General features: G+C 53.6%; 1 protein-coding gene across 4 annotated transcripts; it reads left to right on the top strand.

The window, feature by feature from the left end:
- The first annotated feature begins 45,255 nt into the window (after positions 1–45,255).
- On the top strand, positions 45,256–90,576 carry LPIN1 (lipin 1). 4 transcript variants are annotated; one of them, XM_058668271.1, is made up of 22 exons: positions 45,256–45,271; positions 54,511–54,711; positions 56,757–56,852; positions 57,377–57,684; positions 58,953–59,078; positions 60,456–60,533; positions 60,992–61,096; positions 62,726–62,855; positions 63,763–64,075; positions 64,901–64,994; positions 65,454–65,641; positions 66,357–66,450; positions 67,037–67,106; positions 70,130–70,222; positions 72,620–72,699; positions 76,367–76,493; positions 77,578–77,726; positions 78,203–78,289; positions 83,786–83,938; positions 87,572–87,686; positions 88,465–88,568; positions 90,381–90,576. In XM_058668271.1, the coding sequence occupies exons 2-22, from the start codon at positions 54,520–54,522 to the stop codon at positions 90,538–90,540; spliced, it is 2,862 nt and encodes a 953-aa protein (XP_058524254.1). In that variant the 5' UTR covers positions 45,256–45,271; positions 54,511–54,519; the 3' UTR covers positions 90,541–90,576. The 4 variants fall into 4 exon arrangements, with proteins under 4 accessions (XP_058524254.1, XP_058524252.1, XP_058524253.1 ...); XM_058668269.1 differs by lacking the exon at positions 45,256–45,271 and having other exon boundaries at positions 60,995–61,096; XM_058668270.1 differs by lacking the exons at positions 45,256–45,271; positions 60,456–60,533.
- The last annotated feature ends 15,823 nt before the right edge of the window (positions 90,577–106,399 follow it).

Here is a 106,399-nt window from a genome sequence, read left to right as displayed (position 1 = left end):
TGTGGGCCATCTTCCACTGCCTTCCCAGGTACGTTAGCCAGGAGCTGGATCAGGAGTGGAGCAACCTGGACTTGAACTGGTCCTTTACAATGGGATGCTGAATAGCAGGGGCAGCTCAGTCCACTGTGCCACAGCTCCTGCCTGGCATGGTGCCCGCCTCCTTTCTTCAATGTTCTCATTTCATCCTTGAAACTATTCCAGGCAGATCTTAGCAGGGCCCCTCTGGGGCCGTGTGAGGGTAGGACCTGCAAAACAGGAAAGGTCCAACTGGGGCTGGGTAGAGTCAGATATGGGGATGCATGGCGCCTGTAGGGCAAAGATGTCAGTAGGACCAGTGGCTTAGCAGGAAAAGCCATGACGTGCAGTGTCAGCATCCTATGAGTACCGGTTTTCGATCCAGCTGCTCTACCTCGCACCCACCTCCCTGCTCATGTGCTTGGGGAAACAGTGGAGGATTGACAGAATGCCTGAGCCCCTGCACCCACGTGGGCAACCTGGAAGAAGCGCCAGACTCGTGGCTTCAGATCAGCTCAACTCCAGTCCTTGCAGCTATCTGGGGAGTGAACCAGCAGACGAAAGTTCTGTCTGTCTCTTCCTCCCTCTCTTTCAAATTAACAAAATAAACCTTATGTTTTAAAGACACCAGTGGCCATCTCATGAGCTATAGGAACTTGCAGGCCAGCCAGGTGAGCTGAAGTTTGGGGCCCAGGGTGAGATGGTACCCTTGGGTGAGGCAGGCGCCGGGATGAGGCGGAGACTCTGGAGTGAGGTGGGTCCCGGCGTGAAGCTGGGACCCTGGGGTGAGGCGGGCCCTGGATGTGGTATGGCCACAGCTGCTCTCTTTGGCCCCTCCTCTTCCCGCAGCCTCCTCCTCACCAGGCAGTGTGGGGACACACTCAGTGGCCAGCACCAAGTCCCTTCCCCAGCCCTGCTGTGCTGGGGTGCCTGCCACAGCTGCTGTGCTGGGGTGCCTGCCACGGCTGCTGTGCTCGGGGTGCCTGCCACGGCTGCTGCCCTTGCAGTCTTATGTCCGTGCTCCAGGCCTTGCTCCAGGCTCCTCGGAAACCAGCCCGCTTGGGTGCTCCCCCAGCATCCCCTTGCAGGTCACCCGAGCCCGGCCCCTTGTCTTCACCACTTTGAACAGACTCCTGGAAGGATTAGAATAAGATCGGGAGCCAAGTTGTCACAGCAATGTGGGAGTCCCAGGACCAGCTGTCCACTGGAGGGAGTGACACGCGGCCATGCATTGTTGGAGTGCTGCTCCACACACACAGGAAACAGGTTTCCTCGAGGTCAATGGGGCATAGCAGGCCAAGAGAGCCCTGCTGGGGGGCAGGGAGAGCCTTGGGCAGGGTGTGGCTCTATGGAGAACAGTTTAGGGAAATGCAGCTGAGCCCAGTCCTGCTGAGACCACACAGAGGGCCTGAGGCAGAGTTCCTGAGGCTTTTGTGGGAGGCAGGTGGAGTACAAAGCATACGGACTGTGGTCTAGAAGGCACTGCTCGGCTGCCTGCGTCCAGCACCTCCTCCCACCAAACCGCCTTTGGAAATGACACATATCCAGCCCCGTTTTGCTCTAGAGCCACATGCTCTGTGGACACTGCGGTTCCTCCCAGGGCATGGACAACATGCCCACTGCCAGCCAGCAGGGGTGTCACTCCTCCCCTAGGTAAGCCTGCAAAGGGCATTTTCTGGAACCTCTGCCTGTTAGGGCTGTGTGTCAGCTAGTTCGCAGGTGAGAAAAGATTTGCAATTCAACACTCTGCTCTTTTGCTGAGCCCTGTGACTTGGCTGCGCTCCGGGCGGGTACAGGGGCCAGCGTAACCTGCCCGGGGCTCTGGTGTCCGAGTGGCAGGCCAGCCTCTCAGCTTCTGAGCTTTGCCACCCTAGGGATCAACATTCCTCTGGGGCAGGCAGTAGCCTCAGGCCCAGCCATGGCGAAGCAAGACCAAGTCTGCAGCTCCAGCTGGGAGTCCCTGCAAGGCAAGAACCCCCAGGATTCAGCGTGGTCATGGGTAAGGGCCAGCCGGGTGGCCACTCGCTTTCACCTGCAGATGCCCAGGTTTGATGCGATTGTGCGGTCAAGTGTGCCCAGAGTTCTGTTTAAGAGGGTGCCTCACTCTGGTTCCCTAGATGAATGACAGGCTCAGCATGCTGGTAGCAGCTTTCATAGTGCCAGCATGAGCAGGAGTTGAAGGCCTTTGCTGGACCTCCCAGGAAAAGCATATGGTGGCTGCCTTGCTCCTGGCGGGCTGTGCTGGCACCCGCGGTGCCTTGAGCGTTTAGGAGCGGCACAGAGAGCTGCAGAGGCTTGGCCTGCTCTGCTCTTTAGCCAGAGCCATGCTGGGTGTGACATGGGCTTCCTGGGCACTCCCGTGGCCTGCTGTTGTCTTGCCCTGGAAGTGTGGAGTGGGAGAAGTTATTCAGATGTAGTTATTTTCACCGGAAACCTCATAGCCAGAGAACTGTGAGAACCCTCAGTGGCAAGTCCGAGCGGGGGCCCGACTGTGGGAGGGCAGTGTGCGCAGGCTGTAGTGCGGGGTCCCATGATGCTGTGCCCCTGCAGGAGGCTGGCACCTGGCAGTGAGCCACAGCCAACTGGGGAGCAGAGAGACTGGGGAGAGCTGTGTCCATCTGGGTGAAACAGAATGTGGCTGCCAGTGCACCTGTCACTGTCACTTCACTCAGCTCAGGCCTCAGGCCAGAGGCCCTGCAGGGGTAGCTGTGGGTGCTCCAGCTGGCAAGTTCTAGGGAGATGCAGGAAGAGGAGGGACAGACTGCAGACTCTGCTGCCCCACCGTGGCTGACGCCTGGCCCTTTCCTGCACAGGGGGCAGGCATTTCCTCTGTGGACAGGAACTCACCAGAGCAGCCACCTCCCCTGGGGCAGGAAGGACAGGTGCCCTGCAGAGAAATGCTGGTCACACTTGGTTAATCTGAGGAGTGAGCCAGAAGGCTTTGGAGGTCAGCTGGGGATTCAGCAGGCGTTGTCTTGTTCCCACTGCTTTGGCCTGGCTGGGGCTCTGGTCAACCACCCACAGCCTCACAGTGACAGTGATGGATGCGCTCCGCAGCTTGGGGTCTCCCTGCACAGCATGGCTGGTGGGTAATGCCGGCCCAGCAATTCCCGTTGACAGTTGAAGAGGCAGAAGCTGTGCTCTTGGGGTGTCGGGAGGCAGGGGTGGGGGTGTCCAGGACAGTCCTGCCTGCCCTCCAGGGCCTCCCCCTGACCTCCTCAGCACTGAGGAGCTGTCCTGGTTCTCTTCCTCATTACAAAGCGTATTCGTTGCTTGCAAAACACTGTGGGAAGTGGGCTCAGACAATAAACTGTGGACCCCTTGCTCAGGAGGCCTGTGGACGTGGTCAACAGAGGCCACAGAGGACTGGGCCACAGGAAGCATTTCAGTTGCACCGTTTGCCCTTTGTGCCCCCAACTCTTCCTGTCACCTCTCAGGCATACTCCACATGGTCCTGGAGGAGATTCTGAGAGCCTGGGTGAAGACCCTCCCCTGTGGTGTGCAGGGTGCTTGCTGGCCACCTCCGGGTGGGGCCTGCAACCCTTTGCCCCCCAGGGAACTGGGCCGTCAGGACAAAGCAGGTGCTGGGCATCACCCAGAGTGAGGAGCAGAGCTGGGCTCTCTGGAGCCTGGTTGTCGCTTAAGTGAGAGAAGGGGTCTTCCTGGCTCTGCTGGAGAGCAGGGATGCGGGCTCCAGCAAAGCTGATGAATCAGGAGGCAAGCCCAGAAACCAAGGCAGAAGCCCAGACGGGCCGACTGGAGGCCAAGAGGGGCAAGAGCCACGGCTGCCTTGGCAGGGAGCCCAGGCGCAGCCCATGGTGGCTTCTGAGGGTCGGGGTGAGGGGTTAAAGCTGCCACAGGGCTGAGACAGGGCGGCTGGCTGCACTGCCAGCCCTCAGAGGCACCTGCTGCAGTTGGCACTAGCCAGCCTCAGTCTTCGCTGGAGAGTTGGACCAGACCTGACCCTCCACGGGAGGCTGGAGCGCCAGATGGGTGGGTGGGGCTACGGCAGGCTGCTGGGAGGGTCACAGGGTGCTGATTCAGAGGGACTCTGCCTGGGAGGACCCGGATCTCTGAAAAGTGAGCACTTGTTTGTTTTGGTCTACCGGAGCTGCCTGAAATATTTTTCTGGATTGATGAGGTGTACAAGTCAACGGTGAATAAAAGCACCTGGCATCTTTGTCAAATCAGTTCTGTGGAGGAAGCAGGGCATGCCTAGCCTTTTGGGGTGTACCCGCTGGGACCTCTCAGTGGCTGGGCTGTGGCCAGGGCTCCAGGAGGCAGGAGGCTGTAACTCCTCCAATGGCAGGTGCGGCTCTGCTAGCTGAGACCCCCTCAGGGTCTAGGCTGTGGCCGGGGCTCAGGGAGAGGGTCAGGGCAGGACTCCTCCATGGCAGGTGCAGCCCCGGCTTGCTTGCTGAACTTTGGGAGAGATTCCAGTTGTCAGGATGAAGACAGGGAGACTGTTCAGACCAGGGGAGGCAGCGGAGAAGGCTGAGCCGGTGAATTGGGCAGATCCAAGCAGCAGCCATGACGCATGGCCCTTCTCCACAAGCCTGTGCACAGGCGATGGCATGAGCCAGGTGACTACTTAGCGAGGGAGGTAGTACTGGATGCCAGCTGTGTCAGGTGGGCAGCTTGTGGTGGGCACCTGGATAAAGTAGGGCCATGCGGACTAAGGTTCTCAGAGTGACAGTGTGGTTGGGGGCTGAACCTGGACCTGTGCTGGGCTCATACAGCCTGCTGACCCCAGACGGAGGCTAGCCAGGCAGCACAGGGCTCCCTGTTGAGTTTATGTGTCCTGTGTCCAGCAGCAAGTGGCCAGGCAGTGGGGTCTTTCCTGCACGCCCCAGCACAGAGGCTACTGGTTGAGGATCCTGCAGGCCCTCTCTAGAGATGGTGCAGAAATGGGGAGGGTGAGCTAGGAGCCCCCTCCTCCAGCCCCATTGGTGCCCCTGCATCTTCCGTTGCTACCTCTCCCACTCTCAGCCATCCCGCTCTCCACCGGAAGCCCCAGGCCCCTCTCAGTATAGCCAGAAACCCTGGTAGCCTCTTTAGGCACAGTTGCTTCCCGAATAACATGAAGGGGTCATCTGAGGGCTGTCACTGGGGCCCTGGGTCCTGGCTCAGAGATGCCCTCCAGGGGCGTGAGAGCCAGGATGGGGCACACTGGTGTGTGTGTCGTGGGAGTAACTCGTGGTAAATGAGTTAATACATAAAATTATTTTCAGCCGACAAGAAGAGAGCTTTGCTAAATTTCTTGAACTATCTTCATATAAGGAGAAGGTATTTTGAAATTCAAAGCAACTCAAAATAAAGAAAAGAGACTTCCCCTGATTTGACCCCGGGGCAGAAATTGAGTTTATAAATAGCCATTTGATAGACATTTTGAAGTTCACGGTGAAGCAAGCTGGGATCAAGTTTCTGGGTGCTAGCCAATGAGTGATGCCCACTCGGTGAGAGGACACCGGATGGAGGAGAGAGAATAGTTGGTCTGTGTGTCCAACACAGGGCCTGGGTAGCCGGCTTGTGCAGCAGAAATTTGCAAAAAAGAGCTAGTCCAAAATCGTGGGAAATTCAAGATGTATTCAGAATGGGGAATGCTCAGGCTGTCAGGCGACCTCTGGCCCCTGCCACATTTTTCCCTATCAGACCATGTAGGAAGGCTCCTACAGGGGGATCCTTAGCCCTGTCTGTGCCTGGAGGGACTTGGGGCTGCTGGGGGTCACTCTCCAGGGTTGGGGCAGCCCTGGGCTCCTGCTTCAAGAGCCCTGCTCCCTGCACTGCAAATTCACCTTCCTCCCTGTCCCTGGAGAGTGTGACCGTCACGGGAGCCGGTTGTCCCATCGCGTGTGTTTAAGGGCTGGTCCTCCAGAGGCCGCATCTCCCCAGGCTGGACCTCACCCAGCAACTGAGCCCAGTACTCTGGAGAACTGAGCTTTACCCTGACGCAGTGCAGCAACCCACGTGGCCCTTGTCATGACTTGAGCTTGCGTCTTGGCCACCTTTGTGCGGCCCTAGGGGAGGCCCTGCTGGCTTGGCTGCAATTCTGGCCTTGCCCGCAGAGTTAGGAAGCTGTCTCCCCCAACCTGTGGCAGTCTCGTGCTCACTTGCAGAGCTTCCAAATGGGACAAACTCGAAACCCATGGGCATGAGCTTCGGGCATGCCTGCCCACTGGAGTGCCTGGGTTGGGACTGGAAGCACAGCTGTGATCCCAGTGGACTGCACGACAGCCCTTCGCACCTTGGCCCCTGCTGAGTTTGCTTCTGTGATCCTGTGTCCGCCTTCCGGTGCTAATCGACCAAGTGACTTCAGTAGGTCACGGTGTACCTGAGCGATGTCATCTGTGAAATGGGTTGCCATGAGGATTAAAGAGTGTAGCTCCCAGATACCTGCAAGCCTGGGAGCCCGAAAGGTCCTGGGTTACCCGCCTGGGGCCCATGGCTGGCCCAGCGAGGGGTGTGCCTGGGAAAGGGGAAGCAGCACAAGGGGTGTGCCCAGCTTTTATCACAGGTGGAAACCACAGCATCAAACTCACTGAAACTGCTCCTTCCCGTGCTTCCTCTTGAGGAAACCAGGGGAAAAAGGACAAAATTCATGAGTTTTCATTCAAATTCAAATCTGATGTGCCGGTCCTGTACTGTGCGCCTGAGTTTCATGCTGCCAAGATCCCCTGAGCGCTTAGGAATTTTGACAGCCTGAAGCATTTAAAGTTCTGAGGGGCTGGCGTGGTGGTGTAGTGGCTACGTTGTCACCTGCGATGCCAGCCCTGGCCATTGCAGACATTTGAAATATGAACCAGCAGATCGAACACTCTGTGATTCAGTAGTTTTAATTTTTCCTTTCAATGAAATAAATAAGATTTTTTTAAATGTAAGAGGTTGGGGCCTGTGGAAGTCAGAGGAAATATTGTTTCGGGACAGGGTCAGGCCAAATGATCACTAGAAGTTTTCTCTGGACTTTGATCCAGTTCTGATTGCAGGAAACTTCGGGGTCCTTGTGGCATACAGGATAGATCCATTAGGTGGAGCTAGAGAGTCAGGGAACAGAGGGAAAGGTGAGGGCTCCCGTTCCCAAGAAAGTAGTCCGAGCGGTTGCTGTGCCAAAGGGCGGGGTGCAGGGACCCCCAGGACGACCTGCTTTAAAAAACAACCGCAGGTGCTAGCCTAGCAGCTGAAGTCCTCGCCTTGCACGTGTGGGGTTCCCATAAGGACTCCGGTTCATCTCCCGACAGCCCCATTTCCCATCCAGCTCCCTGCTTGTTTTCTGGGAAAGCAGTTGAGGACGGCCCAAAGCCTTGGGGCCCCTGTACCTGCATGGAAGACTTGGAGAAGGCTCCTGGCTTTGGATTGACTCAGCTCTGGACATTGTGGCCACTTGGGGAGTGAATCAGTGGAAGGAAGAATCTTTCTGTCTTTCCTTCTCTCTGTATATCTGATTTTCCAATAAAAATAAATGTTAAAAAAAATCCTGCAGGGTCCCAGGTGCAATCCCTATGGAACAGAACTTCCAGTGTTGAGCCTTGGGCTGGTGTGACACCTTGCCTGTGTGGTTCTCCTGCACAGCCAGAGATTCTAGAACCATGCAGACACTTGCCCAATAGTCTGGTCTGAATCCAGTGGTCCTCAAGCTGGCATCCTGTCAGTATTTCCAGAGAGAATCAGCCCTGCAGACATGCAGAGGCTGGCCCTGCCTGCCGGCCAGAGCCCCTGATGGAGCTACAGGCCTCCCTGGGAGGCTGAGGGACTTGGACCTTCTGCTGCTGCTTTCCAAGGTGCATGAGCAGGGAGCTGGATCAGATGCGGGGCAGCCGGGGCTCAAATCAGTGTTCTGATATGGGGTCCCGGACCATCAGGCAGCTGCTTAATCTGCTAGCCTCAATGTTGTTCCCCTCTCCCTCCACAACTACTGTCTCCAGAAATAATGAAATCCGGGCCCGGCGGCGTGGCCTAGCGGCTAAAGTCCTCGCCTTGAACGCCCCGGGATCCCATATGGGCGCCGGTTCTAATCCCGGCAGCTCCACTTTCCATCCAGCTCCCTGCTTGTGGCCTGGGAAAACAGTGGAGGACAGCCCAAAGCTTTGGGACACTGCACCCGCGTGGGAGACCCGGAAGAGGTTCCTGGCTCCTGTCTTTGGATCGGCCCAACACCGGCCGTTGCAGCTCACTTGGGAGTGAATCATCGGATGGGAGATCTTCCTCTCTGTCTCTCCTCCTCTCTGTATATCTGACTTTGTAATAAAAAATAAATAAATCTTTTAAAAAGATTTAAAAAAAGAAATAATGAAATCCGATTCCAGAGTGCTCTGTGTCCAGCTTCCAGTCATGTTCTCTGATCTAAATCCCAGGGAGAGCCCAGCACCTGGACCATCATGCAGATTATTTATTGGGTGTTTCTGCCAAAACCCTAGACAATCACAAGGCTGTGAATCACTTAACCCAGTCACTCGCAAATATTTACTGAGAACCTACTATATGCTTGAGACTTGAGTGCCTAGGTGAACCAATCTGATCACCACAAAACAGGTGAGAACTACATCACTGACTCCGTGGAGTTCACCTCCTGGGAGCCGGCGGATAGTAGATGCGGGAGATACGCACATGAAACAGCGTGTGGGAGGGAAGAAGGGCCATGGAAACCGTCAAGTTGCCCAGGGACCAGGAATTCTGAGCTGGAGAAAAGACTGGCTGGGCTGACGTCACTAAAACACTGTCTGAGATGATGCTGGAGTGTGGGGGAAGGCAGGGCAGCAGCCAGGCAGGACCTCCAGGTGGAGTACCGAGCGGCAGTGGGGAGGGAGCCAGAGGATGAGGGCGGGGCAGGGACCACCGAAGGTTTTGGTCAAGACTTGGCTTTCGCTTGGGGGCCCTGGCAGGGTCTGACCCGAGCTGTGATGTTTTCTGACCTCTGGGGCTACGGAGTGGAGGGAGTTCCTAGGGATAAGAGAACAGGAAGTCCAGTTAGGAGGTCAGGGCAGTTAACATCAAGGGCAGGGGTCGGGGAGGCTCTGACTAGGGCGGAAAGAGAAGCTGCCAGCGTCTGGTGGTGCCCAGACAATGGTGCTGGCACAATCTCCTGATGGAGGTTGGATGGGAGACAGGGAAGCAGCTCAAGGATAGCTCTGAGCACCCAGAATACTGCAGTCCCTCCTATTGCCACGTGGGCAGCTTCTAACTGAGTCCTCCAGCTAAGGTTGGGACTTCCATGGCCCGGATGTCTACTTGACTTTGTAGGTGGGGATGTCAGGGGAACCTTTGAACAAATGGGTCTGGGGTTCGGAGTGAGAGATCAGGGCTGGAAACATTCGTCAGCAGTCGTGAGCACATGGAGGTTACAAGCCTGCAAGACTGGGTTGGTGTAGGCCAAGCGGAGGGACAAGGATGGCTCTCCAGAGCCTAGGGCTGCAACCTGCCAGAGACAGAGAACTGGTGTTTGAGCAGGAGGGAAGTTCCAGGGAATTGCATGTCCTGGGAGCTGGGAGAGGAAGGAATTCTGGGGCCAAGGGCACAGGAGATTATGTCCAGATCAGAGGTGACTACCAAGAAACGTTGGTAGAATTTAGCAACACGGCTGCCACTGGTGACCCTGGGGAGGAGAGCTGGGGTGAGGTCAGCCGGAGGGCAGGCACTTGACCACAGTGGGCGGGAGACAGAGCAAGAAGAACGGGACTGGAGAGAGTGTGGCAACTCTACTGGGGTTGGTTGGAAAGCGTAGCAGATGTGGGGCAGTCACCAGCAGAACCGGGATCAAGAGAGGGTCAGCGCCCTGGGGACAGTCAAGGCAGAAGCAGAGCCTGTTTCATCGTTGACTGGCTTGACCCGGCAAGCTGGGAATGGTGACCGGTGAACAGGGGAGAGAGTGGCTGCAGTGATGCCACTGAGTCCATAAGGGGAGGAGGGCGGCTCTAGCCGGCAGCCTGACAACTCACCTGCAGGGATGGCTGGGATGCAGGTGTCACAAAACCATGGCTGTGCTTGGGAAACATGGAACTTTTCCTCTGGTTGCCTTCCCTACCAGAGAGTAAAGGTGAAGAAAAAGGTGGAGGCATTTTGAGAAGAGAGGAGAGGTAGGGGGTAGTTGGTTAGGAGACCAGGGCAGGGAGACGTATTAGAAATTCCAGATTACTGGTCAGTAGTGAAATATTTCAAAAATTGATTTTGATTTGAAAGAGTTGCACAGAGAGAAGGAGAAAGAGAGATCTTTCTTCTGCTGGTTCACTCCTCCAAAGGTTGTAATGGCTAAAACAGGGCCAGTCCAAAGGGGGGGGACCAGGAACTTCTGAGTCTCCCACATGGGTGCAGGAACCCAAGCATCTGAACTATCCTCTGCCATAAGTGGAGAGCTGAATCAGAAGTGAAACAGCTGGGATTTGAACCAGCACCCATATGGGATGCTGGTGCTACTGGGTGAAGGCTTAACCTAGTAAACTTTGATACTCACCCTTCCACTCAAGTTTAAAGTGAGACTAGTTCATGTGGCTATGGTCTTCTTGGCCAAGTTCACTCATTAAAAGGAGGAGAAAAGTTAAGGATAACACAGTTGACCAGTCATTCCTGTAGACTGAGTGAAGAAGCTAGGAGGGGAGTGGCAGGTAATGCATAGGACATCAGAGATAGGTGCAGGACAGGGGGCATTCAAGAGGGTCTGTGGGGAGGTGGCTGACAAGCCCTGAAGGGGGGCTGGATGTTCCTGACAGTCTCTCAGACCTTCCTCCTGTTTCGGAGCGGAGACCTCACCTGAAGAACAACTGTGGACTGCAAATCATCTGTGAGGATGGTTATCGATAGGGCATGACAGGTGTGGCTGCGATGGAGCACTTCCTGGAGCCACTCACAGCATCCCTCGCTCCCCGGGGTGTCCAGAAGCCCAGGAGGGGTGAGAGCCCCGGGCGCAGGCTGATGTGCCTCCCGTCACTCTTGCACCTGCTTCTGATTGGTCCTCCTCTTCACCAGGTGTCTACTTGGCTGTCCCTCACCCAAGGTGGTCTCCTGCAGGGCCTGCACTGTCTGGGGGAGTCATTCTGCCTGTTTCAATCCTCTGGTGGAGGCACAGCCTCCACAGGCTTGCCTGTGGGTGCACAGAGTTGATGTGGATGTTTAACTCCAGGGCGTTGAATGTCTTTTAGTTGATGTGAGACAGACATGGTCGTTGAAGGTGTGTAGGCAAACATGGATGACCCTGGGTGGAAGTGAGGGTGACCACTTGGCCTCGCCCTTCCAGGCTAGTCCCTGGGGAGTGAGCACTTGGGTGGGAGATGGGACTGGCTCTGATGACAGATACCTGGACACAGGTGACTCTTGAGCTATGGGAGGGGAAATGAAGTCATGTTGATGGTATGAGCAAGAAGCGATAGGCAAAGTCAGGTGATCGTGACCAGAGACTGCCAAGGCTTCCAAACTGCTTCTGGGCAGCAGCTGACACCTGTGGGGCTTCCCCTGGGCATTGGTGATCAGTGGGGTCAGGATCCCGAAGGACCTTCTCAAAGCACTGGAGCAGAAGACAGAACACGGCTTCACGAGGTAAAAACAGGCCAGCCAGGAACGAAGGCCAGGGCTGAAGGGGATGCTCCAGGAGTTTTTCTTGCTGAAGGAAGGACCGAGAGAAATGCGGGCAAAGCGTGACTGAGCAGGAAGCTGCTGGAAAGGCTCACCCAGCGAGTCCTTCCCCGCTGAGACGGGGCTCCCTTCTCATCCAAGCCGAGTAATTTTGCTGGTTTGGTGGGAAACCAGTTGACATCATTTTACTGCTCTGATCCTGCTCTTCCAAACTTTGTTTTGTTTTCTAATCTTTAAACCACCCTAAGGGGTCATTATGGTGGCTCAACTGGCTAATCCTCTGCTTACCAGTGCCAGTATTCCATCTGAGCATGAGTTCGTGACCCGGCTGCTCCACTTCTGCTCTAGCTCCTTGCTAATGCACCTGGGAAGGCAACGCAGGGTGGTCCAGATCCTTGGACCCTGCTCCCATGTGGGAGAGCTGGAAGAAGCTCCTGGCTGTGCATTCACTCAGCTCTGGCCATCATGCCACCAGCAGATGGAAGAGCTCTGTCTCTCTTCTCTGTAAATCTGCCTTTAAATTTTTAAAATATTTTAGAAACCTTAAATTACTCCCATTCTTTCTCAGTTAATGATGTAAAGAAGCCTGCACTGACCTGGCTGTGCTCCCAGGACCCCAGTCCTCCGGGTATTGACTCAATGGCTTGTGGAAGTGGCTTAAACTTGGTGGAGGCATTTTTATTTTTTTTTTCCTATTTATTTGAAAGAGAGAGAAGAGAGATAAAGGGTGCACTGCTAGCCACTGGTTCACTCCATGAATGCCAGCAATGCCTGAGGCTCAGCCAGGCTGGAGCCAGAGTTCGAGGAGCACAGCCCAGGCTGCCCGCGTGTGCAGCAGGAGCCCCGCTCCTAGAGCCACCACCGCTGCTTCTCAGGAAACGCAGGCCTGGAGTGAGGCGCCAGCACCTGGGATGGGTATTCCTACATGGGTACAGGTGTCTTGAATGTTAGGCCAAAAGCCCACTTCTTATTTCACTCTTTAATTCTATTTTCCCAAGGATGTTTGGTGTCCTTCTCTCTGTGAGTGTGTGCTGCCCTTGGAGTTATGGGTGTGTATAAGCAGTGGTGGATTAAAAGGGCACTGGGTTCTGATAGAAATCACATGATATTCAAGTATCACAGGTTGCTTGCGCCCAAGCCTGGGTCTGCCAGAGCTGAGCAGAGACAAGTGGCCAGCAAGGAACCTGTGCTCTGCTGCCCTGGAGCCTCGCCTTGCCCCGGTGGGGGAGGGCAGCAGGATGGTGTCAGATCCGGGCCTGTCTTGTGCTTTCAGCCAGCCAGGGAGAAAGGGATCCCAGGTTGGACTGCCAGCTCTGGCTTTCTGTGTAGCACCCTCCCTTAGCCCAGCAGCGGCCTCAGGGGCTCCCTGCTCCCTGCCAGGGCCGAGGGCACAGCAGAGACTGCCCTAGCCTTCGCCTCCTTTGAGTCACTGCCTACCACAGGGATGTTGTTGCCCGCTCAGCCCACCCTCAGAAGGGTGGCTGTGTGCCTCTGCTGGACTCCCATTCTCTGGTCCCCTTGCCAGTGGTTCCCCAGCTCAGCAGGTGTTAGAGGTGTCACCTGGCATCCCCAGATCAGGGATTCTGGCCCGTCTGGACCTCTGGCCTCCACCTTAGAGAGGGCATAGGAACTGAATCTGTCGAGTACAGAGACATGGTCTTGTGGCTCAGGTTCTGAAAAGCAGAGGACCCCTCTCTGTGGGGCTCTGGGCTTATTTCTACATTTGCAGAAAGTAATCTGTATTTGTTTAAAAAGCAGAGAGACAGCAAACTGTCTCATCTGTGGGTTTGCTCCCCAAACACCTGCAACAACCAGGGCTAGCTAAGACACAGATGAAGTCAGAAGCTGGAAACGCAATCCCGGCTTCCCAGGTGGATGCCAGGACCCAGCCACCTGCGCAATCGCATGTTGCCTCCCAGGACATTAGCAGGAAGCTGGGATCAGGGGCAGCAGAATTGGCCTTCAAACCAGGCCGTCCAACGTGGGACAAGGTTCCCAAGTAGCACCCCAGCTACCCTGTTTAAGCAGGCAGCCATGAATCCTGAGCCCCTTGTATTTCCCACAGTCAATTTTCTGGATGCTTCCAGGAAAAAAAAAAAGGAACAACTAAAAGCAAAAGCCACCCAAGTGCTGCCAGAGCCTTTGCCCTCAGCCAGCTCCTGAGTATGTGACAGTTCTGAGCTGTGTCTGCCCTCCAGGGAGAAGAGGACAGGAAAAAGCAGCAAGGGGCTGGGAAGGAAAAAGCAGCAAGGGGCTGGGAAGGCCACTGCACCCTGAGCCGGGAGCTGGCGTAGCCTCTGGTTCTCCTTGCTCTGACCGGACAGAGGGACGGTGGCCCAGACCCCCTGTCCCCACAGGAAGCCACGCCTGCCTCCCCAGCACCAGGGCATTTGGTCTTTGCCAAGGAGCCTTTGTAACCTGTGCCTCTTCCCCTGGCTGCTGCTGGTAGTGGTCTGGTCAGAGGGCCAGGGGTGGGAAGGGACATCATCCAGAGAGAGGGACTTGGCTGACTGGACCCACACCACAGTACACCAGAGCCTCCCCAATCCAGCCTGGAGGCCTTGGTAGCATGCACCAGCAGAGTCGGTGGGCTGAGCGCCCCTACTTGCAACCCCCCTCCCCATCTCACCAGGCTAGGACACAAGCCCTCCCTATGTTACCCCAAGTGGACTGCTCTCTGACATGCTCTCTGGGGGCCAGTTCAGCACCCAGCTTGTCGTGCCGCTGGGTTCTGTGTGGAGTACTGGAGGGGCTGGCGGCAGTGGTGGTTTCACATTGTACACTGCCAGCCATGTTATCCACGTCTTCCTAGCCGCACACCCGCTGCCTGTGCTCAGATTCTGCCGGGAGGTGGCTGTCTGCAGCCCCAGCCAGCTCAGTCGGGGGCGAGGGTGGCCTGTAGCCTGCCCCTCATAGGCTGTGTGACCTCTCTCCCGCTGCCTGCTCTCCCCTCTGGCGGGCACCCAGCCAAGCTGCTTGCTGATGGCGTCACTGCAGCTGTCTCAGGGGACCAGGCACTTCTTAGAAGGGACTGAACGTCCCCAGCTTTAAGGGGCTTACTCTGTTTACAAATCCTGCTGGCAGGAGGGCTGCTGTGCTCAGCTCCCTGGTCACCTGCCACTTCAGAGAATCACAAGAACAGTGGCACGGCAGTGGGGACAACACCATGGGGATTTAGTGTCCAGTGACTTCTTCCTGGCCCAGGGAAGTTGCTCCTGCAGAGAAACCAGCCCCCACGACATATACACTTTGGAGCTGGTGGGCGGGGCCAGGCTGTTAAGAGCCCACTGTGTGTACCCAAACGTGAGCTCATTGCTGGCGCTCCTCTCTGTGGTGTGAGACACAGTGTCTGTTAGTGGGCATTGCAGGCTGTGGACCCCTCACGTCAACAGAGAGAACTCTGTGTGTTAGACTCCTTCCTGTGAGAAACCTGTGTTGTTTGCCCAAGGTCAAGGCTTTACGCATTTTGTGAACAGAAATTTTCTTGTAAAGAAAGAGCATAAATGTCCCCCAGTGAATGACTACAGCATGTCCTGTCCCTAGTGAGGGACCACAGGCAGATCCTATCCCCAGCGAGTGACCACAGCAGGGACCATAGACAGGTCCTGTCCCCAGTGAGGGACCACCGAGGTCATGTGACTTGGCTCTGCGTGTGCTGCTTCATGTCTAAGTGATGTGAATTTGCCGGGTACATGGGGGGCAGTGAGGCTCGGAGAAGGCTCTGTGTGTTTGCCCAGGGCAGCACTGTGTGGGGTGTGCCCAAGGGTGACCGTTGTTGAAGGCAGGGCTCCCCTTCCCAGAGCTTCTTTCTACACTGGGCTCCGCAATGTCTCCTAGGTAGCTGGCAGACCACACCTGCTCCACGCTGTCGCCATCCTGCACTCGCAGTATCCTCGTCCTGCCTGTCTCAGGCTCCACTCTCCTACCCGAGCTGCTGCATCCTCCCCTGTTTGCTCTGCACCCTGCTCAGCCTACGTTCTGGTGGCTTTGCTAGCTTATGGTGCCGAGATCAAGTATGTCCCTGAGGCAGCTGCCTGGGTCACCACTCACCACGCCCTCTCTTTGGAACCCAGCAGCTCCAACTGGAGTCTCTCCAGGGTGTCTCTCCTGGCTCCTTCCCACCTTGCTGGAGACGTTCATTTTTCCTGGCCACCCAGAACTTTGTGCACCCCCAGGACAGCACTCTTGAGGTTGGGTTATAGAAGAATTTTTGTGTCTGTACTCATGCCTGGTTCTGAGTAGCTTGGGAAATTGTGCTTTAGTCACCTTCATGTTCGCTCCAGTGACAAACTCAGTTCTTAGCCCAGGACATGACCCATAGCAGGTGCTCAATCACTGTGTGACTGTGCCTGCCTAATCCAGTCCCTGCTGGTCTTTTTGCTTTGAACTGCAGCAAATGCCTGTGTGTCCCTGGCACCTGGCCCAGGCAGCACGCAGAGGACTCCCAAAGGAATGAGTTGCCTTTTCGGTGGGAAAGGAAAAATAACCATCACCTAAAATAAGGAAGGAACTTCCTTCTCATATACTGCTCATCGTGGCAGTGTGCCTTCATCCCTATCTTACGTCTGCAAAGCCTGTGGCTGATATCTGTGTGGTTTTGTTGGTATCCGTCTGGTCATTAACACTCTAGTGTCAGCATAGGTGTCCACTGAGCTCCACCTCCACTCCTATGGCTCCAGGGTGCTGAGAACAAAACATGTCACGCAGGGCCATGCAAAGGAGCAGGGGTGGTGGCCTAGAGGTAGAGAGAAGAGAGCGGGAATGATAATTTTTGTGTGTGGTTTCTGTGGGAAGGACTCGAGGACTCAGGGTCAACAGGCTTAGGGCTGAAGAATTTAAATAGTGTTAGCAGGGCCTGGGGTGTTGGGATTGCCCCAGTTGTGGAACACCTGGCCCTTGGATGGCTGGGGAGGGTGGATAGTGGCCCAAGTGTGAGAGTTCATAAGGAAGGCAGCCGGGGTCTGGGCTCTGGTTGGTCAATTTGCAGTGAAAGCAGCATGCCCAACAAGGGCTAGCCAGGGAGGATGGGCCCCCCAGGGTCAGCAGGATCCCAGATATCAAGGCATCAAGATATGGAAAAGAAAATGACACAGTTACTGCACCAAGCGACGTGGGAGCTTGTGAAAGGTGCGCTATTGCTTACTGGGCACAATTTCACTAGGAAGGAAAGGCTGCTGTGTCCCAGGGGCCCTGCTGCAATAAGGACTGTGGGAGGAGTGTGCCGGACCCAGGCCACGTGCGCAGGGCCATGCTCCCTGCACTCCAGGTGCAGCTCTGTCCCCGCCTCCATTTGCTGTTCCTTTCTGTTGCCCTTTTCTCCCTCCGATGAGTCTGTCCTACAGCTCCCCAAACAGACTTTCTTGGAACTTCTACTGCCCTGGGAGACAGGACTTGCTGGGGAGTGTGAATGACCCAAAGTTTGGTATTTCTGCCCTGAGTTTCCCCCAGATGAGTTATCTGGTGCACAGTTTGCTCCATTTGTGCAGTGAAAAGGGGCTTTCGAGATACCGTGGCGTGGGAACTGCAGTACTGTATTTGCTCCTGGAGATGAGCAGTGTAGAATAATATCAGAAAGGCGCTGGGAAATGCAGGGTTGTGGGTTGGAATCAATCTGTGTCACTGTTTCATCCAATGTTTCTGAATGTGTCTGATCTGCCCAGAACTGGCTTTTGCCTGATACTTACCATCACTCACAAGGAGCTCTCGGGAACTGCTGCCCTACTGGGGGCCCAGTATGGGGGGACTTGGCTCTGAGCTGCCCACCCCCAGGCTTCAGGTTTCCTAGGGAGCCCATTATAATTGCCCTTAGAACCCTGAGTCTAATCTTGGCCTGTTTTCCAATCAAACTCAATCACATTTTATTAACGTACACACACACATATGCATGTATGGCTGGTCTCTGGGAGCTCATTTCATAAACAGGCAAGCAGGTGAATACATAACAAGCTTAGATTTCACACAGGAAGGTCTGCTCCTCGTTTTGCCGAGGATATGCAGTCACAAGACTCCTGTCAAGTACACAGAAACACACGCCGCCCAGCATGTTCAGACACGGAGGACATACACATCAGCACACACAGACCAGACCTGCCTTCTACCCCCGCCCTCTGCCTTTCCATAGCTCTGTTGTAGTTATTTATTTATCTGAGTCAAACTGCTTCAAAATGCAGTGTCTTAAAACAGCCACTAGCCGACTGCCTCTTGCGGTTTCACGGGTCACGGACTTTGGCAGGGCTCAGCTGGATGGTTCTTCTGCTCCTCATGGCGTCCATGGAGGTGACTCAGGCATGCCCGAGTGCGGAGTAGGCTGGTCTGGGAGCACTGTGATGGCTTCCCTCGGGTCCAGGGCCTTGCTGAGGGTGACGGGAAGGCTCAGCTGAGCTGGGACTGCTGAAATTAGGGTTCCACACTTGTGTATTCCACACCTGAGGGTTCCCCCAATTGTGCTTTGAAATTTTTAAAAATGCATTTAGATCAAGCGCATATAGACTTCTTTCTTGCCATTCTTCCCTAAACAGCACAGCGTAACTATTTACCTTATGTTAGGTGTTACAGTAGTCTGGAGATGACTGGGTGAAAGCTATCCAGAGACAGCTGGCAGAGAGTCCTGGGTCTTCCTGAGTAAGATGGGACAGCCTGCAGGTTTTACATAGAGGAATGACATGAGTTCGCACTGAGACGCGTCACTCCGGCTGCCTGGAGAGTGGCCAACTCAGAGAGACTGGCTGTCAGGCTGTTGAAATAACTCCCTGAAAGCCGGGTGATTGAGGCTGAGGCTAGAGGTGTGGCCCAAACAGTGAGAGGTGGTTAGGAACCCCTCAAAGGCAGAGCTGTGGGGTTTGCTTACAATTGATGCAGCTTATGAAATGAAAAAAGAGGTTGCTATCCCTATCACATATAATTGTCCACTGCTGTTCAGTGGGGCGCTGGGCTCCAGAAACCTCCCTCCACCCCAATAAACACACACACATGCACACACACATGGTGAGCTTTATCTGCTCAAGTCCCTCATATAAAATGGTGTAGTATTTACTATGGAGTTGGGCATAGGCTCCTGTATGTGCTAAGTCACCTCTGAATTACTATCACATTTGACAGAAGGCAAATAATTGTTCTACTATGTTGTTTAGAGAAAATGACAAGGAAAGTCTGTATGTGTTTAGCTCAGATATATATATATGTATATATGTATATGAGTGTGTGTGTATATTTTTAAAGCATTTCAGTCCACAATGGATGGAACCTCAGGAGTGGGACCCGTGAGTGTGGACCCCATGAAGGTGGGGCTCACAGAAGTGGGCTCTTTGGGATGTGGAACCTGCAGGGACGGAGGCCTCAGATTAGAACCTGCAGAGGTGGAGCCTGTTCAGGCACAGGCTCACGGCACTTTGGCCTGGAAGATTCCCCCATGCCACCTACCTGCTGGGATTAGAGCTTCTACCCCCTGTGAGGGCAGCCTCCAAATGACCTATTACTCTTCTGCCAGGCTTCATTGATGATGAGTCAGCCTAAGCTAATTATGTGAGTGGGCCAGTCCCAGAAGGCCGGCAGTACTTCAGGGGGCCGATTGGAGGGAATCCAGGAGAGCTGAACCAGAACAGGCATCAGTGAGAAAGACCCTTAGCTGATACTCACGTCACATGTGGATGGACGTCCAAGGCCAGCTGTTTGGGTGGCAAGAGGCACTGACCTGCACCCAGATTCTTAGTGGTCATTTCTCTTAACTCACAGCGAAGGGAACCTCTCCAAGCAGAAACAGTGGCACCCAAGGACCCAGTGAATCAGCACAGGCTTGTTTAGCGAGCCAACCCCAGCCAGAACCTACCGCCTGACTTCAGTCCCTCTTTTGCCTCCGTGAGCCACGCTGTCATCTCTTTGGAATGCTGACCTAGACAGAGATGGGCAACACTTTGCCAAGAGGGAAATCTGAGATGCTCCACGGAGAGCTGGCTGCAAGGACAGATTTTGGTAGAGGGTGAACCTTCAACTGGGAGCAACCAGTGGAGCAAAGGCCATAACAGGAGCCACTGGCATGTGGCTGGAGTGGAGAATGGGGTGAAGACAGTGAAGAGGAGATTGTCAAGAAGAGATTGTGCAGGGCAATGCACAACAGCCTTGGGCACCATAATTTTTTTAAATAAGATGTTTGATTTTTTTTTTTTGAAAGGGAGTAATTATACAAGGAGCCATTGAAAACTCTGGGAGGGAGTGGCCTGCTGCAATGTGACATACGAAAGAGGAGCCAGGGAGATGGAGGACACTTACAATTGGATGACCTTGCTTTAATTGAAGCCTTTATAAATTAACTAACTGATGCACAGAGAATGTTTGATAGTAGAGCTTGGGAAATGCTGTGAAATACCTAATTAATTCAGTTACATGAACTAAGAAATTTAATAAAATGGTATATGTATGTGCAAGTTAGGATTAGGGTGAAGACTGGACAAGCGAGGGTTAGGAACATAACCCAGCTAACCCACTGTCAACTGGAGGAGCAAGAACTGATGAGGAGAATGACAACAAATGAACGTTTTTATGTCGTCTCACCCTACCAAGGCCCTGTGATGAAGCTGTTGTTACTACTCTTTCACAGGGTGGAGATGGAGGGAATTTGGGTTCAGAAATGGGAAAGGATTTGCCTGAGACCAGTGAGAGGGTGTGTGGTGGACTCTGCTCCTGACCGTGGTGGTCTCATCAGATGTGAGGGAAGGTCTGGAGCAGCCTCACCTCTGCTCTGCCCTCCACCCCTGACCTCCACAACCTCTCCCTCCTTGCGGCCTTTTGCCTGGACATCTGGACTGCAGCTCCTTGATTGCCGTGGGAATCATGAGGCCTAGGGGAAATCTGTGTTCAGACTTCCAGAAACTTGGAGATGAGAAGCTGCCAGGAATTCCCTAGCACAAAATACAGAAAAGCTGAGACCTGGACAAGGGAGATCCTGTGCCCAAAATGGAAGCTGAACTGACTGACCCTGTGGCCAACCCCTCTCCCCTTTGTCCCTGGAAGCCTCTGTCAGACTGTGGCCACACGCCCTTGGCAGGTGGGCTCTGCAAGTTAATTTTGCGCAGTCACAGCATGATCATCTCTGCCTTTCTACCCTTGGAAAAGTTAACATGGATAGTGAGGTTTTCAGGTGAAAATGTTATGCTTCATTTGAAGAATTTGCACCTGAAATATTAGACTCAAGGTGTGCACATTGGGAGGGGCTGTTTCGTCACTGTGGGCTTCAACCCGATAACCAGGACGTACTACTATCTGAGGTCTCTCTGCTGCCCGTCAGAGGGCACGGGAGTTCTCCTGCCCATGTTCCGCCCAGTGCAGCGGGATGGCAACTGGGGCCTCACACATGCCTGCGTCTGAACGCGGATGCAGGCCCTGCAAGTGCAAACCCTGGTAACTTCTGACGAGGAGCTCAGCCCAGACAGCAGGCAACTGTGAGCTGGCTTGTGATCTTCCTGAGATTGCCACTGAGGGTCAAGGTCAGCTTCTCTGAGTATCAGTCACACCGGATCACTCTCAAGCACACCCTTGATTTAATTCTCACAGCAGTTAAATAAAGGTTGGGACTGTCACAAAAGTTCTTTAGAAGAGAAAGAAAAAACCCTCCCAAAGGGTAAGGCCACCATCACTGGTAAGGAGGCCTGCAGTAAGACCAGCCTTGGCGGTTCCATTTCAAAGGCTTCTTATACCGTGACCATTGACACCGACAAGGGAGCAGGCCAACAACACAACCCAAAGGGACACAGCACGGACATGCCTGCTTTCTATTCCTCTGTCTACATTCACCATGGCAACGCTCTAGGCTTTTCCCATTTTGATGTTTATACTACCTATCAATCATCTATTTCCTATCAATCAATCTTTCTTTGGCTCTGGATATCCATGAACACAAACAGGATTTCTGTCTGAGTTAGCTCCACTGAGTTAGCTTTACTCCACCCCCACCCCAGGCAAGTCAACAGCAAACCATGTCTGGAGGCTGGAGTGCAAGATTAGGGTGCAGACATGGTTCAGCTCTGCTTCAGGTCCTCTTGTGGGTTTGAGAGAGAGAGAGAGTGAGAGAGAGAGAGAGAGAGAGAGAAAGCTCATCTGCTGGCTCATTCCCCAAACACCTGTAATAGCCACAACCCAGGCTGGGCTGGCCAGGTCCAGAACCAGTAACTAGGAATGCAACACACAGCTCCACCGTGGGTGTCAGGAACCAATTACTTGCACTGTGGTTGCTGCCTCTTAAGGTGTGTCTGCAGGAAGCTGAGGAAGCTGCAGACAGGAGTTGGAACTGGAACTTGAACCTGGGACTCTTACTTGGGACATGGGAATTTCAACTACTGGGCTAGCTTCCTCCTCCTTCTGTTGCTTTTCATAGAGACATTAATCCCAGTAACAACGATTCCATTATTACCACCTAATCACCTCCCCACAGCCCCACCTCCAAAATATCATCCTACTGAGGATTAATGGGTCCACATAAATATTTAGTAGGACATACTTAGTTCAAAGTGGTTACATAAATTAGATGCAGAATAAATGAGTAAAGATGTTGAGATAGCAAATAAAGTGAAGGGTGAGGCTTAACCCAGAGGTGCCTTTTCTGGAATCCAGCTTACACTGAGGACAGAAATGTGATCCTGGCACTGCTTCCTACAGAGACTGTGTGATGCTATAACTCCAGGGACAAGAGGGCGCAAGGGCCAGCCGCTGAGGAGTGCTCTGCTCTCCCAGACCTGAGCCCTGCACATCAGGGCTCACCATGCATCTATGCAACCCAGGCTGCACTCAGAATTTCTCTTGATCCTCACACTGTTTTATAGGTACCTGTTCTTTACAGATGAGAAACTTGAGGCTTGGAAAGACCCCTGGCCCAAGACCACACAGCTCTCTGGGAAAACTGAGGTTCAAAACCAACTTTGCCTTTGGCTTCTACCTTGACTGCTGCCTGCTCCTTAAGTCTCAAGATGGTCCTTCCCATCTGATGTTAGGATTTCATCTGACAGCAAATAGTCCTGGGTGGAATTTTGAGAGATGACTGTTGAAATGTACTGGCTCACCATTTTTGATGTTCTTGTGTTTATATTTAGTCTCTGAACCCAAGCTGAACTCTTCGGGACCTTGGGAGCGGTCAGAGGCATTGTTCCTCTGGCAGTAAAAGAACATGTTTGCTAGTGGACTTGAAATTTGCTTTTGAGACAGGACCAAGCTCCAGCACTGGGGGCTGAAATGGCTGGCAGCCTTCCTAGCTTCCCTTGTGAGTGTGAGGTCAATCCGACCATTGTGCACAGAGAATGCTGGTGCGCGTGCAACTTGGCATGGCCCTGGAAGAATTTGAGTTGGATGGCACAGAACATCTGGGTGCAGCTTGCCTCCAGCTAGAATGTTTTACAGGAGCTGACACGAAGCTGCCTTGTTCGTTGACACCAGGACTGAATTAGCTGCCATGTTATGCCATTTACAGAGGAACAAAACTCAGGGCTCGTCTTGCTTTCCCAGAAGGAGTCAGGTTTGGGCTGAATTCCACAAGTCCCATCTGCCTGCCACCCCGGGCACTGTCTTATGGGAGAATCTCTTTTCTGATGCAGCTCCTAGAGTGGAGGGGGATTCCTAAGTGACTCCTTGATTTCTCTGAGTTAGTTAATGATGTCATCATCCACTTAGTTACCCGGGCCAGGAGCTATTCACCACCCATTCCAAGGTGGCATGTCCAGGTGACTCGGCCACCAGGGTCCTCTTCCTCATCCCACTGTTGTCTCCTGGGTCTATAACCTGGCCTGTCATTCTTTGCCAGAAAAATCCAGAAGTTTGCCTCTCTGCTTCCAGCACACTCTCCACACACAGAGCTCGGCTTTGCCGCTTGTAGGATGTGAGTCTGATTGTCTGCCCACCACTCCAGGGCCCCCGACCCAATCCTTGCCCTGTGAGCCTCAGGGGGACTCTAGGGCCCTCTTCGCTGCACAGCAGTCTTCCTCCTGTCCCTCTGTCTCTTTCCGTAATGGGATCCTCCAAAGAGGATGTCAGAGTTTGGGTTTCTTAACAACACAGGAGGGAGCCCTCCCCATGCCACCCATTGCATTGCCCCAGCGCCCCTCTGGCCCACTATCCTTGTCTGCACTGGGTGTGACGCCTGCTTCTTTATATGTACCCTTCTGTTCTGCTTGTCTCAGCCCTGCCAAGGCTCCACCCTCGGATGTCGCTCCCACACTGCCTTGCAAAGTTGGCACACCTCTTTCTCTATTCCCTGTGCACCTGCCCCACACTTCCTGACTTCCCTGGGCATAACTCAATCACAACTCTAGCCACAGCAGACTTTGCAACTTGTCTTCCTGCTCCCTGCTAGTTGATGAGTGACTCACAGGTGAGTGTGTGTCCCTGAGAGCTACTCTCATAGCATGACGCAAGACACCACCATAATGCTCGACTAATCCACTCATACGGGCTAGAAAAGCTAGACAAATCTGACTGACAGAGCAGGTCAGGTGACCTAGGGACTCAAGGCTGTTAATTCTGGGCTGCTCTAGCTGAACTCAAAGCCCCCCTGCTTTGAGTGGAACTGAAGGTCTTGGTCAACGTACACCTTTCTTAGAAAGGCTGGGCCACACCCACAGCACAAGGGGCGGCTCTACCTGGGCACTTGTGGGGCAGGCGGTCAGTTTGGTGCTTCTTGCCGGGATGATACTAACATCCAGGGTTCTAACAGCTAACACCTGAGTCAGGAATGGTCCTTGTGTCTGGGTGGACCTAGTTAAGGCGTACAATCATGTCCATCAGTTGGCAGGGTGCGGATTGGGGTGAACCCCATTTTACGGTTGGAAAGCTAGCCCCATAATCTCACTGCAACAAGTGAAGCAGGGCCGGTGTTGTGACATAGCAGACAAAGCTGCTGCCTGTGACTGCAGCATCCCATGTGGGTGCTGGCCCAAGTCCTGGCTGCTCCACTTATTATTATTTTTTAATTAATTTATTTTTATTTGAAGGGTAGATTTTTACACAGAGAGAAGGAGAGGCAGAGGGGAATGTGTTCTGTATGCTGATTTCCTCCCCAATGGCCAGAGCTGAATTGATTCAAAGCCAAGAACCAGGAGCTTCTTCCTGGGCTCCTATGTGGATGCTGGAGCCCAAGGACTTGACCCTATCCTTCACCACTTTCTCATACCATAAGCAGAGGACTGGATTGGAAATGGAGCAGCTGGACATGAACCAGCACCTGTAAAGGATGCTGGTACATGCAGTCAGAAGATTAGTCAGATACACCACCACATTGGCCCCATGGCTGCTCCACTTTCAATTCAGTTCCCTGTTGATGTGCTTGGGGAGGCAGTGGAAGGTGGCCCACGGTCTTGGACCTCTGTGATCCACAAGGGAGACCTGGAGGAAGTTCCTGACCTCTGGCTTTGGCATGGTGCAGCTCTAGCCGTAGTGGCCGTTTGGGAAATGAACCAGCAGATGGAAGAACTCTCTTTGTAAACTCTGAGTTTCAGATACATAAATACATCTTTAAAAACAAAACAAGCGAGGCAATGCTGGTGTGTGACTTGATTATGCTGTTTTGCATACTGCCTGGTCCTCACGGCTTGGCCAACAGGTGCCAGCTGCATCAGCAGGAAGGAGCAGTGGGGGAGGAAGGAGCATCGAACGTCATCTGGCACTCCCAGTGGTTGAGACCGCACTCTGCACACACACTCAGCCTCCTCGACATTCATTGCTTTTGTAAAAATTGAGACACAATTCACAGATATTAACACTCATCCTTCTATAGGTTGTGCGATCACTACCATTGCCAGAACATTCTCCACTAATTATTGCTCATGTTTTTGTTTTTCAGATTCCAATAATGAGAGACCCTGGGTGGATTCGAAACGTCTGGTCTTCGAACATCAACGTGAGTGATGTTCCTGCTTCCCTCTTGTGCAAGTGCAGTTTGCTGTCATGCGTGGTCGCGGCGTACAGAGTGGAACTGTGCTGTTAGGCTCCGCTGATGCTTTCTGAGTGTGTGGGAGGCCCCTTGTGGAGCTGAGACTACTTTGACCAGCTTTGATATATCCTTCCTGCAATCCACCTTCCTCCCGGTGTAGACATGATTTTGTCACCTGCCCTGTTAGAAAGTATTCAGTGCTTCCTGATGCCAACAGAAGGTGCACCTGAGGACCGAATACCTGTGTTGGCTCCCAGGACCTGTCCTTAACACTGCTGCTAAGCCGTGGTGGCCATCCCGGTTTGCTCCCTCAAGGTCCCTTCTCCAGATGACATCTCTTCCTCTTGCTGGTTCCTTTGTCTTCCTGCTATAACCTCCTTGCCTCGCACCTGGTTCCAACCCTTAGAGCCAGTCCCATCCGATGGCCTCTGGGACTTCCCATCAGGGCTGTAGTACCATGTTCAGCTGCTGGAGAGCCAGTGCGAGCCCTGACCCTATACCTCCTGCACACTCCAGGCTTCTGGACTCTCAGGCCCTATTGTTTGGGTGGGATACTTTGCCCTAGAGGTGGTCCCTATAGTCGACTCCTCCAGTTCTTTCCTCCTGGGGTGTTCACTGAATCCAGGTGCTGTACTTTGGGTAATAGCAGCCTCATGCACCTTGGTGTAGCCTGTGGATCTTATATCTGATGCCCTGACCTAGGATGCACCGATGGGAGACAAAGGGTTTCAGAGTAGGCAGGCCCAACAGGGATGTTGGGCTGGCTCAGTGAAGAGGCAATAACCCTGATCCTTACTTGACCATACTATTGCCTGCTCTTGTGGACGCAGATCAAAGTCACAGCTGGTCTCCATCCCCAAGGAGCTCCCAGGCTGGAGACAGCCTCTGGATGAGTGTGCACTAAGGATGCTTGGGCCCTGATGTGGCACCTGCTGGAGCAAGAGATTCATCCTTGAGTTGAATCCTGGGGTTTCAAGTTGAATGAAGGAAGAGGTCTACCGAGAAGAACCCAGGTCCCACATCCAAGGGATTGGCAGGAACAGGGCCCAATTGGAGGCCAGAAATCCTGACCACTGGGCAGTTGGCGGCAGTTGGGGCTGGAATGAGGGAGTGGGACTCTGTGAGGGGAAGGGGCAGGATGTCCCGGTAAGTGACCCCCACCTCTTTTGAGCAAGCGTTCTAGCCCAGCAGTCATGGAGGTGGCCTCAGGCTGCTTCCTGTGGGCAAGGGCCACATCCCCAGGCCCTGGAGCCTGTGGCCCTTGGATTTCTGACCCCTTCTCTGGCCCAACTTGCAGGACAATGGCAATTATTGCCATGCACAGGAGAGGGAGTCCCAGGGAGACCACCTTCAGGCCTCCACTAAGGACCTTTCCCAGAGCTCATGCATCTGCAGGACCGGAAGCTAAGGGCTGGAAGGAGCTAGACATGGCTGCTCAGAGGAAGGTGTGACTAGGTCACCAGACATGGCTCCTCACATGTGCTTTAGGGTTCCTTCCATTGTAAACCCCAGTGCCTGCTTCCTAGCATAACATGCCATCCTGGGAGAAGAGGGTTAGGGCTTATAACAATGCAGCCTGTTTGGGTGGGTAGGGTTATGGAAAAACGTGTCTCGTGTGCTGTGTTGATGGAATGTTAACTGGTGACTGATCTTGGAGGTAAGAAACGGCACAGGGAATTTACTAAGAGGTTAGCTATGGGAGAAGACAGTAGGAGGATAAGGCTCAGGGAAGAGGCAATGAACCCCAGGCATCCTGCTTGCTTTTCTAAGGACCTTGGCCTTGGAGAAGTGAGGGGTCAGAGCAGGCAGTGTTGTGTCCAGCTGTGCAGCTTTGTGTGAGGACAGCCATAAGAGCGGCCTCGTTGATTGCCTCATTGACTTCAACATGCTTGAGGAACCTTCCAGTGGAAGCAGCCAGCAAGTGGTTGTGTGGTCTGCAGCTGAGAGGCAAGGTCTAATTTGGAAATGCTGAGTTGCAGGGTGACCAGGTCATGGTGCCATTGAGGTCTCTAAGGGGGAACAAAGTTGCTTGGGGAAGTGCATGTTGTGGGGAGGGGGGCTGGGAGCTTGCAGGTGGGTTTCCAACCCAGACCTCTTCTGTTGTTCTTAGATAGTAGGTTCTTACACTCCAAAAATGTTGAGTGATGAGAAAACTGCAAATGACAAGAAGATTCAAAATCTCTTTCTCCTTCCTCTTCCTCCCTTCTTCCGCTTTCCCCTGGTGTGGTGTGGCTGTGCAAGGTACCAGGGGTACAGGGATGTGTGTGGCTTGGTGGGCCTTCTCCAGGGTTCACAAAGGTTCACCATGGCAATGTGCACGGCAGGGGCCATGGTGGTGATGTTCAGGATATCAATAGTACTAACACCTTTCAAGGTAGACATGACCAGGCCTCCTCCACTGCCAAGCACACCTGCATATATTTCAAAGAAGCATATATTTCACAACAGCCTGCACAATTCTCAGATCTCCCAGACCAGTTCTGGAAGCTGTGTTTGGCTTCCCTTGTGACTTTTGTCTTTCAGTTTGAGAAAGGACTGGAATGGAATGTTCGCTTTCTTGGAAGCTGCAAGAGATGTGAGGTTTAATTTTAAAACATTCCTAGGCTCTGTTTGCTTCTCTAAAGCCAAGAAGCAGTGGCTTGGAGTGACAATCCCGGTCTGCCGCTGCTGCCCCTGGGGTGCTCTGACCAGCAGAGCCAGTAACGTGGACAGGGAGGGGGTCTGGGGATGAAGCACCGACAGGAGACCAGTGATGGTAGAAGGCTCCCTTTATTACTTCTTTTATATTCTTCCCCCCAAGTCCTTTAGGTAAACAGTAAGATGCCGCTGAGTCTAGTCTCGGTGTTTTAGCTGCAAGCCCATTTCCTGTTACTGCTCAGCTTTACCAGTGCTAATTAACTCCTTAGCCCACAACACTGGGGAGTTTCTGGGTCCCCTTTGCCCACTGCCCCAGGGGCTTGCCCTCCGAGAAGAGGCTCCAGCAGGCTCTCTCAGAGCGTCACAGGCACACAGGACCCTTTGTTATTCTCCATCACAGCGCAGACTCTCGCTGGGTTTGAGTCTTTGGCCAGGCTCTGCCTTTGCGGCATGTGAAGTTTTCTTGTTACGTGGCAGTGGGCGTGTGGGCTGTCTGGGGCAGGTGTCCTTCCTGGAAGTTATGCCTGCCTTTGAACTTCCTTGTTAGGAGCAGAAGTAACTACGCACTTCCTCTCCCTGCCCATCTCCCACCTCCCCGGCGTGTTCTGCTCTTTATGTTTTCTGAGATGTATTTACTTTTATTTGAAAGGCAGACTTTACAGGAAGAAGAAGAGATAGAGAAATAAGGTCTTCCAATCACCAGGACTGAGCTGATCTGAAACCAGGAGACAGGAGTCTCTTCCAGGTCTCCCACTGGGTGCAGGGGTCCAAGCACCTAAAGCATCCTCCACTGTCTTCCCAGGCCACAGGCAGGATGCTGGATCAGAAGCATCTGATGGATCTGGCCCAAATGGGTGTCAATGCTTGCGGGTGAAGGATTGGCACATTCAGCTGCCTTGCGTTTTGCTCCTTACTTCTGCTTTAGTCTGTTACTTGGAAACTACCGCGTTTTTTTTTTAAAACCTGTTAGCTTGTCAATGGAATCTTCTGTGTGGGTGATTACAATTCTCAGATAGTTTTTAGGGTTATTTACTAACACCTGTTAGGCAGCCCAGACAATGTCATCGATTCTTTCTAGGGGTGTTACCGTGATTCATTTACTGGCTCCTGACAGCAGAGCAAGCTGATTCTATCACCATCTCAACAGAAGCAGCACAGAGGCTGACAGCCAGCTCCAGGGCTCACAGCTGGAAGTGGCGTGGTCTGGACTCAAACCCACACCTCCCAGCCTCAGGGCCCTGGCTCCTAAGCACCATGGTGTGCACCTGTCCGACAAGTTTCTCTTCTGCTAGTTCCTAATTTTCTTTGTCCTCTGCACCTAGCACTCCCAGGCCCTCTGCTGTATGTTGGGGCCCTTGCCCCATGGCCTCACTACTGGAGGCCTTTCTCTCCTGCTCGCCCCTGTCCTCAGCTGTAGCTGGCCTCTTGGAATCCATTGTAACCAACTCTTTTCTGCTATCTCTGTTTCCTGCTTAAAAACAAGCGGCAGCGAGAGTCCCCATTGAGGTGGCCTTCTGAGAGGAGGGAGATGGCAGACAGGTTTGTAGGACTGTCAAGCTGGCTCTGCTCTGCCACTTTGGTTGGGTTCAGAATTCACGACTGCTCTTCCGTTTTTACGGAACATGGAGCACACAGCCCTGCTGCCACTCACAGCTGATGCTGCCCGTGCGCCGGTCTGACTTGAGTTCCGCTGTCTGTGACCTTTCCCTTCAAGTCTTGCTGTCTCAAAGCTTCCGGGACCTGTGCGGATTGCGTGTGGCTGCACTTTGCGGCAATGAGTCTATGTTCATTTGTCTACTCAGAGCTTGTGTCTGGTTGGACGATTTATTTCTGATTGAATAGAAGTGAACAGGTGACGTTCTGACACACGAGCTCAAGGAAAATGGAAAGCAAACAGAAGGGTGGTGACCGAAGGCCGGAGTGTTGGTCTCTGATCTTTATCTCCCGTTGCCTAATTCTCTGATCCATGAAATTGTGGCTGTCACCTTCTTCTATTGTTAGTATTATTTTTTGGCACTCTGCTCTTTCACTCCAACATTTTTCTTTGGTTCTCAGGTTATTTCTATTTTACAGCAATGCTGCTTTTCCTCAATGAATGAAACGTTTAACCAAAGCCGAGGTTGTAACTTGAGGATATCTCCCTCTCTCAGGTCCCCTTCTTATGTTTATTTCTTCCAGAATCGCGTCCTTTTCCACACAACAGTGTTGCCCCAGCATCCGGCGCCCCTTGGAAGCCCCAGTGTCTGGCGCCCTGTGCAAGCCCAAGCATACCATGCAAGCCCCAGCATCTGGCGCCACATGCTCATATGTGTGATTTAGTGCACTTGGGAAGAATCCAGCTTGCCCCTCTGAGGTGCAGGCTGTGAGCTGTTAAGCGATGGGGTGAGGAGGGACCTGTAAGAGGGGGTTAGGCTGTGGATGCATGGTAGATCAATGCAGCCATGATGTTAGGTCATCCTGGGCTCAAGTGTTCTATAAAAGCCGATGTGCTGGGTCTCTCACGCTGCCTGCATCTCACCCTGTGACACCCTGAGCTGCCTCAGGACACTGATAGCAAGAAGCCGTCACCACAGTGGCCCCGTGACTTGGTCCAGGACTGTGAGCCAAAAGAAGCCTCTTTTCTTTACAAGTTAGCTGCTCTGTGACATTGTGTCATCAGCAGCAGAAAATGGACCAGGACATTGGGAGTGTTCTGGGGTAGGAATGTCCAACAGCTCCAGCTGGGAGGGGTCGCTGTGGAATGGGGTCCAGGAGCTGGCTGCTGTTTTGGGGGCTGTGGAGGTCCCTCGGTCAGCACCTGCTTGGGATTCTGTTGGGCGGGAACCTCTCTTACCACCATCTCTGCAGGAATTCCAGAGTGCAGTGTGCTTCATGTTACTGCGTTGGTTAAGACTTCCTGAGTCCCATGGAGGAGACATGGTTTGTTGAATGTTTTTTTGGCATTCAATAAGCAGCGTGAAGTGAAGGGACAGTGAGCACCCAGCTGTGTCCTGCGCTGGGGGCTGCTGCCCTGCCTGGCATGGTCATGGAGCTGTCACATGGGTCAGGTGACCGTCCCTGTGTCTGTATCCAGACAGGTGCTAGGAGGGCCGCAGCCGGGGACGAAACCATGTGCCACCATGGTGTGCTTCATGAGAATGGTGACTAGAATGAGCATGTTCTGCTTAGGGAGTTCTTAAATTTTATAGCGAGACCACCCGCCACCTCCCCCAGGACACCATGTCCCATCTGTAAGCAGGAATGTGGCATTTCTAAAAATTTCCTCTAGAGGGGTGATGAGTAGGGAGAGAGAAATTGATGAAGAGAGAGACAGGTCACTCGTTTGCTGGCTCCTTCCGCACATGTCGGCAGCAGTCAGGGCTGGGCCAAGCCCAGGAGCTGCAAACTCAGCCTGTGTGGCTGGGTGTGCCTTAGCAGGGGGCTGGAACTGGGAGCAGAGCTGGTGCTCCAACACAGGCATGATGGCGTAAGACACGGAACTCCCCACACGGTGGTCCAGTCGTCAGGCCCAGCATGCACCCAAAAAACCTTGCCTTCGTGACACATGGCCTTGCAGCCTCTTCCCTAAGCTCTCCCCTCATCTCTGCGCTGGCTCAGCCCGAGTTCTTACGGCCTGCTTCCACCTGCTGGGGGCGCTGTGCATCAGGACGAAGGCATCCCCTGGCCACTCACCATTGCTCCTGGTGCTTAGCAGGCACTCAGAGTGGCCCATGATGAGTGCAGGGACACTTTGAACACTCTGTACCATGAAAAGTAGAGTGCTATCATTGTTTACTGTGTTTAATTATACTGAATAAATTTTTTGTAACTGGGCACTACTGCCCATGGGGTTGGTTAAACTTTTATTAATGAACAGTTACAAGAGTGGCCAAAATCAGGTTAAGCCACTGCCTGGGGCGCTGGCATCCCATAATAATGCTAGTTTGAGTCCGGGGTGCTCTACTTCCAATCCGGCTTCCTGATACTATGCTTAGAGAAACAGCAGAATGTGGCCTAAGTGCTCAGGCCTTGGTACTCCCAGGAGATGCTGAGAGTTCCAGGGTGCGGCTTCAGCCTGCCTCAGTCCTGGCTGTTACAGCCATTTGGAGAACAAACCTGCAAATGGAAAATCTTTCTTTTTCTCTTTTTTAAATGAAGTTTTTTTTTGATTGTTTTAAGATTTATTTATTTTTAAAACTTAAAAGCAGATTTACAGAGAGAGTGGGAGAGATAGAGTGATGTTCCATCTGCTGGCTCATTCCCCAAATGGCTGCAATGGCCGGAGCCAGCTTCCAGTGGCCCAAGTAAACTGCTGGCCTGGGTGTCTCTTCTTCCAGTCTCAGCAAAGGCATGCTTCTGATGGCGAGCCAGTGCGGAGGTTTGGGCCTCGCCCCTGGTGCAGACACGGGAGAAGAGTCCCATGTCCAGTAGAAGTGACTGGTCAATCATTTTCCCCATGGCCTCCTATCACCCAGGCAGAGAGAATGTGCTGGATTTGCATATAACTTGCTAGAACCTGCAAAACCACACACATATCCCATGCCCTTGGCCCTGCCTCTGAACATCAGACAGGCTTTGGAGGTTGCTGTGGGAACCACACATTTCTCCAAGTCATGAGGAACCAGAGGCAAAAGCAGAGAAGGCCTGCCTTACAAGAACTTGACTTCCAAATGACCTTCCCATCGAGGTCCACAAAAGCAGCCCCCACAGGGAACCTCACTGGACACGGGAAGCTTGGTTTTCCTGGAAGACTGAGCAAGTAGCTCGGCTCAGACTCGGGACTTGGGGTTGGAGCAGAGAGGTTCCAGCTGCACCTGCTGTCTGGCTGTGGGACACCTGGTCCCAGGCCTTCTGATCATGCCCCAAGGACTCCGATTATGGGAAGGAAGACTGCTCTCCTTCTAACATGGCATAAGGGTAGGGGAGAGCCAGCCAGCGAGGTGCCTAATGGTCAGTGAGGTGTGGGTGCTGAGGGCCACCCCAAGTTTCTACTGGCACTTGGGGGGCTATGCTGACTTGTTCCAAAGGGCCCTGTGCTGGCTGTTGTCTATACTGCAATCTGTTTATTTATTTGAAAGGCAAAGTTACAGAGAAAAAAAGAGAAACAGAGAGAAGTTTTGCAACTGCTGGCCCATTCCTCCAAATTGTTGCAATATTGGCTGAATCAGGGAGCCGGGAGCTTTATCCAGGTGTCCCATGTGGGTGCAGGGGTCCGAGCACTTGGGCCAAATTCTGCTGCATTCCCAGGCACATCTGCAGGGAGCTGGATTGGAATTGGAACAGCTAGGGTTCAAACTGTGCCTACATGGAATTCTGGTGTGGCTGGCAGTCGCTTAACCCACTTTGCTGGGTTAAAACCTTCTACTTTTAGTTGATTGGTCTATAATTGTACTGTGGCATTCTGGTATTCTTTTTCATTCCTCCTCTGATTTAGGAATTTCAACAAGCTCAGCTGTCGTTTATATTTCTTGTCATAGAGGGTTTTCTACTGAACAAGATCTGCTCCAAGACTGTGAATATGAGACTAACGTAGGAGAACACCACATTTCCACACTTCGCAAAAAAAAAAAAAAAAAAAAAAAAAGGGTCTGGTCATTTCCCCCCTCCCAGGACATTTTCTGTGTGTTGGGGTGTTGCTGTTGGCAGGTACAAGGCTTGGGGTGCTGGGTAAGCTCTCAGCTCCTCCGGAAAAGCTGTGCGAAGTTGCGACCCACATAGTAGATGGTGGGAGTGCAGAGTTCCCTGAATACACAACCTCGTGGAGGAGCCATCCGCCAGGGCAAGCGGTGGTGGCGTGTGCAGGGTGCAGAGAGAAGGGGGGCTCTTCTTGCCCAAGTAAGAGCTGTTTCCACCTTCTGCACACATAAACTGCCACTCACAAGGCTTTCCTGGGCTGCCTAAGGCTCTGAACCCCCACCCGTCACCCCTAGTACTTCTGTATTTCTAGATCAGTCTTGCTGAATGGGCTCCTTAATAGCAGCTTTGAGGAGCAACCTATGGTTCCTCTCAGCTAGTCCTACACGGCTCAGGGCACGCTCAACTTCAAGCTCTGGGTCGGGATCAGGCTCTGGTCCCCGGCCGCAGCCTTGCTTCTTGCTCACTCCCTGAACCTGCTTCCCCAACCCTGGGCCCCCAGCAAAATGATGATGTCACAGAGTCAGCGGTGACCTCATAGTCCTGAACCCCAACCACGAACTTGCCCTGGAGCTTTGTCACCAGCAGCTGGGAGGAAGAGGCGGAGCAGGAGAGAAAATGGGCAGGCAGGGGGTAGACTGAGGGGCAAGACCACAGGGGATCCAGCCATGCCCATGCCAACTGGGGCCACCCTGGGGGAGGGGTGGCAGAGCACACTGAGAGTCAGAGAATTGGGAGGAAGCGGAAAATCAGCCAAGACTCCAAAATTGCTGTAAGCAGGGACTTCCCTGCAAAGTCCATGGAAGCTGAATGGTGCCCTGACAACGTAGCTTGCAGATGACGGAGAGAAGATGTTTTCCAGGTGGCCAAGGTACAAGGCATGCAGGGAGGGAGGGTGGGGTGCAACGATGCTTCTTTGATAGCTGCCCAGCGTTTTGGGTTTTGTCTTTTGTAAAAGGTTTATTTAATTATTTGAAAGGCAGAGTTACAGAGAGGGAGTGATCTTTCTCTGCTGGTTCACTCCCCAAATGGCTGCAGTAGATAGAGCTGAGCTGATCTGAAGCTGGCAGCCAGGAGCTTCTCCTGGATCCCTGACATGGGTGGAGGGGTCCAAGCACTTGGGCCATCATTCTCTGCTGTTTTCCCAGGCATGTTAGGATAGAGATGGACTGGCAGTGGAACAGGCAGGACTCAAACTGGTGCTCCAATACAGTGTGCCTGCATTGCAAATGGCAGCTTAACCCACTGTGCCACAATGCCATCCTGGGATTTATATCGGAATTTCCCACCAAGCACAGCCTCACTTAAGACGGTAACCAGTGACTGCAATTGGCGTGTGTCATCACGCTACAACAGGACACTTGTGGCTGCTGGTCCTGTCTTTGCTCATTGGTTTCATGAATGCATGTGCAATTCCAACATGTGCCCTTTTTGCTTCTAGTAGTTGCTCTCATTAGTAAGGGGAATGCCAGGAGCGTGCCCTCTGGGAGGATGTCCCAGCCTATGATCGCGGATGCATTTTCACGGAGCTCTCGAAGGCAGAGGCCAGCAGACGGCCGCACAGTGTAATCCCTGGTGGCAGCACGCAGAAGAGTAGTAGGGAAGAGAGCCTTGATTCCAACCGGGACCCTTGGACAGCCCACTTCAGCTGTGAGAAGCAGGTGACATTTTCTTCGGCTTCCCCCACTCCCCCTGGGACCCCCTGTTCCCTGATCCGTCCTCCTCCGTGCCCTCACTGTGTCCCATAGAGTGAAGTTGGTAGCACGTTTGGAGAGGTACTGAGCTATGTGATGGTATTTCAGAGGGAGGTTTTACGAGAGCAGGCCTTTGGTCTGTGCTGGGTTGTGTCGGACTGGGCAGGCATGCCTGTCAGTGGCTGCTCCCCGGCCCGCAGCCCCTTCCCCAGGAGGGGGAGCACTTGGGGCTTTTCCTCTTCCCTCCTCCTCCTTCTTTTTCAAATCTTAGTTTCTTTGTTTTAACTCATTTATACGGAGTAAACAAATTTCACAATACAGAGATAGGTGTGTAGTAAGACCTCCCACCCCATCTTGCCCTTCTTTTGAGGGTGATTGTGGAAACACGGAAAGAGTTGGTTCTCAATCCAGCAACAACCTTAACAGGGAAAGCTCCAAAGGTTCTCATTTCCTGGGCTGAGGGTGGTTTTCACCAACTCAAGCGTGGACGCTTTCCCGTGGAGCATGCTCAAGGTTGTCATTTGACCCTGAACTGACCCTGCAGACCTCTCAGGGGGGATGCCCAGTCATTCTCAGCTGTGACCACTATGGCCAGTCTGCTGTGGCACCAGGGACATTTTTGGAAGGCGAAAGTCTCAACATTTTAGTTCCAACTCAGTAACTGCTTGGATCTAACACTGACACCTTGGGGGGGCCAGTCGAGGTGTTCACATTACATGTGGGTCCCCATCCTCCACCTTCTTATAGTGACCGTGCACAATAAAGTTATCGCTTTCTCTGACAACCCTGAGCAGGTTTGGGGCTTGTCACAAATGGACGCTCCATCCTTCCCCTGCCCCTCTTCTGCTGGCTGCCACAGATGGTGGCACCTGCTAGGTCCAGATTACAGAGCTTTAACACCCCCACAGCCCTCCCCCTACTTCCAGAACCCTTCAGCTTTGGGGTCTTCATGAATAACAGGACAGGAACAGACATGGCCCTGGCGAGCCAGTTCTGAAGTTGTTTTTTTTTTTTTTTTAAGATCATTTTTATTGGAAAGGCAGATATGCAGAGAGGAGGAGAGACAGAGAGGAAGATCTTCCATCCATTGATTCACTCCCCAAGTGGCCACAATGGCTGGAGCTGAGCTGATGCAAAGTCAGGAGCCTGGAGCATCTTTTGGGTCTCCCACGCGGGTACAGGTTCTCAAGGCTTTGAGCCATCCTCAATTGCTTTCCCAGGCCACAAACAGGGAGCTGGATGGGAAGTGGGGCTGCCAGGATTAGAACTGGTGCCCGTATGGGATTTCGGCACATGCAAGACAAGGACTTTAACCACTAGGCTACCACGCTGGGTCCAGTTCTGCAGGTTTTGGTTGAACCAGGCTGCAGCATTTGTTCATATTCCTCCAGGCCTTCTATGGGGGGTCTGTTTCCTCCTCAAGGATCCAGTCCAGCAGCCCCAGACCCTTGCAGTCCCTGACTCCTGTTGCCTTCCTCCCCTTCTGCTTTGCTCCTTGACCTTTGCTCTCTGTTGGGAGTCCCTCAGCCTTGGTGTGTCTGGTGTGCTGTGTGGTTAGAGGGAAGCCATGATGGACATGTTGTTACGAGGAGAGCCACGGAGGTCATGTGTCCTTGCCAGCACATCCCACCGGGGGCTTCTGGTGCTGCTGGGCATCCCCGGAGATGCTGGCCCTGGTCACCTGGCATCTTTGTGCTTTGCTGCCGAAGCAGAATATCACAGACTGCGTCATCGCAGGCGACCTGAAACTTGCTTCTCATGGTCCCAGGCGCTGGGAGGCCCAGATCGAGGGGGTAGCACTTCTGGAGGGTTTCCCACCACGTCATAATGGTGCAAGGTGAGAGGGCGGGAGAGGGAGACAGCGGCAGGGGAGCTGGAATTCCCACAAGGGCCACACTCCCAGGACAATGGCATTCACCGATTCACGAGGGCAGTGTCCCTTGAGGACACCACCAGCCACGGTGTTTGCTGAAGGCGGCGTCTCCCCGGGTCTCCCACCGAAACGTGCACCTCAGGTACCTTCTCTTCAATGGCACGCTCCAGTCCCTGGGCCTTTGGGACCCTAACCTGTGTGTCAGGGTTCTCCACAGAAGTCCGTGTCAGGCAGCTTCCATCTCTGTGTCCTATGTAATGCTGGTGATTATTTCTGTTTCTCAGGGGTATGCTTTTCTGCTCTTTCATTTGCCTTATCAATTTGTCTCGAAAGCTGCATGTCCTGTGTACAGCCACGGGAGCCCAGGTGGGTTTATCCCAGAAGACAGAGTCTTCCAGTGGCCTGTTGTGTGGGGATTTGAGCTGACCCAGGCAGAGGTTGGGCTGAACCCCAGGTTCACCTGCACCGCTACCCCCAGGGCACCTCAGCCTTCCCTTTGTCGGGGTCAGCGCTGCGTGCCTCTCAGCTTCCCTTTTGTCCTTCACATTTCACCTGCGCGTTAGCTCCTCCTCTTCTGCTGCTGTGCTGGCCAGCTTGACTGTGAGGAGTAGCGGAAGTGGCAAACCCTGGTTACTCTGAGACGTGCTGTAATTAGTTCTCAGCAGTCTGCCTGTGTGAATCTGCCCCCAGGCCAGCAGGTTTAGTAACAGCCACAAGCAGCCACGAGTGTCTGGGATCATTTTGCAATATCCACAACAGCTTTCATGCTGCCTGCCAATAACTGTGGTGAGTTTGTTGTCGGGGTGACTCTGGTTACAGTGTTGATGCTATTGTGATTGGTCACAGACATTCATTATCAGAAGATATAATGTTAAATTTCAGAAGTTGGTGAAATTAACACGTGATTTTTTTTTTTGCAAGTCCAAGAACTTTTTCTCCATCGACCCCTGCTGAATTCCTAGTTAAAAGTCAGCTAGCTAGGTTGCAATATTTTTGAGGGTAACGGTTCTTGGCTGCCCTTCATCCTGCGTGTCATTGGGTCATCGCCTGACCATCTGCCGTCTCATTAGTAAGTAGAGAGAGAAGCAGCACTCACCTAGCACCATCGCCGTGAGGACTGCACCATCAGGTGCTGTCTGCAGAGAGCTTGCGAACACCTTCGCCACAGCAGCATGCAGTGATACCTGCAGCTGTCTTTATAATCAACTTTATAATCAAAGTTCAAGGGAAATCTCCCCACCCCCACCACCGACAGTGGCAATGCAATGATAAAAGTCCTTTCGGTTGGGGTGCAAGCTAGGTGCGCAAAGGTCTTAGAATGTATAAGTGAATTTTTAGTTAGAAAAAAACATACAGTGAGCAGGTCCTCGGTCTGGTGTAGAGCTTGGGTTTACCGATGGATTGTTGCAAACACGAGAGCCAGAATGATAAGCGTTCATTTACAAGTGTCTGTGTGCATGTATGTGTGTGTGTGTGTGTGTTTGTCTGCAGGGGTGAGTCCTACACTCGTGGCCTTTTTGAACCAACATTTCAAGATGTGTCTGGAAGGAAAGCACAAGGTTGTATGGGCAAAGATGTGTGTACATTCAGCTTTTCTCCTCCGCCCTTAACGATCTCCCCTTCTTGCCCGCAACCGTTGGTCGTCTCACCATCCCCGCGTCCAGGCTTCAGCAAGCCCTTCATGTCACCGGAGCCGCTGCGGTCCCTGCTGCCTCCCTCGCGGGCCAGCAAGGTGCCCCTCGAGCTGCAGAGGGTGATCCTGAACAGCCTGTGGTGCTGCAGTTTCCTCAATTCCCCGTCTCCAGGAATGCCCCAGAATGTCATACAGATTGCAGATGAATCCGGGTTTTTATTTTAGTTCTTATTTATTTATATTCAGAGACAGACACAGAGAGCTCTTCCATCTGCTGACTCACTTCCCATTTCTAGCAAGAGCCAGGGCTAGGCTGGGCTGAAACCCATAGCCCGGAACGCAGTCCGGGCCTCCATGTGGTCAGCAGGGGCCCAAGGACTTGAGCTGTAACCTGTGCTTCCCAGGGTGTGCAGCATTGACAGGAAGCAGAGAAGCCAGGACTAGAACCCAGGCCCTCTGACAGGGGATGTGGGCATTCCAGGTGGCAACTGAACTGTTGGGCCAAGTGCCTGTTCCTCTGGTTTGAATGTGGCAACATGCATGTTTATGAACACACAGACACTCATGGACATGAATCTCCATGCTATCTGACTCATCATGTATTAGGGTTTTCCCCTATACCACAGCTCTTTTTTTAAAAAAAGATTTATTTATTTTCATTTGAAAGGCAGATTTTACAGAGAGAGAAGGAGAGCTATATAGAGAGAAGGTCTTCCATCCTCAGGTTCACTCCTGCAAATGGCTGGAGGTGAGCTGATCTGAAGCCAGGAGCCAGGAGCTTCTTCTGGGTCTCCTATGTGTGTGTAGCATCCCAAGGCCTTGGGCCATCCTCTGCTGCCTTCCCAAGCCGTAAGCAGAGAGCTGGATCAGAAATGGAGCAGGAAGGACATGAACTGGCGCCTACATGGGATGCTGGGGCCACAGAGTGGAGCATTAGCTTGCTGTGCCGCCATAGCAGCCCCAGGCTCACAGCTCCTGCCGAGAAGGACGAGCTCTGCAGACTCTGCTTCGAGGAGAGCGGTAATGAAAGGGACTCATGAGATCTCTTTTTAGGAGACATGGCCCGGCTGAAGCTCAGAGCGGCTAAGGGTCGTGACCAAAAGCCCACGGCCAGTAAGTAGCTGGACACAGAAACTACAACTTTCTGAAGTTTGAATCCTTTGGTCTGTCTGCTACTACATCACACTGAACGATTTTATGCAGCCAAAAAAAAAAAAAAATAATCATGCTCCTTACACCATTTTGTATGAAATTAGAGACCTATGAAATTGATCGTGGGGTGTTTCCATGTGACATCTCAGAACTGCTGTTAGAATAGGACGGGGTCCAATAAATGACCAGCCACCCCCCACAAACCAGCACCCCTAAGAGAGAAGACTTGGGGGTAAGGGACGGCAGCTACAAATAATAACTCCACAGCACAAAATCACAGCATTTTTATAGGCAAAGAGCATACGGACCTCACATGCCTGTTCTGACGGCAGGAGGTGACCCATGTCCTGCTCCTGCCCTTGCAGGGACGCTGAGACAGGGACAGGTGTTGGCTTGTGAGTCACGATGAGGGCGTCCACGACTTTCAAGAAACATCCCTGAGCGGCAAGCGCAGCTGGAGGCGCGCCTAGCTTTCAGGGAGATGTTCCTGAGGGCCAAAGGCAGGCTCTGGAGTGAGTGCTCTGAGAGGAGTGGGCAGCTTGGTCTCTTTCCTTTTTTTTTTTTTTTTTTTTAAAGATTTAGTTATTTATTTTTAAAAAGATTTCTTTATAACAAATATTTATTTATATAAAATATATTTTATATATTTATTCATATATACAGAAAGGAGGAGGGACAGAGAGCAAGCTCTTCTGTCCACTGATTCACTCCCCAAGCAGCTGCAACGGCTGGAGTTGTGCTGATCTAAAGCCAGGAGCCCGGAGTGTCTTCCAGCTCTCCCACTTGGGTACAGGGTCCCAAGGCTTTGGGCCGTCCTCCACTGCTTTCCCAGGCCACAAGCAGGGAGCTGGATGGGAAGCAGGGCTGCTGGGACACGAACCAGCGCCAATACGGGATCCTGGCAGTGTGTACAAGACAAGGACTTTAGCTACAAGGCTACTATACTGGGCCGTGTCTCTTTTGCACCAGGGGAAATAGAAGTTTCTTTTGATTCATGTTTATCCTCCTGCCAGAAATCTACTGCAGCTGCATAGCCCCTTTTTGCAGGGTGGCAGAAGCAAGGTGTAGGCAGAGGCTAGGTGTTACTGGGAGGGTGTTTCCACAATGCCCCTTGAGGCAAATGACGTCCTGTAACACCCTGCCTCCTTTACGTGTGTGTGTATGTATGTGTGTGTGACATTCTTTACTCGTGGGATTAATGTCCTGCTTAAGGCTAAAGTGAAATTGTTTGTAAGCTTCCTTAGGCACAATGGAATGTATTGGAAACCCAGAAATGGGCTTTAGTTTAGTACTCCAAAGTAGGTAGTTCCTATCTTGGGTTAATTTAATGATTCCAGGAGTCTTGGGGGGGGGGTGTTGTGGCTCAGCAGGTGAAGCTGCAGCCTAGGACTCCTTCATCCCATCTTGGAGAGACAGTGCAAGATCTGACTGCTCTGCTTCCCCTCCAGCGAAGGCAAGCAAACCATGGCCCAAGTACCTGGCTTCCTGCTGGCCAGGCAGGAGACCCAGATGGAGCTCCCGGCTCCTGCCTTGGGCTTAGCCTAACCTTGGAGTCGCAGGCATTTGGGGCTTGAAGCAGCATGTGGAAAGTCTTTGCTGCTCTGTTTTTGTCTCTCTGTCTTTCACACAAATAGATAAATACATCTTAATACAAATATTCAGGTGTCTTCCGGGACCTCCCCATGGTTCCAACGCACACTGGCCCCTTTGGAATGGAAGAAAGTGAGGTCCTTGTGGGTGTAGGATCGCAGGTCTGCAAGCCGAGAGGCCCAGGCAGGAAGCAGAGGCTAACATCAAGGGCCTCAGGCAGATGCCATTGGGTCTTCCTGGCTGTCCTGGCCAATTCAACCCCGTTTCGCTTTCTGGAGTTTTTTTCTTTGGAGCTGACAAGTGCTCGGCTCGTTGCAGACCTTGTCTTAACTGGGACAAAGGGGGGCTGGCGGTGTTCTCTGGCAGCTGAGTAGCCTCTCGGGGACTGAAGCCGAATCCCGCAGCAGCCTGACCCTGGAGCTAGCTGGTTCAGGGCTCTGTGCCTGTGGGCTAGCTCTGTGTTGGCGTGGCCTGGGGGGAAGGTGGGGACTGAGCATCAGCCGAGCCTTCTGCGCAGGCTCACTTGTGCATCTGATGTTCCCTATACATTCTCTTCAGGTCTTTTCCAGCAGCTGTTTTAGCTCAGTCTGCCCTAAGTGGGGTGCATGTAAAAGGATTTATTTTATTTTATTTGAAAGGCAGAGTTTGAGAGAGAAAATAGAGGAAGGGACCTTCCATCTGCTGCTTCACTTTCCAGGCACCAGCAACTCGTTCGAGGTCTCCCACATGGGTGGCAGGGACCCAAGGAGCTGGGCGGTCATCTGCTACTTTCCCAGACACATCAGCAGGGAGCTACATGGCAAGCGCAGCTGCGGGGACTCAGACTGGAGCTCTGATATACGATGCCGCTGTTGGAGGCGGTAGCTACCTCTGTTGGATCACAACGCTGGCCCCTAATGGGGGTTTAGAAACAACGCAAGCCGTCTTCTGTGGGTTCTGGAGGATGCAGCCCGAGGCCAGCATGGCTGAGCTCCGGCAAGGGCCCCTTTCTGCTCACCACCTTGCTGCGTTGCAGCAGCAGAGCATTCTGGGCTGTCCTCTTGTCAGGGTGCATGACCTCATCCATGCGCAACTGCATGCTGCAGGGCCACCTGGGATTAGGGCTTCTACGAGCGAATCTGGAGAGATGTGTGCAGTCCATAGCAGGCACATCCTCCCATTGAGGGCAGAAAGCAGTTCTCAGCAGATTCATCTCACTTGTACCAATCAGGCTGTGGCAGCCATGTGGACATTACAAACTTCCAGACAGCTGTCACGGTTGCCGTACCGAGACCCCAGCTGGCTCCGTCCCTGCCATCTCCTTTCATCATGTAGACTGATGCCTTTCATTGATGTCTATTCTGATGGGCTGATGCGCATGCCGACAAAGTGGTCTGAGAGTCGTTGCTGGGATGGACACAGGAGGCTGGAGGAAGCTGGGAGGACGATGGAGGAAGCCAGAGGAGAAAGGGCATCCCAGCCCCTCTTATTTGAACACAGAGGAGACAGGCATGGGACTGGTCTGGGCAGGCCTCCTTGGCCCATCCTGGGCTGCCCAGCAGCCTTCCCTGCGTGCCCCCTGCACTTATCACTCCCTGGCACCTGCCCTCCACTGGCCTGGACGGCTACCCACTCGGGTCACCAGGTTCTGCTCTGGTCCCCTGCAGGTCCAACCCCTTGCTCACAGCAGGGCTGAGCGCTGTGATGGAGAAACTGAGACAGTTCTTACAGGGAGCCTGATCCCTGATGGGGCACACACCAAGGACAGGCAGACATGCTGCTTGGGGTGGCCCCAGTGCTTAGCGTGTGCCAGCGAGATAGGGGCAGAGGCTACTCCCTGGACAGGCAATGTGACACGTGGCCCGCAGGGCATGGCAACAGGGCAGGGACCAGGGTGGGCCTGAGCTCCGGCCTGTCGTTCTCCCAGTCTGATTTGCTGGGTTGGTTTCTTTGCCCTGTGGCCACACCACACACAGCACGGTCCTAGAAAACTGCCAAGCTGCTAAGTGAAGGGCCCTGTGGGCGTGAGTTGGAGAGGCGTGGCTTCCAGCTGAGGCCCCGCCCCCTGTCCAGCCTCTTCCCCTTATCTCTGGTCACTGCTTCTGTTCTGGACGTCAGGGCTCTAATCTACGAACCCCACCCCGGGTGCCTGGATGGCATGACCAGGTCTGGGTGGCGTCCAGGGCCCCCATGCTGCGTGTCCTCATCTCTCTCTGGAAACTAGGCCTTGTCCAACCTGGGCAGCCAGCCTGCCACAGTCCCCAGGGACCCCATTCTGCTTGGGATGGGGACGAGGGCTGGGGGTATCCAGGCTCCTCTGGCCCCTGGTCCCAGAGGTGCCCCAAAGGGGAGTGAAGCCCCGTCTTAGGCTCCCCAAATCCATGAGTAAGAACTCCCTGTCCTGCCTGGGGGCTTGTTTCTCTGAGGCATCCTGTGTTAGACCCTGGAATCCTCCCAAGCCAGCAGCCACATCAGCTGCTTTACATGGTGGCCATTTCACCCCCCAGGTGCACCCCCATTTTCCGGAGCTCAGGATGCTGGGTTGCCGGCCTCGGCCTGTCCCAGCACATCACTCAGCCCCGCCTTCCTGCTCCAGGTGGCTGGAGGAGCCAGTTCCCTCTTCCCGGACTCCCGTTCTCCTCTTCCGAGTTGGGCCGAACACAGCAGGTCCTGGGATTGGCCTGGGGGATCACCTCAGCTCCGGGGCTGAGTCACGGCTCGCCCCGCCCCTGGGTTGCAGGCGGCTGAGCTGAGAGGGCCCGCCCTGGGGGACTCCGGACAGTGCTGCAGCTGCGGCACAGCAGCGCCTGGGCTGATTCTGCATCCCGCTGAGCTGGGAGTGGCCAGGGGCCTGGCTTCCCCGCTGGGCGCTGCTGGACTTCAGCTTCTCATGTCTGTAAACACGCTGGCCTTGCCGCCCCCAGAACCCCTCCCCTCCCGTGGCTCCTTCCCTAGGACTTCTGGACCTGTTTCTGCTCTCCATCACACACATATTATCTATTAGTCCCCTAGGATGAAGGGTCGTGGTGTCTCTGAGCTGAGCAACTGCCTAGAGATAGGAGGACGCAGGGCGGCGTGGGTCCGCACCTGGCCTGGGGTGCACTCAAGCCCCTCCCCACTTCGACCTACTGCGCCCACTCTGCTGGGAGGCTTCGGCTCTGACAATCCTGGCTGTTGAAAATCTGACTTTGGCTCTGGCAAGGAGGATCAGACACGTGGCCTAAGGGGTCTCCACCCCCGGGGAAAGCCGCAGCGGGCAGGTGGGTGGGCGGGTTGCAGGGCCGACCGAAGGCTGCAGCTCCCCTGGCGGCGCCCCGCCGTCCCCGCCCTCGATCCCCGCCCCCGGAGGAGGCGGACCCGTGCGTTCCGCTGCCCGCCCGCCGGGTGTGCGCGTACAAAGGCTGCGGCGCACGCGGGGCGTCCGGGAGTGCGGACCAGGGCCCGGCCGGGGTGCCCTTTCCGACGCACGATCGCCGGGAGGCTCACCGGAAGGTCAGGTGGAGAAGCAGGCTCCGGCCAGCCACGCAAGTATCCCAGAGGCCCGGCCTGCGTCGGGAGCGCGGCCGGGACGCGCGCGGAGCCCACCAGCGCCGCCGGCCCGGCCCCCTCGCGGGGCAGCGCGAGTGAGTGAGACCCTCCGGGCGCCGGGGACGGGGATGGGCGTCCGTCCCCCGACAGCGGAGGGATCTGCAGCTCAGGGAGGTTGTCCTCGTGGCCAAGGTCACGCAGTAGCTGGCGGGCGGAGCTTGGTGCAGGGACCCCAGTCTGACCCTCCGGCCCCTCTCTCCGCCCCTTTCTGAGGCGGCTTAGCCGGGAGCTTTAACCCTGGGGAAGGCCAGCGGGACCCAGGCCCCAAGTCTTTTTGCCTGGGTACCTGGCCGGTCCTCCGTGGCGCCCACCCTGGCTTTGACGCCTGAGGACGAAACGGGGACCTGGACAGCTGGTAGCGTTCACCTGGGGGCTGCTGGAGCTTGGAGGGCAGAGGCTTCCTGGGGAAGATCACCTGTTGGTGCCGTTTGCCTGGGGGTTCCTTTGTGGCCTCCCCCCATGGCATCCCCGACCCCATCCCCAGTTTCCCGCACCAGTAACGTTAGAAGATCAGAATTGGACTTGGAGCTCCGTGTTTGGATGTTTATGTTTACCAGCGGTTCTGACCAGGCGGGTGTGAGTGTGGGCGTATGTTTCTGCGCATTTCATCACAGTGTGTGTGTCTGTGCCCAGTAGTGTCGGTGGCCTGGCCTGTTCCCCGCCTTGAGGCTCTTAGTCCTGATTCTGGCTCAGCTGCCTTGGCGTCCCTCGTGGGTTCTGCAATCTCTCCAGTTTAAGAAGAACGGACTGCCCAGGGTACCCAGGGTCTTATTTCCACCCCAGAGGACTTGGGGGATCAGGAGGGGAGAGGTGGGAGGGATGGCTGGGGTTGGGGTATCCGCCCTTGGGCAGGTGGGAGGCCCTGCTGCTTGCCTGACCAGCTGCTCCCAGGGTCCTGGGCCACGGGGAGTGTCGGTTCAGGAGTTGGAAAGTGGCTTCCCACAGATGTGGCCCGGGAGGTGCTGAGGCTGGGTGGAAAATGGGGGCTCTGTGCTGATCCGGGCTGCCCGCAGCCCCCTGTGTTCTATGTGAAGCAGCTAATCACACCCATTCACAAGATTGTTGTGTGAGATAGCTGGACGGAGCACCTGGGCATAACATGGGCCTGGGAGGGAAGAGCCCAGGTGCTGCTTGGCTGGTTGGGACAGTCCTGTCTGGTGTTCTGGCCCCTGATGGAGCGCTGGGACTTTCCCCTGCCCGCTTCCTGCCACCCCTCTCTGACTGTGTCTCCTGCCTTCAAGGTTCCAAGCCTAAAGGGGACCTAAATTATTAACAGGGCGGGCATGGTTAAGTATGGGCATCTTGTTCCGGCAGGCTCCAGGAGCATGGTGTGCTCTGATGGGGATCCTTGGGGTCCCTGCCAGGCTCCGCGGCCGGCAGATATGCGCGTTTGGCCTTTCCCCCTGGTTTGCCAGGTGTGGGGCAAGGAGCTGTTATCCATGGGCTCACATGTTGTGCGCTTCCGTCCAGCTGGTGATGTGGCGAACTGGCTTGTGGAAACACCAAAAGTTGGCAGAAACCCCACAAGCCCCAGACTTGGAGGAGTCCCCAAGTGCCTGTTTGTTGTGTAAGGAGACATGTCAGCTTAGCCAGCTCTGAGTGAGGGTCTGGGGCGCAAGGGCCCCCCACACCTGCCTTGCAGCTCCCTGAGCCTGGGGGTGTCTGTTCTCCCTTGGTGGCCACCTGGCTTGTCCCTAGGGCTGAGGGTTAAGGAGTGAGTACCCCCCTCTTCCTCTTCCTACTTCTTTCTGCTGTCTGTGTGTCTTCTGCTCGGCAAACAGCTGTGGGGGCCTGGGCTGGGCCTGGGTGGCTGGCTTGTGTGCAACCAGCAGTTGTAGGGGACCAGCATATGAGTGGTGTGAGTACCTGTGTGTGCATGCAGGCTCCACAGCGGTGGTCTGAGCAGGTAGATCTGGCTGGAGCTCGCTGGTGCCTCCTTTCTGGGATGTCCTGGGCAGGAGCTGCGGGCTTGGCACATGAGCCTCGCCAGGAAAAGCTTGAAGCAGTGAACTTGGCCAAGCGGCTGTTTGTTGGCGCGATGTGGGAGACCTAGCAGCTTTGTTAGACCGTGTGTTTTCTGCTCTTGCCTCTCTGACATGGGGACGTGGTGTGAGGCAGATGCAGACCCATTCTTCCTTCCTACTGGCCAGGCATGGCCCGCGCTGGTGGGACGTTGGTTTCCCTAATTCGAGGCAGGTGGAAGTGGTAAAGGGGACGAGGGAACTCTTTCCCGCTCCTTTCATCCTGATGGAGGCCCCTGCAGGGGGTGCTCAGGCCAGGTTATGGGGGGAGCTGTGCAGGTCATGCATGGGCCAGTCTGCAGCTAGGAGGCAGCTTCCTTCCCGTGGCCCTCCATAGGACTTGGGGTTCACCAGGGGTCCTCCTGCCTTACTTGTGTCTACCTTGTAGCCTTGTACCTCTCATTCTAGCCCTGCCTGGCCAGGGGCTTCTTCACCCACGAGTTGGGATCACGGTAGTTCTATCCCAGGGTTTTGAGGCTCTGTGTCTGTGTACAAGCCTCCCGGTATGGTGGGCCACAGACAACACACTTTGTTGGTGAGCTCTATGGTGACCGCAGCTTGCAAGGGACTTGTCCCTAGGCCTGGGGGTCTTGGGAGTCCTGAAGTAAGATGCAGAAGCCTTGGTACGCCTGGAGCAGGACAGCATGTGTGTGGACCCCAGGGGGCTCTGCCTTTCGTCGGGTTGTCCTGACCCCTGACCGCGGCACTGGAGCAGGTGGCCGCTTGCTGAGCAGGGCCTGGAGGTGGGGACGGGAGCAGGGTGTGTGTGCGGGTTGCTGCTGGGGGCCTGGCCCAGGACCTGGTTTCCTCTATTGCATGTGCCCCAGGGGTACCTGGCCTCCTTTGTCCTGACCATGCAGGATGCATGGGATGTGAGCGAGCTTGTGTACTTGGTGGGCATGGCTGCACCTCTTCAAGACTCTCGCTCACCCCGAGTTCTGCGAATCTTCACAGAGACGCTGCATACCCTGAAATGAGCTGTCCGCTTGCTGACTGCAGCTTGGGGGGCAGCCTCCCCCAGGTACCCTGGAGGCTCCGCTGTCCCTGCCTTCACCTTCGGGCAACCTCCTGTGCTGGCACACGTCTGGCTGGGCGCCTTTGGTTTCCAAAAGACTAGGTACAAGCAGTGAAGGGTCAGAGGGCAGTGGCTGGCTGGCAAAGCTTTCCAGTACGTAGACACTGCCCAGCCTGCAAATGCTGCCTGCTTTTGAGGTGGCTTCCCTGGACTTGGATTTTGGACAGATTACAAGATGGGATATCAATCTAGCCTTGGTAGTACTCCAGTGTTAACTTGAACCCCTGCTACTCTTTGCCTCTATGTAGGCACAGTTTAAATTCCTTAAGCTTAAATGCATGCCAAGTTCTCAGGCAGGGGAGAGGAACCCGGCTGGTGTGTGGAGAAGGGCATTGTGTGGCCGGGCTCTCAGCGGTCCTGGCCAGGGATGGTTGTGCCATCCTGCTGCTGTGATGCCGAGGTGCCGGAGGCTGAGAACTCATGGGCAAACTTGGTGGGAGATGAGCGGGGGTTTAAAGCCCAGCGTGGCCCTCCCGAGACGTGTGGTGTCCTGGTAGATGTCCCTGGCCCCTCTGTGCTTGCTGGGGGCATCTTCCTGAAGGAGAGCTTGGGAGAGCTGGCCGTGAGGGAGGTGTGAATGCAGGGCCCTGGCCAGCGTGAGCAGGCCCTGGCGTGGGACCTGGGGGACGTGTCTGTGGCTGCTGAGTGCGGCAGTCCAGCATGGTGGTCATGTCTGGTGGCTCCATCCCACTTGGGTCCCATGGTGGGAACGTAAAAACACTGACATTCTGACGCCCGAGTGTTGCGAAGCGTCTGCCTTGGAGGCGTGGGCCTGTGACCCGTCTCACCCTCTGGCCCCGAGGGAGCCCCAGCAGCTCCACCTCAGTGGTTTCAGTGGTGACCATGTAGGCCACACCCCTGCTTCTCTGAGATCATTAGAAAGTGTTGTCCGAGGATGAGGAATCTACAGAACTATGATGGAAAATCCATCTTCTCCAAAAACTGTACATGAGTTTCACATACTTTTTGGCACCCAGATGCCTTATCTTTTAATTCCTTTTTCATGAGCTTTTGAAGTGCCGTTTTGCGTGCACACGAAGGCCGGGAGCCCACACTATGGAAACAGTGGTGGAAGATGAGGGTCTCGGCTTGTCATTGCCTGGGCCTGGTCCCCAAGGGTGGTCCTAACAACCTGTTGCATAGGTCATTCATTCTAGAAGTTGTGGTGGCTTGTCAGGATATATCTAACTGTGAATTCAAAGTGAGGATTTGAAGTGACTTTTCTCTTATTATATTTAGCAATATATTCCCTTATTTATGAAGCAAACTCTCCTCCCAGTCCTCCATCTCTCTTTTTAAAAGGTTTAGTATTTTTATGAAGAGAGAGTGAGTACTTGTACTGTTTCACACTCCAAACGGACACAATGTCCACAGCTGGGCCAGCGTGGAACTAGGAGCCAGGCGCTTCATCCAGGCTTCCGCGTGTGCGCAGGGGCTCAAGTATTTGGGCCATCTTCTACTTTCTCAGGTTTGTTAGCAGGAAGCTGGATCGACAGTGGACAGCCGGGAGGGACTCAAACCTGTCGTGCCACAGTGCTGGCCCCCTGCTGTTGTCATTTTCATCAGGATTTGTTGGTCAGAAGTGGACGGTTTTAAAAGCATCTCCAACGGGTTATGCTATGCAGCTCAGGGCACTGCCTGCTATGCTGGCATCCCATATTGGCACCGGTTCAAATCCTGGCTGCTCTGCTTGCCATCCAGCTCCATGCTAAGACATCTGGGCAAGGCGTGAGGAGGTGGTGCAAGTCCTGGGGTCCCTGCCACCTCTGTAGGAGACCTGGATGAAACTTCTGGCTCCTGGCTTCCGCCCAGGTAGCCCTGGTCATTGCAGCCATTTGGAAGTGAGCAAGTGGATGGAAAATCTCTCTCTGTAAATCTATCTTCTAAATATATGTCTTTTTAAAAAACTCATCTCCAGCGCTTCCTTCCAGAGCCTTGGGGTGCCAAGAAAGTCCCTGAGTTCCCAAGGGCATTGGTGGACCCCTCTCTTGGCCCTGGAGGACTGCGGGACAGAGCTCTGAATGGTGGCTTTTTCTTTGCCTTGGCAGAGACTGTGAGGAGGGAGAGCTGTGAGGGCGTGGGCGGTCACCTGCCAGGGGAGGAGGAGGCGGCAATAAGGAAGGTTTTGCAGGCGTGTTTCTGGGGTCTGGCTGCTGTGCACACCTTGCTAGCATGCTGGTGGCAGTTTGTTTTATGCCTGCTGGTAGGGAATGGGAGAGCATAGACACTCCCAAGCTTTCTTTTTCCAGACTGTCCTGTGCCAGAGGCCTGATAACTCAACTGCAGGCTTTGTGTGGGAGGCATTGTCTTGTGAACTTGACACTCCTGGGAGAGAAAACACCTCCTGTTCTCTTAATTTCTTCTAAGTTCTATTATTTCTGCCCCTCTCGGCCCCAAACACACAGCACTTCTGGAATCTTGTGCTGGGATCAAATTCAAGTTCCGTTTCTTGCTGGGGATGGACTGGGCCTCCTGGGGCTGCTGCCACCAGATCACGGGATGGTGGCCCAGATGTGAGAGCCGGGCGGGGCTTCTGCCTCCTTGTGCTCCCAGTGATGAGGGGCTCACTGCCTCTGATGACCTGCCTTTGGAAGTCCCCCCAGAAGGTGAGGTGGCACCTGTCACTATGCATTGGAAACTGCCTGTCTGTGGCGCCCACTCCGGTGACCAGGAATCCTCCTGCCCACCGCTTTCTACCTAATCTCTCTGCCCAGTTCCCCTCTATTACTGGTTTGGGAGAATGGTCATCAGTGGTCAGTAGCCTTAGCTTGAGGCCTTGGTCCTTCCCTCTTTCCTTTATTTTTTTGTTTATTTGAGAGAGCAAGTAAACTGTCTACTGGTTCCCTCCCCACATGCCCAACAAAGCCAGAGTTCAAGACCCAGGAAAAGTATGCTGCACCAATAAAACACTGTCAGTTTCAGAAGCCCATCAGCATCTAGATTAATCCAGTTAATTCTGTGGAAGTTACTAGCTTAAGAGACAGTTCCCAGAAGATTAGCTCTCCTGGGAAACATTGCAGAAATATGATCAAAGAAAACATGGCGAGCAGTTGAACAACCACGTATGCTGCAGAGGATTCCTGGGTCCGTGGGGTGGGCCTGGGGCTGGGACTCAGCCAGGAGCCACCTGCGTCCAGGCCTCCAGAGAGCAGATGTGTTGGGGTGAGCAACTGTGTGCTCAGCCCCCTGACCCACGCCAGCCAGGCTGATGCAACCCTGCCCCGGATGTAGGGTACTGTTCCAGATGGATCAGAGGCTCAGCTGCAAGTCATGGAGTCATTGGGGGTGTCGGTGGAAATGGAGGAGGCAGTGAAGACCGGGCTACACTTGGTGTGTCAGGAGTAGAATGGGCTAACGGAGGGAAAGTGAGGGCAATAAAGATCGGACAGAACCGGGCTTAGAGGGGTGCTTCCCGAGAAAGTGTCACATTCATCTGCACTGCCAGCAGGGCGAACACTGCCTTGGGTGTCGGGACCTGCGCTCCGACCTTTGGGCCCCCGGTAATGCTCTGCTGGGGGAGCCAGAGGAGGTTGGGGAGTGGACATCACGGGAGGTCACACCGGGTGCAGCCCACAGGCTGCAGATCTAAACAGAGCCACTCACAACACCATTGTGGTTACCATGCCGGCCTTCGAAGGAGAGAGAGACAGACAAGGACAGAGAGATGCATGCCTCTAGGCGTGTCGGTTGTCATGTTGGTGATGCCCTGACACTGAGGCGCTCACCTGAAGGTGTGTGCTGTGAGCACTCAGCTGCTGTGTCCTTGTCTGGCTCAGCCTCCCTGCCTGGCAGGCCAGGGAACTTAGAAGTGAGCTACCTTGCAGTTGGCTTTGGTTGGCTTGCTTCAGCCCTTTTGGTGTGCAGCCCTCTGCTCTGTTCTTTGCAACACGTATGTTCTACGTATGAGCTATGAAAAATGCCAGGTAAGGCCCCTGAATGAAATTGTTGTGATCTTGCACTTCGACAGGGACTGCAAGTCACTTCTGTTTGCTTGCTCAATAAATGAGCGGAACAGCTAATCCTGGATTGACGATGAAGGGCTTGACCTGGCATAGTCTCTTCCCCTGGGGTTAGGTCTAATTATCTCAATAATAATTATTTAAAAATTTAGATTTATTACATTTTTAATGTAATAAATTGAGCAGTTCAGGTTGAGCGTGCTGTGTATTGTCAGTGCTGTGAATGGAATGCCCAGTCCTGGGTCCTGTGAGTCACCTGCTGGGGACTGAGAGGAGCCCGTCTGGATGCGTGTGTCTCCCGAGGCCGGGATAGACTCAGAGGAGCAGTGCAGCCAGGAGACGGGCTCCTGGTCGCCTGGGGCACAGGTGGGAACCTGGTCCCTGAGAGCTCCAGCCTGACCTGTGGCCTGGGGGCGTGGACGCCTGTCAGGTGCAGCAGCTGTTTCTTGCCCAATGTTGAGGTTAGATTGAGGGGCCATGTGGCGTGGTGCCTGTGGAGCAGGTGTGGGAGAGCTGCTCTCTTAGGCCGGTCTTGTTTGTGAAGTTTTCGCCTCTTCTGTTACTTTGAGTAGTAGACAGGCTTTCTTTTCCAAAACAAGCGGCCCCAGGTGCCTGAGTTGAGCGGTTGTGGCCAGGCAGTAAGCTGACTGGGAATGCTTTTGTCTGGCTGCTTGCTTGAGCTTTGCTTTGAATGTTAGGAGGAAGTGGCATATGGGGATCTGTGCCCAGGGGGTTGGTTCTGGTGGCCTGTAAGTGGTAGGTGTGTCCTCAGAGGAGAGCCTGGGCATGGGGCAGACTGAGGAGCTCCTGGCACATGGCGGTAAGCCCATTGGTATCCTGGTGCCACATCCTGGTGCCACTGCCAGCCACAAGAGCTCTTGGTCTTGGGGAGCTGAGGCCCCAGGCCTTAATCCCAGCCCCCATTTCTCACTTTTCCCCAGCCCTGGTAGTCACTGCTTTCCACTGTGTGTGTCTGAGTCGGCTGTCCTGAGGAGCTCGCATCAGGGGAAGCACACGGTGGGTGTCCTCTTGACTTGGTGTCCTGGCATCAGGGTCTGTCCACCTGGCAGCCGCGTCCGAGCCTCCCTCCTTGCAGAGGCTCCAAGGAGCCAGTCATCCGAGGCATAGCACATTCCGTTCGTGTGTCCGTGCGTCCGTGCGTCTGTGTGTCCATGTGGTCATGTGGCCATGTGTCTTGTGTGTGTGTGTGGCCGTGTGGCCATGTGGCCATGTGTCTTGTGTGTGTGTGTGTGGCCGTGTGGCCATGTGGCCATGTGTCTTGTGTGTCTGTGTGGCTGTGTGTCTATGGGTGGCTCCTCCTTTTGGCTGCTGGGAACAGTTCTGTGCAGGTATGTTGATGTCGTTTTGAGAACTCTTCTGGAGCACGGGGCCACTCTGTCTTGACTGATTGAAGACTGCTGGTCCTTGTTGTGCCCTGGACATGTGGACCGGTGCCGTGTGGACAGGTACCCTGTACTGGGCTGATAGGCATCCCCCTCTGAAGCCCACCTTGAGGGCCACCTCCCTCCCACGGGGCACACTTCTCTCTCCTTGGTCCTGATGCACAGCAGCCCTGATGCCCACAGTCTCTGGTGTGGCGCTGCTCTGTCCTGCGGGGGACAGGGCGTGTGTCACTTGTGAGTGGCAGCACCAGGCCCTGTGGGATACACGCCCTGCGTGTCTGGCCGGTGGATGGCGCGTGACTAGCTGGGGCAAGTGCCCAGCAGCACAGCACTGAAGCGCGGTGTGATGCCAGTGCTCAACGGCAGGCGGGGACCGGGATGGGGACTGTCGCACACACAGCACTTGTTTCCTCTTTGTAAGTGAGCACAGTGGTGATATTTGCAGTTAACGTCATTAGGCGCCCACTCTGTTTAGTGGGAGGGGGTGTTTGCTGTTTGACATAGAGTCTCCTTGTCTTGAGTCTCAAGCGTGTCAGCCCGTACACAAGGACAGAACAGGACAGGCTCAAGTGGCTTCCAGCTGCCAGGACCATGTGAGCAGGTGTCATGGGACACCAGGCAACTTGTGACGGCGCTTCCTGGGCTGGACCCAGCTGTGGCAGAGTTTGCCAGGCTGGGGGAGTAGAGCGGGGTGGGGGTGGTCATGGTGGGGTCTGAGCCCAGTGGGCTGACGTGGGCTCTGTCTCTAAAGTGGGGAGGCACTTGCTTTAGCTCCCCACATAGACTTGTGTGTGTGTGTGTCTCCTCGTCCCCCAGGCTCAGACCATGAATTACGTGGGGCAGCTGGCTGGCCAGGTGTTCGTCACGGTCAAGGAACTCTACAAGGGGCTGAACCCAGCCACACTGTCGGGCTGCATCGACATCATTGTTATTCGCCAGCCCAATGGCAGCCTCCAGTGCTCGCCCTTCCACGTCCGCTTTGGGAAGATGGGGGTCCTGCGCTCTCGCGAGAAAGTGGTAAGAATGGGGGTTGGGGGTGGGTGATGGACCCTGAGACCTCTGTACCCACCCCCCTCTCTCCCTGAGACAGCATCCCCGGGAGTCTGTGAATACAAGTGACTCTCTGTAGTGTGGGCTGTGAATGATCCTGAAATGGTGTACATATCCAGCTCCTGGTGTCTGTGGGTTGCGAGCTGTTACAGGGATGCCCCTGGGCTGGTTGGTGTCTGCTGCCTGGCATCGGGGCCTCGGCAGGAAGCCTCAGGGATCCGGGCTGTCTGAGCACACACTCTTACTGTGGCTGGCGTTTGATTTCATCGCCTGTCTTGTTGTGCCTTTGCTTCTGTGCTCATGGGAATGATGGATCCTGACTGCGTTGTGTTCAAGTGGAAAGCTCTTTGTTGTAGCATTTTGGGGCTCCCAGCCTGAGCTGACACACCTTCCCGGGGTGAAATCTTTACAGACTAGGCTGCTTGCAGTGGGAGCCCCATCACTGACCCAAGGTGTGACCCTGGGCCTGGCACTCCCTTGTCTGGACAGGGTGGCCTCCGTGGCTCTGGGTTCTGTCCTCGGCACGGTGGGCCTGAGCTGAGAGCCATCCCCGGGCCCCCAGTGCTGGGGAGCGGCTGCCCTGGGGGGTTGCTTCAGGAGGATCTGAGGCCTGCTGAGTGTTCCCTCCCTGCTGGAGACCTGCTCCGGCTGACTGAGAGCTTGCAAAGGATGCGTGGATCAGTGAGAGGATATGAAGAAGAGATAAGAAGGAGAGGCAGAGGAGTCTTGGACCATTACGGCATGATGCTCATAATGGACAACTCAGAAAAGCTGCCTTCTTTATTTATACACAGATCATCACAAGCTTTTGCACAATATCCAATTGTTTCATTTTTACTTCATGGTTAAGAGAATATAAAAACAATCCTAAAAATATTATTTTACTTTAGAGAAAATATTTTCAGCAAGCTGTTACTCATTGAAACCTGCAGTCACCTGACTGAAGCCAGGAACTCCACGGTTGGCAGCGCATGTGGTTACATAGCGACAAGTGGTTGACTTATACTCAAAATCAATTTTTACTAAACACGAACTAACTAATATTGCTTAAAATATTAAGAATACAGAATTAAAAGATCATAAATGGAAGGATTTTATAAAAGCATATAACATAGATTCTTTGCTAAATCTTATAATCAAATCAAGCATAAATTACCGTCACCTTCACCTAGTGCTGATTCAATTGTTTTTTGTTCTTAATGTTGATTTAGTTGTTTTTTGTTCTTTTGTAAAAGGGCAGTGAAAGGGATCAAGGCAGCTCAGCCAATCTACAAACAGAGGGCCTTTACAAGAAATTTCCTTTTATCTTTATAAACTGTTTTCTTTCCCTAAATATAAGTGCCAGTATAAGATTGAGATTTTAAGCGATTTTTTTTGGGGGGGGGGTTCTCTTTTGTTTCCCTTTAGAAGATGCCCCATTACGTTTTGCTTACTGTGGTGAGAAACTAAAATGCGTCATGTCATATGTTGTAACAGTTCGAGGCGCATGGTAAACAAACTCTTTGTACCTCCATGATTGCCATCAGTTCCAAGATATTATCAAGCCATTTCTTAAGGAAAACATTGCTTATACTAGGGCAAACTTCAGGACAAAAGTGGGCACATAACAGGATGTTTGGAGACATTGTGGGCTCAATTGTACTATTGTATACTTTTAGCTGTGTGTCATAGCCTTACGTCGCTAAAGATGTTTTTATCATAACATGATTGATCAATTTGAGGTGTCATACCAGTTACAGGAATCACTTCACATTAGCAGAAAAACAACACCACCACCCTCAGGAGAGTTCTATGAAACATCAGAGAGGTGGCTGAGTGTCCATACAACGGGGTGAGGCAGCAATGAGGTGACCAGAGACGTTCCGCCGGGCCTTGCCATGCAGCCAGAAACTCCTCGTAGCCCTGCTAACCGAGGAGTGGTGCTCATCACACACCCATGCCATCCGACCCAACTGCATGGCTCCCCACACCTCCCTACCCTGCTTAAACCCTTCTTCACGATTTCCCTTCAGGTTGACATAGAAATCAACGGGGAGTCTGTGGACTTGCACATGAAATTGGGAGATAATGGAGAAGCGTTTTTTGTTCAAGAGACCGATAATGATCAGGTAACGAGGGCCGGGGTCAAGGCTACTTCCTGGTTTTGAGCTCTGAGCAGGGCTTATCTCCAGCTGCAGCGTGTGTGTGCAGGAATGTGGCTGTGTGGGAGCCAGCTCCGAGGAACGGAGCCAGACAGCTGTGGGTGTGCAGGGCACAGTGGGGTTGCTGCCTCCTGGGGGACAGAGGTGGGGCTGGTGGTACACACGGGCCCCCCATGTTGTCCAGGGTGTGCAAGGGCCCGTGTTGTGGCGCAGCACCTTAAGCCACTGCTTGTGATGCTTGCCTCCTTTATGTGCACCTGTTCAAATCCCAGGTGCTCCATTTCTATTGCTGCTTCCTGTTAATGTGCTTGGGAAAGTGGTGGACAATATGCCAGGTGCTTGGGGGATCCTAAGGAGTTCTTGCTCCCGGTTTCAGCCAGGACTGCTCTGTGAGGCCCCTCCCCAGTAATGCTGGGCTCCTGAGGGACCCTGGGAAGACCTTGGGCATGGTCTTGGCCTTTGAGCCCAGCTTGGCATACTTCTCCCTCCAGGAGGTGATCCCCATGCACTTGGCCACCTCTCCCATCCTGTCAGAAGGAGCCTCAAGAATGGAATGTCAGCTCAAGAGGAGCCCCCCGGACAGAATGAGAGGCCTGGACTCGAACGTGCCAGCCCCGGCCTTGACTCCCAGTGATACCCCCTCGAGCGGCTCATTAGGAAAGAAGAGGAGAAAGAGGAGGCGCAAGTCCCAGCTGGACAGCCTGAAACGGGAGGACGCCGCCAACACGTCCGAGGATGAGGACATGTTTCCCATAGAGATGAGCTCTGACGAGGATGAAGAGCTGCTGGACAGCAGTCGGTGAGCTCCGGGGTGGCGCTGGCACGGGCTGCACTGGTGTCCAGGGTGGCGCTGGCACAGGCTGCGCTGGTCTCTTAGGAGGACGGTGGCAGTTGGCCCCCTCCAGAAGTTGTTCTGCCGTCTACATTAGGCTCTGGTTTGGACCCACGCACCTCTTTTCTCAGTGTGTTGAGCGATCTGGTGTGGCTGGTGGCCACTAGATCACTGGTAACGCCAGAGCTTTCTCACGGAGCAGGACACGAGCAGACGAGCGGCTGGCGAGGGGACACCCGGTTGAGTGCCAGCAGCGTGCATGATGCATGGCCTTACAGATGTCCTGAGGGGCTGGTGTGTGGCCGCCTTGGGGTTGAACTTCAAGAGAGCACGCTCAGGTGCCTCTCTGGAAGCTCTTTAAAATTATATTTGGCCATTGTCATGGTCATCTTGTTCTATTTTCCTTCGCACCTCCCAGTGTGGTGTGGTTTTATGATTTTGGTGGAAAATGCCAGTTTTTAAACAAGAAACTGTGTTTTAAAGAACGGGCTGCGCATGCCTGTGTATTCGCTGTGTCCCTGTATACAGAGGGGGTGAGGGCCGACAGGGCAGCCCTTGGTGGCGTGCTTCAGAACAGAACATGTGTTTTGGCTAAAAGTCAAGGTGAACCGGCTGCCTGTGTTTCCTGACCATGGCCTGTGCTCTGCCGGGGGCTCAGAAGCCGGGGAGCAGTGGGGGCAGCTTTGTGCTGGGCCTCGCCTGCCTGGCCCTTCCACCCAGGACTTAGCGGTGGTTATTACAGGTGACAGTACCTGTACTCCGTGTGAGGGATGCTGTCACTCTCCATCTGCCTGCGTCTGCGGTTGGGTAATTCTGCAGCCAGCTCGTCGTCTCGAGGTGCCGTTGGTTGATCCCACGTGCACAGGCGTGGTCATTGTGGGGCCGTCCAGTCCCAGCTGGGGTTCCCCCACGCCTTCCTTTGCCCACCGCCCCCAGTCAGGTCTCTGTAGCTTTGGAAGGGTCGAAGGTAACGGGAAGGGGTTTTAGCGGAGTCAGGAGCAGTCTGCTTTGCTCGCATGGAAGCCCAGAAACAAAGGAATTTTGATGCGATTAGAATACTTAGCACACAAGCACGTCTTCGTGTCTCACGCTTTCCCTTCCCTGCTGCCCGGAAAACGCTGAGTGTTTAAGAGGAGATGGTGTTGATCTACAAAGAGCTTAGAGAATCAAGGAGGAGGTACAACGTGACTTTCCCATGCGCCCATCCCTGGCCATCCTGCACGTTTCCTCCCCAGGTCAGTTCCTCATGACGTGCCTCCATTCCAAGATGATATTCCAGAGACAAAGCGCACCTCGGTGTCTCCTTACCCGCAGTCCGCGTCGTACCCTAATTCAGACAGAGAGTGGTCACCCCACCCCAGGTGAGTGCTACGTGTGTGTGTGCGCGTGTCCGGGGTTCACCTGTGCTGGTCTAGGAGGTTTGAAGTCAGTCCTAGGAAGCTCGTGGGATGGAAATAACGTGCAAGTTAACAAGGAGCAGAATCAATGGGGCACAGAGCAGGGGGTGCATCTGGCACCAGAACCCACCTCCCAGCAGGAGCCTGACACTGAGAGGAAGAGCTGCTGGGTTACATATTGCTGAGTGCTAACGGGAGGACGGCAGGGCAGGGCCTTTCCTGAGCCTTAGCCCTCGAGTACCGTGCAAACACGCGGGTTGTGTCTGGCCCCGGGGTCACTCAGCAGCAACTGCTGCCTTCCGCCTCGTGCCCCGGCTGTTGAATCAGCAATACCGATTTCCCTGAAATGAGCTTGGGTGCTCTGATGTGAGCGTGCAGACCTGGAGCAGCCAGCCTGGAACCCCTGGGGCTTTGAAGGGAACATGGGGATGCTTCGAAAAGCTCATGGGAAAATGGGATTCCGTGATTGGTACCAGCATGTTCAGGAATCCCTGCATAGTTTTCTCACAGGAGGTATTTGCCAGGAGCTTCTGGAAGTCCCTGTGTGTGAGAACTGAGAGGGGGACAGGCCTCAATCCTGCTTTCTCGACAGCAGCCTCTAACCCCTGGTGGGAAGCAGGTTGGCCCTTGGGGAGCGAGAGGATGCCCCCAGCCACTCAGGGCCACCACCTTAGCTTTGTGACGGGTGGGAGTTTGCCATTGGCTGCTGGGCATGTTCGGGTCGTCCTTATGTCTGACACCTCTGGTTGGCTTCTGGTTTAAAGTGGGGAGTGTGGGAGTCCCCGGATGGCCCTGTGCACGCTGCCTGGAGCCCCCATCCAAGGCCAGTCATGCAGACTCCGCTCCGGGCTGAGGTTTGGTCAGGGGAGCCCCTGCTCGAGTCAGGAGCAGCCATGTGTCTGCTGGAGCTGAAGTTAGAGAAGCCGGTGACAGTTCCCCAGGCGGAAGCTGGAGGTCACTCGGCCACGGTGAGGCTTGGGGCCACAAGGAGGGCACCTCTCCGAGGTGTCACGGCCTCAGGGACCAGCCCTGGAGCCTGACCAGTATTTCCTAGGAGCTGTGTTATGAAGTGAAGAAGAATAGATGAAAATAATTTTACAGACCCCTCATTATATTCAAAATATGATCCTTTCAATAATGTAATCAAATTTTGAGGATTGCTGAGGTGGTTCCCATTTGTTTTCACATGGTTTAAAATCTGCAGTGTGGTTTGTATGTAGAGATCATGTTAGTTTGACCACATTTCGTGTGCTCAAGAGCCATGTACCATAGCCAGCAGCTTGCTGTATTAGATGATGCCAATGTAAGATCATTCTAGAACTTCTTTTGTTCTTTTCCCAGGTCTGTGGATAAACTCTTAGAGGGAAAAGCAGCAGTTAAGGAAGAAGATAGTATGGAGTATTTAGAAACCACTAACAGGTCGAAAAGTTTATTCCAATACTCTGCTTTTATTGTAAGGCTTTAGAGGAGTTTAGGCCTAGCCCCTCCCCCCAGCACCTCTCTGTGTCTTACTTGGCTGGCATGGGTTAGTGCCTGCGCCAGCCAGCGGGGAGGGGGATTACATTTGCGTATTTAGAATTCTGTGTTCCTTTTAAAGGAAACAGTAGTCTTGCAAATGAGCAAGTTGTGTAGTTGGGTGAAGCTCTAAGCCTTGACCACGGATGGGAAGGGAGGTCGGTTCTCCGCCCTCTCTGTGGCCTAGGCCATTTGATGGTGATGTCATGGTGCCAGGCTGCTGTGGGATGCCCAAGCATTTGCATTTTGTAGCTGTCCTGGTGAACGCCATCATTTATGTCTGTGGGCGGCAGCTTCACTTCGCTACGTTGACCTGTGGTTTCTCTCCCTTCTTTCCCTGGCTGTGGCGCGGCGGCTTGCAGTAGCCCGGTGGCTTGCAGGACGCCCCCTCACCTGGCAGTGGCGGCCGAGGGAGGCCTGTCTACGTCCTGCCCTGCACAGTCTTCCCATGGCCATGCTCCTGAAAGGTAGACCAGTTCTCTTCCCCGCTGGGGTGTGTTCAGTTATGTTGCCTGTCACGCAGATTATTTACCTCTAACCACCTTCAAAATTGTGATCTAACTCTCCTTCATCACTCTCCTTTGCTAACTAACCAGATGCCTAAGGAAGAAAGATGATTTTTCCTTTTCATGTAACCATCTGTAGATTGGGGTGGAAAATTCTAGATTTGGATCTCTGGACGGGATGGTTAATATATAGTCCTGCCGAATTCTGTGTAGGGGTTTAAGAAATGGAAGAATGAGGTATAGGTGAGGGAGAGGGGCTCTCGTGTCTAGGCTGTTTGTACCAGGCACTTTTATGATGCCGCGCTGGAGGGAGCTGGAGTGCTGATAAATGTTTAGCTATCCCATCCGGCCATCGGCTGTCGGAATAATGGACTTGGGCGTTGCCCACGGCACTTCTGCCATAGAGGTGGGCCTGGTTTGGGGTCAGCAGCTTGGGCCTTCGTTTGGGGAAGTCTGAGAGGGTCTTCCCTCCATTCCTTCAGGTTTGTCCATGCTTCGAACTGCCCATTCGGGGGGCTTAGGTTTAGCCAAGTTTTTTAGCCCATGAAGCAGTGGTCATCACTGTGAGGATAGTGTGTTTTTTTTATCCTTTGGATTAAAGACCCTGGCCTCAGGCTGCAGTGTGCCAGTTATTTGTGCAGAAGGAAGGCCATGTGAAAGCAAGGTGAGCAGGTGCAGCTCATTTGCCCAGCCCAGGCTTGACCAGGAGGTGGGAAGCTCTCCGGAGCCCAGTGAATGCTATCCGCAGGCCACAATGACCTTGTCTGCCTACTGTGCTGGGCAGCCCCTGACCTGCAAGGTGGAGTGGTTGCTAGGACCCTGTGGCCTGAGCACAGGCCGGTGATTGAGTGTAGGGCCCTTAGGCTGGGCTTCTGGGCGTAGCAGGTCTTCAGGTCCAGGAGCCATGCTGGGATTAGAGGGGTCGAGGCCTCGAGCCATCCACGGGCAAGGCTGCTGCCTTCTCATGGGACTGTGGCATCTTGGAGAAGTGTGCTTCCTCTTGGCCAGTTCCCTGGGCTGGGCGGATCCTGAGGAGTAAAGTGACAGAAGACAGGTGAGTCCTTGTTGGTACCCTGTGGAAGCTGGCCTGGGAGTAAGCCGCACAGTGGGTGTTGGATCCCGGCCTTAGTGTATGTGTGGCCCCCGGGGCTCGTGGCCCCCATGTCGGCCAGGGCAGCTTTAGGTATACTGTAGGTACAGAACATAAAACGGGGCGTGTCAGAACTGTAGGCTCTGAGTGTGGCCATGAGGCTAACACTGACCTGGCAGTGGAGTGTGCAAGTGAGGTGAGCTTGGCGTGAGATGGCTCTGGGGTCACGTGAAATCCTCCCCTTTTCCAGGCTGCTGCTTGCTTTCCAACCCCCCCCCCATCTTCTTTGCTTTGAACTTGGCTGCAAGTCACCTGCTGGGGGGCTCACTTTGGGGAGCCTTGTCCACCTGGCCGTGGCTTGTGAGGACCTCTGGTGGCCAGAGGAGGGAAATATCAGGAAGCTGTGCTGGTGGGTGTGATGGCCGGGTTGCCCTGCTGGGAGGGCCCAACGCTTGGCAGCTTATTTTCCCACCTAAATTGTGGGTTTGTGTTTCCTAAAGCCCGTCAAGTTCCCGGCCTTCAACACCCAAAAGCGACTCAGAGCTGGTCAGCAAGTCTGTGGACAGGACGCTGCAGAAGAGCAACCTGGAGATGCTGTGGCTCTGGGGAGAGCTGCCCCAGGCCGCAAAGGTGAGTCCTTTTCCGGCTCTGCCACGCACTGTGCTGGGGCCTTCTGCCCCAGTCAGGCCTCAGTGCCAGGGGCCCGGCGTGGCCACCCTGGGCCAGGGGGTTGCATTATGACATGTTGGTGCCTCGTGAACTCGAGTGCTGTGCCTGGGATCTACGTTGTCCATGCCAACCAAATGTGGATCAGATGAAACACAATTTGTGGTCAGACTAGGTGCCTGGAAACCCTAAATCAAAGGGCCTCTTGGCGCTCACTGGGGCGAAGTCAGGGCTGGGAAAGCAGGCGGCTGGTCCTGCAGGAGGGAGGACCTGGGTGCTCTGAGAGCCAAAATGCACACCTTGCAAGGCCTCTCAGACGCAGCTCCTGGGGGGGCCCGGGGACAGGGCGCAGCTTGTAAGGTGGAGGTGCGCGGTGTGGGCCGGACGGTTAGAGCAATGGCTGCGTGTCGGCTTGGAGGAAGTTGTTTTTGTCACCATGTCGTCAGCAGGGCCGGTGATTCTGGGTTGGAGGCAGGTGCAGGGGAGGGGGTCTCCAGAAGGCAGAAGCTCCTGGTAATAGTGTGGGGTAAGAGGGCCTGAGGACAAGCTGACCCCGATTTGAGTCCCGACTCCTGCACATTCAGGCACAGTGACCCGGGGAGTGGTTGGGTGCGATTATTGAACTCACTTTCAGTGGCACATGGAGGGAAGCCGGTTTCCTTGGGAACTCGTCCCCTTGGCTTCCGGCCCTTCCTGCAGGTGCAGTGGTCGCCAGGTCACCTGGTGGCTCTTGGGGCTGAGATGTCTGCCAGGCTGTGGACCGACTGCGTTGCTTTCCTTCACCGGCTTGGTTACGGTTGCCTGAGGTTTCACATCTCTCTCTCTCTCACTCTCGCTCTCGCTCTCGCTCTCTCTCTCTCTCTCGTTCCAGTCATCCTCTCCACACAAAATTAAAGAATCCAGCCCTCTGATTAGCCGGAAGCCTTGTGACAAAATCCACTTCAAGGCCATCCACAGCGAGTCCTCAGATGGCTTCAGTGACCAGTCGCCGACGCTGGGCCGTGGGCCGCTGGCCGAGCCGCGCAGGCCCCGGGCCGAAGTGCACTTTGTGAGCGAGGAAGACTTGGAGGCCCTGGGCGCCGCGGCCCCGCCCCTGCCCATGTCTGCGCCCCGGGAGCTCAAGCCGCCCGCTGCCGGGGCCGTGCCCAGGGTGGACAAGCCCCAGTCCCCCTCCAGGAGGAAAGGTGCGGGGCCGGGCCTCCCCGCACGCACTGTGCCCAGGTGGTGCTTCTCCCGCCGGGCGCAGTCCAGAAAGTCCCGGTCAGCCTGTGGTCTCATGCCTCACCCACTGGTGCTCCGGATGGCAGCCAGGGGGTGGTGCTGTGCTGGGCCTCCCCTGCTCAATCCCAGGGACTGCCAGGAAGTGGGTGTTTCAGATAATCTGGGCTTGTTCCTCCTCACCCCAGCCCCAAGTCTTTGTTGTCCCCAACTCCATTTTAATCGCGTCCTCCGTCTGTCACGATTTAAGTTAGCGTCAGTTTTTTGATAGACCAATCAATTATTAATTTATATTGATGGATTGGGTTTTACCCAGTCCAGTCTGCTGCTGTATTTGCTCTGAGGTCCAGAGGCATTGCTGCCCACCCTGCCCTGTTGGGAGTGGCCTCCTCTGCAGCTTTCTAGGCTCTTGTGGGTTGATGACGTCGCTTCCTGCTGGGCGTTCAGAGGAAGTCTGAAATCCTCATGCTGCATGGTGACTGCACAGCAAAGGGCGCTGTGGCTACCTCAGTCCGATGGGGAAATGTTTTAGGACAGTGTCAGCAGTTAATAATCATCATGATGATGATAATAACAGGGTGGCTACAGCTTCCGTCGTGGGTGTGTGGTGTCTCTGGGGACTCCCCCCACCGTGCCAAGCTGCCAGGTCCCTGGCAGGGCAGCCTGTGGGTGGTTCGGGGAGCCGGTCCCGCCGGCCTCCATCCACGTGGTGCTTGGGCAGGAATGCGCTTCCTAGAGAAAGCAGCCCAGGAGTTGGCTTCTGGAAGGGTGATTTTTGTTTATTCTTGTAGACAAGCGCAGTAGACATCTGGGTGCCGACGGCGTCTACTTGGATGACCTCACAGACATGGATCCAGAAGTGGCGGCCCTGTATTTCCCCAAAAAGTAAACTTTGCTGGCATGCTTGGGTTCTATAATCAGTGTGTGAGTCTGTGTGCATCAGATTTCGTGAGGAAGTCGGGGAGGAATGCGGGAGCTTAGGCTGCAGGAAGCAAGCCAGCCATGCTGGATGCTGGGTGCAGCTGCTGTCACTGCGTGGGGTGCCCACGCCCCACGTCACAGGGCTTGGCTCTGCTTCTGACCCCAGTCTCCTGCTGGTGCATGCCGTGGGAGGAGCCCGGGGCTAGCTCAAGCAGTTGAATCCAAGCCACCTGCATGGGAGATCTGGGCTGAGTGGCGAGTCCCGGCTTTGGCTTGGCCCAGGCATGTGGGGAGTGATTAGCAGATGAAAGATGGTGGTCCTGTATGACCCTCTCTGCACCCTGCAGGAGGGACCGCTGCACCATATGGTCGTTTCCCTGCCCTCGAGTGGGCAATGCTCAAAACAGCTGCTTTCACTTCCAGCGGAGACCCCTCGGGGCTGGGCAAACCCGCCGACAGCGGCACCCGGTCTGCCAGCCAGTCCCCGCAGTCCGTGGGCAGCTCGGGCGTGGACAGCGGCGTGGAGAGCACCTCGGACAGCCTGCGGGACCTGCCGTCCATCGCCATCTCCCTCTGCGGGGGCCTCAGCGACCACCGGGAGATCACCAAAGGTACACGCCCGCCCTCTAGTGGCCGCCGCGCACAAGGCCAGACGCTCGGGCTTGCAGAGCTGGTTCGGGTCCAGAGCGCGTCTCCCTGGGCTGTGTTAAGGAGGGCGTGGGTGATGCCAGCCGGGTCGTCAGGACCCATCCCCGTTCACAGTCAGGTGTCCTATCCCCGGCCAGCTCAGCAGCGCTGGCCCTTCAGGAGCCAATGCCACACTATTGCCAGGGTGGAGAACGTTGTAAAGGGGCTTAGAGGATGTCAAAGGTAACAGGTGTTGTCCACACACTGCTTCCTCAGCCTTGACACTGGCCATTGCCTAGGGTGTCTGCAGGTGGAACTCATGAGTGGAAAACGCTCCCGAGCCAGTAGAGAAAACAGACACCTTTTTTTTTAACCTTCACATACTTGATTGTTTCATGTTAATGCGGTATTAGTAGAAATAACAAAAAATCGATATACTTTATGAATATAGTTCATGGATTCGGTTCCTTCGTCTGCCCTCCCACTCTCCTCTCCCTGCTTCCCTCCCCGTTTCTTTCTCTTTCCTATTTTCTGAGATAATGGTTTGAATATGCATCACAGCCCAGGGCTTCATGCCTCGTCAGATCCAGGGTCCCCGAGTGGGAACTGTGCAGACCCTGGCTCAGCGGGAACCAGCAGGCCTGCTTTTAGGCTGTTTCCTCTTTGTCTGTGTCTTATCCCCTCTGCTTGCTGTGGCAGATGTGTTTTTGGAACAAGCCGTGTCCTATCAGCAGTTTGTGGACAACCCCGCCATCATCGACGACCCCAATCTCGTGGTCAAGATCGGCAATAAGTAAGTTGCACTTGAGAGGCCACAGCATCCACGTTCGCCCAGGTGTGGGGACGTGGCTGCGAGACCTCACACATGGAAGTCCTCGTTAAACTTGGTCACTGACTCTTGTCCCCGACAGTCCCCATGCTGGGGGCAGCTGTCTTGGTCTGTGGGTCTCAATGTCCGGCTCTGTTGACCGAGTAAGGTCTTGTCTACTGAGAGAATTAGACCCCGAGCCATATGTGGCTATAACAGAGTAGCCTGTATGCCCACCCCTTTAGTAGAACTCCATTCTCTGCGGTCAAGGCCACACAGGCACCTTTGCAGACTGCTAGTGCGAGTCAGGTGTATTTTCAGAAGTTCCTTGAAATGTGGTGCGTGGTGGGCAGTTTGCTGCACCATGGTGTTGAGCCGCTGCCCACCTGGCATGGGTGTGTGTCCCCATCCTATTGAACACTGCTGGCCCCTCGCTGTAGCTGTCCGAGTGGACAGAGGAGGGAAGCCGCTGCGTGGGAGGGCCGTGCTGGGTGGGGGGCTCTCCCTGGGGCCTGGGGTTTTCCGTGACATGTCACGTGGGCCTTCTGACATCCCGCCCTGTTTTTGGCAGGTACTATAACTGGACGACAGCAGCGCCCCTGCTGCTGGCTATGCAGGCCTTCCAGAAACCTTTACCAAAGGTGAGAGTTGGCAGGAGAAGGCAGCGGGGATGCTGGGAAGATGGGCAGATTAACTGGGCTTATTCCCTCTCTCCTCCCTACCTTGAACTCTCCCAGTGGTGGCAGTGGGGACCTGGGGACGGGGCAGCCGAGAGTGGAGGTGTCGCTGTGGAAGGGTCGGAGCTGGCCTAGATCTGGACAGACGCCAGCCCTGTGCCTGATTCATGGAGGCGGGAGCCAGAGCCGCGTGGGGCCATGCCACCCGTGGCTGCCGGTGTACCTCCTGGCTGTCCGCCGAGTGGGCAGGCATCTTTTCGGTGTAGTCCGTTGCCCCTCAGCCTGGCCTTGCTGGCTGTTTTCTTGCCGTATCCTCGGTTCTCTGTGCTGGCAGGGCCTCCCTGCAACAGATGCTGAGCCCCTGAAGTGGCGGGTGTGGGTGTGGGGTGTCTGCACTAGGATGGCGGCTGGTAGCCTCCTCTCGCTTCCGTGGGGCTTTCTCCCTTTCTCTTCTCTGTGGACGGGGCTGAGGTCGTGTTTTCCCAGGCGACTCACTTTCTGTCTCCCCCAGGGTGCTCATGGTGCTCGCAGCCTGGTACCAATGTTCAAGTTCTGTCTCGGTTCTCATAGATCAGACAGGAAAAGACAATTGTGGTGGAGACAGCTGGAGGGCTTAGTTTACAGCAGGGAGGCGCGGCGCGTCAGCCCTTGGCTGTGCCAGTCTCTTAGCAGGTTTGGCCAAGGACTTGTAACTGCGATGGTTCCGTGGTGGACTGCGCTTTCCCCTCCCTGACACCTGGGGCACTGTGCCCCAGACTTCGCTCTAGTATTTTGTCTTTCCCCCTTCTCTTCCCTCACCCTGATTTGGAGAAAGGTCGAGGGTCCTCTGCATCTGGTTGGATCCCTGAAGGGTGGCAGGAAACAGAAAGGCTGATGGTAACCCTAATATTGTGGACGGAGCTTCTGGAAGCTGGCAGTTTCTGGCTTGATGGATGCTGGGCCGGCCTCTGCGATTTGCCTGGCTTCCCCTTTGGAGTTGCAGGGTGGCAGCTGCACGCATCGTCACCTGCTCCAGCCATACCCAGAATGAGAGGCAGGGGGCTTGTGTCTCGGCGCTCATCGGCCAGAGCCTGATGACCTCGCCGCCATCTGCTGACTGGCCCCTTGGCGGCCAGTGATTGGCATGGGACCATGTCTGGAGTCTGCACACATGGCAGCCTGGCTCCTGAATGCAATTTGGGATCCCTGGGTGAGGGGGGCAGCGTTCGAGGCAGGGCAGCTTTCCCACTGACAGCCAGTGGCGATTGTGTTGTCTGTTGGATTTCTCCTGGACTTAGCTGGTTTCTAGATTATTCTGTTCTGGTAATGGGTTTTTACTTATGGATCAAGCCTGTCTCCCTTTAATCAGCAGAGAGTCTTTGAGTGTATTTAAACACCCCCTGGGGCGTGTGTCTACCTAGGGCGTTGCCTAGAGTTTCCTTGGCCTTTTTTTTTTTGTCTGTTGAGTTTTCAGATGCTCAGTAGGATCTGTTTTAGGTCTGAATGTGATCCTGGTAGCTTTTGGTTTTGAAAAGAGGAGTTTGTTAAGTTTATGGGTTGATGTGGGCAAAGAAGGGTCTTCCCTCTTAGTGTATCCCACTTGCTTTGGGGTCACATAGGGATCTTTCACATCAGGGGTGAGGGTGTGGCCTGCGAAACCGCTTGGTCTGACCATGCCAAGGTGGCTGTAGGTGAGACTTGAAATTCCATAAATCCACAGTGGATGGATTCCTTTTTTTCTTTCCTTATTTTTAAAACTTTATTTTTATTGATGAGATTTTACATAGAGAAAGATAGATAGATTTTCCATCTGCTGGTTCACTCCCCAAGTAGCCGCAATGGCTGCAGCTGAGTTGATTGGAAGTCAGGAGCCAGGAGCGTCTTCTGGGTCTCCCTTGCGCGTGTACGGTCCCAAGGCTTTGGGCTATTCTCTACTGCCTTCTCAGGCCAGAAACAGGGAGCTGGATGGGAAGTAGAGCAGCCAGGACATGAACTAGCTGGGTATTTGAGGATCCCGGCCCTTGCAATGCGAGGATTTAGCTATTGAGCTATTGCACCACGCTCACAGTGGGTAGATTTCTAAGTTGGCAGTTTTGTAATGGTCTGTGAATGATGTTATACGTTTATATCTAAACGACCCCTGGTGGAAAAACTGGTTCCCTCCCCTTGTTTTAAATGATGAATAAAACTTTAAAAAGACAGAAAGATAAACAGGAAGCACCGTTGAGCTGATGCAGGTGAATCATGGGGTCAGCCGCACTGTGTTAGATTGAAAAGCACAGCGTTTTCTGTGTTCGTGAGTAGCTGAGGGCTTTGCTGCTGCAGTCGGCCAAGGGAGGGCTGCGAGGCAGCACTGGGCTGTCCCACGGCAGAGGTTTCGTGCTTTGCAAACACGTGGGTAATTGCTGCTTCGTACAGTCGGGACTCAGGTCTCTTGTGTGTTTAGAGCATGGATTTTCACATTGATACTTGGCATTCTAAATCAGACGCATCTGTTAAGTGTTCAGTTTGACAAAATTTGGAAATTTACAGATACTAAAAAATAACTTCTCCAGTATGTCCTATTTTTGTTTTAAACCATGTTACTCTGCGTCCCATATCAACCATGATGTATTTTATTTTCTTGTCATCCTACCGAGGGGCTAATATCTTAACTAGTTAGCCACTTTTATTTGAAAGCTTCTGATCTTATTAGTCACTAATGGTTTTTAATGCTTTCTTTTTTTGTTGTCGTCACTGTGTTGTATTTTATCTGTTGTTTGTCTGTTCTTTGCGCATCTCCTTAAGTCTTCATGCTTAAGTTACCTTCATGTCATTTTGGATGCCATTAGGTTTTGCTTCTCTAAAATTTTTAATCCACAAATAGTATGTTGTTGATTTCTGTGATTTGTTTTTTTTTGATCTTTGATTTGCCCATGTGTTTGTTTGGTTCAGGTGTGCCGAGATGGTGTTTTTTTTTTTTTTTTTTTTTTGGTTCCATTATTTATGTTACCATCCATTTAAAACAGGCCACAGTGGAGTCCATCATGCGAGATAAGATGCCTAAAAAGGGAGGAAGATGGTGGTTCTCCTGGAGGGGAAGAAATACCACGATTAAGGAGGTAAGTGTGGGACACGGAGCAGCGCGTGGGCTCGGCACACTTCGCGAGGTCAGGCTGCTGTGGGCCCGGGATGCGGATATGAGCAGAAGCCGCGAGCCGGAGCCATCCTTGGTTCCATCTCTACGAATGTCTTCGTCCCCTTTAGGTCTTGGGCGGCTCCTCAGGCTGCTTCTTGAGCCCTGTCTGTGCTTGACCTCGGGCTCCTGGTCCCTCGGCTCCCTTCCCCCACCCCAGGCCTCTTCCTTTCGCCCTGATTTCACCCCCCTGCACATGAGTCCATCTTTATTTCTGAGCCACAGTTTCTGTGGAACCCATGGCCACATCGCCGGCAACTGAGGGTGGGTGCCCTGGGCGTCTCATGTCATTTCCCAGCCCGTGGCTTCCTTAACAGCTGCCTCCCTGACGCCACAGAAGGCAGGGTTGGCGTCCTGTTGGTGGAGCAGCTGCCCCTGTCCGCAGTCTGCCCTGGGCTCGCTCGCTGCGCTCCCAGCAGGCCTTGTCCACCCGGTAGCTTCTGGAGGTTGTTTGCCTCCACTCTCCCTGGTTCCCTTCTCATCGTTCAGATTGCAGCCAGACCAGACGAGACCTCCCAGTGGTCCCCCAGGGTCTCACTGTGCACCCAGCGTCCTTCCTGGGCTCCGTGGGGCTTGCCTGGGCCAGCCCCCGCCTCCCTGCCCAGCCTCAGGGTCGCCGTTTCCCTGCTGCCCTCTGTGATTCTGCCTAACAGCCCATTCCACCCTAGAACCCTTCACTTAACGCACCAGCGGCTCACGTGGCCTTTTCCGACAGCTTAGGCTGGTCCCCTGTTCTTGCCTGTGCTAGCTCTGCCTGGGAACTGTCCCTTCATAACTTTTATCTGTCTTTATACACTCATTTGTCTCATCATTCGATTGACATCTTTTCCCTTACAGACCCTAAATTCTGTGAAAGCGGAGGCCATGTAGGGCTCTGACCTCTGGTTGTCCCCTGGTGGCCTCGCTGGAGCTGGGACAGGGTGTGCCTGGGAGGACAGTGTTTGCTTTTGGAATGTGGTCTGAAGAAGCCCCAGGACCGCAGTCAAGTTGCTGATGGAAGTCATCACGTGACCTCCGTGTGCTGTTAGTTCAGAGGCAGGCTATGGGAAGGCAGGTGCTCTCCAGTTAGGAGTGTGTTTTGACACTTCCTGATAGCTTGAGTTTTATGGATTGCCATGGTACCTCCAAGGCATAGGAGCCAGAGCAGCATTTATGCTCTCCTATAGTGGACTTAAAGGGCTTTCGGTTCTCTTTCTGGAGAGCAGAATATTCCAGAACTTATGATAGAAATAAATTGCAAAGACTTCATGGACTTGTTATCATTGAGCAGGTACCAGTATGCCGAAAGGGACACTTACAAAATTAAATATTTATTTTTAATCTTGAAAAGATTTTATTTCAGGTAAATGTGTGTGAGCTACTGTGATAAAGGATTGTTAGTTGTTGAAATGCCTTAGTTACAAAGTCTCAGTACATAAATAAACACTGGATATGATAACATTGGTCATTTGTGTGCCTATAAAAAATGAAAACTATTGGAAGCGAGTCTTCAGTGAGTGTGTGTTAAGATGGTCGGTCACCAGGTTGCACGTTGTTGACATTACTCACTGCCCCCTTTGAAGCAGTCCAGTGGTACTCGGAAAACTCTCTCCCGAGCCTGTGATCTCCAGGAGCTTTCCCTGGAAACCATTGGTTCCTGCCTTTCCCGTCTGGTGTCTTGTGACGGGGAGGGAAGTGTGGGAACTGGTGCCTGTTTCTGTTGTCACCTGCTCGCTCTGAGCCGGGGGCTTCGTGTTCAGACACAACGTCTCCTTTAGTACTGGGAGCAGCATTGGGGTGCTGTCCCAGAGGAGGGACCGAGGCCGAGCGGTGACGTGGCTTGGCCAAGTTTCTTTGGCTCGGGAAGAGGGCCGGCTCGGTTGCCCATAGGTCCAGGGAGTGTTTTCCTACTTAGAGTGTGTAGACTTGAAGATGAGACGGCTGCTTCTCCACAAAGAAATGTGGTGTGAAAATATTTTCAAGCATTTCTATTAGCAATTAGAAGACAACGTTTTGGCTGGGTTGGGAATCCTGCAGCCCCCTGATAAACATTCGTGTAAGCTGCAGAGATGAGGAGTTTGGTTTGGTGCCACAAACACTGAGGGAAAACAGACTCATACTTCAAACAGAATTCTAGCATCTTCATGTATGGTTCCCGGCAAAGTGGCAGCAGCAACGTGCCCGGAGCCTCCTGGGCTGTTCCCCGAGGAGGCCGCCCCTGGGGCCGGGTCCACCTTCCTGGTGCTGTCCTGGGCAGGGGGCCTCGCCAACTCAGGTCTCAGTGCCCACTGCAGATGCTTTCTCTTGCCTGTTAGCATCACTCTTCCTTTTCCTTCCTCTGCAGGAGAGTAAGCCGGAGCAGTGCTTGGTGGGGAAGGGCCACAGTACCGGAGAGCAGCCGTCACCGCTCGGCATGGCCCCCAGGTACAGCGCGGGGAGCAGGGCGCGGGTCCCAGGGAGGCATGCGGGGGTGACTAGCCCTCCCAGGCCAGGGCCCAGGTCAGCCTGGGTCGCAGCCCTGGCTCTGCCGTTTACTCAGTGACTTGGAGCAGTCTGCCTGTGTTGTTTGGTTTAAACAGTGGAGATTGGGCGTGGTGGTGGGGTGCTTGGTCTAGAGAGCTTGCTAATGTATGCCCTCTGGAGCATTGTTAAGGCACGCTTGGGTTGCCTGCCGCCCATTTCAGAGCACCTGGCCTTGAATCCAGCTCCGTGTCTGACTCTGCCTTCCTGCTAATGCTCAGCCTGGGCCAGCAGGTGATGGCTGAGGTGTTTGGATCTTGTAGCCCGTATGGAAGACCCAGTCTGAGTTCTGGTTTCCGTGGTTGTTGTGGGATATTTGGGGTGTGCAAGAGTGGATGAAAGATCTCTCTCTCGATCTATTTCTGTGTCTCTGCTTTTCAAAGAACACAAAAGTAAGTAAGTTAAAAAGGAGAAAAAAGAGATCGATTAAGACAACCATGCCCTACATCTCAGAACCCTGCATGTGGCTCTCGCCTCTGCTCCTGACTCCAGCTGCACTGGCAGACAGCCAGCAACAGCTCTAGTCACCGGGCTGTTGCCACCCACATGGGAGACCTGGGTCCAGCCTTGGCCCCCGGCCCAGCCCTGGCAGCTGTGGGCATCTGGGGAGTGAGCCAGCTGCTGGGAGCTCTGTCTGTCTCTTTGGGTCTATTTGACGTTCAGATACGTGAAGAGGAAGGAGTCTCTGGCTCGCATAGGTAGCTGACCTGCAAGGGAGATGTGATTGCTCGATGGCGCATGGGCAGTGTTCCTCCTGATCTTGGCCCGTGACCTTGTGGTGGCCCTTCATGGACAGAAGAGGGCCATGACCACAGGTGATGGCACCAACTGTGCTGTGGAAATAAGTTCCCTCCCCTCACTCTAGAAAGTTAACACTTGCTAAGCTGGGGCTGCGCTGCACTGGAGATGGCCTGTTTTCTGGCCTTCCTCTCTGAACCTTCTGTGTGCAAACAGGAGAGGGAGTGTTAGGGCAGGGTGGGGAGCAGTGGCGTCATCCCGTGGCCTTCTGTGGGATCTTTGGCTGGCTAGTCCCTGGCTAGTCCCCGCCCGCTGTCTGCACTTGTGAAGTGAAGCTGAGAGCGGGCTGGGGCCATAGACTCCCCTCTCCCCATCCTTACCCTTTCATGAGGGGCTTTGAAGGAGGTGACCTGCTGTGCACAGTCTGACCACATAGGTGCCAGTGCTGCAGGAGCCTTGGTGTGAGGAGGATGGCCGCGTGGCTCCCTGCAATTGCGTGTTCAGCCCTGACTGGTAGGTACTGTTTGAAATATACTCTGAGGGCCAAAGGTGGGGTATCTGCCTGTTCCGTCCTGGGACAGGCCGGTCGTGGACCTAGGGCCGGATGGACCTGAGTCTGCAGGTGCGTGTGTGAAGGTAGCATGGTAGCTGCTGCTGAGGTCAGGCACACAAGGCCTGGTGCTGACAAGGGCATGGTCACTGTGCTTTCTGCACTCTCCCAGGCAGTGGTAGGGGTGAAGCAGGGCAGCATGGGGCCCGCAGGACACTAGGCTGTTCCCAAACCCAGTGTCTGCATGCGTGGGGTGTGTGTGTGTGTGTGTGTGTGGTTTGCCCGTGGGTGGCTGGCGAGGCAGTCTTCTCAACAGTTGATGGAGGAAGCTTTTCCCTGTCAAGTAGATGTGGTTGGGTTCTCCTTAATAGTTAAGCAGTTGAGTGAGAAATAGATGAAAGCTGTGGAATGTTCTCGACAGGCCCGACTGTCAGGATGGCCTCGGAAGTGCCAACATTGAGCAAACAGCTTGTCACCGAGCAGGGAGTTAAGGTGGCAGTTGGAAGCATGTGCAGCGACAGGTGCTGACTTGCTGTTGCTCATGGCTGCTGGTCAAGCACCCGCCCAGGTGTTTTGGTGTTTTCCACAGATGGCGCAAGGCATGCAGTGTCCCATGAGGCCTTGCAGCGATGGGGCAGGGCTGAACTTGGGACGGGAGACGCTTGGGTGGCGGTGGTGGAGTCCAGCAGGCAGCAGCCTCGGGTGACTGTTCGCTGGCCCCAGTTTACCTTCGGGTATGTCCCTGAGGCATGGCACACTGTGGGCATCCCGGCAGGTGCAGATCCCAGCTATTGCGCTGTGCTGTCAAAGGGATGCGGTCCACTTCCTTCTGGGCTGTTCCTTGCCTGCTGCTGCCCCAGTGTTTGGTGGAGAGTGCAGTTTGTGCCTCTGCATTTTAAGAGCAGGAAACGAAGGCTAACAGAGACAGGAGTGATGTACCCCACCCAGGTCAAGCAGCCTGAGCTGTTTTGATCCTGAAACTCTTGATTTTACCCATGCTACCTGCTGGGCCACCTGCACTCTTTGTGGGCTCAGCCCACAGTAATACGGGGCCCTTCTGTTCATGTGGAACTCAGCCCTGTTGTGGCCTGCCCACAGTCCTAGCCTTTGTTGTCTGTCTGTCCACTATGACATAGTCACCTGCTCCCAGGGCGGCACTGCAGGAATTGCCCCCTGCCCCCGTGTTTTCAACCTGGGGCACTGTGTTGTGGCCTGTCAGAGCAAGGGCTTGGTGGGTGGTGGTGTGTTTAATGGCTGGTACAGGGCAAGTGTGTCCTGGCGAATGAGTTTCATTCCTTGGGTGCTGGGAGGAGCCAGGGCTTCATGTGAGATGATGGAGGCCACTCGGGAGTGGGTTTGGTTGGTCATCAGTTTCTATGAACCACTGGGGTGGGTTGTGTTATTGGAGGTGGGGAGGGGCTGGAAAGCAGGAGGCCAATGTCGAGAGGACCCTGGTATTGAGTGGGAGGGGCTTGTGAGCTGTGCAGCTCCTCCTTTGGGAATCCTGCGCTTGTACGTCTGGGCTGTGCTCAGCCATAGCTTGGCAGGAAGGCGGTGCTACGAAGGGTGGGGCCTTGCCTGCTTGGCAGCTGCAGCCTTCAACTTCGGTCTCAAGCATGTGTAAGGCATTCCCTGGGACAGTGGCCTTGGGAGACAGTGCCATTGCTGCTCAGGGGTGAGTTTCCATAGGGAGCAACTAGCTCTACATTTGCCTTCTGTGCACTGCTTGTAGAAGACAGGCAGATGTTGCACTGTGCCTTGGGCCCCCCAGCAGGACTGGGGCATCGCCTGTGGGTCGTGCAGGTGGACAGGCCATGGTGCTTGGCAGAGGACACTCACAGGCAGGGAGCTGAGGAGTTTGGCCTTGTAGAAGCGTAGACTCCTGATGCTGGGTTGTGGCCCCTAATTGGGAGAGAAGAGGGGAAGAGAAAGAGTGTCAGCAGCATCTCAGGCCTAGGGCTAGTCACTCGTTTCCATGAAGAGCAGCGTGGTGGTGGACAGGCAGTACGGAGAGGCAGCCCCCGTGTGAGTCAGGTGGTGGGTGTGTCGGGGGCTCACTGGGTGTGGTGGACAGGCAGCATGGAGAGGCAGCCCCCATGTGAGTCAGGTGGTAGGTGTGTCGGGGGCTCACTGGGTGCTGGTGGTACACTGGGCAGTGACCATCCCAGAGATAACACAGGGGCAGGCCCGACCACCTTGGTCATTGATTTTTGGGGCTGATTCCTTTTTAGTGGCTACCTAGATATGTCTCCTCATGGGCGATGACATCACTGTGTGTTTTAGAATAAAGCACGAGTCATCCTCCAGCGATGAAGAGCATGCAGCCGCCAAGCTGTCCAACATGAGCCACCTCCCGCTGTTGTCCAATGTCAGTTACAAGAAGACGCTGAGGCTTACGTCAGAGCAGCTGGTGAGTGGGCCTCACCGTGGCCGTGGCTGGCTCCTCGCCATCCTGTTGTCCCCCTGTGGTCACAGCGTGCTGTCTCTGAGGCTGGCTTGAGGGTCCTCATGTGTCTCCCGCTTCTACATCCTGCCACCTTTCCCATCAGAGTGCACCTGTTACCTTTTGACGACCTCTGACCCCATGACTTCAGCACCTGCTCAGGCTGGCCTCCCGGGGCAGCCTTTCTCTCACTCCATTTTCAGTTGTGGGGGGATGACCCTGGTTGAGGGGGTTTGTCCCGAGATGTGAGAGGGATGACCACAGTGACTCTCTGAGGTGGTTTTGCATCAAGAGAGATGTTTGTTAAGGCTGTTACACCCCTCACTCAGTTGGTGGGGAGCCAGCGGTTGGGATGGACAGGGGAATTGTTGGGCCATAGCGTCGTTGTCTGAGCGGTGCGGGAGAGTGCTCAGAAAAGTTCATGGAAGATGGAACTAAAAGATAACATTTATATTGGCACAAAATTATTTGAAATCCAGACGTCATTTTTGTTTTTCATGATCTATATTTTTCGTGAATTTTGTGAAGGCCCCTCAGGTGTGGGAAGGCTGTTTTACAGAGTTCCCTTCTGTCCCTGGTGCCTGTTTCAAGCCGTCGTTAGCACATGAGCAAATATTCCTGCTTTTGTGTGAATGAAGTCTTAGGCGTGCGTGCTAAGAGGCAGTGAGAGCTGGCACGGCTGTGATGGTGTTTCATGGGGGAAGACAGCTCTCAGACATGCAGGCCGCTTGTGCCCGCAGCGATGGGGAAGGCCGGTGAAATGGGCTCTGGCCCTGCCTAGGCAGCGTCGGGCAGCACTGGAGCTTCTGGGGATCTGATGTTTCAGTTGAGGAGTTTGTGTGACCTGTGAACAATGTTACAGACACTCCAGAGGCGGCGGATCCTGGCGGTGGCACCTGGTGTGACTTCCTAGGTCTGGCCTGTGCGTTCCTAGAGACAAGTGTGTGACTGGGCTGAAACGTTGTTTAGGATAGCTTTTGTACTTTCGGCTTCGGTCACCCGCCAGTCCAGGCCCTGCTCTTGGGGGTCTTAATAACTGTTCATGTTTCAGAAAAGCCTCAAGCTGAAGAACGGCCCCAATGACGTGGTTTTCAGTGTCACCACGCAGTACCAAGGCACCTGCCGCTGTGAGGGCACCATCTACCTGTGGGACTGGGACGACAAAGTCATCATCTCAGACATTGACGGGACCATCACAAGGTGGGTCCTGCCCACCCAGTGCCCTGGTAGCCTTCTTTTCCTCCAGGTGGGGCCCTCGGGCCTGGAGCTGGCCCTTTCCACACTCCTGCAGGGTAGCAGCAGTGGGGACCTTCAGGGTTCCGTGTCTGGTGTCGTCAGAGTCACTCCTGTGGTTTGAGTTCTTTCATGTCAGTGGTTGGTTTCAGGGCCCGGTGAATTTTTGTATGGGGCGTGGTCTTCTGCCATGGGTGCAGAAGACCCCATCACCCCAAGACCTTGCCCCATGACAAGGACCTGGGGCACTGGGACCAGGTGGGAGGTGCCCTTCTCTCTTCTGGGGGCATTGCCTGTCTCTGCACATCCTTGTTTGATGACCTGGGGAGGCTGTCCTCAGAGTCTCATTCACCATTGCTCATGACACCACGAATCTGAGCGGACTTTCCCTCCTGATGTGGTGATGTTTTTGTTTGGTTTCTTTTGTTTTTGTCTTTATTTAGATCGGATACTCTGGGCCACATTCTGCCCACACTTGGGAAGGATTGGACCCATCAGGGCATTGCGAAGCTATATCATAAAGTAAGCCAGTAAGTATAGAGTTCCGACTCCCAGCTCCTGGCTCCTGGCTCCTGGCTGCCATCTCCACACCCGCTTGGTGCACGCCATACTCTTTCCTGTCAGGCACTTGAGGGCTTGCTAAGGTGGCTGTGGCTATACTGAGGGGCTGCAGTGGGAGTGGGTGGGCTACCGTGGCAAATCCTGGGTGCATGGTACATCCAGACACCTGGAAATATGAATTCAGTACCAAGAAGCGAAGGAAATGCTGAGGGGGAAGGGGGTGGCCTTCTTAGGAGGGATTCAGGGTAGCCAGGCACATCAGGTGACCAGGCGAAGAAATGGAAGTTTGTGTGTGCTGAGCCAGAAAGCACATTGTGAATGTTGCTGATTGTGAAGAGTGGTGGTATCAGGCCTGCGAGCCAGCCGATGTGGTGTGCACCTGCGTCCTGGCTTCATGGCATGCACTAGTGGGACAGCAGGCACCGTGAGGCCCACAGCGGGGAGTTCGGCTTGCTGCGGTGGGTCAGGCCCCTCCTGTGCACCCACACTGAGATCTCCGAGCAGCCCCGAGAAGCAGTGCATGGCGCTATGAGTGATGTGGAGATGAGTGGAGTGAACATGAGAGTGACAGGATTTCAAAGTTGTGAAGGCAGAGTGTGTTCAGGGCACAGCTCCTGCTTGGCTTTGCCTCCGGGGCTTCTCCATTCTTCACACTGGCTCGTGGGGTGCAAGCCCCCTTCTGGGATCAGTGGACCCTCCACCCTGTGCATTGAGAGCTGGGTGGTGCTGGTGTCACCCTGTGCTTTAGGGGCAACGATGTGGGGAGGGAGTTACACCCAGGGTGAATGTCAGGAAAGGACGCCTAGGCCCTGATGCCCAACCTGGCGTGTTCCCTGCTGGCCCACTCTACGGGTGGTGGGAGTGTGGAGTGGGTGAGTGGCCGAAGCTGTTTGGGAAACTGTACTGCAGGTGAATGAAGTAGATGAGCTGTGTTGGCTGCCTGTAGGGTGGCTGACCTGGGGCAGGAGCTCGGGGTTCTTATGAACTAGACATGGTGACCAGCTGGGAGCAGGGGCGTGCAGAATGGACCCGACATGCCCGTGGGACTATGGGCCTTGGTTTCTTCATTGGTGTCCGGCTCATGGCTTTGACTCTTCTAGGGCTCACCTTTAACAGTGTCAGGGAAGTTGTACCTGCTTCACAGGGAGGGAGAATAGAAGAGGCCGAGGTCACTGAAAGTGTGAAAGTCTCTGCCCTGCTGCCAAGCTAGTCCACTCTGTCCAGGCGGAAGCCCCTGCACGGTCTGGCTCTGTCTTGCTGTGCTTCAAAAACTCAGCTCTCACATCACACAGTTGTACATCCCATCTTCCTGCCTTGGTCTGGGTCAGATTTACCGTATTTACAGCTGCTGTTCACAGTTGTCATTTGTGGCTGTGCTGCACTTCATTAGTCCTGCTGCGGCCAGCTCCAGGGCGGTTACTTCCCCACCGTGTGCTGTCTCCCGCCATGATGGAACCCGTGTGGACACGCAGTACCTATGGCGTGTACTGCTGCGTGTGGAAGTAGGGTGGCCACACATGCATACCCAGGGAGGTGCCGCTGAGAAGTTGATACCCACCAGTAGGACTGCCGGCCATAGAACGGGCCAGGTGGGAAGATGGAATCAATATTGCTGACTCACCCGGGAAAGCTTCTCCCAGCGTTACTGCTGCAGGCAGCTAGTGTGCCGGCCTGCCCCCGGGAGCTCCTGCAGCCGCCCTTTCTTTTAGCAAGATGAATGGACTCGGGGGCTGCCGCAACTTGCCTGACCCTGGAAAGTGCATTTATTTTTAGTTGAAAACAGTTAAACCCTTCTGGGTCAGGATGCCGAGCAGATCACAGCCCGCGGTCATCTTGGGAACATCGGTCTTTCTTCTCATCCTTACTGTCACACTGAAAAAAACCTGGTTGCTTGTGTGTGTGTAGAATTTTCCCAGAAGGGAGATCCTCGTGGGAAATAAAGAAGTGTAATTTCCCAGGTAACCCTGATCATCCCTACCCGATTGGCTGGTAGACAACAAGTAACAGCCATCGGCCAGGATGTCTACACGCTGCCTCATCCTTTGGTAGGTAGTTCTTGGGTGATGTGGTGTAACTGGACATGGAGACTGAGACTTGGTGTTTGTCATCCTTGGCACCCGTGCGGTGTTCTGCAGAGGTGATTCGTTAGCAGCCTCCCTCAGATACAGCTTGGCCATGGCCTTCAGGGCCTCCATACGTATCACTTGACAGGAAGAGAAATGCATGCTCCTCAGGCAGGTGGCAGTTCCAGGAGCTCCTCAGGCGGTGGCAGTTCCAGGTCGCAGCCTCGTGCTGGCTGAGGTCCTGCTGCTCCGCCTGAGCGGGCTGTGCCTGCTCTGGCTCCCTGTCTGTCTCCCTGCCTTGGCTGGTGTGATGGCCTTGGCCTCCTGGGCCGTTGGCCCTGGTCTTCGCTGTTGGTGTTTGTGCAACCTTGGAGGCTTGGCCCAAATGCTGCAGTCCCCAGCAAGCTGCTCTGGGTCAGAACCCATGCCTTGAGCCAACTCTTGTCATCTTCTCTGCGTCACTTTGGTTGTCCACCTCTATGTGACATTGACTTTTATGGTCATTTGACCAGGCATCAGTGCCTCTATGACACAGTGAGCAGGACTACTTAGTGTCTTTACACAGACTTGGCTTGAGCCGAGTGACACCCCGGGCTTGATGTGCAATAGGGGAGGAGCCATCAGCAGATCGCCTGGGCTCTGTCCATTCTCCTGCCCACAGCAGGTGTCTTGCACCTTCCCCTGAAGTCTTGTGGGTTGTTTGAAGTCAGTGCTCTCTATCAGTGGAAGCTGGGGTGATGTGGTACATGGAATCTGATCAGGAGCTGGGCCTGCATTCTGGAAGCAATGCCTTTGGGCCAAGTCTGCTCCCCACCCTAAGCTGTGGATTCCTCTCCTCTGCAGTGAGAAAAGACGAGATGATCTCTTAGGTCACCAGTAGCTTCGCTATCTGCCAACCGTGTGGCTGAATCGTGCAAGTGTATGTACTGCTGCCGTATCTCAGGGCTCAGAGGACCTAGCCAGGATCCGGGGTACGCCCCTGCCACGCACAGGGGATGCTACAGGCACTATGTGGGCATGGAGGTCGGCAAGCATCCAGTAATGTTGAGTGGCTTGTTCATTCAAGGAGCTGTGATCGCGTGGGAACAGATCTGCAGAGCTAGCTCCCTGCATGTAACTGGCGGCGGCAGGCCAGGACGGTGACAAGTTGCTCATTTTAAAAGGGTTTGGACGAAATGGTGACACTGGAGCAGATCCTATGGAAGCGGGGGGGGGGGGAGCAGGAAGCAGAGGAAGCAGAGGAGAGGCTGGGAGTTGAAGTGGTGCAGGGGAAAGGTCATGGAAGGGGGAGGGTCCTTGCAGAGGGTGGGGAGGAGGAAAGTGAAAGCAGGACAGGAATGAGCTGGACGGCAGAGGGCCCGGAGGCCAGGCTGAGAGGGCCTGCTCTTAGGACCAGGATGGCAGAGGGCCCGGAGGCCAGGCTGAGAGGGCCTCCCTTGAGCGTGGGAGGTGCTGTTTTCCTTCTGGGACCACAGAAGGGTCTTGGGGTCCCTTTTCCTTCCAGCAGAAGCCCTCCCCAGGTTGGACATGGCAGTGACTGGAGCTGTTTAGGTCGTCATGACTGGGGTGTGCTCTAGGCACCCTGCCTGCCATGCTGTGCTGTGGCCTTGCTGAACCTGAAGGTGCTGGTCTCCCATGTTGGTATTAAGAAACTCCAGCCCAGAAATTGACCTTGGAAAGTACTCGCAAGGGTCACCTTTCCACCTCGCTGGGACTGTGTGTCCAGAGCCGGGGAGGGATTTGGGACCAGAGGTGAAGCTGAGCTGAGCATGGACACGCACTGCTCCTCCCTGTGTGCTCTGGGCCAGTTGCCAAGGGTAGTGGAGGACTGAGGGCAGACCCACACATGTTGGCAGCACCTTTCCCTAGGCCTGTCCTGTCCCACGTCCCATGCCTGCTCTGTCTCCTGTCCAGAGTCTGGGTGGTCAGTTTTCCCCACAGGGCTCTCTGCTCCTGTGGGACACCCCGCACACCCTGCCAGGGCTGGGTATAAGAGTGTCTCGTGAGAGTGGCTGAGGAAGCCCCAGGGGGTGTGGCCCTTGGGGTGTGTCCTGCCACTGGCTGTCCTTCTGACAGGATGTTTCTGCAAGGGGCACCCCCGAGTATGGGGTGTGGCCAATGTGGGTGTTGCAGGAAGCGTCTGTTGATCGGGTGAGGTTCTGTGAGGGTCATTTCTGATGCCACCAACAAGTGTTTTCTGCCTACAAGGGCATCTTGGGACTGATTCTTAAGGCCTGGTGGCCTTTGAAGCAAAAAGCTTGCATGGCGGCAGCAGCTCTGTGCCAAGCTCTGGTGATGAACATGTATTTGAAAATCAAATTTTGAACAGAATTAGCATTCAGGCCCATGCAGGTGGCAGCTTTTAGGACTTTAATGTAAAGAGCCATATTCAGAAATACTGATTTTTGTTTCAAAGATTGCATTAATTAGACAGCTAAAATACAGAGATGTTTAATTCAAAAGGTTACTTGATTTGCAGAAGCAAATCATGATTTTAAACAAGTTGGTATTTCTAGATGCTTTCCTGTCCAGAGTGATGAAGACTAACCCTCTGGCCACCAGATCTTCCGGGTGGGGCACTCAATGGGCTGTAGAGTGGACAGACCCGCTCAGTGGGATGGGAAGCAGGTGGCTGGCATTCATTCACCTGACAGGTGTCCCTGAGCTCGGATTGTGGCCAGGCACGGGACAGGGTCCGTGCTGTCATGGACTTCGTGGATGATGCTGTGAGGGAGACTGAAGCGGAGTCCAAAGCCAGTGCCTGGCTGAGGAAGGAGCCTGTGTGTTTCTGAAGAGAGGTTTGAGTGCAGACCTAGAAAAGGGGAATGTCCAAGCCTGGAGAAGGACACCGACAAGGGTGCCCGGTGTGGAAGTGAGCAGGGCCAGTAGGAGGAGTGGAGAGTGCCCTGTGAGGTGAGCCAGCAGAGAGCAGTAACAGCTGCGGCAGACGCGCTGCCCGGCATGGGGAGGCCCAGGGTTCCTGCCTAGGCAAGAACTGAGACTCTGGGAGCAGAGCCAGCCCTGGAAGGGTTTGACTGTGCACTTGTGCTTTTTGGTGCTTTTGGGTGGCTGTGAGGCACCCTCGTGGAAGTAGGGAAGGGTGTTGAGGGCTGTTGGGAGTGCTGGGATGCAGGTCCATGGTGCTGGGACCAGGTGTCACGGAAGCCCAGGAGCCTGGGGCCTGTGCCTCCTACCTGGGCTTGCCGTGCTGCCGTTTGCTAAGGTGTGTGGAGCGACATTAGTTTTCAAGACTGCATCCAGACGTTGCCTCGTTTCTCACTAGGAGAATGGTGTGGGCAGTCAGAAGGGTGACTTTTCAGACACAGCTTCGGTCTGTCGGGGGACAGAGGGAGATGAGGGCTCCGCATGGCCGCTGACCAGGGATGTCTGTCTGTCTTTCAGGAATGGATACAAGTTCCTCTACTGCTCTGCACGCGCCATCGGGATGGCAGACATGACACGGGGCTACCTGCACTGGGTCAACGAGCGTGGCACGGTGCTGCCACAGGGGCCGCTGCTGCTCAGCCCCAGCAGCCTCTTCTCTGCTCTGCACAGGTACCGTGCCCATATCTGGGGGCTGCTTGGTCCTCTTCGTCATCCCCATCACAGGTTTTGCAAGAATGGCTGCTGACCTGGTCTCCAACCCATATCCTAGTGGTCACCAGAGGAAAACAACAGTAACACCGTGGGAAGCATAGGCCTGGCCCCCAGCACACCGTTCACTGGCCCCCAGCACACCGTTCACTGGCCCCCAGCACACCGCTCACTGGCCCCCAGCACACCGTTCACTGGCCCCCAGCACACCGCTCACTGGCCCCCAGCACCACCGCTCACTGGCCCCCAGCACACCGCTCATGGCTCAGCAAGGCTGTGTGGTTTCAGGCCTGGCCCCCAGCACACCGTTCATGGCTCAGCAAGGCTGTGTGGTTACAGTCCAAGCCTGGGAGCTGCCCTGGCTTCCGCTCCTGTCCCATTTCCCTCAGCGTGCCTTTCCGAGCTGTCTGCATTTTGCAGTTGGTCTTCCCTTCTGGGTACCTGTGCACTTGCTGTCCACCTCTTTGGGGTACCTTCTCCCGTCTTCCTCAGTCTTCATGGCTCTTGGAGAGTCCACTCCTGCCTCATGTCTCAGAGAACCCGCCCACTGCTGCATCAACCTGGCCTTGCTGGACGGGTCCCCCTGTGGACCTCCTGCTGATTGAATGTCCTCATGCCATCCCTACGGACAGGGAACTCCCATGGGGCGGGGTGAAAAACCCTGGGCATCCCCAGGGCTGACTGCACTTAGTGCAAGGTTTTTCATGATCAGCTTCAGGGTCTGGATTCCTGCTAAAGGTAGATGGTGAATCTTTGTTTGTAAGACCTTGGGCAAGGCTTTGGCATGAGTTGACCTGAATTTGAGGACCCCAGATGCCACTTGCTGCTGCCAACTGTGCAAGTGGTGGGAAGGTCTTGGTGGTCCTGAAGAGCCGTGTGGATTATTGAGTTGTCTTTAGAGCTAGAGAAACCTTAACATGCCTGCCTGTTCTGTGTGAGCGAAGGGTCCCCCTCCCCTTGCCCCCGGCACTAATCCCCTAGTAGCAGTAAGAGTTCTCACATGGAGATTTGGCATGTTTTGGGGTGAAAATGAAGAGGACGCCTGCTGTATCTCAAGTTCTCGGAGTTGTCAGAAATCCCAACTGCACTGGAGGTGTGTCGCGAGGCTTGCTCACCGTCAGCCACACAACACTCTGCAGCATGAGTGAGGGACAGGCTCGGCCAGGCTCGGGCAGAGGTGCTCAGCGTCACTCTGACATCCCTACTCTAAAAAGTAAATCAAACGTGATCCATTTTATTTAGACATTTATATATCATTGTCCACAATGTGTTACTTGTTCCCAGTGAAAAATTAACTCGGAGCAATGAAATGCCACCATTTGGACATCCCCTTAGGGATCAGAGGTGTCCCTGGTGGCTGTCCTGTGGCTTGTCCAGAACCACTGGGCACTTCAGCCATGAGCACCAACCATCTTCCTTAGCAAGGCACACCTTAGCTGCCCCAGGTCCTCAACCTTGCTGTGAGTTGCAAAGAAAGGGGCTCTGGTGACACAGTGGACAGCATGGTCAGCCGCAGCAAGCCATCCACCTGGCTCAGGAGGGTGAGGCCGACCAGAGCCCATAGGCAGCGGGTCAGGGCAGCCTTGGCAGCTGTAGGCTTCCAGGGTCGGGGACAGGGCTGGGACCAGCGTGGCCTCTCTGGCTCTGGGAAGAAGAAAATCTTCCCAAAGCAGCTTGGTTGGTCCCTGAAGACTTGGAAAAATCACCTTGGGGGTGAAGGGAGGCGGGAGATCAGGAACTGAAGATAACCAGGTGGACAGGATCCACCAGGGAGCAGGGTACCATTCCCAGTGGATGCTCCAGGCGACCCTGCCACTTCCTCCCTGGTGTCCCATTCCACAGGAGGCATCATGTGTGCATGTGTGACAGAGGTGGGCAGGGAGAGGCTGAAACAGGCAGTGGAATTTGGGTGGAGTGCCCTGGTGGACTGTGGTTTGAGACTTATCATTGTATAGTCACTAGTGTTATCCTTCAGCATCCTGAGCTGTAGAATGCATAGCCCACGTTTTAGTGGTAAGGAGGATGCTGAGCCCACAGCTCAGTGAGTGCTCCATCTTCCTCCTCATCATGAACAGTATCATTGAAATGGCTAGGTACATGAGAATATCCCTAAGTTATATGCGTGGCATGAAGGATCATCACAGTGGCCACCAGGGTGCCTGTGGCCTAGTGAAAGAAAGCTGACCTTACACCCCAAGTTCCCCCTGCTCTCCTTGGTGCTGCGAGCTGCTATTTTCCTGAATTTCATTCTCTTCATTTCTTATTTTTCTCAATAGTTTTATCACCACTGTGTCTCAACTTTATAGAAAAGAAAATCCTGAGTTCTTCAGTTCTCCTGGATTTTTTTTTCCCAATGTGCTGTTCCCAAGATAAGATTGAGTACAACTGCAGTTCATTTGGTTTTACGTCTCTGCTGTGTGGTTTTCTACCCTGCCACTGTTATTTATCAGCTCCATTCTTGATGGATGCTTGAGACCTTTCTAGATTTTTTCTTCTGTGTGTTTCACATACCATCGTTGCCCCAGGCTTTATCCATAAGAGTGGAATTGCTGGGCCACGGAGTCCACGCGTATCTGGCTTTATTGGGTTATTCCAACTTGCTTCCCACAGTGGAAGAGCCAGGTTAGCATCCAAGCACAGATGAAAAGTGTTCCATTGGCGCTACTTTCTTGCCGACATGTTCTTAGGCTCCTGGGCTTGACGTGCTCCTTGGGTGTGAAGTGCCTCTTCTCACATGTGTATTGGCCCCATGGGTCCCCTTTTCTGTGAGGCACCTGTGCCAAGTCTTTGTTTTCTTTCTTATTTGGAAGAGCATGGTACATATTCTATATACATAGTGTGAATGCTGCAAATATCTTTTCCTGCTTTGCAGCTTTTGAGGGATGCCAATTCCTGCTTCCATGTGTGGAACATTTCTACTGTGGTCTGTGCTTTTTGTATGTTACATCATAGTCTTCCTTGACTCAGGGCACAGTGACAATCTCCTGTGTCTTATCTAAAGGTATTTTTGTTCACATTTAGGTCCATAATCTACCAGGAATTGGTTAATTTAGATAGAATGAAGCAGGGGTGTGAATAGGTTTTATTTTTCTTACACGGGTTTTCCTCTGTCCCAGCTTCGTTTATTGTCCCCTCCCCACAGCTCAAATGTCTAATGACACGTGGCTTTGTTTCTGGACTGTCTTGTCTGTTGGTGAAAGGGTGCTTTTTAAAGATTTATTTGAAAGGCTGGTTCAGTGGGGTGGGGGTTGGAGAGTCTTCTTTCTGCTGATTCACTTCCCAAATAGTTGTATTGACTGAGGCCAGGGCTGAGCCAATCTGAAGCCAGGAGCCTGGGGCTTCTTCCAGGTCTCCCATGTGATTCAGGGGCCAAGGGACATGGGCCCTTCTCTACTGCTTCCCCAGGTCACAAGCAGGGGATGGATGGGGAGTGGAGCAGCTGGGACACCAAACTGCACCCGTACGGGATGCTGGTGCTTGCGTATGGATGATTAGCCTGTTGGGCCACCATGCTAGCCCCTCAGGCAGTTTTGACTTAAAAATCAGTTTGATGCTAATGACTCTTTGCTGATCAATTATTGTTTGTTTCAACAGAGAAGTGATTGAAAAGAAACCAGAGAAGTTTAAAGTCCAGTGTTTGACAGACATTAAGAACCTGTTTTTCCCAAATACAGAACCGTTTTATGCTGCTTTTGGAAACCGACCTGCGGTAAGTACTGTATTTTGGAAAGTTCTGGGATTTGCTCTTTTGTGAGCCCACTCACCTGAAAGTCTAGATTGATGTGTGTAGTCAGGTTCCTATCCTGTAGGAAATAAGCTGGTAAATGGTTACTTGCTTGTATCTCTAAAGGCAAGGAGATGAAAAATTGTTTTTGATCTCTAGATTTCTTTGAAGGTTAGCTAGTGGGTTTGAAGCTTGGAATGTGGGACTGGAAGCTCCCAAATTCCCAGTTATCTGTTAAATAAATAAAGCTGGAGCATGTAATGGGATTAGAAGGTACCTCAATCCAATGCCAACTATAAAAGGGAACTCAGTGGGTCAGCTGTTTAGAATCTGGCGTCACTGCAGGTAGTGGGAGGGTGCTTGGAGATTTTGGGGTGCTGCTCACGTCTCCTGGATATCTCGGTATTCTTGAGAACAAAGTTGAGTTTCATGCTCTGGCCAGAAATTCTCCTCCTTTGACCAGTCACAACAGATTTTCTTGAAGTGGGAAAATGGGCCAGAGAACAGCCTCCAGGAACCTTGGCCTTGAAGGTGGTGAGGGAGGGTGCCTGCTTTTTAACTCAGCTCCTGAACAGCTGAAGGACTCGAGACCTAGGGAGGACAACTCTTCGAGTTGTGTCCCACAGGGGAATAGTCTTCGTTGCCCAGCTCTGGTTCGTGGGGAGTTGATAACAATACACCCAGGCAGAAATATTCTTCACTCATTGCCACAATGACCTCTTTTTTCCTAATGACCGTTTTAAATCTCCTTTTCTAAATCTAGGACGTGTATTCGTATAAGCAAGTAGGAGTGTCTCTGAACAGAATATTCACTGTCAACCCCAAAGGAGAGCTGGTGCAGGAGCACGCCAAGACCAACATCTCGTCGTGAGTATGCCCCCTGCTCCGTGCTCCTGAGCAGGCTCCCTCCTGTTCCCAGGGCGCCTTTGGGCGCTACACTGTCTCCATCTCCAGCTCTCAGCCCACGAGCACAGGCACATACTGACTCTGCCTTTTGCCTGGAAACTTAAACTTTTAGTCCTCTGGGTCTGCAGTTTAAGCTTACTGGTTGGATTCCGCCACCAGAATGGAATGGAATGAATTTGAGAACCAGTAGTTTAGATTTGCCAAGGAAACTTTGAAAGGCTAGAATGCCCGTTAGAAATGGGACCATATTTTAAAGATGAGAAACCCTGAGTCTCTTCACATATTGTTTTTAAATGCTGGTTTGGTCTCCTGACTTCCTAGAGGATGGGAGCTTTGGTCTCGGTGGAATCAGCCCAGGCCGACGGCTGTCACCCAGCCTCATCCACGGCAGACTACTTCTTTGGGTCTGTCTGAGGACGAGCCTGTGGCCTGAGTGACCCCCCAGGAGCCTGATGGAGTGCTTTGCAGCCAGGCTGAAGCCAGGAGCCAGGAACTCCATCCGGGTCTCGCACGTGGATGGCTGGAGCCCAAGCACTTGGGCCATCTTTCACTGTTTTCCTGGGTGTGTTAGTAAGAAGCTGGATTGGAAGTGGAGCAATTGGGACTCCAGCTGGTACTCACATGGTACCCTGGTGTGTTACGTGACAATTTAAGTTGCTGTACCACCAGGCCAGCACCTGGGCACAGGCCTTCTAAGATGAGTTGATGCCTCATCTTTGGAGCCAGGAACCATTGTCTGAAACGTCTTGTGCTGGATGGGCCCGCTCTGGGTCAAAGCATCTTGTGCGTGAGCTGTGCCCAGCCCCCAGGCGGAGTTCAGCCCCGCCCTTGAGAGCCCAAGAGCAGAGGGGGTCCGGATCCAGTGCCTACCGTGGTGTGGCAGGGAACCATTCCCCTGGGGACCAGTGCCTCCCACAGCCACAAAACCACAAACAAATAGGCCTGATAGCCAGGAGGCCTTTAAAAAATTTGTTTGTTTTAATCCCCAGGAAAGACATAATTTTTGGTTTTCCCCCATTCTGTGCAGGCATGCCACCCTCCTAAGCCCTTCGAAGGCCCTTTATTAAACACACACACTTGTCCTTGTTTCATGAGCTGTTTTATGCCTCAGAACACACTAATTCTTGGAGTCTGGATTTCGAAATGCCTTTGGGTTCTTAGCAAATTGGAACTGGAGAGGGGCCCGGTGACTGTCACGGTGGCGTCTGGGGACGAGTGGGAGGCCTAGGTGGCCCAACCACTCTGCTCGAGGTGCCTGGTGGTCTGGGGAGGCATAGTGGCGTTACAGGCTCTGACACTCACGCAGGGGCCTGGCCTGACTGCAGAGGCCGCAGGGGGAGGGACACTGGACGGAGCATGGAGAAAGCTGCTTTAATCTGCTCGGCTCTCGCCTGAGGTCTGCAGGGGCAGGATCCTGGCAGAGTGGGGGTCCACAGAGTGCCCGTTCCACCTTACGGGATCGCTCGGGGCACTCTTAATTCTCCTGTTAGGGCCTGGCTACCTTCATCTTCCTCCCTTTCAGCGGAGGAGGTGGTGGCTCGGAGAGCTGTGTGCCCAGGATGGACGCAGCCTCGGGCTGGCTGTGAGCCCCGGCCGGGGCGTGTGTGGCCGGCCCCGTCACCTGTGCGTGCATCGGCCGCCTTCCTCTGTGCCCCGGCCTGTGCGTGACCGGCTCTGCCAGTGTAACCGTGCAGGGAGGCCCGAGGTTGGGTGAAGGAGGCCGTGGCCTCCGTGCCCTGGCACCGGGCGCTGACCACGCCGTTCTTCCCGCAGGTACGTGCGGCTCTGTGAGGTGGTCGACCACGTCTTCCCTCTGCTGAGAAGAAGCCATTCTTCAGACTTCCCCTGCTCCGACACCTTCAGCAACTTCACCTTCTGGCGGGAGCCGCCGCCGCCCTTCGAGAACCAGGACGTCCACTCGGCCTCGGCGTGAGGCCGCGCGCGGCTTCGGCCATGCTCCGCCTCGCCTCCGCCTCTTCTCCGCCTGACTGTCGCCATTAAAGGATAGCTTGAGGGCACCGTGGCGCTGCGAGCCTGATTGACGGAAGCTGCAGACACTTCCGCCCGGCGTCCCGTCAGCGCCCGCGGCCGCCATGGGGCGCCTGTGCGCGGCTGAGGCGCTGGGCCCGGCCGGCTGGGCGCTGCTTCCCGGCTGCCCGGCGCCGCCTCGCCATGGCTGAGGACCGGACCGTGTGAGGAAGGCGGGACAGGGACGGTTCTTGGTAGGAAGGGCGGTGGGGGGACCCCGCCCGCCTCTGCCCGAGCCAGGCCCAGGCCTCTGGTTCAAGATGGCCCATGGCGTTGGCGCATCCCCCTCCCCCTCATCCCCGGTCGCTCCGTGTTTCGTGACCTTCGCGAAGCTGGCATATTTATGCCTTAATGCACCTGCGGCAGATGTTTTATTTAGAATGCGCTGTGTCTAGCTCCACTGCCTTAAACCAAAAGGACGGTAAATGCCACTGAGGCCGGGTGGGCCTCTGCCAGCCTCCCGAGCTCCTTGTTGACCACATGTCCTCGGCCAAGTCCCTGCGACGCTGGGTCTTGCCGGGAGTGCTAGCGGCGTGAAGGAATCGGGTTGTATTCTTGGCTGCTATTATTTATTACTTTTGGGCTACTGAGCCAGGGTTTTCCTCACGTTCTTTCAGTTACAACTGTCCTTGGGCTATTCAAAGGCTGTCTGTGTTGGATTGTCCCAGGAGGCTTATTTCTGTGCATCTCAGGCACTAGAATTTATGAGTAATTGATTTTTGTAAATCAGCCTCTTCCATTCAAATTAAGCGCAGGTGAGAAAGTATTAATCTGAGTGGTGTTCTTGAAGCTGATAGAAGGAGAGCCTCTTGGCTGTTGAAATTTATTGTAGCAAAGAACAATGTGAAAAGCAAGAGAATTATTTTGGTGACAGATTTTGCTTTACTTTTTGAAGTATTATTTTTTTAAAGAGTGTTTTATGCTGATGATTGAAATGCTTTCCTATTTACAGTTCCTTGGTAAGATGCACAGGAATCAGAATCAGAGCCACTGAAGGAAACCTTACTCTTTCTGTGAAAGAAAATGTGGCGTTGTTGCCTTGTTGCAGCCGATGGGCTCTGTCAGCAGCAGGCACCTGTGCTGGGGTGGTGGATGTACATGGAAACAGAGACTTGCACAGGCAGATTTCTCATGGAGATATTAACAAGAATTAGAGTCCCATCTTAGCTCGTTTCTCTGGGCCTGCTCCCAGGGGTACATAGAAGCCACAGTAATTATTTTTGAGTACTTTTTAACTGCTGGGATCCAAATATAAGCTCTCAGACCTGCCAAGGTTCTGCTGGTACAGGGGAGGGATGCTGACCTGAAGGTGGGTGCCCGCCCACTCCTCACATGGCTCATCCCCAAGTATGCTGAATCTTGAACTTCTACATCATTGTACCCCAAACAGAGCATGTCTTCCGGAAAGTAACAGTGGCAGATCTGTGTGTCAAGTTCAGTGTGAGCCCTGCCACTCTGCAGTATTAACACTTGCCTTGTACTTCCAGCAGGGCTTGTTTGGGGGCCACACCAACCCATGGCCAAGTTGGTTTACCTTTCTATGCTGACTGCCACCCAGTGACCACCTCCCCAAGGTTGTGTGCAGGAATGCTGTGTTTGGACACTCATGTCAAAGGTAGCCTGCGGAAGTGGGTCACTCCATTGTGACAGGTCATCAGATGCTTATCACATGTGATGGGAAAAAAACCCTGTGTACCTGGTATATTGAAAAAAAAATACACTAGGTACATTGGGGGAAGAAATGATGACATGTTTAAAGTAAATTCCTTTTTTTAATTTGTAAGGTTCAGTTCACTGCTTTGAATATATTTTATTCACAGAATCTGGACTGTATTTGTATATGCTGGTGCAATGATAAAAATCACTGTAGTAATTTCATTGTGTTGTGCTGGATTCAAAGCTAGGAAATATTATAATAAATGAGAATGATGAAAGACTTCACTGAAATTTGGGTATGCAAAATTTTTAAATGTTGTTGTTTTGAGAGACAGAGAAAAGTAAGCTCCAGTGTTGGGATTTACTCTCCACGTGCCTGCAGTGGCCGGGGCTGGGCCGGGGCTGAAGCTGGAGCTGGGAATGCAAACCAGGTCTCCCACGTGGGTGACGGGAACCATCAGAAACTGTCTTCCGGGGTCCACGTTGGCAAGTCAGAGCTGGGGATCAATGTGGGATGCAGGCATCCTAACCGGATCTGTTTTGCTGAAGATTTTTTTTTTTAAATTGGGAGGTAGAGTGACAGAAAAAGGGAGGGTTAGAAAACCAGGTTCCCATGTGCTGGTTTACTCCCCAAATGGTTGCAGTGACCTGGGATGGACTAGGGTGGAGGCAGAAGTCAGGAACTCTAACTGGGCATGCCAAGTGGGTGGCAGGAACCCAAGACCCCAGGACATTCTAGTGCTTTCCCAGGTGCACTAGTAGGGAGCTGGATTGGAAGTGGAGCTGCTGGGACTCAGAGCAGTGCTCTGGTTAAGAGATGCCCACGTTGAAAGCAGAAGCACACTGCCGTCTCCTTTGCTGGTGTCTTAACTGCTTCGCCCAGCATCTGCCCTGGTGTGTGAGCTGTATTTCTGAGCATGTCACTCTGGAGCCAGTGGGTTGTTGTAGGTTCAGGTGCCAGCACTGTGTGTGAGTGGGAGGGATGGAGGAGTCAGGAGGTGGTAACTGGCCCAGCTCAGGTGGGTTTGCCGTCCTGAGGTTCTTAGGCTTTGGAGTATGAAAATTCATTGATTTTAATTTCAACATTCTTGGCTGATGGAGTCTTGGAAGCTTTAAATGGCGTAATTCTTGTTCTGTGTGCCATCCACATTGCCAGAGACTTCTGTTGACCTGCCTGTGTCTGCCTAGGCATTTTGGAGTGGATGGAAGGACATGAGCCTCTCGAAATCAGTGTGCAGGTGCTCTCACGAGTACAATGAGATGAAAAAGTGCAAACTCCGGTCTGCAGCCATCGATGGCCACGCCCCCTGGCCGCCCGGGGGTCTCCTCCCCATTCTTGGGCTGCTGTGTGAGCTGTCACTGGTTCAATAGCGTGTGTCTCCCCATGCGTCGACTGATTCCTGAGTACTGAAGATGCTTTATAACCTGTTTGAACAGAGTTGAGATAGCAGTGCCCATCACCCTTGCATGGGAGGCCAAAGGACAGCTGGAGTCATCTCTGTTGGCTATGGGCCTGAGAATACATGCGGCCCTTGGCCCACAGCAGGACCAGAGTAGTGACACGGCAGGCCAGCTGCCTGCAGCAGGTGCTCAGTCCCATCCAGTGGTTCCAGCGTCCCCTTGACCCTCACTCAGTGGCCTTCCCAGTTGTGTCTATTTTGTCTCCAGATGGTGAGAATGGCACTGTGTTCCCTCTCTTAGGAGGTTGGGGAAAGCCTCTAGGATTTCTGCTTGTTGCTTCTGGCCCTTTCCATTGTCTACAACCTTGACAGGAGGCCATGTCACTTGGCAAGCCAAGCATGGGCTGGGAGGAAACTGGAAAACCCAACGGGTGCAGCTATGGGCCTGGATGACCACTGGGGGGCACCATTGCTTTTTGTTTGACAGCACAACCTTTTTAAAAAAAACAGGACTGCTCTGACAAAGGCCTCCCTTTCTGGGTAGTCCTGGACTTGGAGAGCCATCAGGTGCAGTCAGTTTGGACTTGGGGAGAGAGGAGGGAATTCTCAGAGGGGGCTGTTTTTGGCATCAAACAGTCTCCAGTTGGTATAACCCAAATTTCGAAATCACTGGCTTGGAGAAAGGAACAGAATGTGGCTCTTGTTGTTCATATCTAAAAAGCACGTGGAGCCTCCTGGCCTGGCAGCTCCAGCCTCAGGGTCCTGGTGGAAAACAGATTGCTGGAGTGAGTGAATAGCCTAGTGGCTGAGACACCCATTTCTCCTACCTCATCCTGAATCAGCTTCCCACCCTTGTGGGCCCTGGGTGGCAGCGGGCAGGTGATGGTTCATGGAGTCGGGTCTCTGCAACCCACGTGGGAGATCTGGATGGAGTTCCCAGCTCCCAGCTTTCACCTGGCCTAGCCACCTGCCTGCTGCCACCCAGGGCACATTTAGAAAGTGAATCAGCATAAGGGAGCTTGCTCTGTCTGTGTGTCTCTCAAAAATAAATAAAAATTTCTTGGGTCCTCACCTACAGAATTAGACTGGGCAGTAGGTGGTGTGTGTGTGTGGTAGTGGGGGATTTCAGGCTTGCTCGTGGACAGACACCGACCTTAGATGTGGTGTAAGCCCTGGGTCCTACACGCATGTGACTCGTGTGGACAGATCTGCTTGCACTAGACTGAGCCCTCGGGAAGCCGTGAGTGGATCCTCTGGCTTTAGTCACGCTCCCGAAAAGGAGCTTGGGGATCCAGGACGACTGCCTGCCTCCTGCCTGCGTCACCAGGTGCGCCGTGATCCTTTGACGCAGAGCTGCTGGGTGCTGGGTGCTGAGATGGGAGCCTGAGCAGGCAGAGGGCATTCCAGGCGGGGCAGCTGGCAGGGCGGTGCGTGCAAGGAGGCGCTGACTTGGGCTGTGCCCACGTTGCTAATGGCTGCTTCCCTCTCCAGCCCCAGCGCCTCGAGGTGCCTGTCCTCGTGCCAGCCATCTTTTCATTGGTGCAGGAAGTCCATTCAGCCCGACGTTGCCTTTAATGAGTTTTGCAAGCAAGTGGCCTCTTCCTGTGACTCATTCTGTCTTTTGTGCACCGGAGGTTGTGGTTTTGAGTTTCACTCTGGAGAGGAACCGCGGCTTCTGCAGCTTTCTCCGCCTGGAATCTGAACAAGTCGCATTCAGTGTGCAACACAGCAGTGTAGGTGGAGGGGCAGCTAGTCCTCTTTCTGCTCCGACGGTAAAAACATCCTTTTCCGAGAGGCTCGACGGAGCCAGGCTGGGGAGAAGCACTTTGCCTGTTCCTCTCCTGGTGACTCCGCGGTTTCACTTTTGTTCTTTGTCTTCTTGATTCGTATTTCAGGGGATCCCAAGAATGAACAGGGCTTGCAGGTTGAGTTAGGCTGATAGCCCCTTAGGCAGAAAGAGACTGGATTTTAGGTTACACTTTGGGTTTTCTTTCATGTGGCACACAAAGGCATGAGGGATGCTGGCAATCGGGGTAATTTCTGGTACAGTGAAATGTTTTGCGCTGGCCTTTCTGCAGCAGTCAGCCAGGGGACCCAATTACTGATACCTTTCTTAGGATTAATGAGTGTGTGTTACATGGACAGATAGGAGTATGCACTATATTGCATTTCTCTACAGAGTCAAGCAATACGTTGGGTTATCTTCAAAACATTAGTGTTAGATTCACTTACTGTTATATATCTTTATTTAAGAATGTACAAACATCAAACAGCAGTCTTACGTAGTATGAAACCACAAGTAATATTTAAATGACCACATGCTACCAGCTGCATTTAATATTGAGTGCAGATAAAGACAACACTAACAGAGTTTTGGGTCATGCATGGTGAAAGCCATTGATACACTGTGACTGTGGAATGTTGTAGGTGCTGAGTTCAGGCAGCATTGATACACTGTGGCTGTGGAATGTTGTAGGTGCTGAGTTCAGGCAGCATTGATATACTGTGGCTGTGGAACGCTGCAGGTGCCGAGTTCAGGCAGCATTGATGCACTGTGGCTGTGGAACGCTGCAGGTGCTGAGTTCAGGGCAGATGGATTGGTGCTTCCTGTTTAATTTTACCTTAATTCTTCCAGCTTGTGAGCATTAAGCCTGACCATTAAGATCATCATTCTTGTTTCCAGTGACAAAGTACAATATGGGAAACTTCCTGTTCTGCATTTATGTTTGATTGCTGAGATTGTCACGGCAGGAATGGGTCCCTGCTTGGTCCCTGGTCTTGGAGGACAGAAGCGTGGCTGGCCGGGGCATTGGTGAGTTGTGCCAGAGACTGCTGTCCAGGCCGCATTGTTCTGGCCTCCAGCAGCTCTGCTCCGTGTGCCGGGCACCCTGGTTTGGATGCTAAAGGACCTTTTGGTTGCTTGAGCCGTCCCTAGCCTTAGGGCTTGGTTTGGGAGGCTTCTCACCACTCCTCTGCTGTGATGGGAGCTTTCACTGAGCCAAGTGGGCACCAGTGGGCCAGCTCAAATTCCCAAAGTCACAGACCCCCTGGCAAGCTGTATTGGAAGTGGCTGCGATCTGAGGCCAGATACCTCCATGTCTCCACAGCTGGCGAATTCCTTCCTTCTGGCTGTCTAGGCTGCTGAGTAGTTTCAGTGGGTCAGGCTGCCAGTGCATGAGGGTTCTGCAGGCTGATGCCGTGTGAGGAGGCCCAATGCTGCCCAGGTCACAGCAACCCCCTTCCTTGGGGAGGCAGGAGGAGCGGTTCCCAGACCTGTGCAGGTGCTGACAACTCTCCCCTAATGTAGGTCCTGCCAAGGACGAGGGTGACGCTGTTTCCGAAGAACGTTTTCTCATATGGAGTTGCTTGGTTTGAGAGCAAGTGGGGGGTGGTCAGGTGAGAAGCCATGCATGGATCTGGGGGACCCTGGGATGGGAGACAGCCTTCTCTAAGGACTGGGGAAGTGTTCTGCACCTTTTATTTCCACAGGCAGCTTCTGTTCAGGAATGGGGGTTGGGTAGCCGAGCAGCATCCATATCCTTAAGGTGTGTACTGCATCACGGAGTTCCCTGGAGAACAGGTGGGGAAGGAGTCTTAGCTTAGTACAACACTGTGAGATGAGGGTGACTTTGGTGGCTTCTGGCTCACATGCACACTCACCTCCCCAACCTGTGACACCAGGCTGTGGAGTGGGGAGTTCTGACATACCCTGGACATCCCTGGCGAGGAGGAGGAAGAAAGGACCATGGCCTTGGCCTCAGAGGAAGCAGCATTTTGGGGTCAACAATGTTTTTGGGTGTATGGAATCATCAGCTAATGTATGGAAATTGAATTAAGATATAGAGGGTAGTTTAAGGGGTGTCAAAATACAATGTAGGAGAGGGTGAGCTGTGTAACGGGCTTTTATGCATCTGTGGGAGGCGCTCACCGTGCTGTGGATAAGGCACACCTTCCTGCAGCCACCCTGCTTGTAACTGGCTGCTGAGTTTGTTGACCTGCTCCTTTTTTTAGGCTCTTTTTTTTTTATATTTTATTATTATTATTATCATTTTATGATACAGTTCCATAGGCTCCTGGCATTTCCCTTATCCCAGCCCCAATTCCACCCCCCCTGCCTAGTTCCTCTATATCATTACTAAAGTATAGTTCTTCATACACAGTCATATGTCCATCGTTGCGGGCATGGACAATGGCAGAGAGTCCAGCATCCTATTGTCAAGATATAGTAAACAGTTTCATTGTAAGTCCATCTTTGTCTGGAAGTAGAAATGCATACTGCATTGTATCCTCACATCTGGATGTTAATCTCTGTTTCACAGCTACTGTACATCCCCTTAAATGAAAAGTCATGATACAAAATCAACCATAGAAAGAAAGAAAAATAGGAATTTACAATGCCATGAAGTTAAATGACATGTTACTAGATATGACAGTCTCCATTACACAGCTACTATACATCCCCTTAAATGAAAAGCCACAAAACAAAATCAACCTCAGGAAGAAAAAAGAAATTAACAACACCATGAAGTTAAATAACATGCTACTAAATGACTAACGTGTAGCTGAAGAAATGAAAATCAAGAACCTTCTTTAAGAAAATGATGCTACTCTATGATCTATGAGTCATTGAATGATTTAATCAGAAGAAAGTGTTTTGAAGAGATGAAACTAACCGAAAACATCAAATCCCATGAGATATAATTTCCGCTGATTTTTGTTGGTGAAGTGTGTCCCTTCTAGACAATAAATAGATGGGTTTTGTTTTTAATCCAGTCTACTAATCTTATGACGTTTGATAGAGCTTAAGCCGTTTACATTCAGGGTTAATATATACGGATGGTATTTTGGTCCTGTCATTTTAGCAATGGGTTGTTCATTGGTTTAGTCTTCTGTTGTCATTTTACTGGGATGTTCTTCCCATTTGCCTTTGGTTTTGGTGGGTGCTATTCCTCTTTTCTGTCAAGAGAACATCTTGAAGTATCCTTTGTAGGGCAGGTTTGAAAGAGGCAAATTCTTTTAACTTTTCTTGACTGTGGAAGAATTTTATTTCATTTTCAAAGACAAAGGAAAGTTTTGCTGGGTACATTATCCTGGGCCAGCAATTTTTTGCTTTTAGAATCTGGGATATATCGCTCCATTTTCTTCTGGCCTGTAGAGTTTCCTGTGGGAGATCTCCTGTGAGTTTAATTGGCATTCCTTTATATGTCAATTGACTTTTTTCACGTGCACATTTAAGGATCTTTTCCTTATGTTCGATTGAAGAGAACTTGGTGATCATGTGTCTTGGTGAAGATCTCTTTTGGTCAAGCCTGTTGGGAGTTCTATGCCCTTCTTGGATGTTGTTTCCCAATTCTTTCTCCAGATAGGGAAATTTTCCTCTATTATTTCATTAAATGTGTTTGTAAAACCAGTTTCTCTTTCTGCACCTTCTGGGACTCCCATAACTCTTATATTTGGCCTCTTAATAGTGTCTTTCAATTCTTGAATACTTTTTTTGGCATGATGCAGCTCTGCTTCCAGTTTTTTGTTTGTTTCCCCCTGATGACAGGAGATATCTTCCAATTCTGAGATTCTTTCTTCTGCTTGCTTCATTCTACTTTGGAGACTCTCCACTGTACTTTTAATTTGCTCTACTGTGTTCTTAATTCCTGATATATCAGCCTTGATTTGCTTTATTGCTTCCTTAAATTATTTGAACTCTTGTGTGTGCTTCTCATTGTGGATCAGAAGCTTTAAAATGAGAGTTTTATGAATTCTGTGTGCCCCATTTTCTTGATGTCTTCCTCAGTTAACTCTGAGGTTGGCATAGGGTTTTGCGCTTTTGCAGGGGAGTTTTCAATAATATTCATTGTGCCTTTATCTCTTCTTTTGCTCTTGATCATTGTACTTCTGGTTAGCAGAGTCTTCTCTTTGGGGTAGGTTTCTAAGCTCTGTCACCCACAGGTCTACAGTTTGGTTTTACTTATTGCCGTTGGTACACAACTCTTTGCTTGCAGCCACTTGTGCCACTCCCTCCAGTGAGTTCCAGGTCTGGGTTCTTATGTTAGATTTCCACCAAGAACTCCGTAGCCCCAACTCCTGGCTGACCAATCTCCACCTCCTGTGATAAAGTGCTGAGGTTGCACCGTTGTCTCTGCAACCTTTCTCCCACTTCCGGTTGGGACCTGTTCCTTTTTTTAAAAAAAAAAATTATTTTTGATTATTTTTACATGGTTGATTAGGATGTCAAGGGTCAAGGGTTAGAGGAAAGTGGGTGGGACCATTGTTACTACATTTCTCTTTTTGTGTTCCTATATCTGGGAGAAGGGGGGGAGAGAAGGGGAAACCACACCAGCCTCCCAACCACCTTTTTACTATATGTGCTGCCGAAGCGAGCACACCCAACCACCTTCGTACCCTGGGATGGAGGACTATCACCCAGTGCCATCCAAGGGTTCTGCTCAAGTGGTTTTGATAGTTCTGTAGTTCTGAATTGCTGTTGATCTTGCCGCTCAAGTGTGATGGAATCCCTCCAGGATCCACTGGCTGACATAGTCCACCTTAGACTCTGTTTGCCTATATATATATATTTTTTTTTTTTTAATTATTTATTATTTAACTTCAGTAATTACATTGTATTATGGGGTAGTTAATTTGTTCTGTCCTCTGTTATGGTACCAAGTGTCCTCTGCAGTCTCCGATGTACTGCCATATCCTCCATATGCTGTCCACCTCTTCGTCTAAGCCACTGGGGAGGCCCAGCTCTGACACGTGCACTCCATGATCAGACCGTGGAACCCGCACTTCTCTTCATGGTTGGAATTCTGAGTCCAGCAATTCAGTTGGGGTGATCCCCAAAGAAACCTCATCTGAGGTGATCCCATACCTGATTCTTGTGCATGCTTGCCAGCACAGGGTCTGGCTCAGTCCATCACCCATTGAAGCCTATGTGCACACGGTTGTAGTTAAATTTGCTGGGTCAGTTCTGTCTCCAGCCCCATCTCATGCAAACCAATGGGTGCTGCAGCCCAGCCCGATTCTGCCCACCACACACTCGGCCTTCATGAACACCAGTGGGAGCTGTGGCCCAGTCAGAGTGACCAGCAATAAACCCTACCATGTCTGCCCCCACCCTGGTTCCCATGCTTGCTTATACAGCAGACTGGTCCAGACTGTCCCACATCCCATTCAGATCTCATGTCAATGGGCATTGAAGCCTAGTTCAACCCAACCAACCTCACTATCCACACCGGTGCTGGCAGGTGCTACTCTGTGTCTAGCCATGTCTGCCCCAGCCCTGGTTCTCATGTTCACCATTGGGAATGGTAACCCAAGAGGGAGGTGCCCTCAGTTTCCTAACTGTCGCACTCCCAGATCTTACACTGTCCAGGTGGTTCTGCAGTTTAGTTTGACAAGAATTTTTCCCCAGTGCCAGCATCTGCCAGCTGATGCTGTGGCAAAGCCCAGCCAGCTTGTACCCACTCTGGCTTATGCATGTACCAGTGGGTACAGTCAGCCCAGCCTGACTCTCCCCCTCTCCCAGCTCACATGCAGGCCAACAGGTGTTGTAGCCCTACTTAGCCTGGTCTGCCCCCGTCCCAGCTCTCATGCTCACCAGTGGGAGCAGTGGCCCAGAAGGGAGCCACAGGCAGCTCCCCTGCTGGGTTCACCCCCTCCCTTCCTGGGTCTCACATATGCTGGTTGGGCGCTACAGTCCAGTCTGGCATGGCCTGCCTCACCTTGGCATTTGCTGGTGAGTGCTGTAGCTTGGCCTGCCAGGCTGCCCTCAGTTCCAGCTCACACTGGTGGAGGCCACAGCCTAGCCCAGCTGGTCAGCCCCTAGTCCTGGCGCTAATATGAACTGGTTGGTGTTGTGCCATGACGTGGCTTATCCCATACTTCTTTCTGGTTCTCAGATCTGCCAGCAGGTGATATGAACAGGCCTGCCTGGCTTGCCCCCCACCCCAGACCTGAGCCATATGTGTTCCGGTGGGTGCTGTAACCATCCTGTCGGTGGATCCTGTGATGCACCCTGGGCTGAGCTGCTCAAGACCAAGCTGCTCCCTGTCTTGACTCGCTTTATTTATTTTAATTTTTTAAAGATTTATTTATTTCTATTGGAAAGTCAGATATACAGAGAGGAGGAGAGAGAGAGAGAGAGAGAGAGAGAGAGAGATCTTCCGTCAACTGATTCACTCCCCATGTGACCACAATGGCTGGCACTGAGCCAATCCGAAGCCAGGATCCAGGAGCCCCTTCCAGGTCTCCTGTGCCGGTGCAGGGTTCCAAGACTTTGGGCCATCTTCTACTGCTCCCCCAGGCCACAGGCAGGGAGCTGGATGGGAAGTGGGGCCTCTGGGATTAGAACTGACGTCCATATGGGATCCTGGTATGTGCAAGGTGAGGACTTTAGTTACTAGGCTAATGTGCTGGGCCCCCTGTCTTGGTTCTTATGCTCATCTGCAGGAACTGCATCCCCACCGAGGAGTTCCCCAATCTCCTCCATCAAAACCTCTCCTCGTGGCAGGGCACCCGAGCACCCCGGGCAGCATGGCTACCCGAGGTTTGAGACGCTCAGGCCTCCCAAAACCTCTCCTGATGCCAGATGTCACGCACACCTCTGGGTCCCCGCCCAGCCTGACTTAGTGCACCTCTTATCCTAGCAGAAACAATGGCCTTTCCCGACTGGCCTGCACCCTTTCTGGTTCTAACTGTTGGGCACTACAGCCCAGCCAAACCTTTGACCTGCTCCTTAAAGCAAGGCTGCTGGGGACTTCTCTCCCTGGCCTGTGGGTGGATCCTGCAGGGATGCACCCTCAATGTCCTTGCTTGTCCATGGCTGCCACCTTTCACTTCTCTCCCTGGAGTAAGCCTCAGCGCTCTCCGAGGGCACAGCCTCTGCGCTCTGTGCCCTCTGCACTGGCCCACACCAAGCTCTCTGTGCATCAGAAGCTGTAAGCCATGACCCAGGGGGAAGTTGCAGTATCGTAGTTGTTATCAAGTCACTTTCGACGATGGGTAACTCCATTTCATGGAGGAATCTTTTGAAAATGCAGAGTACAGAGACTTGCCCAGGCCGTTCTGGTAAAGGCAGAGCCAGCACGCAGGCCTCCAAATCCAACCAGGTCACACAGTCGTCAGACACTGTCCCCCTGTTTCAAAGGTGGGCACTGTCCGCACCTAGAGGGACAGTCATATGGGAGACCATCGGGGCAGTGGAGGTACTGTGGGGCAGTACCATGTCGTGTGCCAGCTCACTGCATGAGCCAGCCTGCAGAGCTGCCTGCGCAAGCTGTCCTGGCTGGGCTGGTGATGGGGTGGGGACGTGGAGTGGGGAACCGGCCACAGGGAGGACTCTATGTATTACTCAGGGTTGAGTCACTGTGGGCTTCACAGTGCATTGGCTTTTAAAAAAAAAAACTCACATGTTTTAAAAAAAAGGGGTAAGCACTTCCTGTTTTGACCAGGAGCAAATGCAAACCAGACCCTGTTGCTGTCACCCAGCGGAGCTTGGCCGTTTGATCCAGAAATGGCTGTCAGGGCCCAGCTGTGCTCGGGTGGGAGATGGAGCCCATGTCCCGAGTACTCCTCCAAGATGCAAAGACACCTGCTTCTGGTGAGCTGGCAGCTTTGCCAGGTGTGTGGCATTGGCTGTCCACCCCAGAGCATGAGCTGGCAGCTTTGCCAGGTGTGTGGCATTGGCTGTCCACCCCAGAGCATGAGCTGGCAGCTTTGCCGGATGCATAGCACTGACTGGCCACTCCAGAGTGTGAGATGGCAGCTTTGCCAGGTGTGTGGCACCGACTGGCCACCCTAGAGCATGAGCTGGCAACTTTGCTGGATGCGGGGCACCGACCAGCCACCCCAGGTCATGAGGTGGCAGCTGTGCCGGGTGCAGGGCACCGACCAGTCACCCTAGAGCATAAGCTGGCAACATTGGTGTATGCGGGGCACCGACTGGCCACCCCAGGGCATGAGGTGGCAGCTGTGCTGGGTGTGGGGCACCGACTGGCCACCCCAGGGCATGAGGTGGCAGCTGTGCCATGTGTGGGGCACCTGACTGGCCATGAGCGTAAGCTGGCAACTTTGCCGGATGCGTGGCACCGACCAGCCACCCCAGGGCGTGAGGTGGCAGCTGTGCTGTATGCGGGGCATTGAGGACACTGTGTTTTTTCTCTACCATCCGTCCCTTGGGTGTGGCTGATGGACTCCAGTAGAGTAACAACACAAGGCCACGGCTCACAGTCAGCAGTGACACTCCTGATGTTTAACATCTGGGGGGGTGGGGGAAATGGCGGTTGGGGTAGCCAGAGGGACAGGGACAGGATGTGGCTGGGGTGTTGGCTGTTGCCTAAACAGTTCTGTGTTCCTTCCATGTCTGACCTCTATCACTTCTGTGCTAAACTGGTTAAAAAAAACAGGTATGCCTTTTTCACACTCCCTGCCTGTCGACTAGAGGTGGCAGTCTGTAAGGCAGAGCCACGTGATGGCAGGAGGCCTGGTCTCTAAGTCCCAGTGAGGAAGGCAGCCTGCTTCCCGCAAAATAGACTGCTTCGGTGAGGAAGTTCTGGGCAGTGAACTGAGTGATCTCAAGGTTTTCTGGGACAGCGGCTGGGGTTACCTGGCTGATGCAGGCGGTGGTGGCACAGACAACAGGTGCACTTCAGGTGGGAGAGGAGTGCAGGAGGACCCAGACCTCCCGGAGAGGGAGCCAGCAGCCCTGAGGGACAAGGGGTGTGTCACCTCAGTTTTAGAAGCTCTTCTATGTGCACTTTTTGTTATCCACCTCATCCCGTATCCTGCGTGCGTCAGAGTTTGGAGTGGCGCAGAGGAGCTGGGCCCTGCTTGGGGTATAGCAGCGTGAGGGAGCGGAGCGGAATACAGGAGCAGGAGCTGGAGGTGAGAAGCAGAATCGCTCCTGGGCAGCAGGGTTCCATCGGGGGACATGTCAGCCACTGGGATGTGCCACCACTGTGCTAACAGGCTGTCAGTGTGGGGAAGGCACTGGCGCACTGCTATTGTGAGACAGGTTGTGCTTGGGAAGGGTGTTGGGGGCTCGGATTCTGTCTGCTGCTACTCACGTGGGTTTAGCATCAAGAGAACCCTGAAACAAAGCCTTACATTTTCTTTGATGTAAAAAGCATGTGACCATGCTGATTCTCTACTAAGTTTCAGTTGTCTCAGGAAATTGTTTCTTAATGAGGTTTACTAGTTGTCTAGAATCTGAAGAATCTTTTGAAAAATAACTTTCATTTGAAAGGCAGACAGAGAAACAGAACTCTTTCATCTGTGGGTTGATTTCCAAAATGCCTGTGACAGGCAGGCCTGGGCTAGGCTCGAGTTGGGAGCCCATGACACCATCCAGGTCTCCATGTGGCTGGACACCAGTATTTCAGCCTCGTTCTCCTATTCCCAGGGTTTGCATTTGCAGGAAGCTGGGACTTGAAGCATCTACTCTGGTATGGTTGTGGGCTGCCTGAGCAGGGTTTAAGCGCTGCCTCAGATGCCCACTCGCTGGAGAGTCTTTCAGTAGCTTACTCAAATATGTCACTTCTGAGAGCCTGGGAGAAGAGGTTGGCTGAGCCAGCCAATGGTGTGACCAGGGACTGAGCAGGTGCCCTGTCTCCAACCTGGCTGTTCTTTCTGCCACTCCAGCTCCCGGCTCTGCTTCCTGTCTGAGATGCCAGTCCCACCACCACTCTGAAGGCTGCATTTTTCAGTTAGTGGAATTATGTCGGTTGACTGGGGGGTTTCCATTTGACTGTATAGACAGAATATATGCTCTGTGGGAACTTTGTGCGAAGCGTGGTTGAGGCAGTGGAGTGAGTCTGAGGTGTCTGTCCCTGTGGGGCTCACAGCTTCATGTTAGGGTGGAGTCAGGCAACACATTGTGATCTCTTGTGAGCAGGAGCCAGGGGTGTAAGGGGCTGCAGTCCTGAGCTGCAGGAGACAGGCTGTCAACTAGTGGAATCTTCTTACCCTTGATAGACAGGGACGGAGGGTGGGCTGTGGGTGTGCGTGTGTGTGCTAGGATGTGGGACACTAAAAGTATGGCCTGCACTTCTTGGCATCCAGTCTCTTGTATGTCTAACTTAAGCTGTGAAAAGTCACAAGTGCAGTATAAGTACTGCATCACTTTCATTCACCTGCTCAGTAAGAATCTAGGTACTTTCTGCTTGCCAAGAACAGTTCTGGCATTTGAGATTAGTGAAAAAAGCAATCAATAAAACAAAATCCCTGTCCCCAGGTGTTTATATTCCATATGAATAACAAATAACAAAGTGGCAATCTGACAGGGTTGCTGTAGGCAGGTGTGGTCGGGGCTCAGATGGTGATGGTGGCCCACTGGGTATATAAATAGGGATTTCAGGGGCAAAAACTTAGTCCCACACTTCCCCAGACTCAAATGCAAGCACTGCTTTACATTCAGACAAATGTGCCCCTCCCATTTTTGCCGGGCCACTCAGGTGTCTCTCACGTCCGAGCAGACCCTGCGTGGTACCATGCCCTGGAGGGAAGTCTCCAGTGGAAATGGAAGCAAGCAAATGCAATCTGAGGGATTAATATTATTATGATGATTATTGGATAATCAGGAAACAAGAAAATTTCACAGGCACCAACACTAATGTCTTCTCTTGCACTGGTGAGATGAGAAATGGGTACCAGTAGGGAGAGTAAGAAAAAAAAAACAGAGAATAAGGAAAAGAAGAATGCATCTTGGGCCTGGAA

Source organism: Ochotona princeps, chromosome 8 (genome assembly GCF_030435755.1).
Source record: "Ochotona princeps isolate mOchPri1 chromosome 8, mOchPri1.hap1, whole genome shotgun sequence".
In the NCBI taxonomy this organism is placed as follows: Eukaryota; Metazoa; Chordata; class Mammalia; order Lagomorpha; family Ochotonidae; genus Ochotona; species Ochotona princeps.
This window is presented reverse-complemented; position numbering and strand designations above follow the sequence as displayed.

What these genes read in the sequence shown, in the direction of transcription:
- LPIN1 (XM_058668271.1), top strand. Translation starts at nt 54,520, where the DNA reads ATGAATTACGTGGGGCAGCTGGCTGGCCAGGTGTTCGTCACGGTCAAG. An exon ending in TGCGCTCTCGCGAGAAAGTG is followed by an intron (nt 54,712 to 56,756) that starts GTAAGAATGGGG and finishes ATTTCCCTTCAG; the next exon opens with GTTGACATAGAAATCAACGG. An exon ending in TATTTAGAAACCACTAACAG is followed by an intron (nt 60,534 to 60,991) that starts GTCGAAAAGTTT and finishes GGCGGCTTGCAG; the next exon opens with TAGCCCGGTGGCTTGCAGGA.